The following is a 120,763-nucleotide window of genomic DNA, read 5'->3' as shown; positions in this document are numbered from 1 at the left end:
AACCTTCCGATTACAAGACGAACTGCCAACTCTTGAGCCACGATCGCACCGTTAACCTTGACCGTGACCCAAAGTCTTAACTGTTTCAATTGTCATAAAATGGCTTGAAAAGGGCTTCAAAATGCCGCTCTGTCAGAAATATGCCTGAATTGGTGTGCTAATTATACAGCAATGACTGTTAGTGGAGAGTGTAATTCAGATTATTTTCTGTAACTATGTCGCTTCAACACTAAGTGTAACAGCAACCGTTTTTAGCCACAATAGATACTGCCCATCTAAATAACTTCAGATTTAAAGCTGCACTTCCTTCAGTCCCCAGCAGTGTACCCGTTCCGTGTGGAGCAGAACGGATACATAGCTGTCGAGACACACACTGACATATGTGGCTCTGTATCCACTATGAAAGGTGATAGCCCTATCATATTGCACAGGCAGGTAACCAGATTGGAGGTATTGTTGGCCATTGCTTTGTAGCACCTGTGATTTGAGCACTCTCAGCACTGCTGAATACATTTGCATATTAGCTACTTCCTGTGATTTGCATCCTGGAATTACAGGCTGAGTTAAGAGGTTGCAGAACTCCCCACTGCACAGTTATGACAGGTGCTAACTAGTCTCCTTGGTACAATGTGAGAAAAACATCACAGAGTGATAAGGAGTCACCAGAAACTCTGAAGGTGTGAACATAACATGCATGAAAAGACATTTCTAGAGAGAATTGCTGCGATTGTTAGCATGCTGAGCTAGCTATAGCAAGCTAGCCAGCCGAGCTCGGTGGTTGCTACTTTCAAAGTGAAATACAGACTCCAAGGCACAATGAATCTTCTAAAGTTCCCAATGTGGAAAGAGTAAGAAACAATCTTTTATCTATGTAGTGCAGCTAAGAGTTCATAAGGCCATCTCCTGTCAGTGGTTGCTCTTAGTCATCAGTTAGCCTGCTTTCTTCCTACCCAGGGGCCTGAAGCTCTCTGTCTCCAATTAGGCCCAAAAAGTTGTGTTGTTGTGAAAAAGAATATAATATAAAATACATAAATTAAACTGAGGTATAACTTTATTTTTTAATAAATATTGAAGGCTGTTTTCCTGACTGATATGGGGCAGTGAAGGAGTGGTTTATTCTTGTTAGCATTGTGAATGGAGTGACTTGCTAGTGATAAGATTTACAAGACCCAGGCATCATTATTTCCCTGCACCCAGTTAAATAGAAGTTGTCAGCTGTCATGTGCTTTGTGATTGACTTTGATCCTGCCTAATGATCACTGTGTTCATCTCGGAGCCGTAGGACATCGCTCGTCATGCTCTCAGCCTGATATAATATGCACATGATTTCAAAACTGAGCCTCTTGACCTAGTGAATTCTCAGTTCTGCTGGCTTTTTGATTTTGGATATTTACACCCCTGTGATTAGGTCACCCAAGTACAATCACTCATCCAGCATTGTGATGGTAATGTCATACAGAGGCTGATTTATGTGTGTGTGTGTCTGTAGAATTGGCTGGATCCCCTGTCTGCCTCCCCCGTGGACTGATTACTGATCAGACTAGCATTTCATATCAGCCTTGTGGGGGGAAATTAGAGGATTAGCAACAACTTCATGCTTATTCCCTACATATCTTCCAGGCCTCCAAATCCTCTGGAAGCCATTGTTATTTTAAGTAGCTTGGCAATTGAGCATGGAAGCAAGTTCTAATTCTCCCAAGTCTTTGGAGATGCTGAGCTGCAGAAAGTTAACATTTTGGAGCTACTTCCCCTGCTATTCATGTTCTTTCATGATGTGAAAATGAGTAACTGAGAGAGGGCCATGAAGCTGGCTGCCAGGACCTCTTCACTCCAATCCTTGGTTCATACATAATAGATAAGTCACTGTAACTTACAGTACAGGGCCATAACTAGGCTAATGCTTAGATTTGCATATTTGTGCCGGATTCCATAATTCATGAGCGTGCAGCAGGCAGAGATCCATGCTGCAAACCTTGGTCCACATGATGAGCACCATATATATCTATCCAACATATCCAACATGCATACCAACAACATTAAAAGGGTGTACAGAAGCTGTCTTTTCCAGGCACATGAGAGCTTTGTCTTCATCATCAAAAGCTTCAGAGTCTGAACTCTGCCTTTGGGGAAGCCTTATTAAAGGCATGCAGATGAGAGAATCAGACAACAGGCTTTCTCCCGCTTAATTTACTGCAATTCTGAAATAATAGGACAGGGTGAGAGCGGATGAAAGAAGAGACAGCAGAGGGCAGCGACACCTTGTAGTGAACAGATTTCACGAGCCACTTTTTCATCAAGGGGTTCAAGAAAGCCAGACACCCTCATCAATGGCGAGTGTTATGAAGCAGATTTATCATTCCACTTGATGATGGGACAAGTCATTTATTCATTAAGTTTTTGCTCTTTTTCTTGCATACACACACACACACACACACACATATATATATATATATATATATGTGTGTGTGTGTGTGTGTGTGTGTGTGTGCGCGCACTCATAGTTTGAATATCTTGTCATATTTGTCAGTCTTGCGTTGCTTTGGAGGGAGCACAACCCTGTGATGTAGAGTGAGTCTTGCTTTGATTCAGATGCCTTTTCCATACGTATCAATTTATTTTGTGTGGACGCGTCGACGTGTGGGTGTGTGCACCTGTGGCTGTGTAGTAGGGAGATTTTCTGTTTGTGACACGGTTCCAGTGTGCGTCTGGTGACCTGAGTGCAGATTATTTCACATTTCAATGAAACGATTTCCTGCATCACAACGTTTTACCATTAATTTAGAGATTTTAAAGTAATCTGGGGAGCTAACGAAGGAATTCACACAAAGACGACCTTATGGTTCACATTTTCAAAGAAGTCTGCTGAGCTGTTAGTCATCTGTCAGTGTGGACAACATCATTACTTCTAAGGAATACATTTTCTGCATTTGTCCACGTTTCCTTTTCTTTTCACATCACTGGTTGTAATTTTAAAGGAACAAATGAATACTCATGAGAACAAAATGTCAAGCATTGGTCGGTCCTACTGACTTGCGCTCTTGTCACCACCAGAAGCAACACTTGACATTTGTTCCAAAGGCGAAGATCTGGGTTAGTCTAAATATGAAATTTGATCTTTAGAGACACCGATTTAGATTTATTGTTGGAAGGTCAAACACCTAACGAAGGCAGCTCAGAGGATGTTTTCAAAGTTAAGCGGAGAGGAGATGAAAATAATGACACACTGTTGAGTATTTAACAGTGGCTCGGCACAGCATGGCCCAGTAGAAAGCTATCTGACCAGTATTAATAATGTCTCACTTGTGCTTATTGGCGAAGAGTTTAGCAGCAATCTCTCGAGGTAATGTGGGGAGCTGTCCATGGTGCTGAATGAGACTGTTCATCTTGTGTTCTGGAAAAGAGAAAGCCCAGATGAGTACCTCTCGTTTTTTTCCACCTCCAGAGGGAACACTGCTCATCTCAAACTTGAAATTGAACCTTGAAAGATTCTGTTTCTCTTTTTCTGACTTAAAGGCAAAGGGGTGACACGAGGTGTAGTTACTGAGCTATATGAAGCTGAATCTCAAAATAGTCACAATTATGACACAATTCAAAAGCGAGGATTCAGTGCTTGTACATTTAAAAACAATTATTTATTGTGATTTGTAGTCTTATATCACCAGGGTGAAACACATTGCAGTGTAATGCAACTTGCATTTGTACTTGTACTGAAAGCCTGCTTTTTAATTTTCAATATCATTTATGTGTGGTTTTGGAGTACCTTTTTTAGCCAAATAAATATTGCTCCCATATCTGGTTCATTCTCTGTCCTTTATTGGATGGTTAATTGAATATAATGGGGCTGGGGACTGTGAACCTTTCAAAACGAGCAACTCACAGTCTATTGTGCAACACAAATCTGAAAGGCTAATAATAAAAGCCATGTCACAAAGGAAAGATAATAAAGTGTTTCGGGTTTTTATTATTATTATTATTTTACAGGCAAAAGGTAAAAGGTAACATGGTCTTTTTATTTTTCCACCCTAGAAAAAATATTTGTGCTTTTTCACTATTATGTTTAATTAACAATTAACAGATTTTTAATACTAATCAATAATGAATCAATTGCTCTAACATTGCTTAAAATATAAAAACTCTTGAGGTGAATATTTTTGTAAATGGGATGTATAAATACTGTAATTATAAATAAATAGGCAATACATTGACCTTTTAAAAGTGGTTATTAGTTGCAGCACAATTATTCTACTACAGTGCAACTTAATCATTGATAACTAGCTCCAGTTTTATAAGAAAACATAGTTAATCAAACACCCTAACACTTAACCAACAGAAAAACAAACAAAAACTTACCAGGCTTATTACGTATTTCAGAATGAAATATATTTAAAATGTGTTAATAAATTGGAAATTCCTAGTTAATTACACCTTAGTAAACACGTAACTTTAAGGTTTAGATTTATGTGTCTGTATGTGAATAATACGTCTACAAAAATATTAAAAAAAATATTTGTTGAACTCTGTATAGTACAATTTATAGTGCTGTAAGTAGCTGATAGCAGTTGACAAGGATTACACTTTGATGACACTGGCACAAAAGTACTGTAGCTGACTTGAAGCAGCTGAATTTTCAGATATATGCACAAAGTTTTTCAGTGTTGGTTCTGTGATGCACTATTTGTGGCTATGGTGAGAATAAGGATGTCACTACATATAAGCTATTTGCTACCAAAACTCGAAAAGCACAGCGTATTAGCGTATTAGCTGCTACAATAGTGTCGCTCCAAATAATTGATAAGAAAGGCAGTATGGAGGTACTTTGTACTGTTAATCTGAAATAAACATTACCATTTTGTTTGAAAAAGCTAGCAATGCTGCTGTGAAATGAATGTTCCACAGGCTGAAATGTTTGCAGTGGAAAATGCTACATAGATGCATAAGCTAATGTAACAGCTGTAGACAACTCAGCACCAAATCTAACATTTCAGTGACAACATAATGCTAACATTTTTAAATGACTTTTTTCAGAGAGATTTTAAGTACTGCAAGTCCAAATACATGCAGTTAGTGGAGATAGGCTCCGGCCCCCCCGTGACCCTGACAGAAGCCGAAGAGAATGGATAGATGAATTAATTAGAAACATATAATGAAGGTTTTTACATTGCTTACGCCAAATGTTCATTCCTGATCACAACTCTAAAATAGGAGAACAACCTGCCAGTACAAATTCCCAAATGTGACTCAACCAATATAAAACACAACAATGCTACATCCATCCAGCCTGGAGGTCACTGCAAACTCTCGGTACCTCAGCAGAGCTGGCAATATCATCAAGGACCACTCTCACCCCAGCAACCAACTGTTTGAACTATTACCGTCAGGCCGACGGTACAGGTCACATAAAACCAGGACAAACAGATTCAGGGATAGCTTCTTTCCCAGAGCTATCACCGTAGTAAATAAGCACAAAAACAATTGAACCTATTCCATACCGTCACTGTCATTATATTAATGCTGCTATCCTGTATATATTGTACATACTATTGTTTGAGTACTTACGATTGTTTTTTTTGTACTTTTTATATTTTACATTTATATTTATTATTGAAACTTGCACCAAGGGAGTGGCACTCCAGTTTCGTTGTACTCTGTACAATGACAATAAAGGCTATTCTATTCTATTCTATTCTATTTATTTTTTATCATAGCATTGCTATGCAGCCCTTTTATTGATGGTGCCATACAACCTTAAAAAATGGCAGCTAGTGCATTTTAAATAAAGATGTGACCTGGTTTCACTACAGGAAACTCAAGAGTGGAACAGGTTAAGTATCCAGAACAATGCATATAAAACAGGACTATTGAACAGACTTACATTTCTATCTTTGGGGTCAGTCACTGTAGAAGCTGAAAGAATTTCATTGTTTTCTAAGAGCAGAAATTCCATTAAAAACTGCTAATGTTTGACTATTGATTGTCCTAAATGTACTCATGTATTCTTACTTATGCGCTGTGTATGTTGTGTGTTTGGTAATTGGCTCGGCATTAGTTTCTGAACCCTAAGGCCATAGCCCCTTTTCTGTAACACTGCCACGGTAACATTTCAGTGTCAGAGTGCTCTCCAACCCTGAAATGAAAATCCACAGTGACTAGTGAATGTGCCGTATCATTATCTGGGGATATAAAGATGTAATCTGTATGGATAATTCTAATTTCACTCAACTATTGGAGAGATTCACATGAGCTTCTTCTTAATTTATCCATATTCTTTTTCAGATTTTCCATTTCACTTCACAGCACATTTGTACACTCCTTCTAATCTTGTAATTACAGCATTTGCTTATTTCCCACAAATCTACAGTATGTGTGTAACAGATGTTCATTATGTTTTGATTGTTTGATCAGTCAGCGATAACTTAGGGCGTAAGAGGATAATGGTGATTATTTTTACATTTGCTTTCAGTTTTTTCCCATCTAGATAGACAAGCCAAAATATTATATAAAATGGGATTAAAAATAATTACATGCAGCCTGAAATGCTTGAAAAAGCTTTATTTTTGTTTTTGTTACCAGTGTGTTTATGTAAAGAGGACGATTTGCAATGCATGTCACTGAAATTGTATATTGTAATCAATATTCATGCATCACTGTAAATTAACCCACTAAAAAAGGCTTCGCTTTAGTGTCAGGTAAATATTTAACGGCATGTATGCTAAACATATGTTCATTTTGTATGCATACTTTGGCTCCTGGCATTTTTCTACACAGTCACTCACATTTTAGTAGCTGCCAAACAGATTTGTACAAATTTGTAGAGTGGAGCATTTATTATACAGTGCACATGGAGGGTATTTTTAATTTTTTTTTTTCATTTCAAAGCAGATCTATTCTTTGGTTTAAAGAGTGAGCGTGTGATAAAGACTGTGCCATTTAACAGGATTTAACTCGAGGCTATCTCGACTCGATAAAAACTGGACAGAGTTTGTCTCTCACCTTGAGAACGACTTTTCAGCGCATGGCTTCTTCTTTACATCATATCCTCTTCAGTTAACTGCAGCAGGGTCCACAGTTGTGGAATACTGCGAGGATTAGCGAGGGCATTTGATGTTGGCATTCAGGGTTTCAAAGAACTTACCAATTCTCATTCTGCATGTGTCAGAATACAGAGCTGGTGGTTTCAGTCATTGTCTGAAATGGCACTCAATCTGAGGATGAATTCTTTTGGTTCAGCTTTGTGGGAGAGTTGAAAATCTGAAATTAAATTAATTAGCAATAGTCGAATAAATTGACAGACGTCACTGGGATCCATCTTTTGAGTTTTGAACAATCTGCTTGTTTTTTGGTGTTATACTAAATAGTGCAATATAAAACATTTTAGCCACAAAAAACGCATCATACTGTTAAATAAACACTCTTTATTAATGTTATAGTAAGGAAAGACTGAAAGCCTTTGCTTAGATTAGCTCCAATGTTATCATTTGGCTGTTAGCCTTAATGTTAACAGTAGGCTGATGTAGTCATCAGGTAATTGTTAATAGTTAAATGGCTAATGTTAATGTGTGAGCTGGCCAGGCTAACATGTTAAATACTTAAGTGTATTTAAAGTGGGGGCTCTGCTGACCTCTTGAAATTCCTCACAGAGGTTTGCTCCATATTGTGAATATACTATGTTCAGCTCCTAGTGGTCGGTGGGGTTGAAATAATGTGTAAACTGGAGGAGGTGCAGATGATGCTGTAGCAAATGAGCTTCTAACATGATATTAATTTTTAGTCTGGATTAGTATCTGAGTATTTTTTTTACAACCCTAGTGCATATATGCTGTAAGGGAACATTTATACCAAGCTAAGAAAACTCCCTCTTGCGCAATATAGACTAGGGCTGCCACGATTTGTCGACTAGTCACGATTACGTCGACTATCAAAATCGTCGACGACTGATTTAATAGTCGACGCGTCGTTTGAAACTTTGTAAGATCACAAAAGACGCAGGAATAAGTGGCAGGATTTAAGAGTGTAATAACGGACTGAAACAGAAGATGGCAGCACAGCATGTACAAGGATGTCAGCTACCGTTAAACCCCGAAGAAGAAGAAGAAGCAGCTGTGTCCCAGAATTCATAGCGCGGCCCAGCGCAGTTTCCAACAATGGCGGCAGCTAGTTAGTTTTAATGTTACTCTTATTATTCTTTCTGGGTCACAAAATAAACGTTTAACATATTTTCAGGCGAGAATGTAGCTGTGTAAACCTCAAATATCTGCTCAGTTTATCAAGACACCACATATTTTCAAAAGCGCTCCGACGTTTTCGGAGACATCTGTTACCCACTAGCTCGTTAGCGAGCCGGGGGCTAGGCTCACTAGCGCCATGAGAACACCGGACTCCCCGCAAATCATTTTCAAACCCACCGCCGTCTTTCGCTACTCAGGTTAAATATATATGAGTCACTTAGATAACTTAAAATGTTATTGTTTGGCTTTTTTTTTTTAGTATTTTATTTGTTCCTGAGTAAATCAGTTTGTCTGAGATTAAAGTTATAGTTTTTACACAGCTGAATAAACGTCAAGCAGACAGCTGATTATCAGAAGTGTGAGATGCTCCAGAATATACTCCGGTGTCCTGTTATATTTTAGATAGCAAGGAGTTTATTAATCTTCACCGAAACAATCTGCAAATTTCATTAAAATTCAATAAACTATCATCTTGTCTTTATTTTTAGTTAGCACCTTAAAAGCTTAAAGCTGTAAGCTAATGATAGTTATATAAGAGCAGATGCTGCTGGTGCAATAAGCTGTAGTTTTACGTCTAATGGATGATGATCTGATTAGTCGACTAATCGCAAAAATAATCGGTGACTAGTCGACTATCAAAATAATCGTTTGTGGCAGCCCTAATATAGACTAATACGATTGTGACAAATCATGTCAATGTGTCATGAAATTACCAACCTCTGTAAGGATGCTACAAAGCTGCATAGCTTGGCTTATTTGGAAGCTAGCTAGCAAGCGTAGAAAGATTATTTGAGTAAGTTCACATCAACAAGAGACGTTAAGCCCAATCTCATTAAATTGACATTAGGATTATGTAAGGTTTATGTGCCCTGTGAGGGCTCCTTGCCCCCAAGAAGGTTTGAGAGCTCCTGCAGAAAACCACTAGCTTGGGTTTGATTTTTATATCTTTGGATGGCTGAAGTCACTGGAGATTAAATTTGTTTTGTGGGTTAGAGAAGTCTGTAGGGGTGTATCTGTGCATTGATAATTTCCAGAGCAACAGATGCAGTTGTATTGCAGTGTAATTTAATGCAAGAAGTACTCCACATAGGAAAACTCATTGCCCAGCAAATTAAACCATTACCTCCCCGGTTGGAGTTAAATATGGAGAAATTACTCATTTAATGTCTGATTACTCCCTAATAGAGCCATCTAAACAATGGTATCCACACATTCCCACAAGTAAATCCTGCTTCTCTGCAGCATACGGGTGGCAATTGCTTGTCAGGGTCAGAGTGAAGTTTTATTAAAAGATGCATGCTAAGAAGTCAAAAGAATTCATCTGTTTGGATTCATTATAAGATGGCTCTCTAGTCTGAAGATTTGTCTTCATTATCCAGCCAAACACCAGGCAGATAACACTCTGCCTCATTTGCTTTCCCAGCCTCAATTTTCCCTGAATGATAATGCAGCATCTCTTTTGTGTGGCTGTGGTAAAGACAAGCAAGCCATTTCCAATATGCACACAGGATTACAAAGGTTAATCATCAATTTAAAGCTAATCTTTGTTAAATACCAATAGAAGCTTGGTCTGTGCTCGAGACAGATATAATCAGGCAAACCCCCAAACAATCCTCCATCTAAATGAAGTGAAAGATGGTTAATCTAGGCTGTACGGCACAAGTTGATGAGCGAATACGGCGGAGGATTGCACCACAACTCTGAACTAATGTTCCACTGTTTGCTAAATTTAGTTGTCAATTCTATGGGGCGAACCACAGAAATGCTCCCAATTCTCGTATTTACTTAGAATAGAGTCCAATAGAAAGAGACCCCCAATAAAACTAATGCCACTTTCCAACTGAGGAATTTCATTTCACCCCCATCCTGCTCAGAGATCGTAATTCTTGTGTATTTATCCTTGCTTCATTGTTGCTGTGGAGTTGAGATAATTATGGAGTTTTAAAATTATGCAATCCCTTTTCCCTATTCTGGGAAAATGATTAATTAAATTTTTCCTTTTTTCCTCAGTTAATACACAGACGACTGGGATCACAGGGTCCTAGTCATTATCTGGTCTGGTCTGCTCTGGTGAAACGTGTCTGCCAAGTTGGCTAATTAAAATTTGAGTTTCCTTCCATTGCAGGCTGTTCACATTAGTCAAAAGTGGCACTTCATGATATTAGAATAAAATGACTAAAGATTTTTAAAAGCTCATCCTCACATGCAGGTGTGCGGAAGTTAAACAGAGGGAAAAGAAAAAGCGGCACATTCACACACAGATTAAAGGCAGCCTTGCAGCTAGCCGGTCCTCATTAAGTTAAAGGCCAAGGGATATGTGGAGACCTTATTGATTACATCATGCTGGTGGTATTACATGTACTATTCATAACGATGTAGTCGATGTATAATCACCGCGTGAAAGAATCACTAGGAACACCCAAAAAATATCTGTTTAATAAAACCTTGTATTTTTAAAATATCTATATGTCCCATATAACATCTAACTGAACCGATCGTTTTATGGGCCTAATCTACGGAATTCAAGGGGACAACATTTAACAGGAATTATGGTAAAGTAAAATAAAACTAAAATATTCATGATAACCCCGGGTGGCATCGACTTTTAAATGCACAGGAAGTAAAGTTCTATATGTTATTTCTTTCAAACTTCTTGACTAGCGAGATAAGCTTAGGACAAAACATTGTGTTTCCCATTAACCTAAGCCATTTCAAGTCTGGGCAGGAATTTACAATAATGGGAAATAGAATCAGCTCACCTTAATGGCAGAGGCATAATTCCATTGACAAGGCAGGCTCCTTTAATAAAGATAAGCCCTGAAGAAAATCAATAACCTGAACTAATTTCGAATGGACTCAGACGAACATAACATTCGCACCCAAGCAAACATTTTTAAAAGGCCTTTTTCATTGCTATTGCTTAGAGAACAAACCGAGGCTGTTTTCCAATCTTCGCTACATGACACAGTAACAAAGCAAGCCAACAAGTAATCTTGCAGATGCCCTTTCTCTGATTCTTTTTATTCCCCCATTAGGCCTCTGATGCTGGGTCCACAAACTTCTCTAATTAAGAATTCGTCTTCAGCACATTCGCCCATAAAACGGGCCTTGCTGCAGAACGTGGGGTGATAAAAGGAGTTATTGGGCCTGCGACCTCCTTTGCCTCTTATCTCCCATAAACACTTCAGTTGGTTTTTACAGGACTGTGGAGGCGGTGGTACGAGCAATAAGCCAAAGGGGAATGGCCAAAAGGCTGGGGTGGTGGGGGGTGGTGATGATGTCTTATTCATGAAGAACGGCTCAACAAGGGGGCGCAGATGAAATTGACAGCGAGAAGTCATCGTCATCATACTACAGGCGGTAATGTGGCTCCGATAAGACCCGTCTTGTAGTTGAAGTTGATTAATCTTTGCGCCGGGCTTCATTTCACCGTGTGCCGTGGTGATTTTTAAAGCGGTAAAATACAGAGTGCTTAAGCTCTTTTGGGAGGGAAATAAAAAATATAATATTGCACACTCATTAGCTTTACCGGGGGTTCTTACAGTAGCTTGTGGGTTTAGCGACACACCAGCAGAAGACAAAGCTCTGCTCTCCTATGAAAGTCACCCTGCTGAAGTGACACGTTTTATTCCCTCTATCTTCTTAACCTGATTCTGTCACCCACCCAGGACTACACATGCACAGATATTTTCATTAAGTTGCAGACAGGTTTCTTACAGCCATTAAAATGAGCCTGAAGTCTTGTACGTCACCTACTCTGGTTTTCTTTCCACACACATTAAATTCAGTTAAAGCAAAGAGTGTTTTTTTTTCAATAGCATATTTTTTTTTGTTTTCTTTTCTTTTTAACCCACACCTCATTTCAGTGTGCGCATGCTCTGGTGATTTGAACCGATGGTGGATCCCTTCCTGCTATGCAGGCTGAACACAAGAAAGTGTACGGTGAGATTGCATTCAAACCGCTGCCAGTGTTGTGTTCTCAAAAAAGAACAAGAGCAAAAAGAGTATAAAGTAACAGAGGCTGCCAATACTTGTGGTTAGCCTTCCTTGAAAATGTCTGTAAATGGTGCCTCACTGGTGGAGGAATCTCAGCTTAAAAGCGCGTGTGGAGCCCAACTGGCGCTGGAGTTATCGTCTGCTCTCATGCACGGGGAAGATTTTGCAGAGGTTACGCTAAAAAAGCAGCTCGGTGCTTCACGGGCAACGGTGTGGAGCGGTGCGAAGGCAAACGCAGTAAACAATGTAATGATAGAACGAACGACAGCCGCGCGGAGCTATGGTGGTTTATGTCCTCCCTCACCTCTGCCCAGTCGGGCCTCTGAAGCACACCCCTGCCAGAGAAGCAGGGGGCAGTGCACGGGGAAATGGAGCTGGAGATTGTTATTATAGATAAACACTTCTCTTACGATCTAGTTTGCCCTGCAACCAGGAAATTACAAGGATGTTGCTCAAAGTTGAGCGCAGAGGCAACTGGTTTTATTTGCCTCTGAGGTGCCAGTATGCACAGTCACAAACTGCGCTCAATAAATGATGCTGAGTCACATGTGGGAAATTGATGGTCTTTTTATAGTACTTTTATAAATTTGTATATATGGATGATGTTTATTGATAGAAAAGTAACTGGGGGTTGTTTGTTTAACTGATGCCTTTCAGTTGCTTAATTAATGAACAACTGCAGTATAATTTGCTATATACCATGTGTTTAAATATGAAGATTTGCATTCTGTTCTATTAAATAAAGCATTCAGGGGTTCGCATAAACATAAGGTATTGACATAATGATGTCTACTGAGATAACACATTTAACCAAATGACTCATTATAAAACCAACGGTTAGTCGAAACCTTGTGCCTTAATCCAAGAGCATACGTTATTTTGCAGTTAATAAACAAAATCTTGCCTGAATCTTAATATAAATATTTAAATGCAATATGAACTAGGCATGCCACATTTTAAATGATACTGAAGATTACAACAGAGTTGCTCTAACCAGTCGTCCTGTTTATTCTGGAAGTTAAGAGATGCCTCTCCACTGCACTTCAAATGAACTCAAAGTGATGAACGATGCACCTTTGAAAAATATTTGTTTTGTATTCTTGGGGGAGGAGGGGAGAGTATTTTTTTATGCCTATCATTAATTAAAAAAGCAAAAACTAGAATATGCCTGTACACAGAAAATAGACTGAAGAAACACTTAGTGTGCAGTATGAACAGAAGGAATGACTACATCAAGTCAACATTAAAATGAGTTGATTTTGCCTCTCTTAAAGGTTTTGTGTCTGATAGAGTCGGTAAAAAGGATGACTTAGCAGGTTTTAAACTTAGCACTGTCTCAGCCCACACCGTCTGATCCATCCGATTGTGTTACGATCCGTGAGCCGCATTTGAGGCGACAACTTGAATTACTTATGCAGATGAGGTAGCTCGATACCGTGAAAGTTCAAGTTCAAGGTCCTTCGCTGCGGCTAAAGCGACATCCCAGAAATGGGCGTCTGTCACCGCCAATCTGATGCTCCTTGTATTTCCCACCTCCGTATCTCTCAGTCACGCTTGACTGATTCGTCATTCACACGTACTGCACAAACAAATCAAGACAATCCTGGCTTTGCGCTAATATGATAGCCGAGCCAGTCGAGCTGACCGCTGCTCCCTGACTTTGCTGAACACCATCACAGTTTGCTAATTGTCAGGTGTCTATTTTTATTGCCTCTTATGGGATACATTGAATTCCTACCTGAGCATGCTTTATTTGTGCTCACTGTGTTTCCAGAGTGCGCTTCTGCTTGTTTATTTACTGCACATACGCCAGTGATATCCCAGTGTAACCACTACTGACACATCTAACTGCATAATGCTTGGATGCAAGTGAATGCAGGACACCTCTGTGCTAAATGGTTTTAAGATGAATGTGTTATTATTAGCTTGCTAACTGCCGCCTGGTGTTGAATCACTCCAGCGCTTGGCAGCCAACAGCAAATCACAGAAGGTCCAAATACTAAACCTCGAGTTCTGCAGTACTGAATACATATTTGTGATGGCGGGAAAACACTGGCAGATCCGTGGCGTGTGCCTTCCAATAGAACGCTGCTGTGCCAGATCGTGAAAGGTTTTCCAACTGCACACACCAGCTGTAGTGTGGGAAAATAAACACAAGATATAAGTTGACCTCTTGGAGGAAAACAGCATGCCCCTAGTGTGTGTGTGTGTGTGTGCGTGTACAGCTTAGTTAATATGTATTACGCGCTTTGCCCTCGAGTACAGTTTACTCTCTGCATAACTCAACACTTGGCAAGGTAGGATTACGTTCAGTGTATTCTGTAATGCTGTGTATGAGCTGTAAGATTGATGCCATTTAATAAACAACGGTACGGAAAAATAATCATAAAATTCTCTAAACGTTGCACATTTTTCTCACTTTACTCATCAGAGCTTTGATATCATCGTCAGTACCCGTCAGGCCTTCCATAGTTTTCTTTCATTAAACTATTCATCACATCGGCCTCATCAAAGATTAAGAGTATCCTCGCTGTTCATTACAAGATGGCCTGCTTTTTATTTGATGAAGTAATTCATCCATAATGTATCTGTATATTGGTGTTTGCAGGATGCCTGCGTGACTGGGGGCGAAAGTGCTGGCGTTCCGCAGACTTAGACCCACGAAGGGAGCACGAAGCCGGTGCGTTTGTTTTGATTAAGTCGGCATTTCGCAGTGTTCCCTCCGCGATGAACCGCAGATCAATTACTTTACACAGAGAAGATCAGACTCATTGTGAGAAGCAGGAAAAGGTGTGATGGGAAAAGAATTACAGCAGCATTAAATTGGGGCACAGCAAAATTAGCTTTATCTTCGTGAGATGAGGAGGCTATTGCGGAGCGGGGAGCTTGATTTTGTGGAAAGCATAGGTGCTTTATCAGAAGTGGCAGGCTGAATGAGGATCATCAGGCCACACTCTGATTGAATTCCTTCTCATAGTCTGTTGTTGTTTCTGACGGGCCGCGGAACACTTTCCTGAGTGAGTCAGTGTCCCTGGGATTGGTTGCCTCCACTCATCCAAGGGTGATGAACAAGTCAGCCTATTTTATCTGTGAAAATGCCTTCTGGGAATCCAGACAATGTCAGTTGGTGCTTGAAATAAATCTCAGCGCATTGACAAATGTCAGGGCTAAACTGGAGGAGGCCTGGGCCGAAGACTGCGGGACTGCGAGAGCAATCCCGTGGCAGTTGAACAATGGCGCATTTAGGCTGGGTAACTGGAGGGGTGTTGCCATGGCGAAATGACAGTGCTCCACGGCATTGTTTGACCCGGGCAATCGGGGAAAAGCAACAGCATTTTATATAAAATGCTACGATGCGTTGTTTGTCGATAAAGATCCTTATTCAAACGTTGCCAATCTAGCAGAAACATACATTTGTTTATGTGGCGCAGGCCTTCGTCGAGTTGGGTGGCTCATGTTCGTGTGCACAGATGGCAGTGGGCAGAAGGATTGGTAATTGGAAGAGCTTACGTTGCACACTGAACAACTCAATGGGTGGGAAAAAAAAGCTGAAACGACTGCTATACAGAGAAAGTTTAACTCAACTTATAGAAAATCACAGATAAAAGACTGTAATTAGGGCCCGAGGCCACATGCGTTTGAGTGTAAAAGCAAATGACAGATTACATCCTCTGTTAATGAATGCCTTTGCTGACATGTGGGTGTGGATTAGGTCATTGTCTTACTCATGCGCTCCAAAAATAGCTCGATACTGCTTCCCATCAGAGCTGCAGTCCTCTCAAAACAGGGAAATATTGTTTCTCCAGCATCAGTGTTTGTAAAATGCTGCTGAGTTGTCTGCATCAATAGTTTGTCATAGTTATGGCATTTTATCACACTTCCAGGGCCTGATTTAAAGATTGAAAGTTAAGCAAGGATTAAATTAACATGGCATTCCAAGGCTGCCATTAATATCCGGTTGTTCAGTCTGACGTCACTAGCCGTGTCTGGGTCTAAACTCCGCTGCAGGTCCATATATCAAACGATCACTATGGCATTACTGAGAGTTGAAAAACTGTCTAAAGTCTTTCATCTTTAATAAAATGATCAGCGTTCTGCTCTACCAGGTGTAACAATTGAGTTTAACATCCAGGCATCCATGAAAACGGAATTTATGACATTTAACGGAGTTAGAAGTTAGCAGGGAGTTAGCTCGCTAGCTTCTATCTAAATACAATATAGCATGTCCTGACTGCGGGGTTTTGGAAACAAATTAAAACGTACAGCTCTGTTATCACTTCCAACATAAATGAAGACAGAAAACTAAACAGCAGTGACGTTTGTAGGGTTACTGAAGTTTGGCTAGCTGGTATATAATGATGTGCTACGTGACCGCTAGCGACACAGCTATGTTAGCATAATATAAACAAGCTAACTTTTTTTCCCACTTGATAAAAGTTACCGTGAGTGTTCTCGGTGGTCAGGAACAAATGTAATCGCATGGCAGGATGCTGTAAACGGACCAAACTTCAGCCAGGAGAACAACTGAGATAATCCATCCACAATACGAGGTTAGTCATTCATATACTGCTGCATGGGCTGGGCTGTAGTTACATCCTAAGGTTTTAAAAACTGAGCTTAAATAAATGATTAGCGGTAATAAAAGCCGAGGGAGGGCAACAGTGATCGCTGACTGTTTTAGGAGCTTTTTGAGATCAAATAGAAGAAAATACATAACATTAAACATGTTAACAACACAAATGCCATATTAAACGCAGACTACTTTAGACCCGGAAGTAGGATTCGTCGCGTCATCACTGAACAACCGGATAGCTTTAAAACGTGCATTTTTTATGAACTGAATACATTACACTTAAGTTTGAAACACTGTTGAATCAGGCAGTTGCCCTGCATCAACACTAAACCAGGCAGAAACCCTGTGAGTTCACTCAGAAAACAAGTCAAGGCTGGCACAGAAATCAGAGAGAAAAAGGGTTTAAAACACACCTACATAGGCTGGCATGGGAAACATAATGAGAGCACCGTGTGCTCTTTGTTCCTGAACGTGAAGAGAGACTGAAGAAAAGGTAAAAAAAAAAGAACCAAAGAGTACTTTTGTAATATGATTTACAGAGCTTAATTTTCCCTCTGAGAATACAGAGCTGATATGTTTTACCAGAAGGAAAAAGAAACAAAAAAGCTTTAATTTGGTTTCATGTGTCCAAAGTACATCCTTTCACAAGCATTGGGGCTTGTAAACATGCATTTCTACCAAACACCAGTCAGGCTTTTTTATGTTTGTCTTTCAAAAAGTGTACTCTTCCAGGGTCTTATTTCATCGAAACCACTTTCATTATGAAAGGGATGCATGCAATGAGCAGACACAATCACGAAGGTTAGCTTAGTGTTTCAAACTCTCCTACTGTTCAGTGTAGGGTTAGTTTTCGAGGGAAGGTTGGTCACAGCCCAAATGGACATTAGATTTTCTCATTATATCAGCAGCTGTGGCTACAGGAGTAAAGGCTTGGAGAGGGTGTTGAAGTCTTTCCTTGACCATGATCAGTGAAAGTTTCTTTCTTCTTTTTTCTTGTGTTGATCCTTTGGAACACAGGAAGTGCTCAGTTCTTATGATATAACTTAGAGATACTTTACCAGCAGGTGGCCCCAAAGGAGAGGATTACTCCGATGCTTTTGCCACTGCCAAATGTCACTTTGATAGGTACATCTAGCCCAAATTAATGCATATATGTTATATGTAAAGCAGTGCTGCAACAAATCCTCCTTTTTGAAAGCTTCTGTTGAAACTGTCATAATCACCACAAACTGTCTTCTCAGAAAGACCTGATGAAAACAGATTCATCATCCTCTTCTTCTTCTATTCGAGTTATTGAATGAGCTGTGGAAAAGAGCACATATGACAACAATCGCCCAATACTAACAGCTCCGTGTGAACACGCCTCCACATTAACCTTGGATAATGCCAACATCACAATAGGCTCAAACTCTCTCTCCTAGTCAGGGGTTAAATGCCTTGCGTAGGGCACATCTGTTGGCTTTCTAATGAGAAGAAAGCATTGCTCTTCCCCGATTATATTTTCTTTACCAGCCTGGAGATTAAAAGTGGCAACACTGTGTTCTCAAGCTACCCCACAGCCTTCTTCTCTTATACTCACCAGTTAACAGCTGTAATATACTGTAAACAGAGGGGGAATACTCACTCATTATTTGTTCACATCATGATGAAGCTAGCTTTGAACAGGGATTGGAATGCTTCACAGGACTCAAGGTGTCCCTTCAAAACCCTTTTGCATGCTGATGCAGCACAGGGTTGGAAGTTAAGGATTTTACATCTGAGAAACTAAACGTGTGAGTTTCTTAAAGCTCTGCTGGCTTTCATGCCATCTGTTTATACTGCATCTATGTAGTTTAGGTTAAGAAAGAAAGAAAAGCTCTGTCTTTGTCCTCGGTACGTAGCTGAAGCCTGAAGTTGTTGCAATAGAAATTAATCAAGTGAGCCAGGAATCCCACTGCGAACCAAAATGCATCCATAATTTAAAATCAGTCCTGCATGTGGGAGTGAAGTTTCAGAGTTCCAGTTTTGATGTGGGTGGGTGGGAAAAAATATATTGTAGTGGTTTCTGAAGGCCTACTGGAGAGGATGGGCGAGGAAAGGAAGTGGGAAAGTGCAAAACAAAAACAGAGTGAAAGTGCATGTGTTTCTGTGTCCAAAGTGACTGGACGGACGGGTCAGAGCCTCTCACACGGGATCGTCTAACAACGCTGGACGACAGCGAAGTGGAGATGCAAGAGTGTGGGATGGAATGAAGTCAAATAAACAAGCGGTAGATAAGAGCAACGGCAGATTCTTATGCTTAGATCAAACAAGTAAAACAATCTGTGTGTGTTTATGTTTACTTGTGGTGCTAAATGATTTAAAATGTGTGACCACACAAGAAAAATGGATAGTAATATTGATTAATTTTGACTTCCTCACTTGAATCCGTTTAATAGCAAAAGCCACCCTTTGTAATCAAGCTTTATTGCAGTAATAATTATTTTGTACTAACGTCTCTAATGAGCAGCCGTTAAAAAAACAAAGCACCCTGTGCAATACCTGCTGCCTGCCACAGTTAATGGCAGGGGGGCCTGTTGAATATGAATGAGGCTTTTTTTTTTCGCTGTAGATGTATAGAGGTGGCTGTTTGGGATAATTAGTGGGAACCTGGCTTCCCGTGGTGCCTGGAACCTGTGGAGCCCTCCTCTTAGCCTGGTGGGATATAATGAATAGTGCAGAACTGTTGGCGAAGCTGTCTGCTCAGGTGGTACGCTGCACTTTTGCTCCGGTGCCAGAATAGTTTTAAAGTCTGGATAATGGTCAGCGAAGGGCAGCTCTCGTACGTGTGTGTGTGTACGCGTGTGTGCGGAGGCTCAGAATTATGGGTTCGAGTGGCGAGTGTGGTGCAGAGTTTTAGATTTTTGTTATCTCAGCAACTGTGCCTCCGACTTTACCGAGTTCAATTTCCATACCCACTTATACATAATCAGGGTCAAAAAGAGGATGGAGAATATCCCAGTGTGCGGGGCAGGGAGACATCTTCAGCACGAGTGGACACTCACAGAGCTAATGCATGTAAAACTAATTCAGTAAAAGTGTGGTCGTTGCTTCCCGTCCAAAGCTGCCCCCCACCCCCACCCCAATCTAATTAAAAAAGTCTCACCATTTTGAAAGAGAGGGAGGGATTGACTCTAATTCATGAGGTATTAATGGTTCATATTAGTAATGCACTGATACTGCGATACCTTAATTCTGGCTATCTGGGAATATTAAGTATTAAATGTTACTTTTTTCTTTTCTGGAAATTTATTATGCCTCATTGCCACTGGGATCGTTCTTATGTATGGTATCATCAGGTTAAGGAGTAGCGCTGCAGTGCTAAAGGATTAAAGATGGTCACGTCATGGCTTATGTCAGAATGGTGCCAGTGTCTATTTAGCACAGCAAATCAAGATATGTCTGGTTCAAGATGAAAAATGCAAACAACAGAACAGGTTTAAAAGCATTTCCACCGCCTTGGCATTCATGGCCTTGCGGCACTGTTATGCCTTTAGAGTGCCTGAAGAAAGGTAGCCAGAGGAAAACATTAAAACCCTACACTGAAAAAAATTGGATTTTTCACCCTCAATAAAAATGAAGCAGTGAGTTTGAGTAAAATGTAACTAAAATGTAAAAGATGAAACATTTATTTTTGTTGTGGCAGATGGTTGCCCATCCCTGATCCTCTCATGGAGGTTTTTTCCTGTTGAAAGGGAGTTTTTCCTTCCCACTGTCATCAAGTACTTGCTCATAGGGGGTCATGTGGTTGCTGGGGTGTATTTTTATTCCAGTTATTGTAGGGTCTTTACCTTACAAAATAAAGCACCTTGGGGTGACTGTGCATTTGAGCATATTCTGTTCAGTTTAACATTTTACATTATAGAACAAAGTTACAAAAAATCTATATGCAATTAAATTATTTAAAGTCAGCAATTTAGGCAGAATTTGTTTTTTGAGTGTTCAAGCAAAAATGTGTCCAGTTCTACAATCTGAATCTAGGTTCTGATGCTGTGACGCAGCAATGAGACACCAAACAGATGCTATATCCTGCACACAAAACTCAGTGTGGCCATAGTTATCCCCTGCCAGCCTGTATAACCTTCCACTGGTTCCTGCAGTCTTCAGCGGATATATTCTTGGTTAAGTGGTCTGCCAGATATTGTGGTTGCCATGTGCCGATTGAAAAGCTGGAAAGATACACATCAAGTGCAGAATAAAGCAATAAGGCCCGGTGGAATGCGAAACAATGGCTCCTTCCAGGTGGTGCTGTACTGTGAGAGGTGTGGGGGGAATTGGATGAGACAGAAAGCTCGTCTGGCTGCCTGGCTGTTAGCATTGGACTTGGCAGCTCTCTGCCAGGGAAACGCTGACAGGCAGGCGAGGCTGTCACAGCACATAAGTGCCTCCTCGCACCATCCCCGCTCCTGTAGGGCAGGTCAGCTCTCCCGCGTTCAGAACACGGGCCCAGTCCCACACTCAGACCACAGATCATAATGTGTAACTGGGGAGGGGGAGGCATGTGTCACAGGCTTTATATGGTTGAAAGACTCTGTAAGGTGAGAGAAAGCCACTGGTGACACCGCAGAAATGTGCTCTGCGCGTTGGTAGTTACACTCTTCACTTAATTAAGAGACGGCTTCTGTGATTAAATTGTGCTGAAGGCTGAGCATTTCTGCAAGCAGAGGATTAATGATAACAGTTGGCCCGCTAAAAACAACTCAAGTGCGCAGATTTAGATCGTCTATGCGCGCCTCACAAATCTATGATCCCCTCACAATGTGTTGACAGTTTCTATGCAAAGATTACACTTTCATACTTTCATCAGTCCGGAATGAGCGTGTCCCACAAACTTATCTTAAATTATTGTAATGGCTGATCATTCTGGAGTCAAGCTGATTGTTGTTTCACACTGCTGGCTTGGTGCATAAATTAGGTAGGGAAGGGACTTTTTTCAGCCTTTCGTTAAACATAAAATAAATTACTGAGTGTGTGATTTTCTCTAAAAAAAAAAAATAAATATATATATATATATGTATATGTATATACATATATATATATATATATATATATATATATACATACATATATATATATATATATATATATATATATATATATACATTGGTGGTGGGGGTGGGGGGCTTGGAAGGAAAAGATTGCTGAGAAAAATAACTGCCGAAACAGGCAGCCTCCCTGCTGTTATCAAAGAAATGAAAGATCAAATTTATTTTAAAAAATATCCTTTCCTCCTTGAAAACCCCAATAGATGTAATTACAGTAAATGGCATCTACAGACTGTGAGCCAGGAATTCAGCGTCTTAGTTGGGAGGGAAATTATCCCCAGTGTGCTGAAACGTGCAAAAGGTGACGAAGTTACTTCCACAGAAACACCCAGTTTTTAAATTGCATTTGAAAGAAACCCATTTGTGGTCTACATTATGAGGGACGAGGTAGGGAAAAAATTGTCTACAGTAGGCATTTGAAATAATGTGTGTGTGTGTGTGCGCACACGTGTGTGTGTGCAGCCATGTGTTCCCAGGATGGGAATATGTGTGCTTGTTTGGATTGCCTTACCGTGACCTTTGCTGTTGAATCTGGATGTTTGCATAGCCCATCCCTGTTGTTTTGACTAGCACAGAGTAAGCAGCAGCTCTCTCGGCTGCCTTTCCTCGTGAAAAATATCTGAAGACTTTTGCCATTTCAATTAATTCCATGGCGTTAAATATATACATATATGTATACATTTATTGCTACAGAGATATTTTTTTCCCTTTTTTCGTGCTGAAGTTGAGGCGCACCATTTGACTAGTGCTTGTTGAAGGCAAGAAAAACAAAGCGAATATTAAAATATTTAAAAGGCCTTATAGAAAGGATCAAAAGTTAAAAAAGACGAGGCAGCGACATTCAATTTTCCCATGCTTTTGAAGGGCTCCTCGGCAAGATTATAAGTCAAACCTAACACCCTAAATCCTTCTCCTTGTTGTTTGCTGGATTTCACTGCTCTGGTATCGATCTTTCTCGGCTCGTATAGAAAATCAAAGCCACCTAGAGTGGGAACTCATCTGATTTCTGGCAATAAATTTGTCTTTACAGTCTCTTGGTTTCAGCGCTGTGGGTAGGTGCGTATTGATACAGGTGTGGATTTTGACCTGCTGAAGGAAGACAAAGAACTCTGGTCTCATCTTTTGGCCTTCAGACTCAACTGCATATTTCAGACACATTTTCTGATGAGCTGTCTGGCTAAATGTTTTTCGCACCGAGAAATTACAGTATCAATTGAAAGTGACTTTATAGAGTGAGAAGAGAAAGCAGATGGGAAGAGGGAGAATTAAAAGAGACTCAAAGAAAGATGAATTGAGATTATCCTTTTGAGATCATACACTTATAACAGACGTGGATTGTATTTATGGCTGGATTGCTTTTTCATGGGAATGAGAAAGGTGCCATTTCAGTATAATACAGACATTCATTCTTCATTATATGCCTGAAACCTAAAAGCCCTTTCTTCTCTCTCTTTTTTTTCTTTGTTCTTCCCTGCAGATGTGCCGCAGACTGATTCGTCCTCCGTCTCCAGTTCATATTCAATGGCAGACAAAGACTGCATTTCTTAGCACCACTGAGTTCGGAAAGTCAGCTTTGGTCCACAGCTAAGCCACAGCCTTCTTTCTTACTGACTCTTTGCAAGTCTCCACTTCAGTCCATCACCATGGCCTGTTTTCTGGCATCGGCCTTTCTCCTGGTTCTTCAGACATACGCTGCCCCACCTGAGGCAGGATTTGGGATTACACTGGACACCGTGGACCTTGACACCGGCCTACTAGCGAATGTCTCTGCAGATGTAACCACATCTCCACCCCCGGGAACAAGCAAACGAGCCCCACATAGTATCATTATTGGGGTACGCAAAGGTGGCACAAGAGCGCTGTTGGAGATGCTGGACATACACCCTGAAGTGGCTGCCGCCGCCACCGAGGTGCACTTCTTTGACTGGGATGAGAACTATGCCAAGGGCTTTGAGTGGTACCGTGAGTTAATGCCCTACTCTTACCCACACCAGATCACAATAGAGAAAACTCCAGGCTATTTCACTTCAGCCCTTGCACCCGAACGTATCTGTGCCATGAACTCTTCCATTAAGCTGCTGCTGATCTTGCGAGACCCAGCTGAGCGGGTCATCTCCGACTACACCCAGGTGTACTTTAACCGGCTGGAGAACCACAAGCCGGTTCAGGCCATTGAAAACCTGCTAGTGCGCAACGGAGCGCTGAATATGAGGTACAAGGCCATTCAGAGGAGCCTGTACGACGTCCACATGCGCAACTGGCTGCGCCACTTTCCCTTAGAACAGATACACATAGTAGACGGTGACGCTCTGATCCGTGATCCCCTCCCAGAGCTTCAGAGGGTGGAGCGCTTCCTTAACTTGCCACCCAGGATAGTATCCACCAACTTCTACTTCAATCAGACCAAAGGGTTTTACTGCATCCGCAGTGATGGCCGAGAGCGCTGTCTGCACGAGTCTAAGGGACGACCTCATCCTGCTGTTAACAGCACTGTGCTCCAGCAGCTCCGCTCCTACCTTCAAGAACACAACCGCACCTTCTTCAGGCTGGTGAAGCGCACCTTCGACTGGCAATAAAAACCCCAGTTTGCATTCTTAACAGAGCCACTATCTTGTCTGTGACGAGGATAAAACATTTTAAAAAATGCGGGAGGCTATGAAGCACTTTAAGGACGTTTAAAAACTTTTGAATAGCCTCTTAATAACTACTGTTGTAATCTCTGGTTTCAGCAGAGGAGTTCTATATTTACACGATAACGGCAAAAAATGTGAAAAACTGTAACTACAGGCGTAAGATTAAAAAGAAGAACCTTCAAGCTTAATAAGTCATTCTCTCTGTGCTGGAAGTGTTAAGTGGTGAAATTTCAGTGAAAACAAGTTTATGAAACTGATGAAGTTTTTTTCCCCCTCTCCTTTGATATTCTTGTTCTTGATAATAAATTGTTCTGCTTTGAAATGTACAAAAAATGGCATGTTCTCCGTTTCATTCTGACCATCGTATAGTATAGCCCCTCAGCCTTCTAACCTGTGATATTTAGAGAGTATGCTAAGATAGGCAAAGGCATTAGATAAGCCTTTGATTTGCTGTGGTGGAAGGTAGACATTAATGCAAGGAAATGGGTACCCCGGAGCAGCGCTTTAGTAGTACAAGAATCACTAATAGCTCTGGACATTGAATGCAGCCTGTGCCTGCAGCTAAATAAGTCGGATCTTCATAGTCAGCAAGCTAAAATCCACAGAGCTTCTGTTGCGTTTTGCCGCTGTTCAACAATTTGCTCAGGTGTAAAGTGTAGTCATTAAATTATATGCCTAACAGTGCTGTAAATCTTTTACGAAGGATACTGTATCCATTGCGGATCCTTTTCCTATTTTCTCCCTTTCCTGAATCATGCACATCATGCGGTCTTCCAAGAAACAGCTTGTCGTCCTATGCACAACAGACAGACACGGGTCATGTTTCTTTCATTGATTGGGCTTTAAACAGCAGCCAAAGCTACAGCTCCGCTGGGATCTGATATTCATGTGATCTCCTTGCTCTGTCTGCTGGAATAAGCACTACAACTCTCCCGAGGCAAACAAGTCATTGATGCTATGCTGGATCTATATCCAGAACGGAGCAGGGGTGGGGGTGTGAAGCTGTGGGCTATATAGAAATATGCTGAATATTTATATTAGTAGTGTAGTTCGTGGGCCATCTGGGGTTTTAAATTATAATTAGGCAGGAAAATTCTGTGTATAGCCAAGTTTGGTTTGATGACAAAGTGCTAAATAAAAATCAGCCCTAGCTCATCTCGCTCAGGGACTTTTCTCGCTTCTGCTCGCCAGGGGGCACTTGGACCCCAGAATAACTGACGGAGGACCCGGTGGAAGGAAATGTGTCTGGACATGATCTCTTTAGGATCTAGTCTCTCGGCACACACGCAGGTGACAGTCACCCCGTGACCCTGGCCGACGCCTGTCTGCTTGGGTATGTATCACCCAGCCGCTCATCTGAGAGATAACGAACTGTCCTACAGCACAAGCAGCCTGGCACACACAAACACAAGCGCGCACATAAGCAATCATTCCCAAGGTGTTACACTGGCGCAGCGCAGTGTTTCCATTAGACAGGTGGGCAAGAAGGACAAAAGGGCATGCTTTGCTCGCAATGTGAGTGCATACTGAACAAAGTCCTTTTATACCCTTTATTTGTTTGAGGCAAAGTTTACTTAGTGTGCTTGCTGGGAGCTGCATAGTGCATCTGTAGCTGTCAAATTCTCAGACCCCGAAGCAGAGGAGGTTGTTTAAGGAAAAGATTTTCTTTTTTTTCATGTTTTTTCAACAAATGTAAAAATGTGACTCTTACATCGAGTCCTGTAAGAATGAGCTTACAATATTTTTAAGCTGTGAGTGCACATTTTTTGTGTAGGAGAATCCAGTTTTCATCTTGTCTATATCATGGGGCGTGTAGATGTTAGGAAAATTAGAAAATAGTACTGACGTGTCAAATTTATCATTTTTGATCATTCTTACTGTAGAAATGGTAGAAACCACCACTGACCTGCTAGCATTCATTATGTTAACCTTGAACAGAATATATTATCCTTGAGCCCTTTACCACTGGCTTGAGTATGATGATTACCTGGTACTCATCTTTGTGCAGCATATTAACCACATAAAATATGATCACAGGCAAAATTATACCCCAAAAAGGTGTATGGAGCACTCGGCTTCAGCCATGTTGGTTTTTTGAAAGCAAATATGGTAAGTGAGATGAAAATTTTAGATAAGTAAATATACATATGTATATAAATGAACAACATAAACACGAATAAGCTCTACTATATGTGTTATAAGAAACCGGCAACTCATTAAATGCTTACATGCTGAAAGTTAAACTAAAGCTAAGCTAAAAACTCAAACAAGCTGTGGAAACACATTTTACTTAACTAAAATAAAAATAAAAATTTGACTAACGGTTAAAAGAACATATACTCTCAAAGACAAATACTCTCTATATAATAATAACATGAACATAGAAAACTATAATAACTGTTACTGAGGTATTAAATCATGTTAAGAGCATGATACTTGTGTCACAGCCAATCGGATGCTAGTATTTTAGCATGAAAATATTTCCTAATTAGCACTAAACACAAACTACAGCTGAGAATTTGAAAAGCTCAAAGTTTGAAACGAGCGTTGCAGTAGATAAAAGGTTAGCCAATCATGAAAGCTGCAGCAGCTCACTCTGAGGGAAATTAAACATCTGTGCCAAATGTCAGGGTGAGCTATGCTAAGAAATTTACCTTTAACAAGCTGCGATGCAACTCTTGGTTTTTATCAGCTAAACCGAAGTCGGCATTATCTTTGTGGCTCTAACCCACGCTGACAGGGGCGTCAGCGCGGCAACCATCTGGATGCAAAGTCCACCACTTAAATCTGAAGCCCGAAACAATTGAGCTGGAGCTCTGTTATTAAAAACGGCACTGTGCTGTGGAGCAAGTAATCGCCTCGATGAGCCACTTCGAGCATTACCTTTTCTGTTATACAGAAACACACAGGTTTTTAGGCGGACGCCGACATAGTGCAAGTCATTTAAAACTCTGACACTAACAAGTTTCTTTAAGTAATGGCTACTATTGAGTGAGTCACTTATCACTGCATGTCTTTGATATCTGCCAACCTCGGGCGTAATTAAAGGTTTGAGGGGTGGTCTGGGGCAATCTGCTGTAGATGTTTTGGCTGGTCTTGTCATCCTAGAAGCCTCTAATGATCTGTCTGGGATTGTGATTGATGAAGCACTTAGCATCAAATCAAAGCACAAGGAACACTTGTAGCTTGCTAAGCTGTTTGCAAACTAGCAGCCGCTGTATTTGCTTGATAAAAGTCTATTACAGAGGTGTCCTTGATGTGAATTAATGACCTCCATGTTTACATTAGAAGCAGAACCTAATGCACATTAGGAGTTGATTGACATGGCTCAGCAGATATGCACAAGCTACAAACAGCATGGGTCAGTAAATCTGGCTGCAGCTCAGTAACAAGCAGAGTTGGTTTCTTCTTTTTTTTAACTTTTGAACACTGTGCCATTTGAAGTATCTCTAGAAATAATTAAATGCACACTGAATGGTTTACAGTCTTAATGATATTACAGCGTTCTTATAGGACTTCAAAAATAACCCCGCTGCCAGTTGAATGAGCTCCATTGCTCTTATTTCTCTATTAAATTTACAGCTCTTTCCCACAGCTGTGCGCATAGGTGTGACCATCTGGATGATCCCTCTGAAATCTTATCACAGCGAAGCTATTTCGAAAACATCAAGGTACGGAGCTCTTTCGCAGGATGAAAGAAACCCTCTACTATATTCAACTGTTCATGCAAAGACATAACCCAACATCAAAAAAAGGTGTTTTCACTCCTATATTGCTGGCTCAAATGCAAAAAGCCTGTGGGGAATGACGAACACTGTGCATCCAACATTGCCGTACATAAAATCAACCCACTAAAGCCTTTTTACATCTTCTTAGATCAGGAAAAGAACAATGAACATAAATCTAATGAGATCAGGGAGCCAGCATGTTTCCCAAAATACCGCAAACACAAAAGGCTCAGAAACAGAAGAACTGTGCAGAAAATGCATTTTTTCACACATATTTTAAAGGTTTCTTGTGTTTTTTATCCCCATAAATCCCCCCCCCCCCCCCCCCACACACACACACACACACACACAACTTGTGATTACTTATTCATTTGTTTGTTGATTTGTTTTTCATTGCCTCGGGTGCAGAGGGCATGTGTTTGATGTGCTCCCATGGCAGTCTTTACTAAAGGGGAAGGAAGGTTTCTGCTGCATACAGGTCAAAGGGAGGAGAAGGAGACATGTCTGCTTATTTGCAGCTGGATTTTAAAAGCCTCTGATTAATCCTTTGAGGCGATAGAATGAAAAGGATACTAAAAAAAAAAAACAACTTAAGTGTGTTCAGGTCTAAGAGTGCACATCGCATTGTAAATACTGCCAGTGCAAGCGCGTGAGGTGGCGAGAGAAGCACACATGCCAAGTCCGCACACACCGATGTTCCTTCCAGTGTTGTGAAAGTTGACCTCTTCCTGGTTTGGAGGAGACAGATGAGTCACTGGTGCAATGTTTCACTGTTACTCTTGACTGGCATCCTTTTGCACCAGATTTTTTCCAGCTTTGCCATTAAAACAGTCTCTGTTCATGTGAATCAGGTCCCATACACCCTCAACATAGTTAAACATACTCAGGTAGCTTACTAGTTAGTTACACCAATAGCTTTAGGTTATGGAGTCAGATATAAACAGATATTTCTGTCGCATTGATGTACGACAGAAAGTGATCGGTACAACTAACCCACTGTGGCATCAAATTAAAATTCTGTTCAATGTGTAGGCTGACATATAACGACAACAGATCTGCATCATTATATTCCTGCGAGAAAAGAAGACTTCTGCCAGCACTGCTAACCTGCCAGAACAGTGTCTCCTTACTCTTTGAGCCCTGGTAGCGTTCCTGCTACATTTATGTAACATTACATTTCTAAGAGTATCCCTACCTTCTTCCATATATTATTGCTGGAGGTACCGTTCGTACTTGTTGCTGCAGCTAATAGCAACACATCTGCAAGCATAAAGAAGAAGCAGTGTGAAGTGTTATGAGTTTGTGTCCTTTTTGCATAGGCATTTGTCTACACAAAGAGGTATGCAACAATGCAAACACGCTGGGTACTTGGAGGACTACAGCTTGATGTGGACGGCTATGCGTAGGTTGAATGTTGATTGTTCGAAAAGTGAGCTGGTGTCGTGACACAAAGTAACACTCATAAAAAGTGATTTCCAATGTTTATGTGTTTTCTTTGGCAATATCTTTGCTAATATCGATAAATAAGCAGTACTCAACAGGATTTTAGATAAAGGGGTTTTATCTCAAATCAAGAGATGCCCTGTTTCTCAAGTATTTTGGTCTTTTTGGCCACTTATCTTGATAAAACTGTAGTTAACACGTTTTACCTGGATAAACAAAGGAGATATAAGTCATGACTTGATATCACTCATTAGAGATATGTTCAAATTCAGGCAATCTTGTAACTACTACTAGAAATCTCTTTTTGGCACAACACCGTAACATAGAAGAGAGCAACAGCAAAGCTTACCATTAACGGGAGAAGCACAAAGAAATATCAGTGATTTAAAAGAAGAAAGTAACAAAAATACTACATGGCAACAACAGTCTTTTCCGATGGCTGGAGCACAAGCGAGAGTTGCCCATAAACCAGCTATTTGTGAGACTGCCCCCTGGTGACCGCTAACAGCTACAACATCTAGACCAGGGGTATTAAACTAAAATTTGAGGAGGTCCAGTTGGAGAAAATCTTCTCAAGCAGAGGTCCGGGACATCATAATGTCTAACTTACGTTATGATTGTGATAGAGAAGCAACCTTTTTTTCTTTTTTTTTTAAAATTTATATCTGAACGTATGAACAATAGACTGTCAAATCAATGAAAATACAAGTTAAAACATTTCAACAAAATTTATTGTTAACACTGAAACACACAGTAGGCCTACATTAGAAATAGGGCTGCTGTTTAAAATGAATTAGAGAAAATAAATAAAATGGCTAAATTGTGCATCTTAAAACAAAGTGCTTAATTTCAGAAAAAAAAAGTTTCCCTTTTTCTTTACATTTTACATCTCGACTAAACAGTCTCAATACATTTTCAACAGATAACATCAAAACATTTTAACAATTTTACAGTTTCTCTTTCTTTCCCCCTTATATTCCACGTCCCAACTTTCTGTTGTTCAGTGAGAGAACTGAGCTTTAGTTCGCTCTACTAGGATTTTAAATCTGGGCTGGAATGGTGTCAGGGCCATTCTCATACACATGTGTAGGTGCTCATTGGTGATCCTGGAACGATATTTAGTTTTTATTATGTTCATTTTGGAGAAAGCTGCCTCACAGCTGTATGTGGAGCCAAACATGGCAGGTTCAGTTCTTCCAAACTGCTCTTTCAGGGCCACATCTGCTTGGAGATCAATTAGTTGCATTTGAAGAGGCCCAGCATTTGCCCACTTGAAGTGCTGTGTGACTTCCTTTGAGAACCCTCTGACATCAGTGATGGCAAATGGGTTCTTTATGAACATGGTGAGCTGCTGTCCAAAGCTGAAGCTATCAAAACGTTTGCTGAAGTTTTCAATCAGCTTATCAACAAAGTCAACAAAAGAGGACACATCTCTCTGTCCCTGAACCTGTTCCTTCACTGTTGGGAAGTGTGCATAGTCTCCTTGCAGGTCTTCTTTGAACACTTCAAGTTTCCTCTGAAAGCAGCGGACAGCTGTCATCAGTTCACAAATTGAATTGTCCTTGCCCTGCAGCTTCAAATTCAGTTCATTCAGGTGTGAAGTGATATCAACCAAAAAGGCCACAATATCCATGTTTTTCCCATCATTTAAAAAGAGAGAAAAGTTTGTTGCTTTTTGACTTTCCAGCTCTTCCAAGAAAGCTGCTACTTCACTTCTGATGGACCAAAATCGCTCCAATGCCCTGCCTTTGCTAAGCCATCTCACATTGTTGTGAAGCAGAAGATCATCAGCGTGTGCATCAACTTCTCTGAGAAATTCCCTGAGCATGCGATGCTGACAAGAAGAAGATGCCCTGAGAAAATTTATCATTTTCATCATTGTTTTCATCACCTCAGCATACTCGTCTGACAGGGTGGAGCATAACACTGACTGATGAATAATGCAATGATAAGAGATTAGCTCGGGATTGTCCTCTTTCATTCTTGCTACAGCTCCTTTCTCTCTCCCCATCATAGCAGGGGCTCCATCTGTGGTTATTGAAACCACTTGGTTTGGCTCTATTCCTCGCTTTGTTAACATTTCCTTAATGGCCAGGTAAATATCCTCTCCTCTTGTAGTGCTGTGAAGGGAAGTTACACCTAGCAGGTCTTCACAGAACTCTTTCTTATCATTGTTGAAGAACCTTACATAAACTAACAGCTGAGCATTGTCAGACACATCAGTGGACTCATCTACAGCCAAGCCTACACATGGTGTCTTATGAATAGCTTCTTCCAGCTGGGATAGCACATCCTGAGCTAATAATTCACTTCTCTTTGTGGCTGTTGATGCTGACATAGGTATTTGCTTTATTTTGTCACGAAGCTCTTCTTTTTGTTTACCCTCAAGTAATGTTTCTGCTACTGCACTCATGCACTCTTTGACAACACCTGCATCTGCAAAGGGCTTTTTGTGTTGACCTAAAATCCAAGCAACTCTGAGGGAACATTCATGAGCACTTTGTTGGGCGGTGAAAGAACTGGTTAAGATCCTTGTGGACTGATCATATTGGGCTCTGAGACTGCTAATTTTCTGGGACCTGAGTTCAGACTTGGGTGGATATGATTGTTCAAAAGCTTTGTGCTTTGTCTCATAGTGGCGTTTGACATTGCCACTTTTAATCAGTGCCACGGTTTCTGAACATATGAGACACACTGGTTTGCTGCTTGCGGCCGGAAGAATGAACATATATGCGTCAGTCCATTCAGTCTTGAAAGTTCTATTTTCGGTGTCTACTTTTCTCTTTTTTGAAAGCGCCATAGTTGTTTTACCTCTTGTGACTCCCGCTCACGTCTTGTCTCACTGTATCGTTAATCGTCTCGCTTGTCATTCACCTCTCACCATGTCTTTCCTCTGTCTGTCTGTGTCTGCACTCAGCGTTGCGATCGCCTTGAATGCGCAGATGTGATTGGCTAAGTAGTGTCACGTGGGTGGCGTAACTCGCACACAATTGGTTAGTATGTTCCCTGGTCTAATACAGCATGTTCCCTGGTCTAATACAATGTAAGGTTACTGCTTAAAATTGAATCGCCCCGTCAAAATTAAATATAATTTAATATTTTGTTAACTATAGGTCCGGGTCCATATAGGATGGCGACTGGGTCCGGACTCGGACCCCGGTCCGCCTGTTAGTGACCCCTGATCTAGACGATGGTCTGCAAAGCCGTCCGTGGGACCTTCACAGAGCCATGAGTTAGAATTTATTATTAGAATATTGTATGAGCTATATTAGTTTTGTCTCTGTATACATAATAAACCAGTTTAATCTAGAAAAAGCCCAAGTATGTTTCACTAATGTTTTATTTTCTCAGTATTTAAATTTGCTAATGCCAGTAATGACAAATGAGATTAAAAAAACAAAAACAGGAAATGGAGCAACAGAGTGATAAACAGGTAGGAATCTTTCCCAACTGCATGTAACATATCAACTGTGACCGAGTCGTGTCACATGTCTAGTTTTTAGCATTTTTAGCATCCAAAGTATTTTATGCTAAATTCATTCAATTTGATACCTAACTGGCCTCTTTAGTCTAGCGATGGGTGTTGCAGTATGCATTATAGCCTATAGCCATGCAGGATGGACACAAAAATAAAGCTGTAATATAAACATAAAGTTATTTTATCATTCAGGAGAAGTAAGTATTATATAGAGAGATAGAGTAGAAAAAACTCCATAAAGCTGTAAACAAACTCCCTTAACATTGTATTTTCAGTTTTCTAGCTAACTTAATAAGACAGAGTCTCTTTTAGTGTCACTTCACACTCAGCGCTCCGTTTCTCCATACGTCTGACTGCTGATGCAGCGTATAGACTGTGCGTCTGTTCTTGAGGCTCCAGTCACTTTCCTCCCTCAGCCTCTTTTATCCCTCAATCCTCCCCAGAAGCTCTTGTCTATTCAAATCAAGGGCTGGCGGAACAGTGCCAGAAGGCATTTCACTCTGGAATATGACATCTACTCTCCTTTGGGTGTACAGTAGAACCCCGAGTCCCCGCTCTGATTCCGCCGCAGCCAAACAACAACAACAGTTGGAGTGCAAAGGCACGGCAGCGAGCATCACATTTCACTGCTGGCTCACAGCACCCGGGGCCCGCAGGAGCCAAGTGTCACACAATTGCTATTTCTAGCCATCCTGCTTTAGTGGGCAAGAGGGACCCACTAAAACAGCAAGGTCTCCCGAGTTCCCTTGAAGTCTGTCAGTCTTTTTTTTTTGACTCCCTTTTTTTGGTCAGCTGGGATTCCAGCTAACGTTAGATGCTCAGCGCCTCTCTCGTTCATTCATCTTCTTCCTCTGTTCTTTTGGTTGCCTGGCTGTGGCACTTCAGGGGGGAAGGTGACATTTTGACTCTGCTAATTTTTCAATGTCGCACCTCATCACTGTCTGAGTCTTATTGTTTCAAGCTCTCCTTGAGCCCCCTTAAAGGGTGTGCGAGAGTATTATTTTTAGAACATTAATTTGTGTTGTACAAATTAAGTATGCTTCGCAAGTGACTCGGGCACCTTCCTATTGCTAATTCATATCAAAGAAGCCCCTGTGTGGTGCTCCATTTGCAGGCGAGTGCAGAGATGTGAAGATAAAGAGTGTTCAAAGGCATAGCACAGACTTGAGAGGAAACCATATAAAGTGAACAGCCTACCCCTTGGGGCGGTTGCTAATCCAGCAGCCTTGTGGCAGCTCAAACAGGTAAATAAGCCAAATGGAAGGAGAGGGAAGCTAAAAGGATATAATCAACCTTATTTTCACTACTTGAGAATGATTCCCAAAATTATTTTTATTTATAAAGCTGGCATCAAACCTAGCAGCACTTGCTAAACATCTGAGGGACACAGAGGTGCAACGCTTTCAGCTAATTTATCATTAGTGTGTTTCCATTATGATACTTTTGTTCTACCGGTTAATCTGGCTGCATTTAAAAAAGAAAAAAACATATAAACAATTCAAAATGACATGTAACTCCAGCATAATTAAAGCAATAAACGGTCATTCAAATGTAGTTTGAAGTTTCTACTTAATGGAACCTCCAGCAGGCACAATACTTAGCCTTCTCTTATCAGACAACACCACAAAGTGGAGCTACAGCAGGGACGAAACTTCCGTCGCTCCTCTGCGGCTGGGGCACATTTATGATATTCAAAATTGCTGTTCATTTTGGCGACTGGTGTGAAATCTTCTCTTCCTGCTGTGCAATATAAAACTGTCTCCTCGAAAGCAGCGAGCGAGTGATCTACAGACGGTTGGATTGGCAAACGTTTGAGCTTTCGCCTCTCGGGTGCCTTTGGCGTCACTCGGTATCAGAGCAGCCACATACTGCGTCCAGTTAGCTGGTGCTGGTCGGATTTCTGGCTTGTTAGAATTTTGAACATTTGTTTTTCTTTGTTTGTTTTTTTATCTGCTGATTCTTTTTGGTGACACCAAACTAACAGAAAAGCTGCTATTGTTTTGTTTCTTATGCATCTTTTAAAAACTGGCTGAAATCAAATTAAATACATCAGAAAATACGCTTTAGTGTAGCATTGTTTGGTATGAGCAAGAAGTTACACTGGCAAATGGTTCATTTTAGATTAAGAGAAAAACTTCAAGTTAAGAAGCTAAAGTTTTTAGCCTTGTTTCTAATATGTAGCCGCTTTATTAGAAAAAAAAAATTACATTTGTGGTCAGTCAAAGATACTTTTTGAGGAAAAATAAATCTTTTATGTAGTCACAACATTACTTGATAACAGATGTTTGTAGCATTGTTTTTTTTTTATGTATCTTTCATATTAATTTAGAAGATAAACATATAGTGGATACATATTAAGATATATTTAAAACCGTATTTCAAACCAGTAGTCTCTGCCATACACAGTCATGTGAAAACGAAAGTTTTCATAAGATTTATACAGATCACGTGAAAAACTAAATACACCCTTACAATTTCCATACATATTAAGAGGGTAAGTAGCAGCCAATCACTGCTAATCAAATGCACTTGGTTGATTAATCATCAACAAGTGTAAACACTTTTAAAAAAGCGTTTGCAGTTTGCTGGTCTGGAGCATTCCTGTGTTACATAACGTTAGCTTCATAGCATAATTGCCTAAGTCATTTGACTTAGTCAAATGACTTAGGCACTTATGCTATGAAGCTAACGATAATCTCCTGGTTTTCCCAGGAGTCATCCCGGCAAATTCACCCCTGAAATCAGACTGCAATGCTCAGAGAACCTGCAGAAAACCTGCATCTCACTCTGCAGGCCTCAGCTAGCACGTTAAAGTTTATGACAGCATGATTAGAAAACAAGTATGGCTTTTTTTTGGACAACAGAAAGCCTCTTAAAAGAAAATGTCAGCAAAGCTCAGGTTTCCACAGTTGAATATGAACACGCTACAAGACTTCTGGAGGAATGTCATGTGGACAGACGACACCAAAGCAAAGATGTCTGGCCCTGGTGCACAGTGCCATTTTCGGTGAAAACCAAACACAGCATAACAGCATAAACACCTCATACTATTTGTCAAGCGCAGACATGGAGGGGAGATGATTTAGGCTGGGTGCAGCCACAGGACCCCGGCACCCTGCATGTGCATATATTTGTATACCAAAATATTCTAGAGATAAATGTTGGGTCATTCGGTCATGGTAACAGCAAAACAATCCAAAGCACGGCAGTAAATCTGCAAAGGAATGGCTGAAAAAGAGAAGAATCAAGAATGCTTAAGAGAGCTGTACAAAAATGAATGCCCACAAACACCAATGCACTGAGGTCACACTGTAAAGCAATGGGCCAAATTCCTCCACAACCACGTGAGACACTGATAAAGTCATTTAGAAAACGATTACATGAAGTTATTGCAAGGATGGCATAGAGTCCCATGGAAACACGTGACTTTATGTTGTTGTTGTCCTTGTGGTATAATAAAGTAGTGATCCGGCCTGGACCCGGTAAGTGAAAACCTTAGTGTGGACGTTCAAACAAATCAGTGATTGGTTGATTACCGTTCCAAATGATGGTCCTCGTACAGGTTCTCACTAGGACTTAATAACAATAGCTTGAAATAATTTACTCCACATACACCCTAGAGGGTGTTTTCATTTCAGTCAGATGCATTATTCAGTTTGACCTCCCCTGACAGAAAGCGAGGGGTTGCCATTATCATGCATATAACCATGTTGTTCATTTATGCTCCTCTGCACATAGCTCATTGATTCAGAAATTGGGAGCATTTTGCACACGCATACACAAAGGGTTTTAATGAGTTTCCAACCACAGCCAATAAGAGAAGTGTATATATGTGTGTGTGAGTGGTAGTTTGGAACGGAGGCGTGTAGCTGGTCAACTTGAACACAGCCTTGTTAAAAAGTCAATTAAAGAGAAACAAAAAGGAAACGAGGAGAAAGAATTGTTTCTCCTCGCAGCTGTTTTTCGATCACAAGGCGTCGAGCAGTCTTAGCGAATGGGAAGCGAGGATTATTTATAGGCAAAGCCCGGCTCTCTGTGAAGGGAAAGAAGTCTGAGTCCAAGATTATGACCTTCTTTTCTGTGGAATTCGACATAAAACCCAATTGTTGCAACGTGCAATTTCACACTTACTCTCCAGTCTTCTCCAGTCATCATAAGAAGAAAAAAAAGTTTGTCTTGAGATTCCTAAACTGTGACAGGTTTTTACAATGAATGGCTGTGGAGATAATCGAAAACAAACACACACTTTAGATGATAAAGCTGTGTATACTACACTTTAAATTCAATCGACCAGAAGCATCCACAGACACTTTCAGGGACAGAGCTGCTAGTAAAAAGGGCAGCTTGAACAGAGCGCTCATAAATCTGTCAAGTGTTCACCTCAGTTGGTAGATGCAAGTGATCTGTGAGGGGAAAAGGACTTTTTATTTTTTATTTTTTTGTCCATTGTGTATTCTTCTAAATTATAATTCTAACTGTAAAGCTATCATTTATAAAGTATTTGGCAATATATTGGATGGGCTGGCCATATTTGTCTCTGTGAACATCCTGTGCAGTAAGTGGTAAATAGTGCAAAATATCCACGTCCCTTGTGACTGCACAAAAGTGAATTCATCCCAACTCTGCTACTATTTCCTGCTGCTGTCTCCACTGCCTCTTCTTTCATCCTCAGTCCTCCCAGAGTTGGGCGCTGACATGTCGATAGAGCAGAAAAAGAGAAGCAGCTAACAGTCAGCTGTAATTGCTGGCCTGTGGATGTCCACAGGGAGACAGCTTCTCTTTAAGGGCACAGAGGGCACCGGCGAGCCCCTTTTATTTATCACACCACTGCTCAGCGCCCAGTCCTCAGTGACCACTGCTAAATTATTCTGCTTTGAAGTTGTGATTAGATGAGTCAGTCTCTGGCTTCAAATCCACTGTTAACCCGATTGTAATTAAATAGGCCATAAACAACTGTCATTAAAAAGCACGCTCTAACCTTAAAAGCCACATATATGTCTGGATTTGAACTTTTATGAAGACAACCAAGGTCATCTCAGGACGCGTTTTACAAGAATGCATCACTTACAATCCGTTCAACAGAAAGTAGCCAAAGGTTACTCGAAATTCACTAAATCTTGCGAGATGATATCGTACTCTAATTAGCACATTCATACAGTTTATTTGTTATTGTAGTAGGAGCAGAAGTAATGAAAGAAATGTTGCCCGTAACAATAAATGTTTGACAGCACTCACTTATGAGCCATTTTAAAGCTATTACTCTGGATTCACGATGCTTCATTTGTCTCATGCACATGTTTTATTAAACATGCAGGTGAATTAATGAGATTCTTATTTTTTGAATTCAGATAAAAATAAGATGGAATAGAATACTAATGCTAATAAAGAATTATAAACTGTGATTTCTTTTTTCTTTTTTGGAAGCTCTTTTATTGCTATGTCAGCTGCCAAACGTTCAACTAAATATGCGGCTCACATCCTGGGAATTAGACGGAGAAAGATGTTTGCAGTGGGAAAGCACAACCAAAAATAAAGGTGATTTTCATTGATCGAAATTATGAATGACTATCCTCTGGAAAACAAGCTGTAAAAACTGTTATGCCTTTTTCCTATCAAAGTTAATCAGGTGACTCGGCTTGTCTGATTGTAGAAACAGAGCACAGCCTGTGCGGACATCTGTCCACATTTAGGTGTTTGCAAGCACTTCACATTAAAAAGGTTTGTTACTTGGTGGTTTATTTTGCCTGTTTGTTCCTACCGTGCATTATGCCCAAACTGCTTTTCACATGTGTGTGTTTTTAATAAATCGATCACGTAAAAGCACTCTAATGGAGAAAACAAAAATTAGTTATTTGCCTATCTGGATGCTCTCTCCAAAGATCACCTTGGCTCACAGTAATTCAGATATGTTGCCTTTTCTAAATAGAGGAGAGGATTTTCACCAGAATTTTTATAATTAGAAAGGCTTTTTGGCATTGGGGAGCTGTGCAATTAATAAATATGAGATAATCGATGAACTATAATTACAATCTCAGATTTTGGCCCACAATTTGAAATAATTAAACAGGATAAGCATTAACCTGAACCTTGGTGGAAAATAACTTGAAAAAGGTTAATGGGAAAAGGTTGAGAATGAGTCTTGAAGAAGAGATATGCAAATTTGAGGTGAAATACTGAAAAAAGATAATAGAGAGCGACTTTAATGAAATTAGTGGATTGTAGAGCTTCTAAATCTAAGCTGCCAACTTTTCCTCTGGAGTTTTTTACTCATTCCATGGACAGGTTTGATTAAATACTTGGACAGCACAGAAACCTATATTTTCAAGTATTATACCATGAATTAACTGAATTATGTTCTAACAGCACTTTTCCTGATTGGTTTTGCTTCAGTTAAAAGTCTTCTAATTATTTTATGTAATCAAAACATGATTTTAGTTATTATATTTAAGGATTTCAGTCAAGCCGATAGGACAACACCTGTGAGTTTCATGGTTAGCATGGTTGAGTAAAAACTAGCCGACAAACTATACACAAAGATCTGATTGGTCCATGTCAAAGAGGTAGAACAGCAAAAACCTACAACAGCTCAGTGCAGTCACTTCTCTTTTAAGATCAACCTCAAAAAATATATAAAAATTGTGAAAAAACACATACACTACTACTTATGACACCAGCAGTAGTAATGATAGTACTAGTATTTAATCTAAATAATAACAGCCAGAGAAAAGAGTGAACAGGAATTAAAGGCAACAACTGTTCTTAGACCGCAAAACTTCCTCAGTTTGTGTTAGTGCAGTGCGATGCTTTTGGTATCGATCTTATACCAAGTAAATACAGGCCCGATATCAATGCTGATACTTCAGTGAAAGCAGTGTGTCATGACATGTGACATGAGTCATGATCAATTTGCAAATTCTGAACACGTTTTAAAGACCACTAAATCAACAATAATCAGTTAGCACAATGAAAAACACATCTTTTAGTTGGGTTTTTTTGGGGGGGGGGGGTTGTGGGCTGGAATCTAAATGTGCCTGTCTTTAAAGGACTTTACATCAACTTCTGTTTAAATGTTCTAAAGGTGATCACTAAAATAGATGCGACAGTCAACACAAAAAGGTTCATGTTTGAGGTAGATTTTTTTTCATTTCCAGTAAATAAGTAAATAACAATTCAGTAGGCTATGTACTGAACATAGAGGACAGAAACAAACTATTGATCCTTTGACACTAGTATCGATCCACCACCAATACCAGTGTTGGTATCGATACTGTCGACATTTGGATCAATCTGCCCACCTCTAGGCAACGTCCACACTAGCCCGGATAGATTTGAAAACGGCGTTTTCGTCTGAAAACGCTCTGCGTCCACACTAGCGCTTTCAGTCGTTTTCACAGAGTTGTGCGTCCGCATTGAAACGGCCCAAAACGCTTACTTCCAGTCCTGCACATGCGCAAAAGTGAGTGAGAATTAAAGAATTTGAAGAGAAGCTATCTGGAGCATGTACAAACTGATATTAATCTTTTTTAGGTCTGCCAAAATTGAGAGCAATCAAAACAACTGCTGTATAATGCCCTCTGCTATCTTATTTAATTCGTCACATGACTGCATCACATGACTAAAATGCTCATCGTTTTAGAAAGTCTGCGTTTTCGAGTGTCCACACTGAGACGGGACAGCTCCGTTTTGAAATGTATTCATTTTCAAGAGCGTTTTCAAAGCGCTGCATTTTTCCTTGAGGAAAACGCCGTCTCAGTGTGGACGGGAGGCCAACACGGAGAGAAAACGATGTGTTTTCAAACGAAAACGCATTAGTGTGGTCGTAGCCTAAGTGAAAAAGTATTGGGGCTTGACTATAACATAAGGGTAGAGCACTTACACCTACAATATTATCAGCAGTAAATTTGTGCTTTTTTGTGGACCGATACCAGAACTACTGAAAACTATAAATGCTCAGAAAAGGAGCTTAAAGTATAGTATACAGCCAGTGTAAGCTCCAGTTTTTTCTGAGCAACATACTTTGAATATTCTAATAAAATGTCTTTGTCATTTTTATTATTTTCTGCTTCGCAAGTTGGTAATGATGAATTCAGAAGAGTCAGACTCATGCTTCCACAGGGTAGAATAACAGAATATCAAATATTTGTGATCACAGATATGGTATCCACTTAACAGCAGCAACAGGGCCCTGAATATGTTATGCAGCTAGAAGATCTCATTTATAATGATGTTGCAGGCAGGTGACAGGTCATTACTTCTGCTATTAATCATTTTTGTTTCTGTTTATCTGCATAATTGTTTTGACATTACTTGCTGTAATTGGTTATCTTTATTAACTACACAAGTTGAATTAAAATGCAAGATGAAAGCTAAGATTGTTTTAATGTAATTGAATTTGAGCCTTTACTTCAATTTTTTTTTTACTCAAGTGGAAAGGAGCACTTTTTTTTCTGGTGAAAGGCAGGAGCATTAGATGACACTGCAGAGGGACTTTCTCTATGTGCAGCACTCTTTATTGTGCTGGTCTAGGAAAAGCGAACAGCCACTTTACACCTGTCGTCAACATCTTGATATTTCACACAGACCGGACAGCTATTAGCTGAAAAGTGGATCCTGAAGTTTTGAGTTCCTGTTCTCCAGACCGCAATCTAACACCTCCTCCGTGTAGCAGTGAGGAGCTGATAAATATATTACATCTGTCCGCCTCTAAAACTACCTGCGTGTGTGTGTGGCTGTGCGCTGTGAGAACATGAGCACAAGGCACCTTGACAGGAGGTTTGTGCGTGACAGCATCACCAACACCTGGCTTCCCCCAGCAGGAAGCGGTGTATCTAATAATGAGAGAAAGTGTCAGGGACACATAAGGCGCATCCAGCTGAGAGCAGGGTATGAAGATGACCACAGACTTTGCGTGAGCCGCCGCCCAACCGTGCACGCACATCTCGTCTCTCTTTCCCTACGGTAAACCACAGGAGAGGAAGCGATAATCACATTTTCTGCCAAACTGAATAGGTGATGGCAGCTCACGCACACACACACACACACACACACACACACACACACACACACACACACACACACACACACACACACACACACACACACACTCAAAACAATACAGTGATGCAAATGTGGCTGTTTGTTTCTTTCATCAGCTGTCAGTGCATTTCAGGTTTCACTGGAGAAATAACTCTGTCCTCCATGGAAGGAACCCATGAATCAAACCCTGGTCATTTGATTGACAGCTCATTACCCTCCCTTTAATACAGACAACAACCTTGGAAAATAGAGGTAAAGCCGGCAGAATCACGTTAAATTTGGTATTCCAGCTGGGCTGAGACGCACTCGGGGACGCGAGCACAGAGGTTGACGATATGTGTTCTCTCACTTCTCTGTTCTTCTCAGCTTTTGTATTCTGCGACTTTAATTTTCTCAAGATAAGAGATCAGATTAATGAGTAGCCTCCCATGACATGGTCTATATTTTTGTTAATAAGACTATAAAAAGAATCACTGACAACTTAAAAAAAATTAATTCTTAGCCCCCAAAGCCACACAGTTATTCAAGGGCAAATCTTTGAGGCAGAATATGTCTGAAAGTGATTTATCACTCACTCTGACTTGAGTAATTACTCTGACTATTTGTATGACTTGAGAAAAATATACGTGAGCTAAGCACTCGTTTTCCTTCACAGTGCATTTCAGCGCTCTTCCCGGAACCACTGAGGGCTACAGCAAGTCAAGGTCGAGGCATGAAGGGCCATCGTGAACTCTGTTTTGGTTAACCTTCATCAGATACACAGTGTTGTGCTGCCACTGTAAGATACTCAAGGATGCAGCAGGCAGTCTGAGGTTAAAGTATTTTGGGAGCTAACATTTGTTTGAATGAAACTTGAGGGAAGTTTTTTTTTTTTGTCTGACAAGCTGTGACATTGCTGCATGAGAAAAATGCCACATTTATTCAGGGTTTCAAACTAACGCACGCACACAAATGCTCAGTGAACACACGCAAACGCATGCCCTGCAACCTTCATTCCCTCTGCACAACAGTATCAGAGGAGTCTGAGAACTCCCTGTTCCCTGGAGAAGGCCCAGCAGCTGCCACATCGCCCACCTTATCATCAGAGTTCCCACCACCCGAGGAAAGGAAGGTCTTTCATGTGACTCTTATCAGTCAACCAGAGGGTAGAGAAGGAGGTGGGAGGAAAAGGAAGGGAGAGCTAGGAGGTGAGAGCCCCCACGGCGCAAGGCCACAAACCTGCTTTCCCATGCCCGCGTCTGATCGTCAGTCCTGCCAGGGAGCACCGTACAAAAACCGAGCGAGAAAGAGAGGGAGAGAGATCACACCTCACTTGGAGAGAGACATTCACATATAGAGGAGGCGAGGGAGGGAGGGAGGGAGGGAGGGAGGGAGGGAGAGAGAGGAAGCAGGAGACATGTCTAAAACTAGAAACAACCCGACGACCCTCACATCTCCCCTTTGCAACCCCTGCACAGCACGGGCACTGCATAAAGCTGGATATAGAAAGGCAAAGCCCTGCAGAGCTTCACATTTCCATTTCTATCACAGCTCTAGGTTGGTTCCTAGTTTTATTCCTAGTTTACCTAAAGTCAGCACATTTAGTTGTCGTTGATTTTACAGCACTAGCTGGAATACTGTGGGGACACAAGTTGAGGTCCTTGTGAGTCTAGACCGCTTTTTGGGAATTAGGTCAGGGGCTAAGGTTCGGTTAATGATTAAGCTGTGAGGGCACTGGCACTGAATGCATTAGGTCAATAAGTGGGGACTCAGTGGGGATATATAAACAGGTTTGTGTGAACATACAGTTTTCTTGCAACAGGAGTTACACACACGGTGGACCAGAGGAACGTTCGACAAAAGAAGCAATGTTGATATTTTTAGCATTCAGTGATGCAAAGGTGGAAAAAATTAGAATGCTATGAATCAAAATTATCAGTAATGTGGTACAACTTTGCCTTTCTGTCCCATGATCATCAGTGAAAAGAGAACAAAATGTTTGTCCTTCCTGATTTACACTCATGTGATTTATACCAAACACATGCTGATCAGCACCGACGCAGGGACTGTGTGTGCTTTGTTTGAGGCATTTTAATCGTTTAAATTATCATCTTTGTGATGTTGAAATGACAACTAGCATATGAGAAGATAATTCATCAGCTGTACAGCTACACAATTCATTAGTCATGTTTTGATCTTAGAGTGCATCAACAGAAAATGCCCCATATGGGACGAAAGCTGTCAACATGTAAAATATATGACAAATAAGAGAGTTACTGCTATTTTGGGGGGATAAAGCAAATTTCCTGGAAGCATGGCTGGGCTACACAGCTGCCCACGGTGGGCCACGCACTCATGAAAACAGCAAATGCCCCACCTTCCAGAAATGACTTGTCAGACTTGTATTATTGTTGCAAAGGCAACATTGTTCCTGAATATGGTCACACAGCATAGTTTTACCTGCAGGCCTTCTGTAGCAGGATGTAAATGAGCTTTCACCATTTTGGCTGAAATCCCATTTTAATCCAATTTATGTTGAAGCATGTTTTTCTTTTTTATACACACAAGTCAAATAACAACTAATCTCCGTTTTCAGGCTTTCTTAACAGTGTTATGCTGCATTTCATTTCACACGCCTACACCTGGAGGAAAAGAACCTCGGGACTCAGTTCACTCACTGATTTAGAAGACCTGCAGCGGCCAAGTCAAAAGCCCAGAGAGGGCACGGTTGAAGGACGTGTCAACACTAAATATTTCATTCAGCAGAGGTTGATCTTTCATTGCCATATTAACGTGCCATTAACCCCGTTCAACAGCAGTGCGCAACATTAAAGTGGTGGTGCTGCATGGCAGCGCCGAGTGCCAGTCAGCTCAGACAATAGTGCCGTTTCACTCACTGTCAGCTCCCTGCCAAGCTCTGTCTGATTTAGTCACTGCGAAGCTTTATTACCCTCTCTGCAACATTACAAGAGAAGATGCACGTGCTCATCTAAAGAGCAAAACAAAAACGTACAGAGTGGAACAACAGAAGTATCACTCAAATCAGTCTTCTCACTGCGTTGAGGGAGCTACTTCTTCACTTCATGTCTTTGTGCTACAGGTAATACCTCCAGTCATTTATATCTTATATTACACTTTAGGGTCTTGGCTGATGTCTTCAGTTTCAGTACGGGGACTGTTATGGCCTGCAGGCTCACCTTTGAGAAAAACAACTCAAGTGAGGACTCATGCACGCAAATGTGCCAGTGTGACTTTCGCTGATCCAGATTAACACCGACAGTATGTTGACAAAGGCAAAAAGGGGAATATGGCAAAATAGATTCTGATATCCTGTCTCCAAAACAACAAGACCATTACATAAGTGAGACCCTTAGCAGTGCTTAGTGTGTCCGTGCCACTAAATGGGCTTGACTAAATAAACAACTCATCAAAAAAGAATCTCACTTTGACGTGTAAATGGAGAGCTGCGTACGATAACTTAAAAAACATGAGCTTGATCCATTATGGATGCTATTAGACAGAATGCCAGTTAATGGCTGTTGTCAGCGGTTAAACAGATTCTGAATGTGCGTTCATTAAGAAACACGAGGCAAAGAGAAAAATCACTGTATGGTTTAAAGAAAATGCAAAATGATAACAACAGATGATACAACCTGCACTGACAAAGAGACAAAGATCTGTGTCTCAAATTTTAATTAAAAACAAGGTGACAGATGGTTAGAGAACATCAACGGTGCAAAAATAGCCCTGCAATTAATCTGCGAGACTATTCAGATGACTGTAGCTGCTTTTGTCAACAACCCCCAAAACCTCAGTCTTCCAGTATCCTGGTTATATTAAAGCATTCACATTTAAAAGCAATAGTAAGGTATTCATATAACTTACAGGGAATGTTTGCACACCTCTTGTAGCCTGCCTTATCCATCTAACCGGGCCTGTATTGGATCGGTGACCATCCCCTACCAGCCCTTGTGGAAATGAATTTAATTGCGAAATCAATTTAATTTAGTTCAGTTTATATAACACCAAATCACAACAACAGTCGCTTTAAGGCACTTTATATTGTAAGGTAAAAAGCCTACAAAAATGCAGACCACCCCCTATCAGCCAGCACTTGGCAACAGTGGGAAGGAAAAAACTCCCTTTTAACAGCAGAACTGATGGGCGGCTGTCTGCTGTGACCGGTTGAGGGTGATGGGAGGAAGACAGAAGAGAAGACACACTGTGAAACAGAGGAAGAGATGAATAATAACTAATGATTAAATCAAGAGAAGTGTGTAAACTCCTACAGAAATTTTCAAACTTTAAATATATATTTTTTAAAAAAGTAAAAATCTACTCCATTCCTTTTAAGGTACATGAACAGGATGTGGAAATCTATAACGTTTGTCATTTCTATATGACACTAATAGAAAAAACAGTAATATGTTAACTTTGCACTTCTTACCTCTGTGTTTAGAGAAACAAGCAGCCATACAATATGATGGGTACATATTTTATCAGGGTGTGGAGCCCAAAGCTTAATGTAGTTTTTAGGTGATTTTAATTTGAACTTTTGTTTTTGACTCTGAGAAAAGCTGTCAATTTTTGCCAGCTGTCTTAGGGATCTCCTTCCAGCACTGGTTGTCAGTGACTGTGGGTCTTTAATCATCTCTGAATACACAGACAAGGTGCCGCAGCTGAAGCAGAACAACAAAACCATCCTGAAGGGCAGGTGGAGTTCGTGTGATCACTGGTCTGTGGACCTGGGGAGCTGGTTTTGTGAAAGTCTCCTGAATGAGAGCCTGATTTTAGTTAGCAAAAATCATTTTGCTTCCACTGCTCACCAGATTCACCCTTTTTTATCTTTTGAGTTTTTCTTCGCCTCCCTCCTTTAAGGTTCAGTGAGTTTAAAAAAACATATATGAAAATGCTACATGAGTTACAACTCAAGTCAACATATAATAAATTTGTTTGTTAGCCTAAAAGTTAATGTGTCCTTGGCTGAACTGTTAAGCACCCGCCTAACCTGAATAAAGACATCGTTCTATTCTGAGGAATAACAAAGCATCCTCCCGCTCCTCCTTCACAGAATCTTGTTTAGATTGGAGAGACAAGCGTGCTCAGCGGGGCCTGGGCCCTCATCAGCATTGCTGAACAGCAGGTTGGAGTGGGGTGGGGGTGGTGGTGGTTGGGGCGTGTACTAGGCCAGCCTCACTGGGAGCGACCTGGGGACTCGCAGCCTTTTGAAGTGGTAATGTGCCCGGACTCGTGGGAGGGCCGCCAAATTGAAATGTCTTTTGACAATGGCAGACAGCCACTGTTGTCATCTGATTGAGCCACCTTCAGGGAGAGAGAAAGAGAGGAAGACAGGCAGGAAGAGACTGGGAGAGAAAAGTGCAAGTCACAAGGACACAAAGAGGACGTCATTTCAAATTGATAGTTGAATTTAATTTCATAGGAATCACTGTTATTGGTGGCAGTGAGCCCAAAGGTATCACAGTGGTGACATGAAGCACTATCAGTGTCCCTTTTTACTGCTTGTCTAACTTTTTAATTGCATCATGTCCACTGATGTAAAATGTCTAGCTTTTTACACCAATATTTCCAGGAGAAATGGGGGAATGAACGGCTCATGAATGGAGAGAACAAAAGGAAGAAAAAGCCTCCACCAAACAGAGCTCATGTTTAGAGTTCTGCTCTCTCTGTCAGCAACCCTGTCAGAGCCAGTAAACAGCCAGAGAGAGAGAGAGGGAGAGAGAGAGAGAGGGGGGGGTGATGGTGTGGTAGGCAGCGTTATCTCCAGCCAACGGCATTAACTTATGAATTAGGAATCGTAGAGGGGAAAAAAGGCTAGCGGTCAAACAGCATCTGGTTTCCATTACCTACTACAAACAGACACCTGCAGAGGCAATTTACAAAACATAGAAGCAGTAAAATTAAGCAGGAGACACTTATTTAAATGTCAGATTAGGGTCTGCAGTGAAAATGTTCACAGCCAGGGCTCAGAAGTGCATTTTGCCTCCTGCTCATTCTTATCCTTGACCATTCCTTCCCTCCCCTCTTCATCCTTCATCGATTTCCTCCTCCTCCTCCTCCGCAGGCACAAACACACCTATGCAGAACAGAAGAGAAGAGCTGGCGTGGAGAACTTTTGGCCATGGATGCTTGAACTCACAAGCCCCCTATTGGGAACCAGGTGGCTTCGTGGTGGCCTAACTCCCGGGAGGATCTGGTTGCAGTGCTTGTCTCTCCACCCTGTGGCCTTATTCTGTCAGTCCCTGCTCCTGATGCAGATTGGGCCCCATTTGGGGGGGGCACTAAGTCCCCCCCACCCTCCCTGTCCCCATCTGTTTCACTGTGTCTCCAGCATCATGCACCAAAGCACAGCACGGGGAAATGATGGGAGGAGAAGTTAAAATTTGCTAACTGTTGAGAGATGCAAAGGGAAGAGGGAGTATCAGTCTCACGAAAATCACGCATTTTCAGACCGAAGCAGATTTTTGGGCTTCACTACTGAAAGCACTCCGACCTTGAACAAGTGCGCTTCAACACAGACATCACTGTGAATTAATTCAGCATGGTGCTACTTAATTACAACAAAGCTTCTGGGCTTTAACCAAAAACAAGGCAAGCAAGTGTTTGTCCAGGAGAGTGTATGAGGTTATTACACTTGTTTTGAAGTTGACAGGCAACAGGAGAGGTCCAGCAAGTATCTGTGTCCTGGCTGAAAAAAAGTCTCAGATATTTAATTTTTAAATCATTTTTTTTAATGTTTTGCTGCTAGTAAAGCAAATCCTGTTGTGTAAAAGTTAGATAATCACCTTTTGTAATAGGGTTGAATTTTTGCATAAAATAGGGTTGAATTGACTTCAGTTTAACAGTTGCCATGGTGATTTTATTTGTTTCACTTCATTTTTTCTTCAAAAGAATTCCTCTTAGTTAGTTAGTTAGTTTTAGTTTTTTGTTTTGCCGTTATTAATCGAAAAAAATTTTGCCCACTTCCTCATCCATGTACTAGGGGGAAAGGTGACCAAATTGTCGGTAACTGGGACTACAGACATTTCCTTTGCTTTTGATTTAATTAAATTTTGTTTTGTTCGAACAAAATATCCTTTTCCCCTAAAGATTGGATTTTCTTTTAATCAGCATTTGCAGTAAAACTCACACACTCGCAGTTAGAGAGGAAAATGTTTTCTTAATGGTTGTTTTTATGATTATATTTAGCAGAAATGTGTATGTTTAGTAAAAAGGGGATTTTAAGTGGGGTTTGTTATTTGTAGATATTCATTCAGTAACCATAAATGTTTGGTGGTTTGCTGGTGACTCTGTGGTGTAGGCCTGCGAGGAGACACATACCCAGTCAAAGGGCATTGCAAGCCCAAGTGATTGTGAAGGTTGCCTCGTGAAGAGAATCTGGTGTCAAAATCTGCACCCAATCAAAAAGATGCAGATCCACAGTTGGTGTGGTGACCTCTGAACTAAGGGAGCAGCTGAAAGATGGCCTTCATTCTGTTTAAAAACAACTTTTTTTGTTTTAAATTTCATCAGAATCTGAATTAGAATACCGGAGAAGAAAAAAACAAGAGCAATGCTTTCCAATGTAAAAATATCTAAACACCTTTAAATACTTCACAGCCTTTTTAGTTTTATTCCTTTCAATTTTTATATATCTTTTTCTCCTTCCATTGGCATGTTTTTGTCACATTATACAGTATTTTTCATCTGTTTTGTGTTAATATCCTTGACTACAGGGCCAAATTACAGAGAACATTTTCCCCAAGTTAAAAATGATGTATTAAAAATAAAAGAAAGAGAGAGAAAAGAAAAAAGTAGCATAGCCCAAGGCTAACTCTGAACTAATTCTGACAAATGACATAACAACGCACACACACAAAAGAGTAAAATTGCAGTTTTAGAACAATATTGTCAAGTGAGTCATGAGATGGTAATGAGTTTTCAGAGAGTGCAGTAACCTGAAAATAAACTGAAATGAGCACTCTGTCAATTTTATTTGTCCAAAGAAAATCCTGAGTCGGACTGACAAGCTATCAGAATTACTGGGCGGCTCAGAGAAGCGTCTCAACTCCGATGCTGATGTGTACCGCACTGATTTTTACACTAATGGACCTTTTCTTATATATATTGCTACACTCTGTCGCATTCTCCCAGTAAAATGTTCCTGTAACTTTTGAATTCTTCCAGCAGGCAAACATCTGCTGGAGTTTCCAGTCAACCATGCTTTTTTTGATTGAAAAAGGAGCCTTAATGTGCCCAGAGTTGATGTGATATCATATCTACTTAAGATAGTTGAAATGTACACTTTTTGTTTTGTTTCAGTGAAGCTATTGTCTCACTTTATTAGATGAATCTCTTACCATGCTGACTTAGTGGTTGTGCAAATTTAAAAGTCAGGGGTTCTCCAAAATCAGCTGGACTCTGGATTCTTCGTCTGACCTGAACTGTGCATCTTTGCTGATTTGATGAAAGCCCAAAAGAGCTTTCTTTACGTGTGTGTGTGTGTGTTTCATTTCTTTCCCGCTCTGGCTTAGAAGGAGTGTTTTCTGCCCAGTGTTGCAGGGTCCTGATACCCCAAGTTTGTGTTCCACAGGGTGGTGGGAATCAAAGAGTGGGTACTGGTCCATGTGTGTGGGCTTCCGGTAAACTTCAGTGTTAAGGTTTCCATTTCCCTCAGTGTGCACAGCTCAGTCCGGAAACAGCAAACTATTATCCTTTGTGTCTTCCCTGGTGAATTTATGTTTCTATCCACTGAGTTGATGTGAGCAGTGAAGGCTTCTCCTTCTTGGGTTTGGATTTTGATGTGAAATCCTTGTAGCCACGTATCTGTACCAGTGGCTAGGTGTTGCCCCTTTAAAAGAGCCAAGTCCTTAACTTTCCACTTCTTCCATCTAAAGGTTGGCCACAATAGGTGACACCTGGGAGCCAATGGCTCATCCATGGTTTTTGTCTGTAGAAATCCTCTTTGCATTTAAAATATGTGGTGGTAAGGCAGCCTCAGCTGTAGCTATGCACTCTGGACACTATGGATCCAGTGTAAGTCTCTGGACCATGTTGGTGAAGTCGGTGGGGTTTTTGATATGATGTGGTGCATTCCCCACAAGGGGCAGTAGCATTGTAGGTGGCTGACTTTATACTGCTTACAATGGGTATGAATGGGGGTCCTTCTTTGCAGTTCTTTGGAACACCATACATACAGGGTATAGCATCCCCTGGGCAGATGGTGGTATACAGGGCGGTCAGTGATTTTATCCTTTACAAGCTGTTGTAGGTAACTGATGACTTTGTTTTTGTAGATGCTTGTGGGGTCTCGTTTTAAGGCTTCATAGGTATAGTTGTCCCTGAGGAGTGTAGTCATTTTTGTGTGATAATCTGTTGTGTTTAGAACAACAGTGCACCTCTCCTTGACAGCTAGTAATATGGTGATGTTTTGGTCTTTGCTCAGGGAAGCGACGGCCTTCTTTTCTTGTATTGTGAGGTTAGACGGAGGAATGTTTGCACTGGAGAGGGTAGCTAAAACATTTTTATACTCATTATGTTCATTATGATGGCTGTTCTACTCATCCCTTTATTTTAGCAACGTAAAAGCAGGCTGTTGTCCCTCACCAAATAAAAGAAAAAAACAAAATACAGTCAAAGGCTGCAGGCTTATGTGAGCTTATAATGACGGAGTGAAATCTAACGTATTTTCTTTCTTTCACAATCACTGTTCAAACATAACTTTGAAAACGAAATAGAAGAAAGGAGTTTCTCCTTCCCTATTAAAAAGCTGGAAGTTAGACAAGGCTAAGTCACTCCATAATACTGCCCTTGCCTCAGAAAGTACAGTCTACCTAGGATGTAACAAGGGGAAGTACAGTGGGGCAAAAAAGTATTTAGTCAGCCACCGATTGTGCAAGTTCCCCCACTTAAAATGATGACAGAGGTCAGTAATTTGCACCAGAGGTACACTTCAACTGTGAGAGACAGAATGTGAAAAAAAAATCCATGAATCCACATGGTAGGATTTGTAAAGAATTTATTCGTAAATCAGGGTGGAAAATAAGTATTTGGTCACCTCAGACAAGGAAAATCTCTGGCTCTCACAGACCTGTAACGTCTTCTGTAAGAAGCTTTTCTGTCCCCCACTCGTTACCTGTATGAATGGCACCTGTTTGAACTCATCATCTGTATAAAAGACACCTGTCCACAGCCTCAAACAGTCAGACTCCAAACTCCGCCATGGCCAAGACCAAAGAGCTTTCGAAGGACACCAGGAAAAGTATTGTAGACCTGCACCAGACTGGGAAGAGTGAATCTACAATAGGCAAGCAGCTTGGTGTGAAAAAATCAACTGTGGGAGCAATCATCAGAAAATGGAAGACATACAAGACCACTGATAATCTCCCTCGATCTGGGGCTCCACGCAAGATCTCATCCCGTGGGGTCAAAATGATCATGAGAACGGTGAGCAAAGATCCCAGAACCACACGGGGGGACCTGGTGAATGACCTGCAGAGAGCTGGGACCAAAGTAACAAAGGTCACCATCAGTAACACACTACAACGGCAGGGAATCAAATCCCGCAGTGCCAGACGTGTTGCGCTGCTGAAGCCAGTGCATGTCCAGGCCCGTCTGAAGTTTGCCAGAGAGCACATGGATGATACAGCAGAGGATTGGGAGAATGTCATGTGGTCAGATGAAACCAAAGTAGAACTTTTTGGTATAAACTCAACTCGTCGTGTTTGGAGGACGAAGAATACTGAGTTGCATCCCAAGAACACCATACCTACTGTGAAGCATGGGGGTGGAAACATCATGCTATGGGGCTGTTTTTCTGCCAAGGGGACAGGACGACTGATCCGTGTTAAGGACAGAATGAATGGGGCCATGTATCGTGAGATTTTGAGCCAAAACCTCCTTCCATCAGTGAGAACTTTGAAGATGAAACGAGGCTGGGTCTTCCAACATGACAATGATCCAAAACACACCGCCCGGGCAACAAAGGAGTGGCTCCGTAAGAAGCATTTGAAAGTCCTGGAGTGGCCTAGCCAGTCTCCAGACCTCAACCCCATAGAAAATCTGTGGCGGGAGTTGAAAGTCCGTGTTGCTCGGCGACAGCCCCAAAACATCACTGCTCTCGAGAAGATCTGCATGGAGGAATGGGCCAAAATACCAGCTACTGTGTGTGCAAACCTGGTAAAGACCTATAGTAAACGTTTGACCTCTGTTATTGCCAACAAAGGTTATGTTACAAAGTATTGAGTTGTATTTTTGTTATTGACCAAATACTTATTTTCCACCCTGATTTACCAATAAATTCTTTACAAATCCTACCATGTGGATTCATGGATTTTTTTTTTTCACATTCTGTCTCTCACAGTTGAAGTGTACCTCTGGTGCAAATTACTGACCTCTGTCATCATTTTAGGTGGGGGAACTTGCACAATCGGTGGCTGACTAAATACTTTTTTTGCCCCACTGTATTTCTTGTTTTTCCACAAAATTAGCATGAAATTAAGTGGGAATTACAATTACATATGCAGTACTGAAAATTACTTACAGAATGTAAAATTACATTGTAATTTCACATAAAATACAATGAAATTCAATATAATGGCAGGGGAATTGGGCCCTTAGTCACAGATCCTGTTATAAAGTAATCACTTGAATCTTGCTTAAAGACAACTTTCCCATCTGACTAGAGACACCTGACTAAAGCATGATGATAGTTTATTTTATGATGCACATGCTTACAGTAGTGTACATCTAGAGGTAATTTGCATTTTTTCCTACAAAGACATAAAAACTGCACAGTAGGTAGTATTTTTGAGACAAGGACTGTGTTTACAGAGTGCACCTAACCTCTGTTTTCTCCTAATGAACATGATGGATTTCCCAAATTGCCAATTTAAGCTTAAAGACAACTACAGGTGTTTGTTGTGTTGTGATTCTGGAAACATCATACTCTCACCCTGTCGAAGTGTCAAAATGTAAAACCTCGTTTCGCCTTCTGAGAGAACCTGCTCCTGCTCCGCGGCAGATCTGTTTAGATGAACAAGCAGCTTTTGTTGCCTTTTTTCTGCAGAGTGAGACATTTCTGCTTAACTCTGCAAATTCGCTCTTCTCAAACAGAACACTCTGCAAGAAAGGGGAAAAAAGAAGACGAAGAAAACAAGAGTGGATTTTAAAAGCCGCATGTTAAAGTACACCCAATTAAAAGCATGCAGGCCCTCGTGAGACATGGTGGGAATGAGTTTGACATGTTGATGTAGAGGGAACTGCTGGAGTATAGAGTACACTTGTTTGCCTTGTTTGAAAAGCCTTTTAAGTAGAGGATCCTGTACCTTAAATCACTGCAAGTAAGGCACATATTGATAAGAGAAACTGATAACTGCATATTTGACAATCAGAGCACTAATACTCCACAGCCCGTCCGACCTTGACTGAATGCTGGTGTGGTTATCTCACCCCCCCCAAAAAAAACAGACAAAAATGCTGAGCTACCAGAACCTCTCAGTTCACCTCAGTGCAGTATGACTCCTTGCACTGTATATACTGTAACCCTTACCTATAAGTTATTTGCTTTAAAACAAATAGACACTATTACATTATATACTTACAGTGACCTCAGGCTGCTGCCAGTCAACGTTTGAGACTGCTGCCACCAAGTGGTGGTGTGGAGGATTAATGTGTCTGACCAGTTAGAAACAGTTTCAGAACTTGGATGTGGCTAAAACATCCATCCATCCTTTCATTCTCTTCCACTTATCCTGAAAAATAATGAGAAGCAACTTTATTAAGTGACAAAAAAAGTGAAAAAGGTCACTTAACAAAGTTTTTTCTCATTACTTTTAAGTGTTGCTGGAGTCTCTGTGTAGTTAGATCCTTATCTTCTCCATGCACCTTGGAAGTCGGTGAAGTTGTGCCAGAAATGTGTGTTACTTCCACTTATCCTTATCAGGGTCATGGGTGGGGTTCAGCCTGTCCCAGCCACTATAGGGTTAGCGGTGGGGTACACCCTGGACGGGTCATCAGTCTGTTTTCTTGTGGCAAAAACACATTAGAACATAATAGCTGCACAGCTCAAGTAAAGATGATCAAAATGTTTTTGTTGTTTTTGTTTTTTGTGAACACTAGTTGATAAAACACCAAATATCATTAATCTGTTTTTCTTAACTGCTTATCCTACTAGGGCCTATCTGTGCTGGGGCAGGGTACAGCCTGAAAAGGGTCATCAGCCAATCACAGAGTCAACACAGAGATACAGATAATCATTCAAACTCACACCCAAACTTATGGTGAGTTTAGAATCTAACTGCTATATCTCTAGACTGAAGAGCCAACCCATTGAAAGCTTCGCTTCACTCCAGGAGCTGTGACGCAACGGTGCTAACCAAATGCCCCGCCATGCAAACCCTTTCATCAGAAAAAGCCATTGATTTATTGTTGTACTAATGTATTTCTTAATGATTTATCTATATCCATTTTGATGAATATAGATTCCTCAGCTGCTACCAAGAAAACAAGAAGCAAAGTAATTGGTTAGTCTCAATCAAATGTCCAGACCTTTGATGTGCATGGCACTGTGGACTCATTAACTTCTCATGACATCAAATTTATACAACTTAAATACATAAAATATAAAGAGAGAGAGAGAGAAAGAGAAAAAAGAATCCTCTCCACATCAGAACATAGCTGATGATTTGAAGACGTGATTCAGAGCCATGAAAGAAAAAGAGTGGATTTAATGCTGCAAGATAAATGACTCCTGTTGCTATGCGGCATATCAGCTTCCTCAAACACTGAGTTGGGTCAACACAAATTTATGCTCTATTAAAAACGTCATACACACACAACAAGGCTGAGACTCAACACTGAGATGCTTCTAAGTAACTTTCAGTGCTCATTAGCGGCATTTTTGCCAGACTTTTTTTTTTCAGCTACGTTGGGATGTGAGGTGACCTCAGCTGGTCCAGGGTGCTCATTTAAAGATAGATCTTTCTTTACCAAAACGTGTGATATACGACTGCTGCCCACAAGCGCTGCAAACACAGTGGTTCAGAGAAAAGAGAGCAGTTTCATCTTCAGCCCGGTGCACCGGCCTTGACATGCCATAACACTCCCTCAGCTACACACCACACAACCTGTGCACGTGTGTGTGTGTGCGTCAGTGTCTCACTTCAGCACACCCTGAGAGTCCTTGTCTAGAGACCTTGAGTTCTAAAAAGCACGGGGGCCTCTCTTCTGGGAGAGGGAAAGAGAACGAAAAAAAAACCCCTGAACAGATAAGAAACTTTTCCACCATCAGGAACAGGGCGTCCTGAATATTTCCCTTCTCCCAGCTTGTGTCAGATAGGAGATAATAACTGTAACAAGTTCACTCGTAGCTGAAAGATTTGGAGCAAAACAAGACAAAGTATTTTTGCAGAAGAAACCAACCTTTGTATGCCACTGTACTGTAGAATTTGTTTGTTTGTTTGTTTTTCAGTGTCTACAGGCATCTTCCCAGATGTGTCGCCATGGCTTGAAACCAAAGAGGGAGGAGAAGTGCTGAGTGAGCATGCACAACAGCTACTCTGTCTTTGTTAAACATCTTCAAGGTCCCTGTGGAGGGATAAATGGCCAACAGGAGGTGCTTTCCTGGGAGACATGCATGGAGATCTATACGGGGTAAGTCCTCTTCACGCCTTCCACGCATTTTATAAACTTAATCCTTTAATTAAAACTACATCTTGGCAACTATAAAGCGTATGACTGCTGTATGTGCATTTTATTTTGATATTACAGTATTTTTAATACCTGGACGTAATGCAATTTTAGCCAGTCAGACAGGAGAAGAATATAAGAGTCATTTCTTGTGTTGTGCATCCAGTCATGCATCTTTATGCCTTTTGTCATCCCTGCCATCCAGGTTCCAGTGTCCAGAATCGGGGCAGTGGGGCTAGTTGCACTCGCTGTTCCTTTTTCCTATGCACATACTTCTTTGAGATTTAACTTTAAAGAGGCATAAGGCATGGGAAAATGGGGCTGCAGAGGTATTCCACCAGGCAGACAGCCATTTCATCATCTTCTCCGCATGACAGCTGACCTCAAAGTGTGCATTCGCACACTCACTCTCACACACACACATACATTGGAATTCCAGCCTGTCTTGGGCTTACAAAGAAAATCTGCAAAGCACAGACTGTGATACACTGGATTCAGGTATTTTTATGCCCCTCTGATTATTATTGATTTATTTATTAAAGCGCAAATTTGATCTTAATCATATGTGTTTTATTGCATTTCTGTGACATTATTGTTCATGTGTGTTTGCCCTGAATATTTGCTGAATAAAGAAAGTTGGGCCATTAATCATTGGATTTGAAGTATTTGCATGCACTGTACGTTTTTGTGGTATTGGACACTTAAATCATACAGTACAGAATTTTACATAATAATAACTAGTCATGTTTTTTGTGGCACAAATGACATGAGCTCATAAAATCTCAGTATTGCTGATTTCATGCGATAAAAGAGGACCTTTTTGTGCTTTTTATAAATCTTTCCATCATTTTTGCTTTTTTAAAGTTACATTTTCACTCTTCAAAACATTAAAAGGTAGCAAAAAAAAGCAAAAAAGCATTTCTCTGGTTGAGGTGGAACTTGTTTTGACTATAAATACAATTAGGTGGTGTTGTGCAGTGGTTCACAGGCCCACTAAAAGGGTCATAAAAATCAAAGGGGCCGTAAAATAATTAACAGTCCAGTCTTTAACAATATACCTGCCAAGTCTGAGATAGATCAAATGAGCAGGGAGAAAAAGAAGACACTCATACGGGGATTTCCTCAGAGACACGAGAAAGTGGATATTTTAATAAAATAACCTGAAAGATTTTGATGGAGGAGGGTTGCTCTTTACTATATCTATAACTATAGTGCTTTTTATTACTTTTTTGTAAGAGGTCACAAGCCAAAAAGGGCTGAAAGTGTCATTTGACCAAGTGGTAACAGCATAGTTTTAGTGCTCCAAGGCATTGATTATTCCAAAATATTTTCTGTCATTGCATGTATTGATGCTGGCAGTGGAGAGAACTGTCTAATGTGTCAATCAAAAATCTCCTATAGGCACTCGCCGCAGTGGAGATTTGTAGAATGTGAAGGCCACAACCAATTCATGCTAATCAAACTGCTGAACGGCCCTTCTTACTCAGTGGATGGAAGCAAGCTCGTCCATCAGAGAGGAATGTTTGCTCATAGCATAGTGGCACTGAATCGATTCGCTGTAGTGCTGCCCTGTAAAGTGCTGGGGCTGATAGAGCCAGACCATGCCATCTAAATGCCACCCACAGCATCACATGGACACTTCACTGTAAATGTAGTGAACTTTAAAAGGCAAAAAATAGGATTTCTAGGGGCTGGTGCCATTCATGAGAGACAAAATCTGGGTCATGACATAATTAAGCATATAAGAGGGTTTTTTTTAAGTATGTGCATCAAACGTTTTTGCTTTTATTTTGGAATGTGTTAAGCTGTGAAGCACTGTAATAATGATAGGCTTCACCTCCTTGGCCTCAAACTTAAAGAAAATTAAATGAAACATTTTGACCTTTTTTTAAAGCTTTACTTAAAAACTAATAATTATGAACCCTTGGTATTTTTCAAAGGGGTTACAAACCAGAAAGGTTGATAACTACTGATCTCCCATTTTTAAATCGTGTGTCAAGCACATTTCATTAGTAAAAAGTTGTTCTTTTAGTGTAAAAGTAGCTGTTTCTTGTGTAGGTTTAGGGAAGCGGGTAAAATTAGCTGGAGTTCTTGGATAAATGCATTAATAGGACTCCTATCAGTCTATCTGCAGCCACTGTTGACACCTCTTCACCTATTTACTCACCTTTTTCAAAAGGTATCAGGGAAACACTCATTGTCATTTAATTCACCACATCTTTGCCCTCTCACAAAGATTGATGTCGATGTCTCAACTAGGAACTATCCCTGCTAATGCTGCAGACCGAGGCGTTCCTCTGTCTGAAGGACTGAACAGAGGCACAGCATAAATAGCGGTCCAGTAAGCCTTTAAATGAATGTGTCCTTCTCATTATTCTAGTTACTGATGCTTGCAGGTCTAATCATCTCTTTTTTCATAATTGTGCCTCCTGGTGCGGAATGACAGCATTTATTTTCTTTGGTGATTGTTTGTGTGCGCTGGCTTTAGGCCCTGCCAAATAACTAAGAAAATCCTGTGTGCTGCTGAATGTAGAGCCAACCAATAATCCACATACATCACGAGTCTGATCACCAGGAGTTTCTTTTAAATATGAGGAGTAGATTCTAGAGTTCAGATGATAGATTATAGATTAGTTTACCAGAAAACATCTCAAAGAGTTCAGATCAGGAGAGATTAACTTCCCATTATTAGCAAAGTATAGAGAAGAAAACGTGGCTCATGATTGGAAGCACACCATCTGTTCAACATGGTGGACACATTGTTATGACATAGGGCTGCCACTGGTGTTTATTCTGAATGGCTATAGTCTCTGCTCAGATACAAGCAAATACTGCTAAACGAATCAGACAGCAGTAAATGGATAAAAACCCAAAGATTACTGCAAAAGCAACTCACGAGTTTCTTAATGCAAATAAATATTTGATATTCTCCAACAATTAAGTCAGCCACCTGATCTCAGTCTAACAGATCATGCTTTTTAGTTACTGAAGACAAAACTGAAGCCACAGAAACAACTGCAGCAAAGGCCTATTGCCGAGCATATGAAGGAAGAAAAAACAGCATTCAGTGAGTTCCATGGACAGACTTCAGGCAGTTACAGACTCCAAAGCATCTTCATCCATGTATGAAACACATCGTCACATATTTAAAATAATGCTAGTTGGTCCCATGAGTTCTGAACCTCTAGAAATGGGGTCCTGTGGACAAAAAAACTACGTCTTTCTTGAACAGTTCTGCCTTAAAGCTCAAAGTCTGCCCTTCAATCACATTTTGGTTGCCTGATTTCAAATCCGCTGTGGTGACGTACAGAGGCCAAACTGCAAAAAACTGCCCCTGTCCAAATACTTATGGACCTAACTGTATTTAGCTGGAGCCAACTAATGACTTTAAGGTGAGCCAATATACACCTTTGGCAGACTCAGTGGCGCCTTCCCTCTGTCTTTCAAGTAAGTGCGAACAGCTGAATGGTCATACAATAGATCTCAATGAAGCTCAATGATCTCGCGGTTAGATCCGCTCTGATATCCCTTTGAACAAGTAAAATCTACAACCAGCGGAGGACAGGCTCAGCGTGGAGCAATGCCAGCGGCAAAAGCAGGGGACAACAACTTCACGTCGTTGCATTTACAAGACGGAGAAGACAGACGGGCCTGTCATTGTCGCTACATGTTCTGTATCAACGAGGATGTTAGAAAACTGCCCAGCTGCTTGTCAAGGCTGGGAAACCAGGAGAGAAGGGGAGTGAGAGAGGGGCACTGATAGAAACACTGCAGTATGATGAGGAGAAGCGCACTGAACTGCACACTTTGTTCCTGTTGAAATAAATGGCAACACACAGGATGGTTGAATTGTGTGACATTCAACCATTTTGTTATTGTGTGCTTTTCATCCAAACTGAAAACAACAGCTTCTACACGACACACTGTCTCACCCCTCCCCCGGATATCTATCAGGGTTTAGCCAAACCTTTAACCTCTCTTCTCATTTACAAACTTTTATTCATGATTTTACATTCTTCTAAAATGTTACATAAATGTGCCCAAAATCTATGTGAATTTTTAAGGTCGTGGTTTGTGTTTTACTTGTTTAAGTGTGCGCATGTAAAATGACGATCTATGAACCTGAAGTCGAAAACAGAAAAAAACCCATCACAAGCAGTTTAAAGACTTTAATTCTGTTTTATTTTTGCCATAAACCATAAAAACTTGCAGCAAGTTTATTTCCATTATTTGAATGACACTTACAACATCAAAACATACCCAGTGCAGTGCTTCAGACATAATAAAAGCAATTATATTCACAACTTTTAAAATCTCTCTTTTAGAGAGAGCAATGAGGGGAGGAATATCTAGATTCTAGACAGGAATTTGGGGGATAAAAGTTCTGGGGAGCTCAGAAGTAGTTTGGCGGCGGCAGAAGAACGGGGTGGGAGGGGTGATGGTGCAGAGGTGCGGGGAGCGGGTGCAGTTGCGGGTAGAAGCCGCAGCTGGCGGGGAGCTGTCCGGTGAGGAATGGGTGCTGAAACAGCATCGGAGGCAGAAGAGAGGTCTGTACTGTCAGGAACTCCGTCCTTCTGTCCTGGACCTCCCTTTTTAGTTTCATCCTCCTGTTCTGGAACCACGTTTTCACCTGTGAGATGCAAAAAAGGCCATAAGGTACTATCCTTTACGCACAAACACAAAGCAAAGGGACTTTTTATGATGTTTATATAGTCTTTGAAACAGATTTACATTTACTGAATTACATCGGGTAACTAGATGGCAACATAGTAATAAAAGTCTTTGTCAGCTTGTGCTTGTGGAAAGCTTTGCAGTGCCACCGAGGAGGCCTTGAGGAAAGCATGCATGTAACATACTTGGGTTTCAGAAAGATTCAGCTCCTCGGCGATTTTCCTCCTCTGCGTAGCACCCAGGTATTTCTGCTTGCTGAAAGTATGCTCCAGTTTGCTAACTTGTTCGGATGTGAACTTGGTCCTGAGTCTCCTCTGCTGGGTGGCCTCCCCCTCGCTGTCATCTCCCGCTTCACTCTCGGACCCAGAAGAATTGTTGCATCTGTCTGGGGGGAGAAAGATGAGAAGTTGAATTCATTTAGTCAAAAATCAATACGCACACAAAGGCCCTATCAACAGCAGCTCTTAAAACAAAAGGTTTATCTGTGAACTTACTGTTTGGCGATGTTGCAGAGTATCGACTTCTTGATTCCTTTGTAAATTCCACGATTTCACTGAGATCTCGCGAATGAAGCGCGGCATCCTTTGTCCGTGGAGTCATCTCCTCATAATAACTCCTGGCAAGGCACTCAACAGAAAAGTTAGCCATAGTGGATAGAAGCAGCGGTTGAAGCAGTATGTGTTTGTATGGATGACTCTTGGCCGCTATATAGGAGGGGCACACTTCTTTGTTTGCATATGCAAAGCGATCTCACAGGAACAATGGGGACTTGATGGCGGTTGTAATTGAGGTTAATAGAGGCAGGATTCTACTTTTTCTCAGGTCGTGCTGGGATGCCTTGGCGCCACTGAGTCTGACTCTCATTTACCTGGCATTTCAAACTGAATGATGTCTGCATAAAGAGTATCATGTCTGTATCCGCCACTAAATGCGATGAGAATAACTATAAATGTGGGAGGTGTGACTTGTTTAACCGCCTTCGGTCAAGAAGAAAAATACATACAGTTACGCAATGTTTCCATCAACTACCCACCACCACCACCATCAACTTATCAACCATCAAAACACACACACACACACACACACACACACACACACACACACACACACACACACACACACACACACATATATTGTTATATTTTTTCAGGTGATCAAGGGTGTAGGTGGCTCTTTAGCGCATGTTGTATGCGCATTGAGCAACCTGGTGATGATGCCTTTGTCAGGGTGGGACCGGGTGAGTGTGTGTGTGACTGTAGTCAGAGAACATCGACAGAAAGTGAGAAAGTTTCTTTGATCTTTGCTGACTGAGATGTTTGCCTCGGGCCAGCTTGAAACCTCACACAGCAGGGAACCTGCAGGTTGTTGTTTTGCATTTTTGCCGAGCTTAATTCAAAACATTTGAGCATTTATAGCACGTTTATATCAACCAGTGAATTCCTTCGTTCTTACACAACATGGGTTATGAATTGAAATGTCAAAAAGAGAAAAAAAAAAACTGTCGTAAATTTACGAGTTTAAAGAGGAGCCCTCGACCCCCTCATTGAATTATCTCAGACTAGTTTCGAATCGAGCTCACTATCTCCAGATGTCATCACACAATCAGGTTTTAACCTCTAGATTCCTTGGCCACACAAAGCTCCAGACTCTCTGGAGCCAGGTCGGAGCCCCAGTGGTAAGTGTAAACTCTTCAATGAGAGGCCTAATTAGGACTAATTGTTAACCATGATCTCCCCGTTACCTTGCATTTGAAGTGCAGTAGTGGGGACAAACATGTTCAGTCTTTAATTGAAGAAAGTGACGTCATTTAGGGTTTCCAGGACACGTTGTGGAATCCTGATTTAATCTATTGTTATTTGTGTATATGGTCAAATCAGAGGAGATACAGTGATGCGATGTGACCTTTAGCCCCCTTTTGTCATTGAGTCCTTCCAGACCCGCCCTCCTTTATGATGAAAGACAGGATGAGCTATTTATGTGGAACTAATACTGCAATAAAGATGTATCATCAGCTTAATCCTTATAATCTGGACAGAGATAGAAAAAACAAAGAAGTCAACTGCTGAAGCTTAAAGGATAAATTTATTAAAAATAAATAGATGTTTCTTTAATTACATACAAAAACTTTTCATTGTACACAGATATTTAAAATCACACAAATAAAAAAAACAACTTTGATTGCGCATCTTCGGCTCATTTGTGTAAAGAGAAGTCTCTAAAGTGACAGTTCCTCAGTAGAAATGTGGGTGGTGTATCATTGTTCGATGAGGGTAGTGAGGAGGCATGTGCTGATGGTGGAGCAACTGCGGGACAGGTAATGAGTAAAAGGGATGGCCCGTAGGAGAGTAATGGGGTAGATGTCCAGCCATGCTGTGGTACTGAACCGGAGACAGAGGCTGAAAAATGACCGGCGGGACTGGGGGAGTGAAATAGTCTTGGAATTCCCGTTTCAGCTTCATCCTTCGGTTCTGAAACCAGGTCCTCACCTGACACAACAAAAAACAAAAACAGTTCAGTCAGCATCCGCAGCACTGAGCAAATTGGAGATGTCTGCGTCTTCATAAATCCAAAATGTCAAAGAGTTTACTGGCGCGTCTCACCTGAGTTTCTGTGAGGTTCAGCTTTTGTGCCGTCTTCTCTCTCTCCCCGGAATCCAAATATTTCTGTTTGATGAATATCCGTTCCAGTTTTTTGATCTGCTCGGACGAAAACTTTGTGCGAACTCGGCGTTGGGGTCCCGCGTCTTTTCTCCCCTCGTTCCCCTCGTCCACGGAGAGTCTATCCGGGGAAACCCGGTCGCTCTCATACCCGCAGAGGTACTCGCTGACGTCACAAACTAAAAGAAGGAAAACCGTTACAAACTCATCTTCTGCGTAAAGCTCGACTATGCTGTTTAAAGCCTGGAGATGTTGGGTACTTACTCGGTGGGGTGCAGCTTGATGAATCCAGTGGCGAGCACAGTGTTGAGTCCTCGGCCCCGCAGCTCTCCGCTGGCCCCGAGTGTTCGAAGCGTTTAACTGCTTTGGACTTTATCTGCAGGTAACCTTTGCCAGTGGGCGGTGGGCTTGGCTGCACCATGCAGGGAATGTGAGGTTTGCAGGTAAGGGTCGTGTCCATGTCAGCACAGTGCCCCTGAATGTTATTGTGATGGTTCTGGGCCAGCCAGTCCACAGAAAAGTATTTCACCATGTTCACAGTGGAGCTGTGACATGTAAATCCGCCAAGTTTGAGAGGGCCTGTGCTGGCCACGGTCGGCTTTTATTGGGGGTCAGCCCCTAATCGTATTTGCATATGTAGGGACCCTTGTTAATGCCTGATCGATTCCGATGATTGTGGGATAATGACTTTACATATCCTGTGAGTGTGTCAAGACCTGGCGCCGTCTAGTCTGTTTTGAGTCCTTGCATTTCTCTGAACTCAAAGTGAAATTAGGAGCCTCACTCAAAATGATATTTCAGCATTTGCTACTTGTATAAATATAGTTGCTTACATGGATGATATTTTGTTAATATTTCAGCTGAAAAAAACAAACATTAAAGGACCCATGTTGTTTCTAACAGGCATTTTGGCGCTAAATCAGGTTGCTGCGCGTGAAGACAGTAGACTAAGCTACAGCTCAGTTTTCCTTTTAGATAATACCATTAGATTCATTAAGTCAGGATTCACAGTGTATGAGCTTTAGCAACTTTCACTTTAGGTGATTAAACATTGTTACATTTTGGAACCCTTTTTTTATTACTTTTACAGCACATGGAATCTGAAGTTGCCCAATTCTCTTTAAATTATGACAGTTAACCCAAACCGCTTCCCACACTTTAGTGATAATTATATTACGCACATTATAATTATTCTGCACTAAAGTATATTTCGATACTGATATTTGTGTAAGTGGGTCTTTATTACTTTCAGTTAAGTAGTTTCTGAAGAAAATGAAAACATGAATATAAACGATATAAAGTAATAAAAATGGAAAGACTGTTAAAACAAATTGTGTACATTTTCAGTTATACTTAGTAGCTGTTTCTGACAATTTTATGCGCAAAACATAAACAGTTATGGTGCTTTGTTAAGGAGGAAAGGTGTATTTGCTCAATTTCTCATGACAGTTCCATTTGAAATCACAGGCTGGGCCTCTGAGCTCCCTGCTTATCCAGTTTGCTAACACGATGGAAGCGTAAACAATAATTCCCTAAGAGACGTCTGATAGTAACCAGGCAGAAAGCAACATTTAACAAACAAGATGGTGTGGGCAGCACCTAAATTTGGGGAGCCATTTCTAACGCTCTCGTCACATTTGTGCCTGTAACCCTTAAGCTCCCACTGCAATCAGATGGAGAACACAATGGTCTCCAGTGGTTTCATATTGACATGTGTTTGATACCCCGGCCAGCGCTGGCGCCAGTTACCCAAGAACCAGCGCTTGGCACAGGCACTTCAAACATTACAGATCAAAGGCATTACAGTAGCAACACAATTAAGGCCGATTGTCGCCTCGTTCACATGCAAATATGCCAAAACAAGCTGCGAGGAAGCTGTGGAGAGGGCGAACAGGCCCAGAGAAAAGAATTCAACTGATCCCCACACATAGATATTAAATATAAAAATAAGTACTTCTAAAGGGTGTTTACTATCCAAACGCTTTCCAGTAGGATACGCTTTTACTCGCTGGTGTAGTCTACTATCTAGTAGTTGAAGAATGACAGTCCTGCGTCATGTCAGCTAGGTGCCAAATAACCAGACAGACAGCTTTCCGAGAGAAAGCGCCAAACCTGTGGGACTGGCTCTCTGCTGAGATATCTCCACAGGCAGCAGCTCGGTGACAATGCCGCTAAACTGATCGTTTAGTTATATAACAAAGCAGATAAGAGGCTGGTCCTAGTTGTCTCCTTTATCGGCAATCTGTCGTTGTGAAGGCAGGAGTCCATTCAGTCTTTGCGGTCTCTTTATCTCCTCAGCTTTGAAGATGCGCCCCGATCGCGTCAGATAACAATGAAAAAGGCCCGGGACCTCGCCTGCACGCTGAGCCTGTTTCCTCAGCTCTGCCTCTGTGTGTCCCAGAGCAACAGCCGCACTGACTGTATTCATTTTTTTTTCTTAGTGGGTCACTAGCTTGGATAAAGTCACTCAGCTGGTTTAGTTTATTCTTGAGCAGCTGGAGCATCAATCTTTGTTTAAAAAAAACTCACACAGGAAATAAAGGCATTTAGGACCTTCTGGTTTAAATGAAGCCTTTAGTCATCAGACCCTGGATCACTGGTGGAATAACTGTTTAACTACCCATAACACACTCTATTGCCCAATTACCCAGTGGGTAATAGGTGGGCTGCAGTGTGTTACTGAACCATATATCCTATTACTGGGATTTTTTTTTACTGGAAAATCCTAAATAGAGTAAAAAGTGAGAATTTTTTTTCAGTTAAATGTAAAGCAGATGTATGAAGTCTGAGCACCCCTAAATTATGCCTCAGTCTTACACTCCACCACAGTCTCTTGCATGCTTAAAATCCCACTGAGCTTATATTAGATTTGCTTTGAACGGATGACATGTTTCCGATATCCCCAGACGTCCATACGAGATGTCAGAGACAACAGCTGTAGGACACAGTTCATCACAAAGGATGCTCATAAATATCTGAATATTTGTGCCTAACAAAAGGATTAAAATGGAATTTCAGTGCCCTCCGGTTTGCAGGATAGCATACTAAAAACTGATTTGCCAGTGAATGACTTTCTGCCAAAATTAATGGAGCACAAAACATGAAACATTTCGTTTTTTAGGAGTTATTTCAATGCTGTGTACAGTCATTTCATATTTATATGAAACACCTAGTTGGAGGGAAAACTGAGCTTTACTTCTACAGTCGTCTGATTTCTGCACATTCATCTCACATATTAGCTTTTACTAAGATCAAAAAATGGCTGAAATGACGGCTGTTATCAGTATGATTTACAGTATGTGCAGTGCAGATAGGCACGCTTGCTTGGTGAGTAATATAAAAATGTAAAAGCAGATTGTGGTCAGAAGGTTTACTCCAGCTTAAAACTTAGTGTAGCCATCATAATATAACTCCCCACACTATAAATGACATTTTAATCCTGTAAACTGCAGGAAGAGGGAAACCCAAGCAACAGCTCTCTGCCTGATACAACAGCACTCTAACCTGCCATACGGCCAATCTATCACGGATGTTGTCTGACAATAATGAGCTCTGGCAAGAGAAGGTTTATAAAATCTCATTTATTTGGCCATATTAAGCAAATCGTCATAGCACGTCACATTCCATCTCCACGCTGGGTTTCACCGCGTGCGAGAACAGACAGCAGACACAGGCTGAACATCATTCCTCAAGTAACATTTTGCATGCCGACATCTCATTATGTTCCATCATTTGCTCGGTAATGGCAAGTTTTTGTCACGACTGTGAGCGTGTCTTTCTGCATTTCACCACACGCTATTCTTAATGAATGCAATTACTACACATGGCGCTGTTTAAATGGGATTATTATATTTTAATTTATCAATCTAGTCATGTAATTCTTATTTCAAATCCTAATTGGTAAACAAATAGAAGCTATAGGCTTGTGACCAGCGAGAGGAAAAACAACATCAAGTGTTTTAGAAAGGTGTTCACCCACCATGTGTCACAGGAATATCTTCAGTGCTCCTTGGCATTGATTTTTCAGGTGTCTGGAAAGCTACTGGAGGGATGGAAAACCATTCCCCCAAAGACCATCCCCTCTTTTGGTGTTTTGGAGAATGCATCAGACTGCAATGTCCCCTCAATTAGGTTGAGATCTGCTGACTGTGAAGGAGCAGTGGATGGGCCCGCTGCAATACTGGATAAGAGAAATCTCATAATAGCTAGAAAGGATTTTTCATATAAAAAAATAAGGTGATCAATCAGAAACACATTTTTGGATCTGAAGCGAGCCTTCCCTCTGCGGGGACAACTGGAGCCAAACTGTGCCACTTAATCTCGTACCACCTCTGTGTTGAACTTTAAAAAGGAAAAAAGAAAAGAAATAATCGTGCTTTATTTCACTTGAATGACTGACATGGCTGGATTCAAAGTTTGCAACCTATTTACCTCCACTACTTTCCTCTGATGCAATTACTCATGCTCTGCAGGTTTTGCTGTGTGGTGATATAATGAAACGCGGGCCTTTAATCATTTTGGAATATGCACCGTGTACGCACAATATCAGCTGAAATAATGGAGTCCTCAATAATCTCGCATTCACTTTACATTGTGACTGCTATTTGTGCAGAATCACAGTTCTCTCTTTTATTATGTTTTCACAGTCATTTCAGTCACGTTTGTGTAGAAAACCATATGAATTCCCTTCAGAACAGAACTTGGATCTCCCACAAGTTCCAAGGAACCGAGAACATTTTGAGGAACTGCATTTCCAATGATATTAACAGCGTCTAAATTAAATGCCGTGTCAATCGAAACAGGAAAAAGTTCCCGCTCAGTGCTCACTGCTTTCCAGAGATTCTGAAACTTTTTGATGTCGTTGGCATCACTGAGTGCTCAACTACAGCAGCATTTTCTTACTGTACCTATTAAAAGATTGAAACTGCAGAGACCGTCTTTGTGGTTTAATCATCGAGCTGAGATCAATAAAAATCATAATGAAGAGAATTTATGACCAAGTCCAAGCAGTTTGATTAACACTGTAGCCAGAGCAGTTCTGGTTAAAATAAAAATCCCAAAGAAGTGACACGACGACATCATTTACCTGAAAATAGTGTCTTTTTGTCTTATGGGCTGACAGGCATGTTAATTGCTGCTGAGGAGGAACTGTCTTTGAATCCAGCGTCCAGTTCTTATAACAATCACAACACATCGATGCTTTGTGGTAAATGCTAACGTCAGCAGTCCAACATGCTCACAATGACACTGCTGCTAGTGTTAAAGTTTGCAAGCCACATTTTACGCTCAAAGTTTAATGTGTTGTTAAATTTGAGTTAGATGTAAACACAAAGTTTTCTTAGTCTGCTCTAAACTCAAAGCAGAAATGTCAAGCATGCAACCAGAACTTGCTGCCAGAGGCTCCACTGCAGTCCAAAGTATAGAAATAGCTGTGAATTCATTAATGACTTCTTCTTTCTGCTTTTATTAAAATGCACTAGTATCCCTGGTGTGTTCATGCAGTGCTAGCATAACTCCACTGTAGTAAAAATGTATCAGAAAATGAAAAAGCAGTTTTATATCTAGAAAAATTATTTGAATCATAAAAGAACCACAAGTTACAAAAGTTTTTTCGACTTCATAGATCTGCTCTTATCTGTAAATTGTAATTAAAGGATGATGACAGCTTTACTTAGTGTGAAAAAGCTTTTTTTTTTAATAAAGGTTATGACGTGAAAATTGTACTCATTGAAGATCAAATTATACCGTATGTGCCCCGGGACTTAATAAGTGTGACATCCAGAGCTGAAGTATTAATGAAACAAACCTGACCTCACGACGGCGCTAAATTAAGAGTTAAGAATCGGTGAAGCTGTAACAGTCAGTTAGTTAGTTGTCGGGAGATTTAAGTGAAAACCAAACTACTGGTATGAGGAAACTAGTGAGAGGATTTCTAATGTTTCTGTATAAAACAAAAATATTTGCAGAAATAAAATCTTTACAAATGCTTCAATGCTTCCAAAAGGTGCCAAAAAAGGTCATTTTGGAAGTTCCCCTTAAGGCTCCTCACATATCAGCTGATATTTTGCTTAATGGTGCATATTCTAAATATCTTATAATTGATCATATTACTACACTGCTATATAAAGAACCTTTGGCTTTTTGTGTTTTAGGCCCTCGCACAGTAACTCACTTTTTTAATCCGATCTTGGTGTTGGACAAACATTGTACAGCTGCCATGTTTAGTCCAGATATGCTTACATACAGGTTTTAACAGCTAAATTACAGAAGAAGAATGTCAGTATTAGCTGAGGAAGAAAAAATTACCCACTACTCCTGTTGGTTTATAGGAAAAAAATGCTAACATGAAAATCAAGCATGTGGGAACAACAGCAGAACCTGTTCATACACAGAGCTTTTAGCTAAGTTCACCTCAGATTCTATATTACTGACTAAAGTTAAGGTGTTTTTGACAAACAGTCAATTGATATCAGAAAATATTTTCCAGTCAGGGACCAGGGAGTGTCTGCGCACTGTGGTCTGGACATGGCGCCTCACTTTTTGGCTCGTACATATCCAGGTGTTGACCTCTAACGCCGGGCTGTGAAAGCATGTCTCACTGGAAGGTGGCCTTAACCCTCCTCAGTGTGTCCTGGATCCTCCGTGTCTGGCGCTCGCTCGACTGCTGGAAGTTGGCATCGCTGTTGGCGGCCAAGAGGTGGATGTCCGAGGTGGTGAACCGGGCGATGCGGCGGCGAAGGTAGCCCTGCAGGTCCCGGTCTGGGCTGTAAGGGTACACAGCCTCTTGGAAGGCATGGACCTGACTCACAACCTTTGCTATGCTCCTACAACCAGTGACGGAACGATGAGGATGAGCACAACATGAAATGGGGAGACACAACAAAGTAACAGTGACACCATTATAAGAATACCTAGGTGGTGTTTTTTTCTTGTAAGCAGCATTCTTAGCTTTGCCTGCGACCTGGTTTAGAGAGCAGGGATAGCCCAGGGTCCACAGTAACCAGCTGTCTCTGCTAGACATGCTCGTGACCCCAGCATCTGGCTACACTGCGTCACCTCTCAGCATCTGGCCCGAAACCTTTTCTTCCAATCAAACGCCATCCCACAGGCACCATCTGGTGCTAGCGCTACCCTAACCGACACCTCGAATTCAACAGCTGTGCCATTACCATCCAGCCGCCACGTGTTGTGACCTCAGCATCTGGTCAGCCATATTGGAACGAAGGAGAAGGACACAGGAAAATGCTTCCTGCTGGCTGACTTTGTTGTAGATGGATTCACAGAATATGAGGCCTGAGCTCATTTTAAGTTAATGGCACCAACTATTCATACTTTAGGTTACTCCAGGGACAGGTAGCAAGCTAACTTTACTGGCTGTATGCATGTTTGAACAGCATCACTCCTTTAACTCTGACATTAGTGCAAATTCCAGCATGCAGTATAATAACACTTTATGATTCCTAGTGATATTTTTGTGGGGATCTTGATAAGGAGAATTATGCACATGTAGGACTTTGGCTGCTTGTCATCACTTTGATTCCACGTTTCAACAAATATTCGACCGGCACAACTTGCCGTTCGTTACTGGCAGTCATTAGTTAGCAGTCCTCATGATGACTGCTCAGAATGTGTTGGCATGTGTGTTTTTCTAATGTGTGTACACATAATTAGCCATGCTTGCTGTTATATTACTCCATATTAGCATCTATGAAATGAGACGGAAGGAACGTTTTATCATCAGTAGTAACAAAAGCATACTTTCACTTAATGTGTTTGCCAAGTGTTACCTCACCACTATTTTAATTTTTACCTTCGCCAAGGTGCTCATGTTATTTGGCAGCTTCTGTGAGCGCGTGTTTCATTCTGTCTCTAAACACAACAGCTCAACAAGTTTTGAATGACTTCTGATAAAACCTTGTAGTGGTGTAAAGTGAGGTCACCAAGATCTTCAAGGTCAGCTTAGTGATTTACCCTAACCCTATTGGTCGAAGATGGACAGAAAGTCATATAACTTAGAACTACTATGACATTTACCACTGTGGTGTGTATTGTCATCATATAGAAAGTATTGCATGAAGACTTAAGATATTGTGTTTGACCTCTGACCTCTCCTTCAAGGTCAGTAGGCTGAGAAAGTCAAAGTGATAGAAATGCTATGCAGAGCTTTTTAAAACTATCTGTTTTACTGCCATTGTTTGTAACACAACATGTAGACAAGTAGGGAATTATGTATGTTGGGATTCTACATATCACATGACTTCAGACCTCAGAGGTTTTCTTCAAGGTTAAATAAGGTCAAACTTTAATAACGTGTCTTTTATCTTTAAATTGCACTTAAAATTTTTCTGCCTTCGTTTGCATTGCAAAATTTAGGAGATTACACTGACATATGGGGATATTAATATCGCAAATATGTCACATCTGACACTTTACATTTGACTTCTTTCTTGACCCCAAAACATGTTCTATCTTTAAAGAAAGTACCTGTCAAGAGAGCCTGAATATGCTGCCTTGTTAGTTAGAAATATACTGTTGCGTAATATTATATAAGAAGCTCAGGCTACCTACAGAAGTAGAGTGCGTGTGGGGGGGAGGGGGGCATTCAGTGGTCATGCCTCACATCCGACACTGTTTTTATTATTTACGATAAAAATCCAAAGGTGAGCAGGCTAGCAAGATAGTACCATAAATACTATACCATACATCAGACACAGCGTACCTCAGTTTGGTCCATTTGTAAGCCCCGGTGGTGAGAGTGAAAGCTCCGATCTCTAGCTGCTGCACGTGCATAGCCAGGATGTGGGCTGAGGGCAGCGTGGGCTTCTTTGTTGTATGTTCACCTCCCATAAGACACAGATCATCACTCTTCAGAAAAACCTGATTAGGAAGCAATACATCCACACAGTGAATAAATACGCTCTTACTGGCAGAGAAAATCAGGTCAAAGATACTTGATGGAGTCCAGTGCAGAGGTGATAGCGAGAGCCTCGGAAGATTAAAAAGAAAAAAAAGTCAACCCTTTGGACATTTCATAGTCAATAGGCCACGCAATTTATCCTACAAACTATTACAGCTAAAATAGAGAAGTCGGCAAGTGTTTCATTTTGTGTAATGTGTCAGGTTTTTTGGGTTTTTTTGAGCAACTTGGAGCAGGAGAACCAGCTGTAAGCACACGACACCCGGGAAAGTAGCTCGAAGCTGTTTTTCTATTGATTTGTTTGCCCTGCAGCCCAGTTTCACAATATGTGGCCATCCTAGCCTTCAGTTACAAACACCATCCGTGTGTGCTCATGCTCAAACACACACACACGCACACACCTGCACAGCTCGTAGCTCCTCCAGAATCTCACACACCTTGGACGACAGATGTTTCCACGCCTGTTGGCAAAGGCAACAGTAGTTTTATTAATCATTACCAAAACAGCAGCTTCCATATAGCAACACTCAGTGAACGGCACCTCCCTGCAGATGGATATATGGAAATTTCTCCTATTTTCCCCAACTCTGTTTTTTTTGTTGTTTTTTTTAATCACTGCTTTTCAGAGTGGGGGGGTGGGGGGCACATTCTTCCTCGCTGTGTTTGTTCTTCCTACATCTTATTTGAATAGATTAATTTGAATTTTTTTATTTGTGAAACGAATTAAACACCATCCAAACCTTCTCGCAGTAGAGGGAAACATTTAGCTTGAGGGGCAGCAAGTTATTGCACAAACTTGTGTGAGGAGGAAAGCATTGCCACGGAGCCTTACCGGTAATTGCCTGACAATCACGTTCTCCAGACCTCCGAGGACCTGCATGGCCGTGGAAAAGTTCCTCGATTCGTAGCAGTGCTTTCCTATCCACAGATACTTGGTCAGCAGAGCAACTTGTTTCTGCAGGGGAGGAGAGATTGCAAGAGAAACAAAAATAAACAAAACAAAAAAAGGCAGACAAAGCAAAATGCTAAAATCACGCAGCTCTCTCAGGCTGCATTAATACACACGTACACTGGCAATATATGAAAAATGTTACATGTCAAAGTGCTTTGTGGACACTATGTTTTATCTATTACTCATCTGCTTTCTTGAAAAAGATATCAATGTGAAAATTATTTAAAGTGTGTGGAAAGTGTTCATCTGAGAGCTGCACTTGAAGCTCCTTTATGAGGACAGCTTAAATCAGTAGGAGTGAATCCACATTTGTCCAGGAGCTGCTTTTTTGGGAAGCAATGAAAGCTGTTGTCCTTGTCATAGAAATCATAAGCAACACAAATAACTGAAAGAATGAGGTAAAGCTGAGGTGAGGAAGTGCAAAGATAGTTTAAGTGCTCTTTAAATAGTCAGAGTATTTGTCATAACGGTGTGAAAAATGCTCCAAAGTGCACGGATAAGTCCTAAAACAGCTGAACATCTAGTGTGTTCTCAAGATGTATTCTCATTGGTTTGCTCGGCTTTTTGTGAGACTTATTAAACAGTTAAATAAAGAAGCTACTTTCAGCCTGTGACTGACACCAGAGTTCACGTGAGAAATCAAAGCCCGCGCTGTGACAGCGATGACTCCCTTTTATTCTCACCGGGGAATAAACTCCCACCGAGTTATGAGTCCTCTCACCTTGACAGAGTCGCAGATGACTATTTCAGCAGAGATCCAGTTAGTGACACTATCAGCGTACGTGAGCAGCCGCTGAAGGTAGCTCTCTGAAGCTGGCCCCTCACGTGCAAGCCCACTGCTCCCCTCTGCTGGTGGAATATGCTGCGACACATTTCTGTTAGGAGAGCGTGAGATGTCGGAAAATCTTCACTGGATTTTATGGCTCTAAGTAAGCGCCCACCAAAAATCCCATGTATTAAAGAACATCTTTAGATTTTCAAATTTTGTATTTTTCCAGGGAAGCTGTGATGGGTACTTCCACTTGTGGAAAATATTATACTTTGTTTATCTGGCATTCACCTGGACCTTTCATGTTTTTCTAGATGTCACCTGAAGAGTCGTCCCACCCACACACTACAAGACATAACTGCACAATTTACATTTGATACACAGTGAAGCCCACAGTTATTCATAGCTCCTCTTTGTTTGTGTCTTTTGTAAAGCAGTAACAGCGTTTTTCTGCCAAATTTAAACTCACTAAAATCTAAAATCTTGACTTTCTTTAAATTCTGTTCGACTATAAAAGCAGAACTAGCCACATGCATACCATTCAGTCAAAGTTTAACTGTGATGAACGCTCAGGTCAAGCGTTGTGAGAGCCCACAGAAATGATTGCTACAGGTGGGTTTAGAGTTGTGATTTAAACTGTTTCACAGAGTCTAGTTCAGGGATGTCAAACTCATTTTTCATGGTGGGCCACATACTGCCCACTGTGATATTAAGTGGGCCACACCAGTGAAACTCCTCTTTCTGTCAGTGTAAAAACATTTAACTAAACAGGTTTTTTCCGTCGTAAATGTGTAATTGCAGAAAATGTCCCGGGAGCTCATTGCTCAAAGTGTGTTGTATTTATAAAAATGAAGAATTTGTTAATTCGCAGAAAATAATTCTTGCCATGGATGGACTGTAAAAAAAATTCCATAGCAGATATGAAAAACAGGAAATTTTCTGTCATTTAATCTTTTATTTACCCTTCTTCCTAAAGCAAAAGGAAAAGCTGTAGAAGTGTGGGTGGAAGCAGATTGAAAGTGAAACACTACTGTGTGCAGTAAAGTATTGTCCAAGGTGGATCCAAAGACCTTTGACACTGGAGGATATGTTGACCTAAAGGTAGGGCTGCTCAATGAATCGAATTTTAATCACGATTACGATCTGGACTTTCAACGATCATTAAAAATGACTGAGCCGATTAAGATAAGATAAGATAGAACTTTATTTTTGTGTCTTTATGTCATCCATAAGGGATGCATTTGACATATGTTTAACATATTATAGCCCAACAAGTTACTTATAGCACTTTAAATATGAGCAATCGCTTTTTGGCAAATACCGGAAATCAGTTTTTGGCAGACAATCACTTTTTGGCACAACACCGGTCCGTGAAAATATTGTGGGGCATAAACGGTCCGGTCCGTGGCGCAAAAAAGGTTGGAGACCGCTGATTAAGAGGACCCGAGGGAAGCTCGGAAAGCTAAGCAGAAGTTATTTGGAGAGGAGAGTGACTGCCGTTGGTTGAAAAGAGAGGTAAAAAAAACTTCAGTGGTGTTGCACACTATTTTATATTATTTTTTAAAGTCATTGTTAACCCTTTAAAGCCGGTCAGAGCAGCACGCTCCGTTTTGCGTAACTATTTTTAAATCCCTGTACCTGAACCACGTAAGCTAGCGCAATAATTTGTTTTGCATATGAAACCGGAGGAGTTGTACTTACATCTTATGCCATCAGCTTGTCCTCGGTCACGGTTTCGTTCCACATATAGCTTTGCAAAAACTGCATAAAAAGCGCTTGCAGGAACAAAAACATAATATTCCAGAAACACGCTTTGCCGATCCGACCAGCTGTTCTTAACACTTCCCACAGTGAAAAAGATGTCAGCGCGAACTATCGCATGTCCGCAATTTCCTGGCCGAAACCGGAAGTGACGTCATTTTCGCGGAAGTTGTAGTTTTTTACTTGTAGGCCTTAAAAGCCTATACTGGTCATGTTTGACTTTTCTGAATAGTTTCTGGGATGCTTAGAACTCGAATTGCACTGCTGGAAATAGTTTGTTTTGATGCACCTGCTGTTTTCTTTGCAAATTTGCATCATAGGATTGTTTTTTCGTTTTTCCTGCAGTATATAAAAATTGGTGTATCTCCAAAATAAAACTATGAAGACACTCAAAATAAATTTCCTGTTGGTGTAAACTATTTTTGCAACTTTTTTGTATTTAAAGTTTTGAGGGATAAACCTCTTAAATTTCTCCAAGTAGAAATATATGTAAAAAAACAAAACAAAAATGATTTTCAATTTTTTTGTAGTTTATTGCACTTTTTTGCAATTAATGTAGTTACTATGGACTTAATGCATACATATTATTAAAATATGGGCTATAACAGTTGTATAGCAACTTGAGATGCTCCCACAAATGGCACTACAACATGTAAAAAATAATATAAGCTCTGGCGGACTTGGTTCTATAGTAGGTCGTAAGGGTTAAATAAATATCGTCAAATATTCGAGATCTCAATTTCAGTGAAAATAATCGTGATTATCATTTTTGCCATAATCGAGCAGCCCTACCTAAAGGTGTATTCTGGAAAATGAGCCAGTGAAGATTAGGCAGTTTAGTTTGAGCTCAGTATCACAACTAAATTGTCTTTAACCTGCCAACTCCCTCGTCCAACGTCTGTGTGCTTCCCACACATTCACACTCTGATGAACTCATCAGGAGCAAGCTGCGGTTCAGTTTCTTGCCAAAGATTGTAGTAGCCAGTTAGCGAACTACCAACCTTCCAATAAGTAGAATGTAGAGCAGACCTAGGTGTTGATGGAAACTTTATAAGTAAAATCTTCAGTATGCATATGGTTAAATAGATATATGATAATTTTAGTATTTCATGTACTGTGCAGAGAAGAAGTACAAACAGGTGTTTGTATATGGAACACACACTCTGCATAAAGACTGGAAGAAACAGCAGAGAAAGAAATGAAGTGAATCTGTGAGTGGGGACGCTGAACAGTTTTTCTATACAGGTCACTGAATGTTTGATGGGGTATGAAAATGATGTTAATCATACACTGCGACCTTCACAGGCAACACTTCTCAGCACAATTGAGCAGCTGTGGGTGATTGTGCATAAACATTCAAATGCTCTGCACCTAAAAATCCTTTCATAATAGAGGGCCAGAGACCTCTGATCGTTTGCCAAGGTGCTGTGAAAGCTATTTCAGAGGCTTTCAGAGGCTCTCTAATGCAGGCTTTATAGCTTTTGTACTCACTTGTTCGGGGTTGAGACTTTGTCCCTGACTCCTTGTATTCTGGAGTTGAGTAAATGAACTGGATGGCATCCTTGGAACATTTCCTGCATTACAAGAGTTACAAATACAAGATGCAACATGACAAGCTGGTGAATTCTTAGAGACACGGCTCCCTCTAGTGGCTTGAAATGATAACAACATTAGGTGGTGTACCAGTCACATAAATGGTGTGCTACCTGCTGCAGGAGCGTGAGCTGTTGGGCTATGTGCTGTGCACTGTACTCATTTTGGCTGAAGGGCAGTCGTTCTTCATTGTGCAAGCAAGTGCTGGAGAGCTCATCCATCAGGGAGCGGTGACAAGGCATGGGCAGAGCCACAGCAATGGAGAAGGCCTTCTCTTTAGACATGGATGCAGAGGGCTCCACCACTCGCGAGATCCTCCACTGCAAAGTTCACACAGAGGCTTAGAAATCTGGGAAGCCATGTTTAGGGCAATAAAGACTTCTTGTTAAGGGATCTGATCTTATTGGAAAATAGATCAAGATGAAATTTGGCTCAACAACAAGAATGTAAATATTGACCTTTTTCCCAAGATCCTCAGTAGATGAATGCAAACACCCAGAGTCATCGACTTCGTCAAAGCTGATTAGGCTCCCTGTCAGATGGCTTGCTGCACTCATGCTCAGCGGGCTGTGAAGACCAATAAGCAAGGCTTCCCCTTGGCTGTCTACAGGAATCACCTGTGGAAGCATTAAATGGAGAATATTTGAGAATATTTTTCATTCAAAGGAATGGCGCTGTACACAGTGTGTACATATCTGGCTACCTCAGTATTAAGGAACTTTTCTAACACGTCCACGAGGCTGGAGTTAGGCACAAAGTCCACTGTTCTGCAGTCTGTTATCCAGAAGTGAAGCAAGTGCAAACTCCGATGGAAAACCTTTTCACTGTCTCCTGACAAATCAGGTCCCTCCCTGAAATGGGAAAAGAAATAAAACCCACATGTAACGTGTTTCATACCGTGTGCCACATTTTGATTAGTCATTTATTGGAAGAATTGGAACTGCACACTGCTCAGAGCTGTTCCTCTGTCGTCCTGAGCTGCTGGTTGTACTTTACCTTACAGCACAGATGAATTTATTCATTATGAACTGCAGTAACTGCTCAGGAGTGCAGAAGAAACGATACGTATACAGGAACTGCTGGATGTAGCCCTCCACAGCTGCATTTCTGTGATGAAAACAATCATAGAGACACTAATTAGAAATCAACACAAGGCATTATTAGAAACATGATATATAGAAAAAAAAGAAACACGATATGTAGAACAGATACATAATATACAGAAAGGAATATAAAAACATTCGCAAACCGTCCAGACCCGGCAAATATAACATACAAGAGGTGAAGTTGAAGGAACTCTGAAGCAACTTCCTGCTATATGTGAGTTACCCTACATGTCCTACATCTGGATCTTTTCCCACACAGATGTGTAAATTTCACAAAGCATTTTAGGGAGAGATCCTTCCAAGGTGCCCTAAGCTACTTTAACGACTCCTTTCAACGTGAGGGAGCAGTGACGTCACTAAAATCACAACATTGTCAGTGGTGGTGGGTCTCATGTGAGCGGCCAGATAAATGGGAATTTATAAAGACCCTCTGTGTTTAGCTGAACCTGCACTTTGACTTTAAGGCAAATTAAAAGCTAAAATCTGTGAGCCAATTGTTGAGGACAAAAAAATGCCAAAATTGTCTGTAAGTTGTACTACTGGCAATAAAGCCCCCAAAATCTTGGAGGGATCTAAGGGGAAACAGTTTGATGTGTGGAGGATGATGTTTGAGAGCCTTAAAAGTTTCTTAAGCACAGGAGAAGACAGCAGAAAGACAAAAAGGTGGAAGAAACACTGCAAATGCTATCTGACCGAGCTAAGAAGCTATTGTAGATCTTACAGCTGATGCTGTTTGAGGTTAATTCCACTGACGATACGGTTACATGTCCCACCCAGTGCAATAACGCCGCTCATTTAAATGATCGTCACAACAATCAGACAACTGGTAACTCGAAAAATGCAGGAAGGAGGGAAACCGCTTCAAAGCACGCATGCCCTGACAGAAGAAGCCCCATCGCTCTCGGACCTCAGCTGAGACTGCAGGACGACCAGAAGAGCTTCGGCTGAGGACCTCAGGTTACGCGCAAACGGTGTCAGGAGAGCTGAAACACAGCTTGGTGTGAGCCCAGAAAGGGCCTTAAATTTCACAGAAAAAAATCCCCAAATCAATTAACCAATAACCAATGAAGCGAAGCTAAAATAGAGGAAAGTCTGGCTTCTGAGTTTTTGGACAAGCTGTAGTTTGTGTAGTCTTTATTGGCTCAAACAAAAATATAATAAATTACAATAATATCACCTAGAGGTAATAAAAGGGGATCACCTGAGCCGTCAGCTGAGGGCTGGACGTGAGCTCAGCTGATTACTGTGGAGCGTGACTTCACAGCCAACCAGAATGCAAATCAGAGAAAAACTGCACTTCCAGTTTCAACTAATTGCACCTTTTGATCAAATGTTTCGTACCTAGTTCAAATTTTTAAGCCCTCAAGTTTAGCAGGTATGCTGCCTATCAGCCAATATAGTATATAAGTGTAGTATGCTGACATCCTTACAATTAGTCAGCATTACTGAGAAAAAATACCCTGCAAATAAAAAATTCCAGCTGTAATAAAGGCCTTATTTTAGAAAAAACACATCAATAAAACATCAAATATATTCTTAAGTTTCCCGTTGTAAGTGAATACACTCTTTTGACTCTGTAAAATCCCTTTGTTGGACACATAAAAAGCAGACGGAAGGTTAAATAACTCAGCCTATGACCTGGATCACAGCACTGTAAAACTTGACTAGAAAAAAAGAAAAGAAAAGAAAATCGACCCTCAATCAAATGTACCTGGCGTAGAGGTATGCCATGAGGCCCAGAGAAGATCCAGCCTGCAGAGTGCTCTTCCCTTTGCTGGTACCAAAACTCAAGACTGAAATGTCCTCTGAGGACTCGAGGTCCAACGACTCGAGTTCACAGACAGCCAAAGCGGGGAGCAACGAAAGCTCCAAACCCCACTGATCCACACTGAGAATCTGTGGAAATGAAAGAAATTCTATCAAGCTTACAAGAACTGGGTTGTTAAGTATGATGCATAAGATTTTTGGGTAAGCTTCTGTACCTCGAGGTATTTCTTCACACTATCCAAGAAGGCTACTTTGGACCTGAGTTCCTCGAGCTGTGACTTGAGTTTAAAGAGCATTGGCTTGCTCTCAGGACCTTTGGAATACAATAAAGGTACAATACACACACACAGTCTTTACATGCTGTATCAGAAACACAGCATTTTGCCATTTTCATACTCCTGCGGCGTGTTAAAACGAGCACCCAACCTTTGTTTTTCCTCTCTTGTTGAATCAACTTCTGGTAGAAATTTCTTGTTTTCTTTAGATTCCTTGTTTCAATTACAAGCTGCTGCTGCAGTTCCTGTTCAAAGGAAATCACACAGAATCATACAAAGGCCCTAAAACTGCACCACATGCCTTCTGCTGAAAGAAGCCGTCGGGCGTTTTAAGTGTGTATGGGCCAGTGTTTTTTTTTTTTTTTTTTTTCCTCTCTTCACCGTGGCAACAGAAAGCAACAGCTCTTTTGAAGTGAACTGAGTAAGAAGTCGCAGCATCGCAGCTCTTAAGGTACGTTTATTAGCTTTCACGCAAACCTTCAGAAGGAGCAGTGGTGCCATCAAAGCGCTCAAACACAAGGATGATTCATTAATATTCTTTTGCAAATGATAATAACTTTCTCTGCTGAGGGGCTAAGTTCAACATATTAATATTCAGATCCAGTTTGGAGAGAATAATATGCCAATTACCCTAAAGTCCCCCACATGTTCTCGTCCTATTTACCCCAAAGCCTGACCGTGCCCCACTTCATTACAGATAGGAAAATAAGTCCCACGCTTAATCAAAAAACTCGACCAGGTGAGGAGCTGAATGAAACAGAGAAGCACTCGATTTCAACCTCAAGCAGCACAACCAAAACGATTTAAACTTTAACTTCGAGGATATTTTGATGGAAATAACTTATCTCGGCTCAGGGCACAGAAGACTGTATTTATTAGTTTTTTTCAAATGCCTTAAAAAAGCGATAAAACATTTGCATTTACATGAATTTATAGAATAATCCATTGAAATTGCATAACATTTAATACATACACATTTAATGTAAGCGGCATGAAAAGGTGATAAATAAATCATGGCATCTCCCGTTCGTTCAAACGCTCAGGGTTAAGGTCAGGGATGATTCAGAGGCGGTGGCCATCGTAGCTTTACCCACCTGTGCTTTTACGTCCAGACATGGCGATCCTGTGTGCTGTCCCAGATTCCCTGCATACTGGATCACATCGGGACTAAAGCACTCTTCGCCGAAGAAGGCCAAGGCCCAGTCCGGGCTCGAAATGAGGCCAAGACCCTCTGCTCTGAAACCGGAGGAGAGAAGCCGCTCAGACGCCACGGAGTCGCTGTCCTCCATGTCCTCGGAGCAGTCTGGGCTCATCTGCTCATCGTGGGCTCCTGTAAGCCTTTCCTCTCTCTCTGATAGAACCTCAGCTTCAGAGGGGCTTTCATCGCTGCCCCCCACTGAATGACCTCTTCCTTCCATGACCCCCAAGTCTGAACTGTCAGCGTTCACGCCTGGAACTGTAAATAAAGACAGAAGAGAGAGAGAGAGAGAGAGAGGGATTGGATCACATGGAGAGTATAAAAAAGGCAAACTGGATTTGTGAAGTAAACAGAGAGACAGAGAGAGAGAGGGAGAGATCCAAGGGTGGCGCTGAGGGTGTTTGTTGCTAACCCTCTCGTGGCTGCACAATGCACTTACTGTTTAACAGATGCCCTTAAACCAATTCACAGTTCAGTCACTATCCTTTTTTTTAAATTTCAAGTATCTGTTCAGAGCCTGTCTGTAATCAAGACAGCCCATGTCTAACATACTTCAGTAATGACAAAAACAGACCCAAGTGTGTGTTTGTGTGAAAGTCACTGACCGGGAATGAGTTTCAGAGAAAAGGGAGAAGAAAAAAAAAGCCTTTGCAAGTTTGCTAGCACGCCTTGGACCCTTCTGAATGAGGCGCAAACTTAAGAACAGCATCCAACAGCCGGCAATGGCCCTCATGACTGCAGTCAGCAGCCAAGGCGATAGAAATATACCAAAACATCACAGAGAGGGTGGAGTTTGATATCTAAAAACAGGACAGAATCTGCACGAATATCAAATCCCTTCATCTACTTAGTTAAGAAGAAAAAAAAAGTACTGCGCTTGTTGTACTGTGTTACAATGCAGCACTTGCACATAGTACTTAGTTACAAGTTTATTTTACTTGTACTTGAGCAAGTGAAAAAGCAACATTTCCTGTAAGCAGCAGTAATGTCTCCTAATCCCTAATCTATTTATGGGAGCAGGTTTGTAACTTAAACAATCCCATCTTCCTCACATGCCATTTTTAAAATCAGATTATATGCTGAATTTAAATGTATCTCAAAGGAAATCATGGCTGGCTCAATCACTCACAGCTGAAGATGAAAACCTCAGTCTGCGGGCTCAAACAGGTGATGCTCAGAGCCTGAGAGGGAGCACTTTTATTTGACTTGTTCATCCAGTTCAGCCTATGCATTTCAGAAACGGATCCAAAATATAACCGACTGTGAGAACTCTCCAATAAAAAAGAGATAGAGGTCAACAACCAAATCTTTCTCCTACCTTCACTGATGCAGTGCTGATTTTGCTCTGAACTCAATCTGACATCCTCGAGTACAGTCCTATTTTCTGCATGACAGGACTGGGCCTTGGTTTCTTCCCAAAAATCCCCAGCAACAGGACTGGACGGGCGGAAGTTTCCATTCAGATCGAGACAGCTGTTCAGGCAAACTTCTCTCTTCCCTCTCCTGACAGCGGCTATCGAGGATGGGGTAACGGTTGCCCTTTTCACAGCCTTTGATGGAGGCTGATCATTAGAGCTGCTGCACGGGGCACAGAAAACACACAGCATGTTCAAAGCAAATAATAATTAGCACTAACTGGGGGAATATTGCCAATGACATGCATTCAAGTAAGCAGGTAATAGGCAATTCAGAGAAAACACACATGGTGATGATAATAACTGAAACAGTCAACAATGCAAAGCACATACAGCACTCAACTTCACAACGGATTTGCTACTTTAATCAATAATGTACTAGAATACTGGCTCCAATGGAAAACTCGCAAAGAATGAAACAAGGCAGCCACTGAACATCCTGGAGCTTATCAGTAACATTATGCACTTGCAAATTACACCAACTGAGCCGCACAATTAATACTGTGCCAAAACAGACCACTGCAGTCCTTGTCAGGGTTAGAATGAAGCGTGTCTTCATCAAGTCCCTCAATCCCTTCAGAGAAACTGAAGCAGTGGAGGAACAGTGGAGAAACCCTTCTCAGCTGAGCCCTGTGAACGAGCCCACAGCCAGAGGAAAAACATGTCTATCTCTCTACAAAGCTGTGTCGTCTCTACCAGAGCAGATTAAAGGGTCTGTCATATTGCCCTGAGCACAAGAGCATGAGCAACGCCTGGATGAAAAGACGTCTGAAAGAAGTGACAGGCTCGCCTCCGTGCTCGTCTCTTTCTTATGTTTAAATACATGCATGCATTCATCCATACACTTAAGTCTACCCAATGCCCAAGGCTAATTGTCAGTATATCAGTAACAATGCAGAAAGAGCTTTAAATGTGTTGACATAGCACTTGTACCGAAAAACTTACCGCATAGCTATTACCATAGGAGCTGCTAATGTGGTTGGAGAGGTTTGCAAAAGAAGGTTTGTTTCTTTTTAATGTTGGCTTTGAATGTGAAAGCGTGCAGAGGAGAAGATGTCATCGTTAATCAGCACTCCATCCCATAACTTATTCCAACATCTTTGTACTCTGCACCGTTGCACATGTAAATAAGCTACCTCCATTCTCCTGCCACATGGCTTTATCTTAAATTAGAAATCTAACTGTCTATTATAAATCAATTAATAGGGTCTGTATTTTGCCAGTTATTTCCATAATGGTCCTAATTTAAAACTTTGGAAAACATGCCTATAAGAGTTTACCAGAGGCCAAGGTGATGTCTTCAAATTAAACTACATCAAAATAAAATCATGATATGCAATATTATCTGTATTATCTGTATCTGTATGAATAATCTGCAAGATAACATTCAGAAACCATGTTTATTCATATTACACTAGTCAAATGATCTCAAGATGACTGTTTTATTTCTAAGCAACATCAATTAATAATACTGTGTTGTTATTAGAGCATTTAAAAGCCTTTATATAAGGAGTTAATATTAGTTTATTTATGCCTCACTTCATTAGCTTAAACAACAGGCACTGTCTTTACAAGAAAAAACAAGCAAACAAAAAAAAAAAACCCCGAACCAAAACCACTGTTTAAAAAGATAAACGATATGAGGAAAAAAATGCTTACAGTGTGGAAGTGCTGCAGTTTACCAAGCAATGCAATACACCCAGTAAGTCATCTTCCCAGTAGAGATCAATGAATCTCTCCTTCACGATGCTGGCAAACGCCTGGTATTGGAGGTCCCTCAAAGAGAAGATGAACTCCCCTCGGAAAATGAAAAGCAGATTTTCAAATGAATATGTCTGAAAAAGAAAATCAGTGCAATAAAAATGCAAACTGGCATTAATAGAACATTACAATCTTAGACTTCGGGGCATCTATTCCTTATAACACTGAAGTCTACCCTATATGGGCAAAAGTAGTGGGCCACCTCCACATTACAACTACAGGAACTGCAGCCATAGAAATCTATGTCATGAAGTTCCTGGCACACAGCTTTTGTGTTGATGGTAATGCCAGAGGAGGTCTAGAACTCTACAGTTATTGAGTTAGCGTAGCGTTTTTATGCACTATTCCCCTCAGCAATTGGCGACCCCCCCACTCTGTAACTTTATGTGGTGCTTTCTGGTTGACTTGCCATTCCACTTTGCAATAATAATTGTAATAGTGGCATCCTATAACAGCAGAATTCAGTGTACCCCTCAGAATGACTAATTCTTTCATAGATGTACGTATAGGCCGACTGCATGGCTACATGCTTGATTTTTACATAACTGTGGCAAAAAGCCCCTGAATTCAAAGATGTGGCCCAATACTTCTGTCCAAATAGTGTATCTAGTATTCCCAGAATATAGGCAAGTAAAGGAAGCAACAGTGTTACATGTTTGCCAAGTAAATGTAGGAACATTGTACACTGTGTGATCACAAAATGCAAAAGCAAAACAGAACATGCATGCTTCCGGTCGCATTCCTGACTCGATGAAGCACCCTTTGGGACTGGAGTGCTGTGTTGGCATGGAACAAACTTGCATTTGGTCTCTGGGTTATAGTTTGACTTACTCAAAGTGATCAGAAGGGGACTTCCATAGAGTGAAGAAGTAATAGCAATGCTGGGAAAAGTCCCAGTGTGCACAAAGAGAAAACTCTGAAGAAGAGATCTACCAAATTTAAATCAGTTGAGGTTTTTATGTTATTATGAGTGGACTACCAAAGAATGGATTTTACCCTGTCAAATTAAGCTGGGTGTTGTTTGACTGTTAATTAGCTGTTAATAAAGCACTGTATATATTCTTCTATTATTTATTGATATAATTCAACTGCTAATGTTATGATTATGATTGCATTAATCTTACAAAGTTTGCACATACGGTGGAGAAGCCAGACCGTGTACTATTATATTTTTCCATTTATTAGTCTAAAAAGATTGATAAAAGGAAATTAGCTACTTCAATGTTTCTCCCTGCTGTATAATCCTTACTTTTGCAATCTGTTTTGGATTGAATATACTATCCACGGATAAGGATGAGTCTCCAGACCTGGGTTCTGTAGAGAAATTGATCACAGTAGTCCAATTCATTGGAATTGTTTGTCTCCTTGCGTATCAATCCCGCTTATCATTTCCACTTGCACTTGAGCTACAAACAGTCTGCAGTGTGGATCTAGACATTACTTTTATTTTTATTGCTTAGCATTAGCATGCTGTCTATACAGGGGCTTGCAAAGAGCTGAACTGAAGTTGCATTAGCAGCATAATGCACGTATAAATAAAGAGGATGTATGTTATATCACAAGATGGCTGATAGATTTGTTTCACTAACTCATCTACACAAGGCATTTTCTAAAGGGTATAGCAAAGGTGGCAGTTTGTCGTGAAACAACAATGGCAATCTCCACATTTTGACTTTTTTTTTTCTCTTTTTCTCTTTTTGACTTTAATTGCGAAATTTCGACATGGTGTTCTTATATTGTCTGTTCTTCTTCTTTCTTGTATATTGTTTTCTTTACTTTCACACCTTTGTGGTATTGCTTCCAAATTTCAGTGTGCAAGAAAATGTACATTGACAATAAAAAAGTTCTAAGTTCTAAGTTCTATTCTCAAAACGATTAACAATATTTTTTTTCTTAATGTGGCCCTAATACTCAGTCATAACCAGACCCTGAACTTCAACAGGCAACAAACCGAAGAAAGAAACGTAAAAGTAATGTAACGAGTAGTATAACGACTTTCCCTTGGGAGTAATTAAGTAACGTAGTGTGTTACTTTTAAGAAAAGTGTTCTGTGTAATATGTTCAAAACGTTAGGCTACTTTTTTGGAATAATGACCCCAACACTGATCGCAGCAAATAGGAGAAATACCTCTAAGATGCAAAAATACTAATACTACTTAGATATGGTCGTGACTCTCAAAGCGGAGCCAATGAGAACTCAACATGAATCGATAAGGAATCAAACCAAAAAGTAATATCAATTATGGAATCGGAATCCTTTAAATTCTTATGAAATCCAATGCCTACCCACAGATATAAATATAACTATCTGTAGATACATACCCATGGCAATGTCCTCATGCCCATTGTCCAAATATCCATCAAGGGAAAACTCCCCCTTCAACAGATCGATCACCTCCTTTAAGGCAGGGTGGACATCTGGGGAGCTGGATGTTCGAGCAGACTGGTTCTCACCTTGTGTTCTTGGATTTGTTTGGACCTTGTATGCTCCAAGCACACTGTGCTCCATGCAGGAGTCGGAAATGACTGAGCTTCCACTAAAATGTGATGATGGTGGTTCATACTCCTGTGGTCCAGGCCTAACAGGCACATTAAGACAGTCAATAAACGAACCACCAGTGCTCTCTGTGATTAGCCCCTGCAAAGGCTGAGGGACCAAGGAGAGATTTATATCCAACCCGAGGACAGACTCGGGAGCCTTGACCTGCACAGGCACTAGAGAAAGATGCCCTGTTGTGGGGTTCTGCCGAAAGAGGTAATTATTGAAAATACCACAACCATTGAGGTTAGTGGATAATGGCAGAGAAACAGAGACTTCGAGATAAGATATATCAGGGAGAGCAGAAGGGGAGTCGACCAGCATCTTGCTGCTAGAAGTTGTAAAAGATGTAGTTTTCTCCTGAGTACGGAGATTGGGTTCAGTTTGTGGAGGAAGTTGGTACTCAGAGGGTGGAGTGAAATCGAGGCTGCTTTTCACAATTTGATCCCTGCCTTTGGTGAATCCATCCATAGTCCTGTAAAATAGACAGTCAATCAAATCATTTCTCATAGGTATTAGGTGCATAACATTTATTGTAAATGTTTTTTTTGTTTACTTTTTGATGGATCATAGCTATATACTTTACCAAACTGTCTCAGCATTCATGGAAAATATTTTCATTCACTGGCTTACCAAGATTTAGAGAAGTGAAATGTTACCATTTGTTGATATATTTTTATATATGTGCCTGTAAGACACTAATACCAACAGAAAATGTATATGTTTGTTTAATACATAGAGCAATGTGTTGACTGACTGCATGCTATTGCTGTCTTGTCACCATCTTATATTGCAACAATATTGCTTTACAGATGGCAACGGCCTGCAAGTGGTCACAGACCAGGTCCCCATCTAAAAAAAAACCCAAAAAAACAAAACAATTGAAAGACGACAAAACTGTAAATTCAACCATTTACATAGCTGCAATATTTTTATATTTCTAATCAACAGAGTGCCTCAGAAATTTTTCTGCTTTTATGTGATCCAAGCTCCCAAAACCAGAGCTGGTGTGTCAAGTGATCAACAAGTGACTTTTATTTTCATTGCCAGATCATTTACAAACATTCTTATGACCATGACAATGACAACAAGTAACTATACGTAATAAGAAGGTCAACGTGAAATTACAGCTTGTGGTTTTGACATTTTGGTTTATACTATCAAAATGATTTGATTGCTTTAAAAAGTGTTTGCTAGTACGGCCCAATTTTAGGCCTTTATCTTTAAAGAGAACCACCCTAGCTGTTTTTCTTCTGATTTTAGCCTTTGTGCTAAGCTAGGCTAACCAGCCTCCCATCTAACGCTCAGAAAAAAAAGCACATTAGTGTATTTACAAAAGTGGTTCTGAAACCTTTGTTTTACAAATAGATTGATCATTGTTGTTTAATATAATGTAAAGCCGTAATATCACTTTTGTATTCCTACCCTTCAGTGTCATTTGAAAAATGCTGGTCCCCCCCCTCTAAACCTCCTTCACTGGTCAGGATGATGGGGGTGAAGTGTGTGGCGGTGGAAGTGAAGGCCTCTGGGAGCTGGAGTTCCTGATTGACTGGATAGCTGTGGGGAACAGGGCCAGGCACAGGAGCCAGTCGGCTCTCAGTGGCCATGGGGACAAAGCCTACACACAGTTACCACAGTGCCATTTACAATATCAGTGATATTGTCTCGTGCAATGTACAAAATACCATCAGCTTTAATTCTGATTCAAATTAATGAGACCAAATACATTTTTATTAGTTTGTTTCAGAGGGGGCTTCCTAATATTTCATACATTTAGGATATGTAAAATATTGTACATGTTAAAGTAAAATGTATTGCACGAGGGTCATCCCTACTTAAGTAAAGCTGCCCTACCACTGTTGTTTTCAGCAGACTCTTCACATGAATTTTGGCATGTTTCAGTGGTCGTCAAATCTTCTGCATCTGAGAATTTTAAGGTTGGCTGAAAAGAAAATACAATATGTTCATGACAACTAGAACTGACTATTCAGTGACACAAAACACAACCGACACTGAGCACAAGAAGCTGACACTGACACTTTACTAATACACAGGTACAACAGTATTAATATATCTGTGGTGAAAAAAGCTCCTCCTTGAATCGCTACCTTATCGTGGTGGAGGGGTTTGTGTGTCCCAGGGATCCCAGGGGCTATGTTGTCTGGGGGCTTTTGCCCCCTGGTAGGGTCTCCCATGGCAAATTGGCCCTGGGTGAGGGACCAGACAAAGAGCGATTCAGAAGACACTATCCCCTGCCCGGGATAGTGTTAACGGGGCCCTGGCCGGGCCTTAGTCCATGGCGGGGGGGGGGGGGGCTGGAGGGTGCTCTGTTGTCCTGCTGGGAGACTTCAATGCTCACGTGGGTAACGACAGCGAGACCTGGAGGGGTGTGATTGGGAGGAACGGCCTCCCTGATCTGAACCCGAGCGGTGCTTTGTTATTGGACTTCTGTGCTAATCACAGTTTGGCCATAACGAACACCCTGTTCGAACATAAGAGTGTCCATAAGTGCACGTGGCACCAGGACGCTCTAGGCCGTAGGTCGATGATCGATTTTGTAATCGTATCAGCAGACCTGCGACCTTATGTTCTGGACACTCGGGTAAAGAGAGGGGCTGAGCTGTCAACTAATCACCACCTGGTGGTGAGTTGGATCAGGTGGCGGGGGAGGACGCTGGACAAACCTGGTGCACCTAAACGCGTAGTGAGGGTGTGCTGGGAACGTCTAGCAGAGGCCCCAGTCCGCGAGATCTTCAACGCACACCTCCGGCAGAGCTTCAACAGCATTCCGAGGGAGACTGGGGACATTGAGTCCGAATGGACCATGTTCAGCGTCTCCATTGCCGAAGCTGCTGCATTGAGCTGCGGCCGCAAGATGGTTGGTGCCTGCCGCGGTGGTAATCCCCGAACCAAATGGTGGACACCAGAGTTGAAGGGAGCCACCAGGCTGAAGAAGGAGTCCTATCGGGCTTGGTTAGCCTGTGGGACTCCGGAGGCAGCCGACAGGTATCGACAGGCCAAGCGGAATGCGGCTCGAGCAGTGGCTGAAGCAAAAACTCGGGTGTGGGAGGAGTTCGGAGAGGCCATGGAAAAAGACTTTCGGACTGCCTCGAAGAGATTCTGGCAAACCGTCAGGCGTCTCAGGAAGGGAAAGCGGTGCTCTACCTGCACTGTGTATAGTGCTGGCGGAGCGCTGCTGACGTCGACTGAGAAAATTGTCAGGCGGTGGAAGGAATACTTCGAGGACCTCCTTAATCCCACTGACACGTCTTCCGAGGAGGAAGCAGAGTCTGGGGATGAGGGGAATGACCCGCCAATTTCCGGGGGCGAGGTCACTGAGGCAGTTAAACAACTCCTTGGTGGCAGAGCCCCTGGTGTTGATGAGGTCCGCCCTGAGTTCCTGAAGGCTCTGGACGTTGTAGGGCTGTCCTGGTTGACACGCCTCAGCAATGTTGCGTGGAGATCAGGGGCAGTACCTGTGGACTGGCAGACCGGGGTGGTGGTCCCCATCTTTAAGAAGGGGGACCGGAGGGTGTGTTCCAACTACAGGGGGATCACACTCCTCAGCCTCCCTGGGAAAGTCTATGCCAGGGTGCTGGAAAGGAGAGTTCGTCCGCTAGTCGAACCTCGGATACAGGAGGAACAATGCGGTTTTCGTCCTGGTCGCGGAACACTGGACCAGCTCTTTATCCTCTCCAGGATACTTGAGGGTGCATGGGAGTTTGCCCAACCAGTCTACATGTGTTTTGTGGACTTGGAGAAGGCATTCAACCGTGTTCCTCGGGGTGTCCTGTGGGAGGTGTTGCGGGAGTATGGGGTGTCTGGCCCATTGCTACGGGCCATTCGATCCCTATACAACCGTTGCAAGAGCTTGGTTCGCATTGCCGGCAATAAGTCGGACTCGTTCCCAGTGGGTGATGGGCTCCGCCAGGGCTGCCCTTTGTCTCCGGTTCTGTTCATAATGTTTATGGACAGGATTTCTAGGCGCAGCCAAGTGGCGGAGGGCTTTCGCTTTGGTGGCCTCAGAATCTCATCTCTGATTTTTGCGGATGATGTGGTTCTGTTGGCTTCATCGGGTGAGGGCCTCCAGCTCGCACTGGAACGGTTCGCAGCCGAGTGTGAAGCAGCGGGAATGAGGATCAGCACCTCCAAATCTGAGGCCATGGTTCTCAGCCGGAAAAGGGTGGTGTGCCCACTCCGGGTCGGGGATGAGTTCCTGCCCCAAGTGGAGGAGTTCAAGTATCTCGGGGTCTTGTTCGCGAGTGATGGGAGAAGGGAGCCGGAGATCGACAGACGGATTGGGGCTGCAGCTGCAGTAATGCAGACGCTGCACCGGTCCGTCGTGGTGAAGAGGGAGCTGAGTGTAAAAGCGAAGCTCTCAATTTACCGGTCGATCTACGTCCCTATCCTCACCTATGGCCACGAGCTGTGGGTAGTGACCGAAAGAACCAGATCGCGGATACAAGCGGCAGAAATGAGCTTCCTCCGAAGGGTGGCTGGCCTCTCCCTTAGAGATAGGGTGAGCCCCTCCCGGCCATCCGGGCCAGCCGAGAGATTATATCTCTCGGCTGGGAACGCCTTGGTATTCCCCCGGATAAGCTGGAGGAGGTGGCTGGGGAGAGGGAGGTCTGGGCCTCTTTGCTTAGGCTGCTGCCCCCGCGACCCGGCCCCGGATAAAGCGGATATGGATGGATGGATGGATGGATGAAAAAAGGTTTACCGGGTGAACTCTGCTGATGAGGTTGTTCCAGACAGTCTCAGCATTTGTCCCCTGGCGTGATAAGTAGTCACAACAGCTCTGGAACAGATCCACATGAGAGTAAGTGTGATAGCAATACAAGGCACTTCATACACAGATATGGATAATGTCAGAACTAATTCTCTCCTGAAATAGCTCAAGGGTTAAAAACAAAACAAACAAAAAAAACACGCAGCAACCCTTTAAAAAGGATTGACAGGGTAACAGTAAATTATGGCATTTATCACAGAGTTCTTTGTTGACATAATGACAAGGGAAAAAAGAGATTACTCTAAGCAATGATGCTTCTCTTTGAAGTTGTGATATCTGCACAGTGATAAACAAAATCAAAATGGGCTTTATTTATAGAAAACTTCATAGTTTAGTATTCTAACATAAGTTAGAAATAAATGTATGATAAATTGTAAATACATTTTTGCTTGTATTTGCTTTGTATTTGGTGCTTGACTAATTCTTTTAGCATTTTACATTAACATGTCATTAGTACTAAAAAGAGAGCTGAGTGTAAAAGCAAAGCTCTCAATTTACTGGTCGATCCACATCCCTACCCTCACCTATGATCATGAGCTGTGGGTAGTGACCGAAAGAACGAGATCGCGGATACAAGCAGTGGAAATGAGCTTCCTCTGAAGGGTGGCTGACTTCTCCCATCTGGGAGAGGCTCAGAGTAGAGCTGCCGCTCCTCCACATCGAAAGGAGCCAGTTGAGGTGGCTTGGGCATCTGACAAGGATGCTTCCTGGGCGGCTCCTGGGTGAGGTCTTCACGGGATGTCCCACCGGGTGGAGGACCCAGGGCAAACCTAGGACACGTTGGACAGATTATATCTCCCTGGGAACGCCTTGGTGTTTCCCCGGACAAGCTGTAGGAGGTGGCTGAGGCGAGGGAGGTCTGGGCTTCTCTGCTTAGGCTGCTGCCCTTGCTACCCGGCCACGGATAAGCAGAAGAAGATGAAAGGATGGATGGATAGTACTGAATGCATGGGGGCATACAGTATCAAATGGGTGTTGCAAATCAACTGCATTTATTAAACTGATTATAAATAAGTATGACCACTTCTGTAAAAGCAGAGGTTCTGTCAGTTTGCTGGTCTGAATCATTGTAATGTGTGATAGCAAAATGCCCTGGAGGAAAGCAGGGCTGAACTGCTTGACCCTTTTTTGTTTTTTTATTTTCATTACTGACACTTGATTGTCCAATCAAATATCAGATCTCTTAATGCAACCAGCCTTTCACTATAGATAGAACATGGCAGCACGGCTGAAAGTTTTTGCTGAAATTAGGTCAAGCAACAGGACAATGATGCCAGGAAAATCTAGAACAGAATAGCCGTAAAGGAAAATAACAAGGTGTTGCAATGGTGCAGTCAAAGTTGAGACCTCAACCTGATTGAAATGCTGTGGTGAATGAATGGCTTCAAACCTCAATAAAATCAACCCCTCTATAAAATAAAGCAGAAAGACAAGTGGGCCAAAATTCCTCCACAATGACATGAGAGTGTCATAATGTCATGGAGAATTGGATTAAAGGACTCAGGTGCGAGACTCCTTGCAGAATGACAGTGGATTTATTTACAGTGAAAAGGTGAGTTAACAGTTCGAGTCCATAATCCAAAAAGGGCAGTGCAGTGATACGGCGATCTCTCCTCACGGTGACAGTGCAGTAATAATCCACAACAACTCCTGGTGCCGGCTCCTCCTCCAATCCCTGAACCCCGGTTTAGTTCAACGTTCCAGCGTTGGTTGTGACTCAACCGCCCCGTTAAATAGGTCTGCGCTGGCAAGGTAATTCTGCACAGGTGCGATGATTCTAGCTCAGGACACTCCCCTCCGTTCAACTGCCGTTCCGTGCCACGGCTTCCGGAAGTGCATGTTCCAGCAGAAAAACACATGCACAGGATGGAGAGGAGAACACGACACAGTACACACAAACACCACAACAAATTGGCAAGACGATCAGTGAGGACCGTCTAGCCATGACACATAAAGTCTTTTATGAAACAAAGACTCCAGGTTCTGATAAAGTTAGTTCTACAAGCTATTAAATCATTTGGTTTGGTAGTTTTTTACATACTGCTTCTGCAATTTATCTGTTGTATTTTACTAACTTTAAGTCCTGGTAAGGATCAGATCTTTTTTTTTATTATGTCCTGATAAATAAAACATTAGAATTTAAAGATGGGATACATTGTTTGTTTTTTTTTACCATGACTTTATATCTGACCATAAAACTCAAAACCCGACAAACCTGTTTAGCATGTTAACATATGCTAATTAGTACTGAAGCCACAGTTGCATAGTCTGACATTTTTTATTTGCTCATAAGTGGAAATATTCGATGTCCTAAGCTTTACAAAAACCTCCAAGTCTTCTAGAGACCACAGAGGCCAGAAATACGGAAAAAAATAATTTGTGCAACAGCAAAGGTCACGAGGAAACCATGATATCAATGGAATCAAGCTGCTGCTGTGGCTCTTTGCTATCAAAAATCAAAAAGTCTGTAGTATTGTTCTGAAATCTTCAGTAGTGCTCTTAAACTAACAACAGTAAAGACTCCCCGTGGCCTCTAAAATGGCACTGGGAATTCTGTACTGCATTTTAAATGCTTAAAAAAAGTCATTAATTCTATTCTATAAATATAAGCACCTACCTTTGTAAGATAACTCCGGGCTTCTGTGTAACATGCCAGCGTGTTTGTTCTAAATGTAAGTTTTACAACCCAATTTTCATTTGTAACAAAAACAAAAAAAAGCACAAATACTGAAATCAAATTGTCATGTTGTATTTTTACAATAACTTTCTGATGACAAAAATATCACTAGCTGGAGACATTCTTGTCAGAAATTTCAGGAATTCAAAAAGCACTGTGATAGTTCATTTGAAGCTAATGTGGTAAAAGACTGTGATGCCTTTGTATGTGTTCAAAGAAGAAAACAGAGTAACAGCCAGCTAGTGATAAAGGGTTTTCTTGTCTGGCAGTGTCAGGCATAGAGCCCCACAGATAATTTGCTTTGACAACCACATAAAGACTTTCATTAGAGAAAAACTAGCAACTCATAGTGTTAGATTAAGGTGACAATTCATGTTTTTTTAAATAATAATATTAATAATAATAATAATAATAATGGGTTATGATACTTTTTTAGCCATGTCGATGGTAGGTCGCTCGATAGGCGTCCTCTTAGCCATCTCCAGGAGCAGTCTCTTTAATTTCCGAGGCATCGCCAGTTTTTGATTAGGTGATAAACTGAACTTGGCTGTGGCCCAGAGAATGGCAGCAACCCCATACACGCAAACCTGAGCAAAGACAGACGAGAACAAAAAGAAGCGGGTGGGGGTTAATTTGAAATAAATTATTTAAAATTTCGCTTTAAAAATTAATGAAAGCAGTTCTGACAGACCGACCTTCTCTGTTACAATTCCATGCTCTTGATATTCAGGAGCAAGATAAAATTCATCTCTAGATCCTGCAAAGGACACTTACAGTTAGTTCCTAAAGTCAACATATACTCATACACATTGGATAAGAGTGCATTTTCAGTGAGTATTTTGAGAGTATACAACTAGAGATTGCAAATCCCTCCCCAAAAAACATGAAAAACACAACAGCAGATGACTAAGAAGTACCTACCTATGTTTTTAGGTTTCAAAAAAAGCACTTCTCCCTTGCAGCCCACATGCGCCGTGTCCAGGCATAAATAGGCTAACAGAAAAGAGAGAAATCAGCTGCACAGAAGAATTGTGAGCTAGAACCATGCAACGTAATTTGCATAATATTTCTAGTCAGTTTTTTTCTCTCCGCTTTGGAACTTTCTACCAGTCTATTGTAAGCGCTAGCTCTAAAATGAAGAGAAAACTGCTGTTGCAGGGATAGTTTCTTCCTGGTTTTGTGAACACAGTGGGTAAAATCACCTGGAAAGTCAATGTAGCTCTGCAGTGAGGTTAGGCAGGTGTAACACAGAGCCCACAGCTCATTAACTGTCAGCCTCCGTCCACAACGAGCAAGCAACTCTCTTAGAGAGATCCACTGGAAAGAAAACAAGAACAAACCAATCTTAAAAAGGGAATGTGTTACAGATTAAAGAGTTTCAGATGCTCCCTCAGAAGGCCTAATTAACTCTAACTGGAGCAATTCCAATCTATTTTTTAATGCTTCTATTGCTGCTGAGTACCTATGTGATTACTCTGTCACTTGACTCTAATTTTATGGTTTTGCGGGTGTGAAAAATGTGTGGGTGAGCTTTTCATCTGACTATGCTGTTTCAAAGAGGATTAATTATTTGCAAAAATCTGAAATCAGGTAACAGTTTTACAATACTGTATCTCTCTCCACCTTTTTTTATTTTAGAAGGTGCGAAGTACTCTGGACTTTTTTTATTCCCTAATAATCTTAGCAATCTCCTCCTTGGCTAGCTGCATGGTGAAAGCTCAACAATCTTAAATTATCATCATCGTCCACTCAAGCATTTTTCACCAAAGCTTTTCAGCCATCTTAACATGAGCAAAGATCCTGTACTGACATAGGTCATACAATGCAGTTAAAGACTATGAAATGAACCCAGCTCTTCCCTTCTTATTCCTCTAAAACTGCCAACTCAAAGCTTTTTTGAGAGGATACAAAAAAGTTGAGCCCACTTCAGCCTTCACCTGAGACCTCTGTTGTTTTTCTGCAAGCAAATATGTGATGTGAGCATAGAGCCATAAATTTAAAGGCTGTCTGGCAATGGCTAACCTCATCCTGAGATTCTTCATTCAGGAACAGCATGCTTTTGGTCATGTAGTTATTAGGAATGTATAGACTGTGGTTTAGTGAAGTCTGGTCTTCAGAAGAGTCCTGTTCCATGTTCAGGGAAGTACAGGACGAGGAATCCTGTACTTCCTGCACAAAGTCCTGTATGAAGTCCTGGGCGCACTCCTCACACTGACTTTCGTGGCACTCTTGAATATTGGTGTGTTCAGTCTCGGCAGCATCCTCAGTTTCTCTGGACATTTCCCAGCAGTCCTCACTGTTACAGTGTGGGTACGTCTCACAGGACTTTCCCCGGCTGAATCTCTGAAGTCTGTTACTCCACACAGACTTGCAGCTCAAGTGCTCGTCTGCTCCTATCTCAGTGAGGTCTGAAACCGGTATACTGATGTCTCCGTGACTTGGAGGGGAGAAGCAGGGGGGGTTGTTGGAGTCCGGGACAGAACAGGAGCGGTTAAGGGCCCCCCTCACTCTGTTCAGCCTCTGCTGCGCTCTCCTCCTCACTGGGGAGCTGTTGTGAGAACGGCAATCCATCTCATCTGTCAAGATCAAGCTGTCTCTTTCACTGCCCTCCATGTCCTCAGCCCAGAGAGTGGAATCCCAGCCCCCACACAGCTGCAGATCGAGAACATTATGATTGGTTTCAGCTGTTTTGAAGGCAAAAAATAAACTTAATTATCTAGATGGTAAAACAGAAACCATAGTTTAGATAGCTGAGCAAACTGAAATGGAAAGAACATAAATCTCAATTCTGCCCTTTTTCAACTCCATAGTTTTTTTTCTTGATATTGTTATGCTTTACAATTTTATATTGTATTCTGGAGTTTTGTGCCTAAGTTGACCATATGAAGATATTCTCTCTGACATCACACAGATCTATGGATACAAATATGGCCAAAGAGTTTGGAGCATCTGAAGCCCGAGCTTTTAGGGATTACTGATAGAAATTAGGTCCCTATGATTTGAAACTTTTGCCAAGCTTAATATGAGCATCAGTGCAAATATACAGCACTGCCCAAAGATCTTAAGCCACTCTACATTTCTTTATGTTTTTCTTTCAAGCAGTCAGACTTTCTTGTATTTTTAAGTTTTCTTGAGCAATAGTTATTCAGGCTTTCTGAAGGTCTGTCCTGCAGTCTGTCCTTAAAGAAATTTCAGGTAATTGGACAAGAGGAGGAAAAAAAAGAAAAGACAGAGCTAAAAAATGATCTATGGCAGCAGATGAACATCTATCTAAAAGTCATGTCCTTCAGAAACTGGAGCAAATCCAGCTAAGATCTGAGAGATACCCTTCAGATGATCAAGAAACTGTCAAGAAATCATTCTAAGCAAGGGAAACGAGGAGAAAATGCTGAGGTGTGCCAAATAATACAAGAACTGCACTGAGAATCTGTGGAAACAGGTTTTATGGAGAGATGAATTATTTTGGTTCAAATCATTGTCAATATGCACAGAGGAGGTCTGGAGAGAGGTACAACAGTGAATGTCATTTGTAAAACACGGTGGCGGCTTTGTCATGGACCACACCACCATTTTCGAAGTGGTGTGGGATCATCGTGACAGAGAACAGAATAAAAGTCAGCCAACATCCAAAGAAGAGCTCTGACTGTCCTTCATGAAGCCTGGAGAAATATTCCTGAAGATTACTTAAAGAAATTCCAAGAAAGCTGCCTAAGAGAGTTCAAGCTGTGTTGAAGAATAAAGGTGATCATACCAAATATTGACTTTCAAGCTCTTTATGATTGTACAAACTCTGGTAATCTAATAGGGGTATATATAGTAGAAGTTGTTTTTGAAATTCTAACAACAATGTAAATAAAATCTTGTAAAGCAAGTTGTATAGTAATATTCTACTCTTTGCAAACACAGTTAAATACTGTATATGATTCCTTTAAGGAATGTGTTAACATGTTGCTTAAATCTGCCAATAACTTTTCTGACATGATGTTGCATCACTAGCTCATTTAGCACACAGTCAGAAAATGAAATAAAACATATATTTCAATTATGAAACGGCTCTGAATAGGTACCAATAACATTCTGGAAAAGCTGTTTGCTGGCAGTACAGGTTTTTAAAATATTTCTTCCTCCAGCTGCTTGCTACATTTTTAAAAACTTGCTCCATACCTGCTGCCTGGACAGACCATTTGTTTTAACAGAACTGTCATGCTGATCTTTGGTGTTGTCATCTGAGCTCAGTCTTTTAAGAAGACATTTAGGTTTGGAATGCTGCCATCTCGCCTCCCAGGAGCTCTCCTGCCCATCTGTGGATGCCAAAAGAAAGAAAATAACAGCAGGAGAAATCACGGAAGAGACTAAGCGGCGATCTGTTTGAATACACGTGATGAACATGATAACCTTGAAAGTTTGAAACCGATTCAATGGAGAGCACGCGTCGTCCAACTGAGGAGAGTTTGCGGCATACAGCTGCAGAGGAGGTGCGGGACAGCCGTCCTTCAGCCAGAGACAGGATGTCCTGTGGGAGTGTTACACTTGCAGGTTTGCAACACATGAACAGACAACACATACATAGTACCGTGTGTATGTGCTACTTTTTCAAGTAGTTGTGAATAAATGTATTTCTCCTACATATTTTTTTCATACATCACATACATACACAGTGTTTCACTGCGTGGATATTCACTGGATTATTGGCATCTATGTTAGAGCTGTAGAGCATTTTTGGACTTTTTATCTGTTTATGCAGTTTTGTCTATATTTTCAGTGTTTAATCTCCCTTTTTTCTTTTTGAAATCTGTTGTTTATCTCTAGATTTGGACTTTTGCCTGGGTGTTTTGGCAACCCCTTCCAATTAGCTGTTTCTGGAGTGATGACTGCTCATAATCATTGACTAGTTGCTGGGTTTTTTTGCGATTTTGTTACCATGAGCTCTTCATGAGCCTTATTCTGTATGCTTATACGCAGACTTCTGAGAGGGTTCTCATAAAGTTGTAGTACATATTACAATCATATAACACCTTTTTCCACTTAGAATGAGCAATTTTACTTCTGTTTTTCTTTTTCATTGAGGTTTATCTTGTAAGAGGCTGACAGTGAAATGCAAAACTTGCAGTGACACATTATTTCCACTTGATGCTGCTCAAGAGCACGGACTGACTGGAGTAATATGGACTGTCAGTTTGTCTAATAGTTGAAAAGCAGACATGATTTAATACTACAATAATCACACAAAGTATCCATATATTTGTTCTGACTGTAAAGCAATAGTGATTCCGTGTTCTGCTGGGATGTACTGTTTGGCTTGATATATGTGAGGAAAGCATCGGTACAGGCTACACATTGCTATTGGCCAATCATTATCCATCGTATTAGATCATGACGAGATATTGCTTTTCAGTTCTTTTCCTATTTGTTCAACACGACACATTTCATATTTAACCATATTTTCCTGTCTCACTACATGTCAAAAAGGCAAATCACCCAATTTTCCCATTTGTGTGAAAGTTATAATGATTTTAGTGTGATCCCAGGACAAAACGCCTTCTGAAGCGAGACCTCTAATTATTTCACAGCTGTCTCATGCAGTTTAAACCACGCAGCTTTCTATAAATCATTCTAACAGTAATAAAGAGTCAGCAGGTTTTTTTGTACCTGCAGGAGCGGCCGGTCCTCAGGCTTCTCCTCCTGCATCTGCTCCAGCAGCCTCTGGATTTCTTCTCCCAGATCTGCCTCCAGCTCTGGCTCGATGACAAAGTTCAGTGCGGCAGAAAGCGTAGAGCCCAGAGAATAAACATGGCCCTGTAGCCGGGGGCAGACAGGGAGACAACGCTGTCATTATCACGAAGCAGCTGCAGCTGTGAATTTACAGTACACACAGAGATCTGAATCCATGAATGAGTTTAGAAAAGCTCAAAATAACACTCTATCCCGTAACGACTTTATAGGCCATAATTGCTATGCATCGCTGCCATGTAGGCATATTTATGACGGAGCCTTTGTGTTGCTTTGCTTCGCTGACAGTGGATATTATGGTCAGCCCTGAGACAGCAGTGGATATGTACCAGGTGCTCCGGAGTTCATGACCCACACATAACTATCGCTCCCAACAGTTGAAGTGGGCTCGATCCATACTTATGTGGTAAACAAATGTGCAAGAAGAAGAAGTTCTTTAGAAAAACTGCAAAAAATTAGAACGCACAGTTTACTTTGAAATCCAGTTACATAAGTCTGCTGCAAATGTATTCATGCGGTGGTGAGAAAAGTCGCACCGCTCAGTGGCACAGTGCGACTTTCACATTTGAATTCTGCATTTCTACGGAGGAAGCAGAAAGCTTTAGAATTCAGTCGCATGAAAGGCATTTGTCTGTTTCCTAACAATAAAGTTTTTTCAGTGCTGTATCCATAATACAGCAGACATATATGTACAGAGAAGTCTAAAAAGATGAATAGAGTGGTTACACAGCTGCACTCAGCCACAGCGAAAAAGGATACATAATGGAGATGAACATTTATTAAGCCCAGTGAGAGAAATGCAGACTTACTTTTAAAAGAATTGCAGCAGGAACAAAGATAAATGTGCAGAGGAGAGTACTCAGACATGTTTACACCTGGAGCTGCAAGCACCTTACAATGAAAAGTATGCAAATTCGTAGATAAAGAGGCTCGTGCTTAAACGCATTAGTCAGAAGAACAACTCGATCCAGTCTGTTTTAAGATTTAGACTGCTGAATGTTAAAGGGAAATTTGGGTTGAATTAAACTGTAAGCTTATTTTCATAGCTGTGGACACAGTTTGTGTTTGTCATGATGATACTGTGTACCAGCCAAGTGAATCACTGAGGTCTGGGATTATAGTCAGTTAAAAGAGGTCAGACCGTGTATCAGGCATGAGCTGTGAGGCTGATTCCTGCACTTCAGACTGACTCAAAGCAAAGAAGCATTTGCTAATCCACCCATCCAAAATGAATATAATGTAATCCGATACAACTCTTCTGTTATGGTGTACATAATATACTGCCATGTTCTTGCTGACACAGATGTAGGTGTTAATGTTTTAGCAGTGAGGTCACACTTAGTGGTGGTGTAGACTGAACTGCTTTATATTCAGGTGTCTCTGACATTTCGCACCGCCCGTGAATGTAAATGGGGAGGAAAACAAATTAGAAACACCTCTCAGAATAATGTAGTCAAGTGTAATTCAGGGCAGGATTCGCAGCAGATCTCTTCAACTGCAGTGAAATTGACCGTGCGTATATGAGTAATCAAAAGTGGCAAAATGGTGTGTAACCTGCTATTTGGTTAAAAATCGCAGATAGCACACACGCATTTAAAATATTTAAAAAGGCTTTTCTCAAAGTGTGCCTGCCTGAAATGTAACTGTGATGAAATATCAACATACACAGTGATTAATAATAAATGATATTCATCTGGACAGTTTGCTCAATGGCACATTGTTAATCTGCACAGCGGCTACAAGGTGCAAAAACAAAAAAACCTCGACTATGGCTGGGAAGTCGGACTTTTTTCATAAAAGTGGTTTTGTTTACACCTGCCTAGATCACTGATAATTTACTCTGAACAATAACAATAATGTGCCAGTGTAGATTCTCAGCTGAAAGTATGTCAGGTATGCAAACCTGTGCATTGCATAATGAATCCACACTTTATATTCTGGTGTTAAATTTACAGCTGCACAAACTGTATGCATGACATTGCCAAAGACGTGAACATGTAATCAGTTGTTTTGATTTAGTTCCTGCCAAACCATTTTTACACTCTTGAAATTTGTGCAAATAATCATTATTTAGGAACATCGCACACGTATTCAAGTTATTATGTATGTACTGTAACACAGTCATAATAAAATAACGCGCTATTTAGGATCACCATACATCATTCCCTATGTGCCTTTATGTTCTTAATGGAAATAATTACATTAAGAAACATAGTTATCACTTTGACATTCAGTTCAATCTACTGACCTAGAAAGAGCAGTCAAAGGTCAAATATAACATGACATCTAAAATTTTTATACAGTGCTTTTTACAGTGTTTCTTAACAGATTTGGTATGGTCTTTCCTCATGTTGTGCATTTTCCATTGTTATACCTCTCTGACCTGTCTTCCCCATGTGATGTTTGTGTAATTCATGTATGGTCGGAAGGGTAAGATGGCGCTGGTACGGCTGGCAGCCTTAACCCAATTTCCCTCGGGATGAATAAAGTATTATCAATCAATCAATTTTGGTCCATTTCACTTCAGTCTGTAAGAATCCTAGTTTAGTTGATTCCTAGTTTCCCCACAAAGTTTTATCAGAATTCATGCACAACCGTTCGAGCGATCGTGTGTACACACAGAATGCCATGCACGTAAATGCTACCAAAAACACAACCTTCTTGCCGTAAGTAACTACACATTAGTCTGTATGACTATTTGCAGAATATTTCTAAATAGCATATAATCAATAAAATGAATGTCACTGACTTGGCCAGAATCTATAGTGATTTCCACATCTCAGTCTCTATGTGATGTATCAAACCATGGATATAAATGGATTCAGTTTAAAGCTTCAGAGATGTAATGCACAGCTTTCACTTTGGAAATAAATGGTTTCATTTATTGAATTGTGTGCTCAAATGAATAACAGCTGTTTTAGAGCCGCCATAAACTGTGCATACTTGGAGGGGGGAATAAAGAGAAAAAAAAGGGCTAATTATTACAGACATACAGATAGAATTTATTGTGAAAATTATAAAAATATAAACTATTTTGGAATTAGGAAGTTCACAAATATAACTGTTTCACAGCTCGAGGTCACAGAGGTGGGCATATAACTGAATGGCTGCTGTCTTGCATGGAGTTTAAGGTGAGAGCAGAGAACAAACAACACTCTCCTCTCTTTCAGCAACATCACCACTGTGTGCTGTATTGAGAAACTCCCAGGGGTGAATGACTGCACTGTCCCTTTGACCACATCGAGTAAGAAGATTCAGCATTTCTCACCTCAAACGTGCTGCCCGTGTTGTCAAACTCAGGCGGCACGAAGGAGCCTTCTGGATCGTCTGCAGGTTGAAAGCATACCAATTAACTGCACCATTAAGCATGCAAACATCATCATTTCATCAAAGTGGGGAACAAACAGGCCATTTGATGTAAACACTCAGACGTACAGTCATGTCAGTTCTGTACTGTAACCTACTTGCTAAGCATATCCCATAATGAGATGCAAATCAGAGAAATATGCACCCAGCACGCTAAACCACAACGGTCCAGTGGGCTAGTGCAGACGCTTCCCTTCATTTGCCTAATGCGTGTGTCAGAGATAATCCCAGGCAAACAAGACATGAGCAATCTGCTGATCAGAGCAGGGAAGCAGGCACAGAGGAGCAGCTCTGCATTCTTCACTTTGTCCTCCTGAAATAGGTTGACGCTTAGACTGGACATCCAGATGCACGAAAACATCACTACGAATGTAACATCCACTCCCTCGAGTGAGCTCAGGAAAAGACGGAAAAGGCAGAAGGGGAATAAAGTGGGTCAGGACAATTTGGGGGCTTGTCTGCTAGAGCTAGGCTATCTCTTCCTGGTGTTCAGAGGTCAGTGTGAATTTCTGTGCTTTTCTCCCCTTTCACCTCCTTTTCTATCACCTCTTTCAACTCATCCTTTTTTTAAAAGTTATGTTTAACTTCACCTGATTTTTTGTTCTCAAGCCTTGACTCACCTGTATGCTTTCTTCTTCTCCCCTCATCTTGCCTTTCCTTCTCTCTCCTCTCCCGTGTCTTCCTTACTCTATTTCCAATCTCCTCTCCAGACCTCTTAAACTTTTTGACTCCTCTCCTCTTTTGTTCTTTCACTCACTCATCTTTTCCCGCCATCTTCCTTCCTTTTGCTTTCATCATTCCCCTCCTTGTCTTTCCTTCTCTCTACTCTCTGCTTGTTTTTCTTTCCCCATCTTTTTTCATTTTACTCCTTCCGTTTCTTTTAAATTGCTCTTTCCTCACCTCTCTTTTTGTCACTCCTTTTCTCATACTTTGCTTTTTCATCTCCCCTTGTCTTTCATCTCCTGCACCTACCCATTTTCATCTCCTCTTTCTCTCTTCCTTTGTTCCATATCATCCTCCCTCTTCTCTCCCCTCCTCATGTCTTTTCTTTAATTTCTTCATCCTTTATCCCCTTTTCTAATAATTATTTTGGAATTTCAACAATATGTCACCAACATCAGTCCCTCCCATACCTTGTTAGCATTCTCTCTTCCTTTGACATTTTGATCCAATCTCTCACGACCGTTCATTTCCACAAACCCTGCCTACCCCACTCTCCTTTTAGTTCCTTCTACTCTTCCTTCTAGTTTTCTTTCTTTCTCTCTCACTGTATTTTGTTTATATATATATATATATATATATATATATATATATATATATATATATATATATATAAAAACACCCAGCACGCCCCTGCGGGCGGTTTATCCTTCAAGCTCGGGTCCTCTACCAGAGGCCTGGGAGCTTGAGGGTCCTGCGCAGTATCTTAGCTGTTCCCAGGACTGCGCTCTTCTGGACAGAGATCTCCGATGTTGTTCCCGGGATCTGCTGGAGCCACTCGCCTAGCTTGGGAGTCACCGCACCTAGTGCTCCGATTACCACGGGGACCACCGTTACCTTCACCCTCCACATCCTCTCGAGCTCTTCTCTGAGCCCTTGGTATTTCTCCAGCTTCTCGTGTTCCTTCTTCCTGATGTTGCTGTCATTCGGAACCGCTACATCGATCACTACGGCCGTCTGCTTCTGTTTGTCTACCACCACTATGTCCGGTTGGTTAGCCACCACCATTTTGTCCGTCTGTATCTGGAAGTCCCACAGGATCTTAGCTCGGTCATTCTCCACCACCCTTGGGGGCATCTCCCATTTTGACCTCGGGACTTCCAGGTTATACTCGGCACAGATGTTCCTGTACACTATGCCGGCCACTTGGTTATGGCGTTCCATGTATGCCTTGCCTGCTAGCATCTTGCACCCTGCTGTTATGTGCTGGATTGTCTCTGGGGCATCTTTACACAGCCTGCACCTGGGGTCTTGCCTGGTGTGATAGACCCCAGCCTCTATGGATCTTGTACTCAGAGCTTGTTCTTGTGCTGCCATGATTAGTGCCTCTGTGCTGTCTTTCAGTCCAGCTTTGTCCAGCCACTGGTAGGATTTCTGGATATCAGCCACCTCCTCTATCTGCCGGTGGTACATACCGTGCAGGGGCCTGTCCTTCCATGATGGTTCCTCGTCTCCCTCCTCTTTCTTGGGTTTCTGCTGCCTGAGGTATTCACTGAGCACTCGGTCAGTTGGGGCCATCTTCCCAATGTATTCTTGGATGTTCCTTGTCTCATCCTGGACTGTGGTGCTGACACTCACCAGTCCCCGGCCCCCTTCCTTCCGCTTAGCGTACAGCCTCAGGGTGCTGGACTTGGGGTGAAACCCTCCATGCATGGTAAGGAGCTTTCTTGTCTTTATGTCAGTGGCTTCTATCTCCTCCTTTGGCCAGCCTATTACCCCAGCAGGGTACCTGATCACGGGCAGGGCGTACGTGTTGATGGCCCGGATCTTGTTCTTACCATTCAGCTGACTCCTCAGGACTTGCCTGACCCTCTGCAGGTACTTGGTGGTTGCAGCCTTTCTAGCGGCCTCTTCATGGTTCCCATTTGCCTGCGGGATCCCCAAGTACTTGTAACTGTCCTCTATGTCTGCAATGTTGCCTTCTGGTAGTTCAATCCCCTCAGTTCTGACTACCTTCCCTCTCTTTGTTACCATCCGACTACACTTCTCCAGTCCGAACGACATTCCAATGTCATTGCTGTATAGCCTGGTAGTGTGGATCAGTGAATCGATGTCTCGTTCACTCTTGGCATACAGCTTGATGTCATCCATGTACAGGAGGTGGCTGACAACTGCTCCGTTCCGTAGTCGGTATCCGTAGCCAGTCTTGTTAATGATCTCACTGAGGGGGTTCAGGCCTATGCAGAACAGCAGTGGGGACAGAACATCTCCTTGGTAGATCCCGCACTTGATGGTGACTTGTGCTATGGGCTTGGAGTTGGCCTCTAGTGTTGTACGCCACATCCCCATTGAGTTCCTGATGAAGGCTCTTAGGGTCCCATTGATCTTGTACAATTCTAGGCATTCCAGTATCCAGCTGTGGGGCATTGAGTCATAGGCCTTCTTGTAATCAATCCAGGCAGTGCACAGGTTGGTCAGTCTGGTCTTGCAGTCTCGGCTGATTGTTCTGTCTACCAGTAGCTGGTGTTTTGCGCCTCTGGTATTCTTGCCAATTCCTTTCTGTGTCCCGCTCATGTATTGACCCATGTGCCTGTTCATCTTAGCCGATATGATGCCTGACAGGAGCTTCCATGTAGTACTGAGGCAGGTTATTGGTCGGTAGTTGGAGGGGACCGGTCCCTTCTTGGGGTCCTTGGGGATCAGGACCGTCCGACCTTCGGTTAGCCATTCCGGGTGTCTCTCGTTAACTAGCAACTGGTTCATTTGTGCTGCCAGACGCTCGTGGAGTGCAGTCAGCTTCTTCAGCCAGTAGGCGTCGGGCCCTGGTGCTGTCCAACTCTTCATACTGGAGACCCTTTCTTGGATATCTGCCACTGTGATGGTTACTGGACCCTGTTCAGGGAGGTCGCTGTGGTCTGCCCTCAGATCCTCTAGCCACTGAGCATTGCCGTTATGGGTTGCATCCTTCTCCCATATGCTCTTCCAGTATTGCTCCGTCTCCAGCCTTGGTGGTGCTGTTCTCTTATTGTTCCCTTGCCACTGAGAGGACACCTTTACTGGTTCTGTGGAGAACAGCTGGTTTATTCTCCTGCCTTCTATCTCTCTGGTGTACCTCCTCAAGCGGCTGGCCAAGGCTGTGAGTCTTTGCTTGGCAGTTTCCAAGGCCTCAGGTATGGACAGCTTGCTGTATTTCTTATGCACCTTCTTTGTCGCACCTTGCTGCAACTCCGTTAGTTGGCTAACCTCCCTCCGTGCTACTTTGATCTTGCCCTCTAGCCTCCTTCTCCATGGAGGGTACTGCCCCTTGTCGCTGTTCAACTTGTAGCCAAGCATCTCACTGATCACTGCTGCCGTATTGTAGATCAGCTTGTTAGTGTCGGTAATCGTGGTTGTAGGTATTGCCCGTAGTGCTGCATTAACATCATCTAGCAGACCTTCTGAGGGTACTTCACGTAATCTTGGTAACCGGCTACGGGGGATCCAGGTTTCAAGCTTGGCCATGATCCTATTTTTCAGGTCAGTTCCTCTCGCACTCAACGATCCTTCTCCTATCGCACTTGGGGCTATGTACCCAATCTCGGGTGGGGGTGATGATATCGCCCCCCTGACCTGGCGTCCTGACTCCTCCTTGCCGTAGCATTTGTGTTGTACCTCGTCAATCTCTAGCTGTGAGAGCAGTCCCTTCTTTCGAATGTTGGAACACTGAGCTACTAGTTGTTTCGCCGTCATTGTGGATGTTGGGTATCGAAGAATCCATAGGTCCCTCATCCTATTCATGTAGCCCCTTCCGCCGGGGTTACTTGCGTAGTAGCATTCCAACAATGCCCTGTTTTCGTCTCTTGCCCACCGATGCCTTCTTGTTCCAGTAGCCCACTTTTCGTCAGGGTGCCCTGGTTCCTCAACACCTGACGCAGACCTTGTTGATCCGGGCGACGTCCGAGCCGGCATGCCTTCATATTTATCTGTCTCGCTCATGTCTGCGGTAGGCTTGCTTAGCATAGGGGGTCTAGCCTTAGGACCCTTACTGGATACAGACGCCCCAGGCAGGAATTAGAACTTGAAAAATCAGGGGATAAAAAAAAAAAAAAAAAAAGGAATCGAACTTGCGATCCTCTGTTCCAAAGGCGTGTAGTCTAACCACTATGCTATCCAGCTCTCTCTCTCTCTCTCTCTCTCTCTCTCTCTCTATATATATATATATATATATATATATATATATATATATATATATATATATATATATATATATATATATATATATATATATATATATATCAAAAAAGCTCAATCTTCAATCAAACATGAAAGATAAAAGGGCAGACAGGAACAAAAAAAAAGAAAAAAAGAAAAAAGGACAAGACATGTAAACTCTTTGTAGTCAGGACATATTGTAACACAGTGAAATGGGCAATGAAGGCGAGTAACAAAAAAAAAAAAAAAAAGACAGCCGTTGTCAGTGACGCAGTTGCCTCCAGGGTGATGGTGGGAGCTTGGTGAGTCATGTATGCCTACAGCATTTTAACACAACAGGTAGCATGAGCCAAGCAATACCAGAGATTCATCACGCTTTCCAAATGTGCTGATCGTATTTCCCACAGCGCACAGCCGGCACCGTTTCATCACAAACTGAACAGCTTGCGATGTGAAACCTTGTGGGAAAAATCGCGGCTTTTCTTGGTCATCGCTGTATAAAAAAACCATTAGAGCACATTTTGTTAGCGTGTCTCTGCTCTGGCGATGCAAACGCTGCCAAAACACCCACCATGACATCCAATTACCTTCCTGATATTATCGCAATAGTAAATCATCTGAAATAAACAGCATTAAAGTGTCGCTGCAACTGTTGTTCCCACTGAGACCCGTCATCAAAGCCCCTCAAGGTCACTCTGTGATACAGCGTTAGAGCCCGTTTGTTTGTGTGTGTGGGCATGGGATTGACCAATACACCATGTGTCTGCTTGAAATTGCACTGCGATCTGACAAACAGTTCAATTAAAAGGAATCAATAGGGAGCCGTGCAGCAAGGACAGCTGGGAATGCGGTGCACTGATGAACGATATAGATGAACTCTATTCAGTAGAACTAACGCAAGAAGGGTAATGTGAGCACTGCAGTTTCTTTCTTTTCTCGCAGTGTGAATCATAGCCAACGGACTGAACACAATCCAATAAAGCATGGCAACAAACGAGACTGCGAAGAATTTCAGCTGACAGAGTAATCAAGACATCACTTCAAAGCGTCTCTATTACTGACTGAAGAGATGCGTGGAAATTAAAAATGGATGCAACCACTTTAACGGATGCCACGGCGGCTGTGAAGTGTTTGCGAGTGTGAGCGGGCCGAGTGCTGCTAGGCTATCCACGCTGTTACCACAACAACAATCCCCCTGGCAACCCTGTTGATCTAATCAATGCTTATCAATTTCTGACGGAGTATGTGCACGCTGCAGTGCAAGCGCTCATATATGTGATGAGATGCAAAGGAGACAAGAAGAATAGAAGAGGTGAGGCTTAATAGTTGCTCACAGAGTATTTTCATTTAATGTCACTGGGCCTTGCAGCCCTGTGATGGGGTAAAAGATGTTGTCTGTGCAAATCAGGGCAGACCTGCCGACCTCGGCAAAGCGCGACGCATCCAGTGAGACACTAACAGAGTATTTTCAGGCAGAAATTTGCAAATTGAAAGTGATACAGATCAGGGCAACAAATCACTAAAGGGGGGAAAAAGGCGCCTGTTCTCTGTATGTCAGAAAAAAAAGCTCGAGCTGCAATTAAGGCACAATCTGTAGCTCTGATCTGATCTGCTATATTCAAAGTATAAAACTGATTTCTCCCTTTAGCATGTGTGAGCTTCAGCACTCAGCTTTACTAACAAGTGACAAGTAAAATTCTATATATATGAAAAATGCCCTGAAAATAGTCAGAAACAATAACAACTGCCTGTAATTAGCATATACAAAGGTGGTTAATGTCTAAAAAAGGAACACAGGACACAAGCCTGAGCTATAGACTCACCACTGAGCTGCTCCATGAAGCAAACATTCCCATGGGCGTTGAAGGCCAAAGTGTCTGGTGTTATGCACAGTGTGTGGAAGAGGTGGGAGGGTCTGATGCTCTGCAGGGCCAGAACACACTCTGCACACACTGCCCACACCTCCTCCTCAGACAGACAACTGTCCTGCAAAGAAAGGATGTCTGCCAGAGAAACATTTTCCTGTGGACAAAGCACAAATACACACAACTGTGGGTATGTACACTAAATAAGATCCACAGTTGAAGCCTGATTTGTTTATATGTAGTTAAGGTTAGGGATAAGGGCTTGCCTTTAGAATTTCTTCAACAATGAACACTTTGAAGGAACACTATTTGCTCCAATGCTCCCATTTAATACAGTGTGTGTGAAGGCAAATATTAATAAAGAGCCCTTTGCCCTTTTTTTATTTAACATTTGGTCGCATTTCCTATTAGCTTGTAGCTTGGGACACAAGAGGGCAAAACGCAACAGCTATCTTCAATAACGGGCACTGAACCCGCATAGACAGAAAAAAACTGAGCTTCCAAGTCAGTCCTGGCGATCCACATTAATGCACATCCATGCAGTTATAATTTAATGATTCAACTAGTTTAAGAAGGGTTTTCACATCTTCCTTTTCCCCTCATGAGCACCTAAATGCACCATCAAACAGCCTCTTGCTCTCAACTGCATTTCAGTCAGCCAACTCATGTGAAACGGCTTTATTAAAATGTAAATAGAGAGCGTGCAAAGTAGACGTTAAAAGCTCTGACCTCATTACTTCCTGCTGAACAGAGGGGACGGCAGAGACTGAAGTTCTACCTAATCCCTTGAGGACCTTGATCCAACAGGTTGATGCTGGAGTGAAAGTGACTCATGTGCATCATAGCACAGCGGCCATGTGGAGGCAACAGCAGCAGAGGAAGCATTACAGTTCAAATGAAAAGTGTTATTGCAAAAGGTAAAAGGTGTTGGACAGCATGGATACAACTTACAGTACAGCAGAGACAGATTTGGTTTTGTTTTATGGTCTCTGCAAAATGCAAATCAACACACTGCTGCAAAAATTTGAACTTTTTGCTCTGAGTGATTCTGGCTTCATAGAGAAGGGTACATTTGTAGATGAAGCTACAAATGATGGATGTTGCAGTCTCTTTTGAAGCTTTCTGTCATCTTAATATCAAATAACTAAAATTATTGGGGGGAAAAAACGCCAACATGCACACAATCTCTTGCAAACAATTTGGAGACAGTGGGACGGAAAACCTCTCTTTTAACAGGAAGAACCAGGCACGGGGAGGGGAAGCCATCTGCTGCAACTGGTTGGGGGTGAATGGTGGAAGAAGCATGCAAAAGGAGACAGCATAAAAGATGCAATATACCAGATATTTCGATAATGCATGGCATTTATAGGACCAATGTGTATGGTAATTTTTAAACTGGTGTATAAAAAATATGGTTCTGTATTAGTATTTAGTTTCTCAGTGGTTGTGCACAATACTTCCTAAGGATATTATGATATATTAACTGATCCATCGATCGATTAATGTAAGTAACACATAAAGATTATGTTTGCTTTTGCATCTAAATCTTATTTAATTCATGACAGATGATTTTTGGAACATGAAATATGGTGCAAATGATAGTTATTTAAAAAAAAAACATTTTGTTTAAAGGTTTGGAAAGAAAGTCTAAGGAGCTTGGAAAGCAAAGCGTCTGGACTTCTTTAAGTTGCTTGAAGACATTTCACCTCTCATCTGAGAAGCTTCTTTTATTTATTTAAATTTTTACTTTTTAATTATTTTACCTGCATTTTTTAATCACTCTTATATTTAAATGTTCATTTTCTATTTTATCTAGGGATTGAGAGTAACGTAGTTTCTATTCTCTGTATGTCCTGTACATGTGGCAGAATTGACAATAAAGGTGACTTTGACTTTGACTTTGACTTCTTCAGTTCTAGCCCATGTAGCCAGTGTATCAGAAAAACTCAGGAGAGTCTTCTCCAAGCACGACATCCCAGTATATTTCAGACCCAGCAACACACTCAGACAGAAACGGGTTCATCCCAAAGACAAAACTCCTAAACAGAAACTTAACGATGTGGTGTATGCTGTACAGTGCAGCGAGGAATGCCCAGACCTCCACATTGGAGAGACCAAACAGCCACTTCAAAAAAGTATGGCATAACATAGAAGAGCCACCTCCATGGGACAAGACTCGGTGGTCCATCTGCATCTAAAAGACAAATGACCTGGATGACTAATAAGCTTCACAGACGTTTGGAAAGAAAGGAGACTCATAAAGCAGCCATTTATTATTTTATTTTCTTTCACAATGTTTGGCTTTGTATAGCAGAGACATGGCAGGTTTTGAAATTCAACCCCTTGTCATTCTTTTATGGTCTCTATTGTACTTTCTGTACACATTAGTCTTTAATTTATTATACAGTGGGGCAAAAAAGTATTTAGTCAGCCACCGATTGTGCAAGTTCCCCCACTTAAAATGATGACAGAGGTCAGTAATTTGCACCAGAGGTACACTTCAACTGTGAGAGACAGAATGTGAAAAAAAAATCCATGAATTCACATGGTAGGATTTGTAAAGAATTTATTCGTAAATCAGGGTGGAAAATAAGTATTTGGTCACCTCAGACAAGGAAAATCTCTGGCTCTCACAGACCTGTAACGTCTTCTGTAAGAAGCTTTTCTGTCCCCCACTCGTTACCTGTATGAATGGCACCTGTTTGAACTCATCATCTGTATAAAAGACACCTGTCCACAGCCTCAAACAGTCAGACTCCAAACTCCGCCATGGCCAAGACCAAAGAGCTTTCGAAGGACACCAGGAAAAGTATTGTAGACCTGCACCAGACTGGGAAGAGTGAATCTACAATAGGCAAGCAGCTTGGTGTGAAAAAATCAACTGTGGGAGCAATCATCAGAAAATGGAAGACATACAAGACCACTGATAATCTCCCTCCATCTGGGGCTCCACGCAAGATCTCATCCCGTGGGGTCAAAATGATCATGAGAACGGTGAGCAAAGATCCCAGAACCACACGGGGGGACCTGGTGAATGACCTGCAGAGAGCTGGGACCAAAGTAACAAAGGTCACCATCAGTAACACACTACAACGGCAGGGAATCAAATCCCGCAGTGCCAGACGTGTTCCGCTGCTGAAGCCAGTGCATGTCCAGGCCCGTCTGAAGTTTGCCAGAGAGCACATGGATGATACAGCAGAGGATTGGGAGAATGTCATGTGGTCAGATGAAACCAAAGTAGAACTTTTTGGTATAAACTCAACTCGTCGTGTTTGGAGGAAGAAGAATACTGAGTTGCATCCCAAGAACACCATACCTACTGTGAAGCATGGGGGTGGAAACATCATGCTATGGGGCTGTTTTTCTGCCAAGGGGACAGGACGACTGATCCGTGTTAAGGACAGAATGAATGGGGCCATGTATCGTGAGATTTTGAGCCAAAACCTCCTTCCATCAGTGAGAACTTTGAAGATGAAAGGAGGCTGGGTCTTCCAACATGACAATGATCCAAAACACACCGCCCGGGCAACAAAGGAGTGGCTCCGTAAGAAGCATTTGAAAGTCCTGGAGTGGCCTAGCCAGTCTCCAGACCTCAACCCCATAGAAAATCTGTGGCGGGAGTTGAAAGTCCGTGTTGCTTGGCGACAGCCCCAAAACATCACTGCTCTCGAGAAGATCTGCATGGAGGAATGGGCCAAAATACCAGCTACTGTGTGTGCAAACCTGGTAAAGACCTATAGTAAACGTTTGACCTCTGTTATTGCCAACAAAGGTTATGTTACAAAGTATTGAGTTGTATTTTTGTTATTGACCAAATACTTATTTTCCACCCTGATTTACGAATAAATTCTTTACAAATCCTACCATGTGGATTCATGGATTTTTTTTTCACATTCTGTCTCTCACAGTTGAAGTGTAACTCTGGTGCAAATTACTGACCTCTGTCATCATTTTAGGTGGGGGAACTTGCACAATCGGTGGCTGACTAAATACTTTTTTGCCCCACTGTATACCTTGACGAGTGTGTTTTATAGAAATGGAACCCTAGACTTAAAACCAATCAAAATTTAAATAAAATTGGACTATATTAGGAGCCACATTAATTTGATTCACAGGTCCAGCTTGTCGGCTGGTGATTCGTGCTCTTATTTTAAAGATTACTTTGACATCATTAGGACATACAGAGCATATGCAACTCTTCATAATGGATCATGGCTGGCTTCCAAACTTTGATGTTACCTTATACATCTTAAACTCAGATTCAATGTGAACTTTCCCACCTCAACAGGTCCTTCATGTAGGTAAGAGTGATGCATTAACATTAAGGAGCAATAACCAAAACATGATGTTGAATTGAAAAGTAGCTTTTAAGCCAGAATGACACATTTCCTGTTGGTACTATAGTTAGCAGTCTTCTTACCATTCAGCTGACATCTTGTGAGGCATTGTTTTCTGTTAGTTTAAGCATTTAAAGGATTACTTTTAAAAAGTTTGCTGACTTTACCCCAGTAATAAAGATTTTTAAAAAGGGTTTCCTGTTGCAGATGTCTCTGAGAAATTCAGTTTGATTCTTTGAGTGTCCGGTCTCTGTCTCAGGATGTATCTGCAGGAGCCTGGCACAGCTTGTTAGCCACAAAAATGCTTCCAGGCTTGACTTCACCGTCACAAACGTTGACTACATTTGACTTTGACTGTAATAAAAACGGACACTCTGACACTCATTGTAATAATTACAATATAAGTCTCATTTTTATGAGGAACTAAATCTTTGCCACGTAAACATGTTCAGTGTTTATATGCCCCTACGGGTCTTTACTTGGAAACTGACTCATGCCTTGATTAACACTGAAAAAGATAACTCAAACTTACAAATGACTGTAACTAAGACGCTACATAATCTAAAGTTGAAGGCTTTACAAGATATGTTTGCCTTCATTCATTCATTCATTAGCGCTAACAGCTGAAAATATCTGGTATGGTAAATGGCCTGTATTTGTATAGCGCTTTTCTAGTCCCTAAGGACCCCAAAGCGCTTTACACAACCTGTAATCCACCCATTCACACACTGGTGATGGCAAGCTACAATGTAGCCACAGCCACCCTGGGGCGCACTGACAGGGGCGAGGCTGCCGGACACTGGCGCCACCGGGCCCTCTGACCACCACCAGTAGGCAACGGGTGAAGTGTCTTGCCCAAGGACACAACGACCGAGACTGTCCAAGCCGGGGCTCGAACCGGCAACCTTCCGATTACAAGGCGAACTCCCAACTCTTGAGCCACGATCGCCCCATATAATATAGCATCCTGCACGCTTAATTCCATGGAGTGAATCTACAGACCTGTAGCAACACACTGCATCGTCTGTGTTCCACTGGCCCCATTTACCCCAGCAGACGCAGTGATCTCACAGATTCCATGAAGCATTAAGCATAATGCTGCGGTCTGATTATTACAGGAACTTCTCTACAGTTTGCAAGTGGACACAAAAGCTGGCCTTAACTCAGGCAGAAGAGTGGAAGTGGAGAACGAGTGCGTGTGTGTGCGTGGAGGCGGTGTCATAAAGAAGTGATTGTCACACTATATCTAGCACTTTATCAACCATGGACGATTTTTTTTCTTCTTTCATGACAGTATTTATATCACAGCAGCTTCATTTTTCTCTAACTCCGAAGGTCTTAACGCTTCTGTTCTCTGATAATCTACAGCTCTGCTCTCACTGACAATCACTGCTTTATCTTTGATTGCACAAGAAGGGCCTATCTGTTTTGATTTACGACTGTCTTGTAGGTGCAGCAGAGTTGCAACAGATTGCGAACAAAGCATACTGATGTGATCGAGTGGGGTAGAGCCAAATTACAGGGCAGAAAAGTCCCACTTCAAGCAGCAGCAGCAGCAGCAGCAGCCGCCCCATAAATAGACAGTTTCCCTTGAGAACAGTGCAGGGGAACGTTAGTTTCTCTCACCCCCCTCAAGTTAAATGTGCTGTCCTATATAAGTTTGCCTCTGAGTTTCAAGGTTCTGGTGAGGCTCTTGGTGTGGTGCATGTCTTTGCACTGCAGTAATGGGAGGAAAGGCAAAAGAGAGGGCTTGTTCTCCTGTATTATGGTGTAAAGATGCACACAGAGGGAGAGGAGGACAATTTTCAATTCTGGCACTTGAAGAAGTGCTCATAACAGCAACAAACAAAATCCTCAGAACACGGTATTCCTTCATCATGCATCATTTGAAACTCTGTTTAAAAAACAAATAAAATACAAAAAGATTATTCAATTTAACAAAGAAACACTAAAGACTGCTGATGGTTTAAATTTGGAACCCTATTTTATTTTACACATAAGGTGGGCATCCCCTATCATTCCCAATGGGAGCTCTTTGGAAGCACTCTTTAGGAAGGCTGTCTTGTACCATTATATAAAGTATTGAGAATTTGGTTTAATGTGAATTTCCAAAAGTTGTTTTTTATCTTCCACACCATAGAGCAGAGAGATTACCTTAAACAGATATGTCAGATATGCAACATAACCCAGTGTGTCCGAAAAAGAAAAAAAAAAGTCAACAAGTATATTAAATTCCGTCCACAACACCAAACCCTTCTCCACCCATTCTCTTCCAGATGTATTTTCTGCTACCCTGGCAGGAAATGGGTTACTCTAAATATACTAGACTGTTTTGCAGATAAAACCTGAAACCTTTTAAGTCTAGGTATTAAAATTATTTCTGGAGAACATTTTGACTTTTACTCGCATTTAAACAGTGAGCAAGTCGATTCCGATCCCTTGTTTGTCTTAAATCATCGTAAATGTTAAGGCCCTAAGAACGTTTCTCTGGCTGACTTTAACCACTAAGAGGATTAAGAATTTCAACCAGCAGCTTTCTAGGAAACATAAAAAGAGGCTGTTTCATATCATTTGGATGCTCCAAGCAATCGACACCGGTATCTTTTTAAAACAAACAAACGCCAATGTTTAGTTATAACTTCTTCCTTTTAAAAACCCCGCTCCCTCTCACCTCATCCTCCAGCAGTGGAGGCAGATGCTCAAGATCGTATTCTCTGTCTTCGGCTTTTCTTAAGTACGCGTCCGCCGCATCACTCCCGGAAGTCTCCATTGCACCAACTTTGATTCCCTCAAGTAGTAAAGCGAATTTCGGAGCACACCGCAACGTTTCCAGTCGACACAGATGGCATGTCTGAGCTCTCGGGGTACGCTGGGCACCACTGGTGGGGGTTCAAATGCTCGCTGCAGTCCAGCAGTCAGTCGGTGGTCACTGCAGGACAATCCTGACCAGAAACGACGCCGAATAATCGATGCTTCCTCAGCGACCGTCCACAGCAGAGTGATGCTGCTGGAGGTGTTTAAGGCTATCGGTAACGCCACAAAAATCAGGCTACACACACTGAAGGCGGTCATGAGCTGCGGATCTCTGAATCCTCCCTTTTCCCAGTGCTGGCAGAGCGGAGAGTACTGCTGCCTGCATGCTACAGTTGGCTTCACGCCTCCGTTCACAGTGCAGCTTGAGTGACTCATATTCATCACTTAGTCCTTATTATCTCTTCTAATTCCAATGATCTGGCTTTGTACGAACTAGTGTGTACTAGACTTATTTATTCCACCATACTGGCTACATACTCATTTCTTAATTGAATATGAACTATGCCCTCAATAAATTCTCTAAAGTCCTGTCAGTCTGCAAAGCTGATATTTATTATTATACCATCATAATGTGTTTAGGAACTTAGGAAGGTTTAGATTACTTTTTTTTCTTCCGTGAGAGTGATTGGATCAAAAATGTGTAATATTCTTCACATTCTTCTGGTTTTTGTACCTATAGGAATATCTGAAATGATCTCTTAGTTTTATTCAAAAGTAAGAAGGCGACATTCTCAGCAGCATTTCTTCTTTGTATTAATTGCTACTTTGATTGAGAAATGAACAGGGCTTCTCATCTGTCTTTGCCCAAAAGTCACTTTGAAATTTAATATTCTGAAATTGATCAAAGCTCAATCCACTGATGAGAACCTGTGTTATAGTTAAAATGTTCAAATGAAGCTTTTAGTTGGCTAACTCAATCTATTAGATAGTCAAGAATAAAATGTTCTATTCTTCATACAATACTTGCCAAAACATCCCTCGAAATCTCCTGTTCTCCAAGTGAACACTAAATCAAATAAATGCAGTATTTATTAAAATAACTGACAGAATAGTCCAAAGCAGACACCTTAAATTATAGACAAAAATACAAATTTTGCAATATTTGCATGACTTACATGACATTTATTTTATACCAAAGTAAATGTAATCCTAAGTTTATTATCAAGTAGCAACCACTGGGGCAGAAAAATAAAAAACAACATGGAAGTGCCAGAAACTGCAGTTCCTGGAGTGGCAACTGGAGGCTGGCTCCAAACAGGGCTCTCCATGGACTCTCTTGTTAAAATGCCCAAGTTTAGCAGCATTAAAAATATGTTTACAGGCTGGCACAGAGAAAAGCATGCTCTCTACGGATAGTGTCTAAAGGCAGTTCATGTAGGAGAGAGCAGTATGTAATGATTAATGAGATGAATTTAGAAATTCTGAACACTTTTTAATGAGCACTAAATCACTATGACTTTTTACTTTCCACAATAATTAGTTAACACAACAAAACACACCTTTCAGCTTTTTATGTATTTTAAAACCAGGTTTTGGGAAATGTGTCTGTCTCTAAAGCAGTTTGGGTCAACTTCTATTGTTTAAATGTTCTATAGGCTAAATATGAATATGTGATATGACAGTCAACACAAAAAGCTTCAGACATTTTTTAGTGCATGTTTAAAGAATATTGCTCTTTTCTAGGAAAAAATCCATTACCAGCATTGGTTTTGCTACTATCGATATTTGGATCCACTCACCCACCTCTGCTTGAGTCATATGAGTCTCTGAACTGGACCGCATCATTGGGTTTGTGGTGTTGGTGTCTTCTGGGGAATCGTTTGACAGTTTAACAAATAACACGATTTGCTGTGACATTAACACCATCAAGAAAGTTTTTTTCTTCAGTTTTGCCAAGTGGAAACCTTACATTATTTATTCTGTTATGCAGCACTGTAGCAAATATGTATGTCTGTGCCTTGCCTCCTAACATACTACAGATCCAGTCTGCTAACCAAGGTCTCATCCAGAGAGGGTCACTTCTGCCTCCTGAAAACCAACATGTCTGTGGTATAGTGGTAAATTCTCTGCAGAGTCATCTATTTTAAATTGAAAGTTTGCATTTTGGAAAAAAA

General features: G+C 41.5%; 4 protein-coding genes and 1 long non-coding RNA gene across 6 annotated transcripts; 2 read left to right on the top strand and 3 right to left on the bottom strand.

The window, feature by feature from the left end:
* Positions 1-23,354: 23,354 nt before the first annotated feature.
* hs3st1l1 (heparan sulfate (glucosamine) 3-O-sulfotransferase 1-like1) lies at positions 23,355-25,309 on the top strand. The gene has a single exon (XM_026190545.1). It carries the CDS (start codon positions 23,501-23,503, stop codon positions 24,431-24,433), a length of 933 nt encoding a protein of 310 aa, XP_026046330.1. The 5' UTR covers positions 23,355-23,500; the 3' UTR covers positions 24,434-25,309.
* A 31,114-nt stretch (positions 25,310-56,423) lies between these two features.
* LOC113035230 (uncharacterized) lies at positions 56,424-57,487 on the top strand. Its single transcript, XR_003274323.1, has 2 exons — positions 56,424-56,803; positions 57,045-57,487. It is a non-coding gene; the product is annotated as an uncharacterized LOC113035230 (long non-coding RNA).
* A 3,745-nt stretch (positions 57,488-61,232) lies between these two features.
* On the bottom strand, positions 61,233-62,158 carry vent (ventral expressed homeobox). The gene is made up of 3 exons (XM_026190923.1): positions 62,005-62,158; positions 61,696-61,895; positions 61,233-61,469 (listed from the first exon to the last, which is right to left on the bottom strand). The coding sequence occupies exons 1-3, from the start codon at positions 62,156-62,158 to the stop codon at positions 61,233-61,235; spliced, it is 591 nt and encodes a 196-aa protein (XP_026046708.1).
* A 1,538-nt stretch (positions 62,159-63,696) lies between these two features.
* On the bottom strand, positions 63,697-65,013 carry vox (ventral homeobox). The gene is made up of 3 exons (XM_026190721.1): positions 64,432-65,013; positions 64,111-64,346; positions 63,697-63,996 (listed from the first exon to the last, which is right to left on the bottom strand). The coding sequence occupies exons 1-3, from the start codon at positions 64,697-64,699 to the stop codon at positions 63,742-63,744; spliced, it is 759 nt and encodes a 252-aa protein (XP_026046506.1). The 5' UTR covers positions 64,700-65,013; the 3' UTR covers positions 63,697-63,741.
* A 2,720-nt stretch (positions 65,014-67,733) lies between these two features.
* Positions 67,734-118,986, bottom strand: kndc1 (kinase non-catalytic C-lobe domain containing 1). Of its 2 annotated transcripts, XM_026189787.1 has the most exons (31): positions 118,507-118,986; positions 111,457-111,655; positions 104,685-104,743; positions 101,336-101,482; positions 100,082-100,199; positions 99,851-99,987; positions 97,709-98,338; positions 96,889-97,003; positions 96,608-96,679; positions 96,382-96,443; positions 96,115-96,273; positions 92,941-93,018; positions 90,075-90,162; positions 89,646-89,838; positions 88,004-88,695; positions 85,580-85,718; positions 83,824-84,083; positions 82,402-82,763; positions 81,459-81,552; positions 81,248-81,345; positions 80,977-81,161; positions 79,156-79,266; positions 78,863-79,010; positions 78,618-78,776; positions 78,273-78,479; positions 78,058-78,140; positions 74,758-74,911; positions 73,917-74,039; positions 73,486-73,545; positions 72,887-73,044; positions 67,734-70,991 (listed from the first exon to the last, which is right to left on the bottom strand). In XM_026189787.1, exons 1-31 carry the CDS (start codon positions 118,603-118,605, stop codon positions 70,763-70,765), a joined length of 5,418 nt encoding a protein of 1,805 aa, XP_026045572.1. In that variant the 5' UTR covers positions 118,606-118,986; the 3' UTR covers positions 67,734-70,762. The 2 variants fall into 2 exon arrangements, with proteins under 2 accessions (XP_026045572.1, XP_026045573.1); XM_026189788.1 differs by lacking the exons at positions 67,734-70,991; positions 72,887-73,044; positions 73,486-73,545; positions 74,758-74,911 and having other exon boundaries at positions 73,959-74,039.
* Between the last annotated feature and the right edge of the window lie 1,777 nt (positions 118,987-120,763).

The sequence above is a fragment of the Astatotilapia calliptera genome, chromosome 13, assembly GCF_900246225.1.
Source record: "Astatotilapia calliptera chromosome 13, fAstCal1.2, whole genome shotgun sequence".
NCBI classification, from domain to species: Eukaryota; Metazoa; Chordata; class Actinopteri; order Cichliformes; family Cichlidae; genus Astatotilapia; species Astatotilapia calliptera.
This window is presented reverse-complemented; position numbering and strand designations above follow the sequence as displayed.

Excerpts from the sequence above, each read along its gene's own strand:
- hs3st1l1 (XM_026190545.1), top strand. The coding sequence starts at position 23,501 with ATGGCCTGTTTTCTGGCATCGGCCTTTCTCCTGGTTCTTCAGACATAC.
- vent (XM_026190923.1), bottom strand. The coding sequence starts at position 62,158 with ATGGCTAACTTTTCTGTTGAGTGCCTTGCCAGGAGTTATTATGAGGAG. Across the intron at positions 61,896-62,004 it reads CTCTGCAACATCGCCAAACA|ACAGATGCAACAATTCTTCT; the intron begins GTAAGTTCACAG and ends TTCTCCCCCCAG. Across the intron at positions 61,470-61,695 it reads TGAATCTTTCTGAAACCCAA|GTGAAAACGTGGTTCCAGAA; the intron begins GTATGTTACATG and ends TGCATCTCACAG.
- vox (XM_026190721.1), bottom strand. The coding sequence starts at position 64,699 with ATGGTGAAATACTTTTCTGTGGACTGGCTGGCCCAGAACCATCACAAT. Across the intron at positions 64,347-64,431 it reads ATCAAGCTGCACCCCACCGA|TTTGTGACGTCAGCGAGTAC; the intron begins GTAAGTACCCAA and ends TCCTTCTTTTAG. Across the intron at positions 63,997-64,110 it reads TGAACCTCACAGAAACTCAG|GTGAGGACCTGGTTTCAGAA; the intron begins GTGAGACGCGCC and ends TTGTTGTGTCAG.
- kndc1 (XM_026189787.1), bottom strand. The coding sequence starts at position 118,605 with ATGGAGACTTCCGGGAGTGATGCGGCGGACGCGTACTTAAGAAAAGCC. Across the intron at positions 100,200-101,335 it reads AGGACCGGCCGCTCCTGCAG|GACATCCTGTCTCTGGCTGA; the intron begins GTACAAAAAAAC and ends ACACTCCCACAG. Across the intron at positions 70,992-72,886 it reads TACAAATGGACCAAACTGAG|GAGCATAGCAAAGGTTGTGA; the intron begins GTACGCTGTGTC and ends CACTGGTTGTAG.